Raw genomic sequence first — 144,179 nt, forward strand, 5'->3', positions numbered from 1 at the left:
GACAAAGATTGAATTGAATATTTTATTGTCACATGTGACAAGTCACATGAATACCCAAGGTATGGAAATAGTCACCCATAAAGGGCGCTGACAGTTACAAATCCCCACTCCCCCAGATCCCCCTTTGTTCTAACCCCCCCCCACAAGCCGTTCCCCCTACACAGGAAGCTTCATTGTCCATTATTCTTCCCTCTCCGTCACGGCGGTCCCCCCCATGCAGGGTGCACCTTTGTTACTTCCCTCGGCAGCGGCGTTCTCACTTCCACGTGTCCATCCTCTTCCGTCATTTGGCGCCATCATCGACTGCTGCACCGACCTCTCCACTAACACTGCTAGATCCTCTCCGGACGCCTCCCTGGCGTCGAACCAGGCCCCAGCCGCGGGCTCCACAGACCCAGGCACCAATGGCTGCAGGCTTCGTCAACCCGCGAGGCTCCACCTCTGACCCGTGAGGCTCCAGCCCACGAGGCCCGGGCTCCGACCCGTGAGGCTCGATCTCTGATGCTCAAAGCCCGGGCGGCGAAGATCCACAGCCAGCCTGCGAGGCTCCAGCGCACAGTCGCGAGGCCGAAGCCACGAGGCTCCACCGCCGACAAGCGAAGCCCCAGCCGGACAGTACAACACCCTGGCTTTCTGTACTCGCCACGTCGAATCTAATTTATTTTACTCATTGTGTCAGCCTTCAATTTTGGTACGGCACATTCTATTATAAACATAAGTCTCACATTCATCAATGTGAGATGCAAAGTACGGAAAAATACATTTCTAAATTAAAAGCAAAATATAAATCAGCAGTGATTTACAACATAAAAATGCAGAATACAACATATTGGCTTTCCAATATCAGAAATATGCCGATGAAAGATTAAATGTGAAGACAAAATGTGTAAGACAAATATAGTATTCATAAAATGCATAATAAAATATTGTTGATTGGGTTTTAGTGCAGGTCCATAATTGACAATATTCTCATGTCATGCCGCAATGTTGTTGCTCTAAGTCCTTCTTCCGATACCCGACTCAGGCTAACATTAAGACAACGTGTTTCCTATTGCTTTTGACCTTACTACTCCTATTCCTTATACATACTCTTTTATATATACATAGGTCAGTATATATACTTCTATATATTGACCTACTATTCCTTATGACCTTACACTGTTAGAGTTGCCCTTCTTCATCTGAGACATTCAACCAGCCAAACCCAACGTCCCAAGTGTACAAAACATAATGTGACATTATTTTGAAATACGGTTGTTCTCCATCCACGCTGGACCTAATTAATTCCTAAATCAAACATATTTTTTTAAATGGCAATTATCAATTTAGTGGTAAATTTATGAAAAGACCAAATTGGGTTCCAATACAATAATGACTGCATTTCAAAAGTCAATGGATGAAGAAAAATAGAATAGTAAGTATCCCAGGAATCAAAGGTAAATCAGGATGCTCAAGCAGTCTTATGCAGGAATTTTGGATGTTTATTAGAAAAGGTATTTCACTCCTGAGACCAGTCTTCCCTGCAAGCTCCTCCTCAACTCCTCGTCTAATGCAGGTCGGAACCAGGCCAAAGCAGGAGTGGGGCTGAGGTCGAAGTCTTGACGTGGATGGGCCGCGCCGCTGTGAACATAGGGCGACCCGACATGGGGCGGGCGAAGAAGGGATGAGAACTTCTTGTAACTTTGTCGGCGCCTTTGTGGCAACTCTTTTGTGCACTTGACAAAACAAAGAATTTCACTGAAACCAGGTACAAGTGACAATAAAGTATGTAGGAAAGAACTGCAGATGGTGGTTTAAACTGAAGATAGGCACAAAATGCTGGAGTAACTCCAGGCAGCATCTCTAGAGAGAAGGAATGGGTAACATTTTGGGTTGAGAACCTTCTGCAGACTGAGAGTCAGGGGAAAGGGAAACACGAAATATAGATGGTGATGTGGAGAGATATAGAACACATGAATGAAAGATATGCAAAAAAGTAACAATGATAAAGGAAACGGGCTACTGTTAGCTGTTTGCTAGGTGTGAAGCTGGTGTGACGGGTGGGGGAGGGACGCAGGGGTCACTTGAAGTTAGAGAAATTATTATACCACTGGGTTGTAAGCTGCCCAAGCGAAATAGGAGATGTTGTTCCTCCAATTTGTGTTTACACTCTGACATTGGAGGAGGCTAGGACAGCAAGATCAGTGTGGGAATGGGAAGGGCTCGGAATTAAAGGTAGTTCCAGGTGGACTGAGCAAAGGTGTTCAGCGAAACGATCGCCCAGTCTACTTTTGGTCTCGCCGATGTATAAGAGTCCACATCTTGAACATCTGATACAGTAGATGAGGTTGGAGGTGCAAATGAACCTCTGCCTAACCTGAAAGAACTGTTGAAAGGCCTTTGCATTTTTTTCTCCTTTAGCAGGTTTTCTCTAGTGGGAAGGTGCTAACTGACTACAGCATATTGGGACCATGGCTAATGCCTTTAGGAATGTGTCTTCCCTGCCCTTCACTTGATGTACCTGGTATCAACTCATTGCTCTATGATGTACAATGTAGAGCTAACTGAGAAGAGAGACAATCTCAGACTTGTCGGGAAGGTGCTAACTGACTACAGCATATTGGAGCCAGGACTAATGCTTTTCAGCATATCTATACCCACCTGCAGCACATCAAAGCCAGCCTCCCACCCACCTTCGACCCATACCAGTTTGCCTACAGAGCAAATAGGTCTACAGGGGATGCCATCGACACTGCTCTTCACACTGCACTGACCCACCTTGAACACCAGGGGAGCTATGTGAGGATGCTCTTCCTCGACTTCAGCTCTGCCTTTAACACGGTCATCCCGAGCAGACTGGTCACCAAACTTTCTGACCTTGGATTTTCCCAAACCATCTGCCAATGGATCAAGGACTTCCTGACCAACCGCCCCCAGACCGTCACAATAGGCCCTCACCTCTCCTCCACCATACACTGAGCACCGACTCACCACAGGGCTGTGTGTTGAGCCCCATCCTTTACTCCCTCTACACTCACGACTGCGCCCCCACCCATCCCACCAACACCATCATCAAGTTCGCGGATGACACGACTGTGGTTGGACTCATCTCAGGAAGAGATGACAGCCTACAGGGATGAAATCCAAAGGCTGGCAGCATGGTGTTCAGTGAACAATCTTGTCCTGAACTCCTCCAAAACAAAGGAACTTATAATTGACCAGGAAAACCAGTGCAGAACACGACCCACTCTACATCAATGGGGTCTGTGTGGAAAGGGTACCCGCTTTCAGGTTCCTGGGTACGCACATCGCAGAGGATCTTACCTGGTCTACCAACACCATCACCACAGTGAAGAAGGCACAGCAGAGACTCCACTTCCTGAGGATCCTCAGGAAGACCAACCTGCAGGAGAAGCTCATGATGTCCTTCTATCGCTGCTCCATCGAGAGTGTGCTGGCATACTGTATAACCACATGGTATGCCAGCTGCTCAGAAAAGGACAGGAAGGCCCTTCAGAGGGTCATCACGACGGCCCAGAAGATCGGCTGCTCACTGCCCTCCCTGGAGCACCTGTTCAGCCTACGCTGCCTCAGTAGAGCAGGCAAAATAATAAAAGATTCATCCCACCCCGGCCACCGTCTGTTTGTTCATCTGCCCTCTGGTCGACGTTTCAGGTCGATCAAATCCCGAACAAACAGACTTAAGAACAGTTTTTACCCCAGGGCCATACGAGAACTGAACACTACTTTCTGCACTAGGCAACACTGTTAAAACTTTTGTACTTAATATAATTGTATTTATTTGTTTTTGCATTTATTGCATATATGTTTTTACGCACCGTCAGGATTGGCTATTTTTTAAATTTCGTTGTACTCGTTGCAATGACAATAAATGAATATTATTATTATTATAAAACATCCGGTCCGGTCTTTGTTCTTTGGAGTGGGCGCTCGGGACAGACAAGTATAGTGATATACTCGCTGTGGTCCTGCCATTCCCGCCAGCTGATATAATAAAGCTTGTGTTGGTTTACCTAACCCATTGTGTGTTGTGTTTTAAGAAGCGAACTTTAACTGTCAGGGTCCCCGAACAGTCATGGGAAGAGGTATAGGGACAGCTGTTGTATCCCCTGGGGGGGGGGGGGGGGGGGGGGGTGGATTGGGTGGGAAGGGATGAGTTAACCAGGGTATTGCGGAGGGAACGGTTTCTGCAGAAGGCAGAACGGGATGGAGATGGGAAGAGTGGCTGGTAGCGGGATCCCATTGGACGAGGCAAAAATGTCAGAGCATTGTGTGTTGTATGTATGTTGTATGGCTGATAGGATGAAAGGCAAGGACTCGGGGGCTCTATCCCTGTTGCGACTAGGGGGAGGGGGAACAAGGACGGAGCTGTGGGGTATCGTGGAGACACAAGTGAGGGCCTCATCTATGCTAGAAGAGGGGAACCCCCTTTCCCTAAAGAATGAGGACATCTCAGATGTCGATATGGAACACCTCATCTTAGGCACAGATGCGGCGTAAACTGAGGAATTGGGAGTATGGAATAGATTCTTTACAGGAAGCAGACTGGGAAGAAGTGTAGTCGAGATAGTTGTGGGAGTCTGTGAGTTTGTAATAGACGTCTGTCAATAGATAGTCTATCTCCTGTGATGGAGATGGCGAGATCAAGAAAGGGGAGGGAGGTGTGGAAATGGTCCAAGTGAATACAATACAATGCAGGATGGAAATTGGTGAAGTTAATCAAAGCCATGAGTTCTGTATGGGTGCAGGAGGTAGCACCCACCGATGAAGTAGTCAACGTTGTATCAATAAACATAGAAACGTAGAGAATAGGTGCAGGAGTAGGCCATTCATCATCATCCCCTTCTCCTGCTGGGCTCCGGTTCGGGTGCCTTTACCTTTCCCAACATCTACATGTTGTGTCTTCTCCCTCCACTCAAATATTCTTCTCTCAACAACTTCGGTATTTGTAGCGGGTCTGGACCTTCGGAGATGCGGTTGGACGGGGCGGCGGGGACGCCGCCGTCCCGTTCAAATTCCGCCTCCGAGCGGCGGCGCGCACGCTGCCCAACCGTTGCAAACTTGCGCGAGCATGTTTTCTTTCACTGACAAGGCGCGGACATCCACCGGGGTGACGTCACCCCCACCCCGTGGAGCCAACCGCGTGCTGCCGAGTGTTGGGGCTTTCAGTCCGCGGCACCATCGCGCATGCGCCGCCGGCCAAAGCGGCTCACGACGGCCGGGCGGGAATGCGCACGCGCGTATCCGGCGGGGAAATTTTAAACAGGATTTCAGCGGAAACGGGGGGAAGCCGTCGGCTGGGAGCGAGCGAGCGTTGTTGGTGCTGCCTGGTACAGGTGAACACACACACACACACACACACACGCGCGCGCGTAAACAAGCTAACTTGTTCATTCCACTGGTTACAAGGGCCGGCCGAGTAAACTATGGCCTGGTGGGAGTGAGGGCAGGCGATGCCCGGTTACCGTGGGCTGGGCTGGCGATGCTCGGACCGGTTACAGTCAGTGGGCCGGGCTGGCGATGTTTGGGCGAGTGATGCTCTTCGGCCCCGGCGGGGATGTACGCGGCCCAGCCAGGTGGACGGTCGATGTCCCGGTTACGGTGAACCGGGCGGGGAAGAATTACACTGGTTGCCGGGGACCCGGTGGGAAAGAGTTGCTTGAGAAATTCGGTGATCCCTCCTCGCGAAGGTGGCGCAACGGTAGAGTTGCTGCCTTACAGCGAATGCAGCGCCGGAGACTCAGGTTCGATCCTGACTCCGGTTCGATCCTGACTCCGGGTGCTGTACTATCATATCATATATCATATCATATATATACAGCCGGAAACAGGCCTTTTCGGCCCTCCAAGTCCGTGCCGCCCAGCGATCCCCGTACATTAACACTATCCTACACCCACTAGGGACAATTTTTACATTTACCCAGCCAATTAACCTACATACCTGTAAGCAGTTTGTACGTTCTCCCCGTGACCTGCGTGGGTTTTCTCCGAGATCTTCGGTTTCCTCCCACACTCCAAAGACGTACAGGTATGTAGGTTAATTGACTGGGTAAATGTAAAAAATGTCCCTAGTGTGTGTAGGATAGTGTTAATGTGCGGGGATCGCTGGGCGGCGCGGACTTGGTGGGCCGAAAAGGCCTGTTTCCGCGCAGTATCTGAAATATGAAAATAAAATATGAAACCGCTGGCAGGTGTCACTTAAATGAGGCCCCCGACTTTGCGATAAACATGCACCTGAAGTCGGGTCACATGGTAACACAGAACAACACAAGAACAGGCCTTTCGGTGAGTCATGGAGTCACATCGCACGGAAACGAGCCCTTCGACCCAATTTTGCCCACACCGGTCAACATGTCCCATCGACTTTAGTCCCATCTGCCTGTGTTTGGCCCATATCCCTCTAAACCTATCCTATCCATGTACCTGCCTAAAGGTTTCTTAAGTGTTTCTGACAGTACCAACTTCAACTACCTCCTCCGACAGCTAGTTTCATACACCTACCACCCTTTGTGTAAAAAAAAAGTCATTCCTCGGGTTCCTATTAAATCTTCCCCCTCCCCTTCACCTTAAAAACCCATGTCCTCTGGTTCTAGATTTGCTTACTCATAATCATAATTTATTAGTCAAGTATGTTTTACAAGGTACGATGAATTTGGTTTGCCATACAGTCGTACCAAAAAAGCAACAAGACGCACAACTACATAAAAATATGACATAAACATCCATCACAGCGGCTCCGCCCCATTGTGATGGAAGGTAATATAGACTTATCTTCTTTTCTCCTGTGGTTGGGGGGAGTCGAACCATCTGCAGTTGGGGCGATTGAAGCTTCCGCAGCTAGCGATTGAAGCTCCCACGGCTTGGAGCTCCTGAAGCCGGTCTCTAACCAGACACCACGAGCTCCACGTTGTTAAAGTCCGCAGGCTCGGCCGCCAGCTCCACGATGTTAGGCCGCAGTACAGATGGAGATACGACATGGAAAAAGTCGCATCTCTGTCAAGGAAAGAGATAAATAAAGTTTCCCTCACCATCCCCTACATAATACAAAACTAAAGATAAACTAAAACATACATTTTACGACAAACTAAAAACACAAACAAGGAAAAAGACGGGACAGACCGTTAGCTAGGCAGCCATCGTAGGTGGTTATCTGGGCAAGAGACTGCGTCTACTCCATCTATTCCTCTCAAGATTATGTACACCTCTATAAGATCCCCACTCATTCTCTTGTGCTCCGAGGAATGGAGCCCTAGCCTACTCAACCTCTCCCTAAAGCTCAGCCCCTCCAGTCTTGGCAACATCCTCATAAATCTTCCCTGCACCCTTTCCAGCTTGACAACATATTTTCTATAACATGGTGCCCAAACCTGAATACAATTCTCTAAATGTGCCCTCACCAACATCTTAATAATTGCAGATAGACACAAAAAGCTGGAGTAACTCAGCAGGACAGGCAGTATCTCTGGAGAGAAGGAATGGGTGATGTTTTGGGTTGAGATCCTTCCTCAGCACAACATGACCTCCCAACGTCTGTACTCCATACCTTTGGCCCACAGTGTCTGTGTGGAACATGATGCCAAGACCACCTCTTAACTACCTGCACATCATCTATATCTCTCCATTTGCTGCATATCCCAATGCCTACCAAAAGTCTCTTAAATGCCACTGTGCTATCTGCCTGAACCACCCCCGGCAGCATGTTCCAATGACTCAACATCCTCTGTAAAAAGAAAATAGTTGCCCCGCACGTTACCTTCACTTTGCTCTCCTCACCTCGTGGGCTGAAGGGCAGGTTTTCCTGTGGGAATCAAGACATGCCAAATCAGAGAAAGTAGAGGAGCTAGCGTGCCTTCTTTGTGATTAGGGTGGTTCGGGACCAGAGCAGGTTAACTGAGCTTAGCCATCAACCCCTTATGAATGAATCATTCTCTGACTCGTTGCCATCTTCAGGTTTGTTCTTTGCACTAACTGCTATTGAAGGTGATGTTAATGAAATGATGGTTTCTTTGGTTTCTTATAATTTATCCACCAATAATCATGATTAGATCTGGTTGAATCGGCCAGTTTTGATCCAATCAACTGATGCAAAATTAGCTTAGACCTCTTCACGGTGCTTTGTTATCAACATGCACACCGTCTTGTATTGATGTTTCGTTACCGATGATATCTCATTTTATGTTATGTCAACATGTAATTTTTATGTTACTCATTGAACTTGAGGGTATGTGGGAGGTCAGGGACACTGACGGTGCCTCGGGCTGCCTCAGGCTACCTCAACTGTGGAAAGCTCAGGCTGCCTCAACTGTGGAAAGTGTCCAGGTTCAGCTCCTGAAGGACTGTGTTGGGGCACTGGAGAGGCAACTGGATGACCTCAAGATCATCCAGGAGAACGAGAGTTTCCTGGACAGGACCTACAGCGAGATTGTTTCATCGAAGGTACCGGAAGAGAGAAGGTGGGTGACGATGAGGAAGGGAAGGAAGCTTGGAGTACAAGAGACCCAGGGGATGTACCTCTTGAAAACAGGTTCACCCTCTTGGAAGATGTCGGGACAGAAGACACTGCCATTCTGAGCGGCGGACAGGTCTGCGAGTGAAAACGTGGCACTGAAGCTAAGAGACAGACGTCAGGCAGAGTCGTGGTAGTCGGGACTCCATCGTGAGAGGTACAGACGGGTTTCTGTGGCAACAGGCGGGATGGTATGTTTCCTCCCTGGTGCCAGGTCCAGGACGTCATGGACCGATTGCAGAGCATCCTCAAGGGTGAAGGTGAGCAGCCGGAAGTGGTAGTGCATGTCGGCACAAATGATGTCGGGAAGAAGAGGAAAGAGATTCTGCAGCGTAACTTTAGACAGCTCAGAAAAAGGCTGAAAAGCAGGATCTCCAGGGTGGTTATCTCCGGTTCGCTTCCAGTTCCTTGTGCTGGTGAGGGCAGGAACAGGGAGATAGGGGATCTGAATGTGTAGCTGAGGAGCTGGTGCAGGGATGGGATCTGTTTTGGGGTAAGGGTGAATTGTACAAAAGGTACGGGTTGCACTTTAACAGGCGAAGGACCGGCATTCTGGCAGGCAGGTTTGCCAATGCTACACGAGTGGCTTTAAACTAAATTGTGGGGGGGGGGGGGGGGGGGAGGGGGGAGGAGACAAATTGGAAATGCAAGGATGGTGTTAAAGGGAAAGAAAGTTTAGGAAAAGTTAAGAAAGACACCAGAATTAACAGGGCAGAAAGCTCGTGAACGGATCGGAGAGTATGGCCAAGTGAAATAGGAATCGATGTGAAAGGTGAGGTGACTAATGGATTAAAAGTATTATATATGAATGCACAAAGTATAAGAAGTAAAGTGGATGAGCTTGAGGCTCAGTTAGAGATTGGTAGATATGACATTGTGGTGATGACAGAGATATGGCTGCAGGAGGATCGGGGCTGGGAACTGAATATTTAGGGTTATACGCCATATAGAAAGGACAGGCAGGTGAGCAGAGGAGGCGGGGTAGCTCTGTTGGTGAGGGATGAAATTCAGTCCTTTGCGAGGGGTGACATAGGGACTGACGATGTAGAGTCGCTGTGGATAAAATTGAAGAATTGTGAAGGTAAGAAGACACTAATGGGAGTTAGCTACAGCCTCCCAAACAGTAGCCTGGATATAGTGTGCAAGTTGCAGCAGGAGTTTAAATTGGCATGTAACAAAAGTAATGCCACTGTGGTTATGCGAGATTTCAATACGTTCGCACCTCCAGACTCAGGAACAGCTTCATCCCCAGGGCCACAGCTGCTATGAACCGGTCCTGCTGAGCCGGTTGGTCACATCGCACAGTGAACCGGCACAGACCTACTTGCACTTTATTCTGTTTTAAAACTGTTCTAATTTGTTTCATTGGGTTGTTTAAATTAATACTGACTAGCTAATTAATTTATTACATCGTATGGAAGGCGCATTCCCAATCTCATTGTACCACTGTACAATGACAATAAAGATATATTGTATTATATTGTATTGGGACATGCAGCATCTCTGGAGAGAAGTGATGTTTCGGGTCGAGACCCAATTCCAGTAATCAGTTTTACTTTTAGTAAATGAAAATGTTAAAAAAATACAAAGACTGGAAATCCAAAACAACAATAGAAATTGCAAGAAATACCGAGTTCCACTAACTTTGCCATTTTAAAATTTTGCTCATTTAACGTCTTGCATTCAAGTGCTCGCAAAATGATCTGCTTTAGATCTGTTTCTGGTCAAAGTTACAGTTCTCTCACCCTTCAACTTGACTCATTAGCTTTGTATTTCCACAGATACTGCATTAGTTGTTAAGTGTTTCTGTCTGTTTTCAGTTTTTATTATCAATTAATTAGTGAATTTCCAGTATCATAGGAATATATTTTAAAGAATTAATACATATCTAAAGATGAAATGCAGTCAAAATGAATTAAATTTTATTCCAATAGGTATCATAATCTATTTGGGTTTTCAAAAATCTTCCACCAATCACTATTCAACTCAAAAATGAACCGACACAATTGATTTGAAATCAATACACTTGTAGAGAAGTGTAAGGTCATAATATTAATGATTTGAATTGTTTTTTATTTGTAGGTTCTAGCTATTTAACATGTCAAAACGAAAAGAAAATGTTTCTGATGAAATATTACCCACAAAAAGAATCAAAACTGAAACCGTTAAGGAAAATGATCCTGATGAAGCCAACGGAAGTAATTGGAAAACTGCTGCGAATAATGGACAAAGTGGGGACTGTCTTCCAAGTTCACTTTTGGTAAGTTACTATAAAATTAGCATAGATTTCAAAAGAAAAAACCTTGCTTGAGAAATCTTGTTGATTTTCTTTGATGCAATAAATGAGAGATTGGAGAATGATAATGTAATGGGTACGATTTATCTATATTTTATAAAAGGCCCACAATAAAATTCCACATAATAGACTCATGAATGAGGTCAGAAAATGTGGGGTTTGGACATGAAGTAGAAAGAATTGTTAGCCTGAGAAAGGAGAGAGATAGTTTGCAGTGAAATAAGGTATTTAATAGTGTTCTAATGGGATTCGTGTGTAGATCCCTCCTGTTTATCCTTAACTTTAACAAGTTAAACTCCAGAATCAAAACTGCAATTTTTAAATTGTGTATATGTTATATCAAATTGGGGAGTTGAAGGTGTGGGTAGTCAAACTGAAGAGGTCTGCAGTAAATTTAAAAAAGTAGTTTATAAAAATGCTGAAAGACAAATAGTTGTGAAGATAAACATTTTGGCAGGAAGAATAAAGAGGTCACTTAATTTTTGGAATGTGATTGTCTTGGTGCTGTGGAGGATTAAGATGATTTGGGAGGCGATTGAACCTTTTGACCACCAACTAGAGAGCGGCTTGACTTACCATTGGAGACCCTTGGACTATCTTTAATTGTACTTTACTGGATTTTATCTTGCACTAAATGTTATTCCCTTTATCCTGTATCTGTACTCAGGATAGCGTGATTGTGATCATGTATAGTGTTTTCGCTAACTAGATAGCATGCAACAAAAACGCTTTTCACTGTATCTCAGTACATGTGATAGTAAACTAAATGTTGATGGCACATTTCTGAAAGCCATCAAAAAAGCTGGTCAATGAGTAATTCCCTGGGGAATTTAGATTTTTTTCCCTCAAATATTGGGGAGAATATGGAACTCACTACCAAGGTTTCAAGGTCAGTTTAATGTCGCATGTACCAATTAAGGTACAGTGAAGTTTGAGTTCCCATACAGCCATACTAAGTGAAAAGCAACAAGACACACAACCACATAAAAGTCAACATAAACATCCATCACAGTGGACGACATTCCTCACTGTGATGGAAGGCAATAAAGTTCAATCTGCTTCCTCTTTGTTCTCCCGTGGACGGGGCAGTCAAACCATCTGCAGTCGGGGCGATCAAAGCCCCCACAGCTGACTATCTAAGCCCCGTCGGGGTGATCGAAACACCCGCGTCTGAGCGGTTGAGACTCCCTCCGAGGCATGGAGCTCCCGAGTCGGCCTCTTCTTACCACAATGTTAAAGTCCACAGACCCCGCAGTTGAAGCTTCGATCACCGGCAAAGGGATCGCAAGCTCCGCGATGTTAAAGTCCCGCAGTCTCGTGCGGCTTGGAACACCAGTTGATCTCCAGGAAAGGCCGCCAACTCCACAATGTTAGGCTGCAGTGGGGATGGAGATATGATATGGAAAAAAATCACATCTCTGTCGAGGTAAGAGATTGTAAAAAAGTTTCTCCCAACCCCCCCCCACATAAAACAAACCATGGAACACTAAAACATACTTTTTAACACATACTAAAACTAACAAGAAGAAGAAAGGACAGACAGGCATTTGGCGGACAGACAGGAAGCTTGAGTGTCACATCAACACTCGTGTTGATATGGTCCAAAACTATATCACGGAGACCCATGTGATCCATTCACAAATGCTGGAGTAACTCAGCAGGCCAGGCAGCATTTCGGGAGAGAAGGAATGGGTGACGTTTCGGGTCGAGACCCTTCTTCAGACTGATGTCAGGGGGGCGGGACAAAGGAAGGATATAGGTGGAGACAGGAAGATAGAGGGAGATCTGGGAAGGAGGAGAGGACGGGAGGGACAGAGGAACTATCTAAAGTTGGAGAAGTCGATGTTCATACCACTGGGCTGCAAACTGCCCAGGCGAAATATGAGGTGCTGTTCCTCCAATTTCCAGTGGGCCTCACTATGGCACTGGAGGAGGCCCATGACAGAAAGGTCAGACTGGGAATGGGAGGGGAAGTTGAAGTGCTCGGCCACCGGGAGATCAGTTTGGTTAATGTGGACCGAGCGCTGGTGTTCAGCGAAGCGATCGCCGAGCCTGCGCTTGGTTTCGCTGATGTAAATAAGTTGACATCTGGAGCAGCGGATGCAATAGATGAGGTTGGAGGAGGTGCAGGTGAACCTTTGTCTCACCTGGAAAGACTGTTTGGGCCCACCGGAAATTGGAGGAACAGCACCTCATTTTTCGCCTGGGCAGTTTGCAGCCCAGTGGTATGAACATCGACTTCTCCAACTTTAGATAGTTCCTCTGTCCCTCCTTCCCAGATCTCCCTCTATCTTCCTGTCTCCACCTATATCCTTCCTTTGTCCCGCTCCCCTGACATCAGTCTGAAGAAGGGTCTCGACCCAAAACGTCACCCATTCCTTCTCTCCCGAGATGCTGCCTGACCTGCTGAGTTACTCCAGCATTTTGTGAATAGATACCTTCGATTTGTACCAGCATCTGCAGTTATCTTCTTATACCCATGTGATCCAGTTCCTTTCAGATATTCTATCTGCTTTACAGCAAAATTATGGTTTTGATAGCATATTGGATATATTTTATTTTTTTCATGCCAATTGTACTGTTTATTTATATCTCATCCAGAATTACTATTTTTTCAGAATGAAGGTGACGTAGGAATAATCGAAAGTATTTCGTTGAAAAATTTCATGTGCCATGCTTGCCTTGGACCTTTTAAGTTTGGACCAAATGTGAATTTTGTGGTTGGAAACAATGGAAGTAAGTGATATCAGTTGTTGACTATTGTTGCTGAATTTGGTATGTTTTCTTCTCAACTACATTTGCATCTTCAAGCAGACTTCTTTAGGTTACCCTGAGACTTTTTGTTAATTATATAGATAAATACCCATTAACAGAAATGTTTAAAAGAATATATCCATGCTTCCTGTACACGTGGTCTGAATTGCAGTTGTTATATTTTTTAGAAGATTTTTGATATTTGAATATCCTTTTTTATGACATTAAGTGGCAATATTAGCTGGTTTTGCTGCTTTATATTTTGGTGGCAGCTGTATTTAATTGTCCAATTCCTGAGCCTGTATCATGAAGAAGCTCCTATGCTCAATCATTTCTGTTAGTTTACCATAGAGTTGAGGAGGATGCCATTTGGATCCATCTAGTCTGTACAACCCTGAAAGAGCTTGCCTATTAGTCCCACTCCCGAGGTCTTCCCCAAGAGATAACAATCCTTTTTATTGCAATTATTTATTTAATTCCGTTTTGAAAGATATTCATGTGTGGTCGTCAATCTGTTGAACAGTTCATTCGAAAACCAAGCCACTTGGATGCACTGTTGATGTTGACATCTAAAATATTAAAAATAAATGACAGTGCGGCAGAGTTAATTACATTAATTCTTCCTCACTGTTACTGTTCAAAGCAAACTGATCTTGTTTATTGCAATGCTATGGTTATGTGTGTATGTGCATTCATTCCTCATTGCTTTACTTTGCGTGGTATCTAGATTTGTATGCTTCATAGCTTGATATACCATAAGAATACCAAAGAAACAATTTATATTTTAAATTTGAGGGTAGGTGACATTGTGTGGGAAGGAACTGCAGATGCTGGTTTAAACCAAAGGTAGACACAAAAAGCTGGAGTAACTCAGTGGGACAGGCAGCATCTCTGGAGAGAAGGAATGGGTAACGTTTCGGGTCGAGACCCTTCTTCAGATTGTGCTTTACCACTTTATCTTCTGACTAAGTATCTGGTCTATGGCTCATATGGATTACCTTGTTATTTTGCAATAACCAGTCAACAGTCCTGGCTGCTAAATATTCTTCCCTTTAAACATTGCTGTTGCACCTAATAAGAATATGGGAAATACATAATGTTTCCTATTTCAATTGACTAACATTTCTACTTTATCTTCAAAAGTACAGTTGTTAGTTAATTATGAACCTTGAATATGTTAATTGTAAGTTTATTTTTACTTAGTAATATACTCACAGAATTGTGAAAATATTCTGGGGGGTGGGTGGGGGAGAAAGGGACAAGATTGTTACATAGAATCTTTTGAAACTTTGTTCTCCTCTGCCATCAGGTGGGAAGAGTGCCGTGCTAACAGCCCTCATAGTGGGACTTGGTGGGAAAGCTACTGCCACAAATAGAGGATATTCCATAAAAGGATTTGTAAAAAGTGGTCAAAAGTAAGGTTTAATTATTATTTTTTTCAATTTTATATCTCTTAAATGTGATCATCAAATATTTTATATCTTTGGCATTTTCTGTTTGATCAATAAGATGAGAACCACTCTGATCAAGAGAGAGTTACATTTAGCTCTTAGGGCTGAAAGAATCAAGGGATATGAGGAAAAAACAGGAATGCGGTACTGATTTTAGATGATCAACCATGATCATATTGAATGGCGGTGCTGGCTCGAAGGGCCAAATGGCCTACTCCAGCACCTATTTTTCTATGTTATTAAACACTTAAAATAATGATCAGCAACATATACATGTCCAAGATTGATAAGTTCATAAGTGATAGGAGCAGAATTAGGCCCATCTGCCATTCTATCATGGCTGATCTATCTCTCCTTCCTAACCCCATTCTCCGGCCTTTTCCCCATAACCCCTATCACCCGTACTAATCAAGGTTCATCAAGACAATTTATGTTTACAACTCTGGAATATGGAGTGATCGCCACAACTGCAATTTAAGGAAGTTTGATCCTTCATCTTGATGTGTGTTAAACAACATTATTTTTGGAACTAGCACCTTATAGTGACAGTTAAACTGCAGTTTAAAAAAAAATCTAAATGTTTCTTCCTCAAAATCTACTACATAGTTTTTAGAACGCCGAGGTTAATGATTATTTTTAGGTTATTGGTTCAAATTTTAAATGTAACAACATTAAAATGCTTGCTGTACTCTTGGTTTGACAAGCAAGTCAACGCTGTGGTAAAAGCCAGCTTCTTCCAGCCTCGTACCATAGCTAAAATCAAACCATTCCTCCAATTTGACGACATTGAAAAAATCATTCACGCATTCATTTCCTCCCGCCTAGACTACTGCAACTTCCTATACACTGGGATCAGCCAATCATCCCTGTCCCGCCTGCAATTGGTCCAAAACGCCGCAGCGAGACTCCTAACGGGTACCCGTAAAAGGGACCACATCACCCCGATTCTGGCCTCTCTCCACTGGCTCCCAGTACGGTACAGAATCAGCTTCAAGCTCCTCCTATTCACGTACAAAGCCCTAAACGGGCTTGCTCCCCTCCTATATCAAAAATCTTCTAACCCACCACTCTATCTCCAGGTCCCTCAGGTCGGCCGACTTGGGGGCTACTCACTATCCCGCGGTCTAGGCTTAAGCTCAGGGGTGATCGCGCTTTTGCGGTTGCAGCTCCTAGACTGTGGAACAGCATCCCTCTCCCCATCAGAACTGCCCCCTCCATCGACTCCTTTAAGTCCAGGCTCAAAACCTATTTCTACTCCCTAGCGTTTGAGGCCCTCTGAGGGGGCACTGTGAACTGTTTATGTATGTGCTGTTATGTTTGTGTGCCATTGTATGTTTGTTCTTAATACCTGAACTGATGTACAGCACTTTGGTCAACGGTTGTTTTTAAATGTGCTATACAAATAAAATTGACTTGACTTGACTTGGTTTGCTATGGTGAGAGTGCACGACTTGATATGTTTGCAATTTTAATCTTGTGTTCAAGAACCCTATTGAAACCTCTGATTTATTTGAATGGTTAACTCAACGATCTATAAGAGGGCGTTAAATTCACAAAAAGGTTGCAGAAATTAACTTTCATTTCCAACTTTTTTTAATTTCCAGTTCTGCAAATATTTTGATAACATTAAGAAACAGAGGACCCGATGCTTTTAAACCTGATAAATATGGGGATGTTATCATTGTGGAGCAACGTATTTCTGGGGATGGAATAAGGCAATACAAATTGAAAAGTCAGTCAGGTAAACCTCATTTTTGATTTCAAGTCATTTATTGGTTTATGGTCATCATTATTGCCCATCCCTAATTATCTTTGAAGATGCTGGTGATCCACCTTCCAGATCTGCTGCAAGCCTTGTAGTGACATTAGTCTGTGTGCTGTTGGGTAGCAAGTTCCTGGATTTGTCACAGTGATGGAAAGGCAAGGTGTTTCTATGTCAAAATGTTGTTTAACTTGAAGAGGTGCCTGCAGGTGGTGGTGTTTGCATGTGCCTCCTGGTCTTGGTGGTAAGGGTCACCGGTGCTGTACGGTTTGATTAAGGATCCCGGGAAGCCAGGCAACTGGAGAATCCCGGCAAGGCGCAGCCATACCTGGCAGGCCTGGAACTTGTCTGGAAGACCCAGCCGGACCATGTGGCCGGATGCAGGAAGACAAGGTGGGCTGTAGAGGGGAAGAAGAGGAACCGGTGAAAGTGAACGGAGGTTTTACCTCCGAAAGTGAACAGTGCCTTCAAGGTTCGCTGCGGGAGGCGCCCCCAGGACATAAAGGTGGCCGGGCGAGAAGAGGAATGTCGGTATGCTGAACGATCCAGGGGACTCGTCTGGATTTCAGAAGATCCAGGAAATAGTATCAAATCTGGCGACTCGAAAATAATTTCACCCTGTTTTGCACATGTTGCAATAAGCACTATTGCCTATTGAATAGCCCAGATGAGTAACAATGGCGCTTTGTTTTAAAGGGTGTACTATGGTTGTGGTGTACACCAGTGGTAGATGGATGCCAATTAGGTCGGCTGTTTGAAGTTGAGGGTTAACCATGGTATATTCAGAAAGTACACTATGCATTGCAGAAGACCTGCAATATCTGATGTTTGCAGAATTAATGCATATTTTATAACTATTACATGTACCTTTTTTAAAGCACAATAGCCCCACAAGAGAAGTGGCCAAACTATGTTAAGAAATGTTAAAAGTATTGGATCAAAAAAAGAAGGCTTACAATTTTTGCAAAAAAGTAGTAAGTTTGAGGATTGGGAAAATTTCAGAATCAAGAAATGGATAAGGTAATTTGAAATAGGATATTAGAGTAATCTTGTGAAAAACAAAAACAGATTACCTAAAGACTTCTGCAAATATGTAAAAAAGGAAAAATAATAGCAAAAATAAATTTGGATCTCGTGATCTAAGAAAGAAGTTATATTGGGGAATAACCAAATGAGGGGCAAATCAAACAGATTTAAAATTTTCCCTGCACAAAAGTAGATGCAGAGAAAAAACTTGAACAACAAACCTGAAATTAAACAATGGGTCAGTAGAGAATGTTGAGCTCAGTATTAGTATTAAGGAAGATCTGGTCACCGCTTGTAAACTTTAGTTCGAGGAGTTTTGAATATGGAGAATGGGAAAGTAGTGTAAAATACAAACATTCCATTTGCTTTCACTGAAAGGTTTGGCCATCATTTTTACCCTTCGGGTTATTTCTTTTCTGTAGGTCACTTGGTTTCCACAAAGAAGGAAGAACTCAATACAATATTGGACCAATTCAACATCCAGGTAGGTTTTGTTCCCTCAATATTCATGTCAGTGAAGTCTCATTGCCTTTTCATACAGGTCCAGAAATGTATGATCCCATTTGCTATCAAGACACACAGCTCTGCAACTTTCCCAGCTCTTTGCAATCCTCCAGAGCATTGATTCATTAATCTATATGTCCGACGCCAACTCTAAATGAACAGAAATTTACTCTATAACTAAATGTTGCAAAGGCGGAAGTCACCAATTCTATTTCTTAGCTATCACCTCCAATCGTTGATGTGGCAAACACTCTATAGGCGGCATAGCAGCACAGTTAATAGAGCTGCTGCCAGACAGCTCCAACAACCCCTTGTTCAGTTTTTGATCTACTGTGATGTCTGTTTCGAGTTTGGATTTTGTCTCTGACTGGGTTTCCCCGGGATGCTCTGGTTTCCTCCGCACCTCTAGGAAAAGCAGGTTGCTTTTGGCCACTGGAAATTGTCCTTCATGTGCAGGAGAATGATAAAATCAGAGGGAAATTAATGGGAATATTGGAAATGGTTCAAAAAGGTGTTGGAGCAGAGTTATTGTAAGTTGGTTTATGCCATCCAGTAGGAACTCTTTCTGCCTTGTATGATTGTCTCTTGCTTGGAAATGACACTGACCATTCATCTGCTCGTTGTGAAGACTGATAAATTTGATCTGAGCTATAATTCTGACTGCCTTAGCTCATAGACAATAAACAATAGGTACAGGAGTAGGCCATTCGGCCCTTCGAGCCAGCACCACCATTCAATGTGATCATGGCTGATTATTCTCAATCAGTACCCCGTTCCTGCCTTCTCCCCATACCCCCTGACTCCGCTATCCTTAAGAGCTCTATCTAGCTCTCTCATGAATGCATTCAGAGACTTGGCCTTCACTGCCTTCTGAGACAATGAATTCCACAGATTTACAACTCTCTTACTGAAAAATATTTTCCTCATCTCCGTTCTAAATGCCCCACCCCTTATTCTTAAACTGTGGCCCCTGGTTCTGGACTCCCCCAACATTGGGGACATGTTTCCTGCCTCTAATGTGTCCAACCCCTTAATAATCTTATATGTTTCGATAAGATCCCCTCTCATTCATCTAAATTCCAGTGTATACAAGCCTAGCCGCTCCAGTCTTTCAACATACGACAGTCCCGCCATTCCGGGAATTAACCTAGTAAACCTATTCTGCACCCCCTAAATAGCAAGAATATCCTTCCTCAAATTTGGAGACCAAAACTGCACACAGTACTTCAGGTGCGGCCTCACTAGGGCCCTATACAACTGCAGAAGGACCTCTTTGCTCCTATACTCAACTCCTCTTGTTATGAAGACCAACATTCCATTGGCTTTCTTCAATGCCTGCTGTACCTGCATGCTTCCTTTCAGTGACTGATGCACTAGGACACCAAGATCTCGTTGTACGTCCCCTTTTCCTAAGTTGACACCATTCAGATAATAATCTGCCTTCTTATTATTACCACCAAAGTGGATAACCTCACACTTATCCACATTAAACTGCATCTGCCATGCATCCACCCACTCACACAACCTGTCCAAGTCACCCTGCAACCTCATAGCATCTTCCTCACAGCTCACACTACCACCCAGCTTTGTATCATCTGCAAATTTGCTAATGTTACTTTTAATCCCTTCATCCAAGTCATTAATGTATATTGTAAATAGCTGCGGTCCCAGCACCGAGCCTTGCGGTACCCCACTAGTCACTGCCTGCCATTCTGAAAGGGACCCATTTATCCCCACTCTTTGCTTTCTGTCTGTCAACCAATTTTCTATCCATGTCAGCACCCTACCCCCAATACCATGTGCTCTTATTTTGCCCACTAATCTCCTATGTGGGACCTTGTCGAAGGCTTTCTGAAAGTCGAGGTACACCACATCCACCGGCTCTCCCCCGTCAATTTTCCTAGTTCCATCCTCAAAAATTTCCAGAAGATTAGTCAAGCATGATTTCCCCTTCGTAAATCCATGCTGGCTCGGAACGATCCTGTTACGGCTATCCAAATGCTCCGCAATTTCATCTTTTATAATTGACTCCAGCATCTTCCCCACCACTGATGTCAGACTAACTGGTCTATAATTTCCCGTTTTCTCTCTCCCTCCTTTCTTAAAAAGTCATCTTTAAAACACTTACCTGTGCCTTGTCATTGCTTCTAAATCTGGCTTTTGCGGTCGTCCTCAGTTCAACTTTTCGCATCATCCACAAAACGCCATCCAAAACTACCCTTTCCCTAATTCTTATCATTAATTGGCGCATGGTTGTTTTCTTTGTAATACTGTGCCTTTAAGATCTCTGTTCGCATCATCCACAAAACGCCATCCAAAACTACCCTTTCCCTAATTCTTATCATTAATTGGCGCATGGTTGTTTTCTTTGTAATACTGTGCCTTTAAGATCTCTGAATTCCTCCAGTTACAGCCCCAAACACATTTTAATCAGTGGCAGGGTTCCAGTTGTTCATAATTTATACACTTATTTGGATGAGGGCATCGAGTGTAATTTTTCAGAATTTGCCAATGATTGAAAGGAGGATGCAGAGCGGCTTCAGGAGATGTAGGCACACTGTGTGAATGGGCAGGAACATGGCTGTTGATATTGTGAAAAATATTAGATCATCCACTGTGATAGAAGTGGAAATTTGAAGTAATATTTTAAACATTAGAGAGATTTAAGTGCTGGTGTTCAGAGTGAATTACTACAAATACAGAGTTGGCCGATTTTCTCCAGAGATGCTGCCTAAACCCACTGAGTCACTCCAGCATTTTGTGTCTATCTTAAGTTATCGGGCTGATTAGGTTTCATGGGAAGTTCAACCCAATGAATTTGGTCTATAGGCTAATATTCACTATTCATGTCCATGGGCATGATTCATTACAAGTTGACAAGCATTTGCGAGCAAGCTGTATGTTTGCCTTCATTGAAACATGATTTGAGTAGATACATCTTGCCCACATTGGACAGAGCCCAGGTGACACTGCACTTGGAATATTGTGGAGTTTGTTCCTGCAATAGAGGAAATGTGACAGGGTTTCAACAAATTATTTTGAAAATTGAGTAATGATCTCATTGAAATGTACAAACTACTTCAGGAGCTTGACAGGATAAGTTTAGAGTTTAATTTTCACCTGATTTCTGGTGCCTAGATCCGGGGTACTGGTGGCCATTGCCTAGTTACGATACTGAAGATGGTTGAAACAAATATCTTCACTTAGAGGGGAGTGAATCATTGGATTTTTGCCCCTAAGATGGTAACGAAGGCTCATTAATACTAAATATATTCAAAAAGACCTCAATAGATTTTAAAATATTATGGGGATTGAGGGATATCAGATTTATACAGGAAAGGGACACTGAAAAAAATTAAGAGTACATATGAGAGGGGACAAATGAAATAGGTCTGTTAGTCTATCTTAGGTCTGTTAGTATGTTCTCATTAGGTGTACCTCTAGCACCTTGGTCCTAATCAAAATATCTGCAAATGCTAAACATTTGAAACAAATCAGAAAATGCTGGAAATACTTTGTGGGTTAGGTGGCATCCTGAAAATAATTAACATTTTGGGTGAAAGACCCTTCATCAGAGCAGGAGAGATCAAGCTGGTTGCAAATTGCAGAGAAATAGGCAGACCAAAGAGAACACCTCTAATAGGGTTGATGTCAGTATTGCCAAGAAGATAAACTGTTGAGGTCATCTGGGTTAATAATAAGGGAAATTGGGTAGAGCTTTTAAATATATGAAATACCAAACAAGTCAGGTCATTCTAGTGGAGAGAGAAAGAGCTGAAATGGATGGATGGATGGCTAATACAGATGTAAACAGTGAAACCAAGTTACCTGAAGCTTTTAAGTTTGATGTTAAGTACAAGTGGCTGCATTGTGCCCAAATAGAAGGTGCGATGCTTACATCTGGCCACATAGTGGTCAGAGTGTGTGTTGGGCGGCAAATTCTGTGTCAGGGTTGGCTGTGGGTCACCCACCTGTGATTTTGCTATTTTTTTCTCTCAATATTAGCAAATAAAATATAATAAATAAAATATAGCGAGTTTGACGGTGAACATTTCTCACGGCCCTTTTTTGTAACTTTTGGGCTTGTTTTTTCTGTCACCTCTTTCTTCTTCCTCTCCTTTGGGTTATTTCCAAGCCTAGCTTCATCATATCATTGCTAATTGCTTTGATCTATCCATCCCTTCCTTCTCTGACACTAAAACCAATGTTTTCTGGCAGTCTTTTATTTGAAACCATTGACTTTGCTTTCTTTCGTAGGTGCTGCTGAACGCGCGTCTCTAGCATTTTATTTGCCCATACCTTTGTTTCTTTTTTCCATTTAAAATGTTCCTTTTTAATCAATCCTTTGGCTCCTGAGCTAATATTTCCTTATCAAATTGTTAACACATCAAAGTAGAATGAGATGTTCTTATTCTATTTAAGGTAGAGGAGTGATTGGTCAGACAGCATCTGTGGAAGGAATGGACAGATGATGTTTCAGTTTAGGGCCCGTCAGATTAATTCAGATTCCCCATTCGTGGGAACTTAATTCCATTATAGTTCTCTTTTGTTATTCTCACCAAATAACAAATACAAAATGTTTCCTGTCATTTGTAAAAGCTGTAGTGCAAAAAATATATGAATATCCTGTTGACTAATTTGCTGCATCCTCCAATGTTCTACTGCTTTCAAATTGTTTTTGCATAATGAAACAGACATATTCCCCAGCCAAAGGAATTTTGCAGCCTCAAACAGTTATATCAATGTAAAAATTTGACAGAAAGTTTTAAAAAACAAATACTGGTTAAGTACAGAGAAAAGTCAATGTACTGCTAATTACTTTAGAACTTGTAGTAATTTGGTTTGGTTAATTAACTGTAAAATGTGTGAGGATGTACCTTAGATGTGCCCTGTTTCCTGCAATAGTTAATGACTGTCCCAGATGAGTTGAAGGATGGTTTCATTCAAAATTTCCTAATTATTGCTGCATCTCGCCCGTACCACGTTTTCACACTGTAGGAGTACCAATTTGATCATTAACCCCTCTCCTCTTGCATGTCTATCACACAAAGGATTGCATCGAATGTTTCTAAATATTTAAATTAATGCAAACCAATGTGATCATTCATTTTTGGAAGAGAAAAATGTAGATTTTTTAATACCTCGTTACTGGAGTAGTCTTCTGGGTGGTCTTTTCAGCAGCAACATATATTTTGTAATGGTTTATAATTTCTGCTGTGTTCGGTGAAGACTAATGGTGTATTCTGGGGAATTAATCAGACATTGTGGAACTAAATAGTTCGTAGTATTTATTGATGCATTTTTATTTTTACGCAGGTAGATAACCCAGTGTCAATTTTAACACAGGAAATGAGTAAACATTTCTTGCAGTCCAAAAGTGAAACAGATAAATATAAGGTAAGTCGTACTGTCTGAGATGTTGCACGGTTTAGAGATTTAGAGCACAGTAAGGAATAACTTTCTTACACAATGTGTGGTTGGAATCTGGAATGCACAGCCTCCTGATGTTGTAGAAGCTGATTCAATTCAGAATTTCACAAGGGAATTTGATAAATATTTAATAAAAAGAATTGCGAGTCTATGGAGAAGACCTCATGGGTGGGGGAGGGATGGATGGAACATCTCTGGTTGAGAGACAGCTTTGACACAATGGGCTGAAAGATCCCCCGTAATGTAAATATCCAGTTATTCTGTGATTGAAATTTATTGAAATGGTCAATATTGTCATATTCATTTGAAAAATGGGCAATGACACAATTCAAGAATTGTTTGTGGAAGTTCTAGTCGTACAGCGTGGAAACAGGCCCTTTGGCCCAACTTGTCCACACTGGCCAACATGTCCCAGCTACACTAGTTCCACCTGCCTGCGTTTGGCCCGTATCCCTCCAAACCTGTCCTATCCATGTAACTGTCTAACTGCTTCTTAAACATTGGGATAGTCCCTGCCTTAACTACCTCTTTTGGGAGCTTGTTCCATACATCCACCACCCTTTGTGTGAAAAAGTTACCCCTCAGATTCCTATTAAATCTTTTCTCCTTCACCTTAAATCTATGTCTGGTCCTCAATTCACCTACTCTGGGCAAGAGACACTTTGCATATACCCGATCTATTCCTCTCATTGTGTTATTCTGTCAGGTCACCTCTCATCCTCCTGTGCTCCAAGAAGTCCCTGCCTACTCAACCTCTCCCTAAAGTTCAGACCCTCGAGTCCTAGCAACATCCTCATAAATCTTCTCTCCTTTTCAGTGTTATATATTGATTTCAGTGTTATGTATTGATTTTCAACTTTTTGAATAACTATTGTGGGTTGTTAACCAACCAGGTTTGTTTATTACTAAGGAAATTCTAATTCATTAACATGATTAAAAAACATTTTAGTTGATTCATTTTCTATTTGTTGAGGCTTGGTTAATGCAAATAAACTTTTTCCAATTTAAATTTATAATCAACTATACTTCATGATAGACACAAATTGCTGGAGTAACTCAACGGGTCAGGCAGTATCTCTGGAGAAAAAGGATTGGTGACGTTGAGGGCTGGGACTCTCCTTTAGAGTTTGAAGAAGGGCCCTGGCCCAAATCATCACCCAACCTTTTTCTCCAGAGATGCTGCCTGACCTGCTGAGTTACTCCAGCACTTTGTGTCTATCTTTGATGTAAACCAGCTTCTGCAATTCTTTGTTTCTACCCTGCAAAATGTTGTCATTTTAGAAATATTTAGATATATCTTTAAAAATATGATGTATAATGCTTAAAGTAGATTATTTCTTTCTGCATTCAATCAGCAAGAATTGTAATGTGAATAAACTCAAGCATGTTTCTGTTTTAAGTTTTTCATGAAAGCCACTCAATTGGAACAAATGAGAGATGATTATTCCTACATCATGCGGAAAAAAGCCATAACAAATGAGAACATTGAAAAACAGGATGAAGTAAGTAAAACTATATTTTAAATTTGTTTAATTAACATTTAAATTTACTGCTTTTCTCTTTGAATCTGAATGATTCTCGGGATTCTTGGATTAAATAGATGGCCATAGGGCATGGAAATAACCCTTTGGCGCAGAATGTGTATCCTCGCCATCAAGTACTCGGTCAAACTATTCCCATTTGACCCATCATATCTCTTATCAACTCATTATTTCCACCACCTTTCCCATTCACCCTCCACCCTCCTCATCAACAAATTACTAGGTAACTTGCTGGCTTTGACCCATGGAAAGAAACCAAAGCACCCTCAGTAAATCCACACCATCTCAGTGAGAACGTCTAAAATTCACATTGTAGATACTAGGTTAGAAATGAACCTGGGTCTCTGACTTGTGCCACCGCTGCTTAATTACTAAATGAAAATCTGAAATGAAAGAGATTCAACTACTTGTTGGGTAAGTAACTTGTAGAGTTTCCTTCCCAATGGGCCTCGCGGCAGCAGCCTTCACGCCGGGCTGCGGTTGCGAACCAGGAACCTGGCCGGAGGCCTTCATCGAGGCGCTGTGGTCATGATGCCCCGAAGTCTTGGCGGACGGCTGAACCCACCTGGAGCTTGTTCAGCGCGGATCTGCTGGAGGCTCTGTCGGAAAGCCGAAACCGGCGGAGAGGCTTTGCCGGGCAGCCGAACTCACTTGGAGACTCCAGGGATGCGAAACCCCCCCTCCTCCCCCCCCCGAAGTAACTAATCAGCTCTTGAATTCTTTATATTTTGCTTCATTTTGCTAGACTTATTAAATAACACTTTAGAGCATGTACCAAGATTCTACCAACTTGGATTTCAAATGAAATTAAAATGGCCAAACCTTTATATATGCTATTGACAGCCCATTGCATTATTCCATTTTCTTACATACTACGTACTTCCCTATTGCTTTTTGTACACGTTATACGACAACATCAAAACCATAATTTATACTGTATTTCATTTCAATTCAATCCTTGTGTGGTGTGGAATATGAAGAAATGTATCCTCAATGTACATTCAGTCGTTAGTTTCTGAAACTTGTATTTTCTATGATTTCAATCTCTTTTTAAAAGAATCTATCAGAGTTAAAAGATCAGGTTAAGGAAAAGGAGGAGCGTTATAAAAGCCTTTCTTCACTGAATGAATTATTGGAAAGACTGGAGCAACTTAAGAATCAGATGGCCTGGGCTTTGGTGAGCATTTGAAGTAGGATTTTATCTAAATTTTCATTGAAAGAGTTTCTAATTGTATGAAGGATCGCTGCATTGATGTGTCAACAGATGACAAGTGATAATGTTCTTGGTTGTGAATCAGTGAAAATGTTTCCCCACTCCCAACCGGATCAATATCATAAGACACAAAGTGCTAGAGTAATTCAGGAGGTCAGGCAACATCTCAGGAGAACATGGATAGGTGGCGTTTTGGGTCGGAACACTTCTTCGGACTGATTGTAGTGGGGGTGGGGGAGAAAGCTGGAAGAGAGGTGGGGGTGGAACAAAGTTTGGCAAATGATAGGTGATGAGGGGCATTTTTGATTGGCTGATGGTTGGACAAAGGCCAGAGATGAAAAAGCAAAATGTGTGAGATGAGTTAAGGATAGAAGATGTGAAAAATGTGAAGCCAGGGGGAGGAATATAGGTAGAAAATGAAGGGGAAAGGTAGCAATAGCTGCAAATCCCGGTGGGGCACAGGAGGGAAGGGGAAAAAGGGTGGGGGGGGGGGGGGGGACGGACTTTGTAGGTTGGTTACCTAAAATTGCAGAATTCGGTGTTCAAGCTCTAGTTCATACCTATAGTTTCCCTCTCCTCTGGCTCTCAGTAATACTTCCAGTTTCCCTCTGCCCTGACTGTCTAAAGAAGGGTCTTGACCCAAAACGTCACCTATTCCTTTTCTCCAGAGATGCGGCCTGAACCGCTGAGTTACTTTAGCATTTTGTGTCTTTCGTCGGTGTAAACCAGCATCTGCAGATCCTTCATACACAAAAATACACAAATATCCCACATTTGCGTGTGACCTCACTCAAAATAAAGTAGGTAAATAAAGTAGGTCCAGGACAGAAAGGTCATTATGGAAACAGGAATTAAAATGGTTAACAATTGGGCGATCCTTGATGGACTGAGTGGAAGTGTTTGGTGAAATGGTCGTCTCGTCTACGCTTGGTCTCACTGATATAAAGAAGGACATATCTTACCTGGAAGGATCCACGGATGGATGTGAGGGAGGAGGGGAGGTATGGGGATACGTGTTGCATCTTCTGCAGGTGCAGGTTAAAGTATCAGGGAAAGGGTTTTGAGTGGGAGGGAATGAGTGAACCAAGGAGTTGTGGAGGGAGTGGTCTCTGGAAAGGGGGTGGGGTGAGAAGATGGGACTTGAATTCTTCAATTTTAGGAAACTAAGCTACAAAACACCCTCTGCCCTCTCCCTCTCTTCCCTGCATTTATTTAAAAATGCATTTTAGCCTAATGTTCTCTGCATAGTGATAAATGTGAATTTAGAGTAATATTGGGAAAAGCTGATATTTTAAAATCTTGCATTGCAAGGTCATTGAAATTGAAAAGCAAATACAGCCAATAAAGGATCATATTAAAGTTGAGGGAAATCGTACCATCAAATATGATCAGAAAATAGAGGAATGGCAGGTGAGTTACTATTCCATTTTTTGCTGTGTTAATAATTAAATGTTAACAAATGCAAATGTTGATTATCGGAAGTGGTGTATTTTAATAATGTTAAAAGTTGATCCACATTTCTAAGTAACTGGCAAAACATGATAAATTGTTACATACTCTAATCAGTTTTAAAGTGGATCAGTTTTAAAGGGGACATTTAATTCTTGAAGGCACGTTTGCTAGGCTTTGACAAAAGGTCTCATTTTAATATTCTAATGGAGATGTTTTCAACATAATTAGCTAACTGAAGATCATCTGTGCCATATGTTCCTATGATTTTTATCTTGTAACTTTCTGCAAGGTGATTTGTGAAAATTTATAAATAAGTATCTGAAAAATGAAATTAAACCTCTGTTTTTTTTCTTGTCATAGATCAAAGTGAATGAGACGGAAGAACATTTTCAGACAACCCAGAATCAGTCACAGAAAATTACAGAAGAAGTTCAAATATTTCGACCGCAGTGTACAACATTAAAAGAAGATGTGCAAGGAAATAATAAAATGTGCAAAGAGTCCGAGGTTAATAGATTTAATGATGTGAACTGTAGATTTTTAGAAGTGTACAAATACTAGAAATTTGTACTCAATTCTCTTGAGTATTGATTGTTGTTGGAAAAAATGGCACTGTACTGCTGCAGTATTTTGCGAAAAGCACAACAAAACAGAATCAAATATAAGAGTTCTGAATTTTCACAGATAAAAGAACAGCACGAATCAGTGCTGCAAATGATAAGTTGCTGGTCCATTTAAATGGATTAGTGCTGTTGCAATCTACAGCAATGGAAACTCCAACCATGTGAAGGATCACAGTTACAGGGAATACAGTGCTAGAAAACATAGTATCACCAACTAGAGAGTACTCCTGAGCTACCATATATCTCATTGGAGACCCTTGGACTATGTTTAGTTGGCCTTTACATAGTTGAACATTATTCCATTCATCCTGTATCTGTACACTGAACGGCTCAATTGTAATCATGTATAGTCTTTCCACTGACTGGATAGCATGCAACAAAGTTTGTCACTATACCTCGGTACATGTGGCAATAAACCAAACAACTTAGTAAAGAAAATCAAGCTTATGATGCATATCTGCAATATTTTCCAAAACCAAATTTATTTGTATGTTTTCTGCACAGGCAACATTCCATCGCTACAGGACACAACTGAAACAACTTGAGAAAGACCATGATCAGTTACAAAGGCGTATTAATGAACTGCGAAATAGGTCAGAACACTACTTTTATGGTCTTAGTGGAATTATTAGTAAGATTCATTGTGCTTTCTTTATATTGTAGATTTTTCTATATCAAAAGATTGTGTCCTTTAGTGTTTGATATCTATTTAACACCAAATCAAGTTTCCCAGTAGTCCCTTTATCAACAAGAATGTCTACAGAGGCAAATCATATCAAATGAAAAGCTGAAATCAATCATTGAGAATGTTGGAAATACTTGAAGAGGTGCAGTTTTTATTTTCTCATATACAGATTGTGCCTGACTTGCTCTTTCCAGTGCTTCCTAACGTTCTCTATACTTCCATGACATTGCTTGCCTGGATCTGTCTCTTTAGTTGGAATCTTTATCCATGCCTTTGACCCCTAAAAAGTATTCATAAGCAAAATACTTCAAATATTGAAAATCTGTTGTAAAAACTGATTAGGCTTCAATTCACCACCTGTCCAGTTTCATTTATGGAGAGAAAAATTAAGTGAATTTTATGAGTTGATACTCTTGCATTACAGCAAAGTTGTGACCCTCTCACAATTTCATTATTTTCTGCAGTTGCATAATATTTTGTCTGCCAAAGTCCCTGTAAAATGGTTTGGGATAGTTGTGTTTTATTAGGAGATGTGAAGCTAAAAATCGTGTGTAAGCCTTCTGTACTTAGCATGGAACAGTAGTTTTAACTGTAATTCTTTCTCCCATTCTAATCATGAGCTTTAAATTCAAAATAGTGTCAATCAGAGTTCTGAGGTTGATCTTAGAAAGCGACAAGAACTAATTAACAACCTGCAAGAACAACTGAAAACACTGGAAGCACGAGAGACCAGTACCTTACAGCAGTTGGAACAGTTTCAGCATGCAATCAACAAATCCAAAGATGAACATTATAAACTTGGGTTGGTAATTTTATTGATGTCTCAAATGTACATAGCAACTTTTGTTATGGGGCTGTTTTGCCATCATTTTTCTTAATAAAATGGTCAACTGCATGTTACCTGAGATTGTGTGTTATCGAAAGAAGCCTCAGTTTCTTTTGTGACCTTCAACAATTTAAATGAAAACTTGATCTAAACATTGCCATATGATCCAGTCAGAAAGGATACAAATTATGTGACGTTATGGCAGAATTTGTTACGCCATGTTGAAGTGCAAGCTTTCCATAATATTTGCCCTCTTATTATCTTGCATTGATTTAGTATGGAATAATCCACCTGCCATTGTGAACACTTTATAATTAAGTGATTATAACATTGTCTATCTAAAGTACAATCCATGAGGTTTGAATTAAGAGTTTAACAAATTAAAATGTTGTTGAACACTGGCATGTTGGAACAAAATGTATTGTTTGGAGTTATTTTTTTCTCAGGACTTTGTTTCTGTGTAACGTATGAGCTTCCAAAGTAAAATGATGTTAATGCTGAAAATAATAACTAAGAATAGAAAATGTTGGAAATACTCAACAGGCCACATGTAAAATAATACAGCAACCATTGTATTAAGAGAAAAAATTGGTCCAGATATTCAGCCCGTATTTCTGCCAGATGTCGTCCAGAAATAAATTCCACCAAAATCTATTATGCCTCCTGTGCTGCAGGCTACCTCTTCACTGTACTAATGAATTTCCATGGGGTCCAATAAGTCTGGGCAGACGTCTACAGATTTCAAAGCCCTCAGGTTGGGAATTCCACGTTATTTTCAGAACATTTTCTATTCATGGTTCATATTTCCAGCCACAACTTGGAGTCATAGAGGTATATGGCACCTAAACAGCTCCTTTGGTCCACCTTATCCATGCTGATCAAGTGGGCATACTGAGCTAATTCGCTTTACCTGTATTTAGCCCATAGCCCTCTGATCCCTTCCAACCGATATATCTGGCCAAATGCCTTTTAAAAGCCATAATTGTGTCCCCTTTGATAAGCTTTCTGGATTAAGGGGTGTTAGCTACAGGTAGAGGTTGGACAGACTTGATTTCTCTCGAATAAAAGAGGTTGCGGGGAGACCTGTTAGAGCGATATAAAATTATGAAAGGCATATATAGTGCAGACAGTCAGAACCTTTTTCCCAGGATGGAAAAAATAAAATACTGGAGGACAAAGGTTTATGGTGAGAGAGGCAGAGTTTGAAGATGTGCAGGACTTTTTTTGGGTGGTGAGTGCCTGGAACGTGCTGTTTGGGATGGTGGTTGAGTCAAATACCATGGTGGCATTTAAGAGACTTTTGGATAGTTACATGGAAGTGGCGGGATATGGATTATATGCAGGCAGAACAGGGATAGTCTTGGTGTCATGTTTGGCATAGGCATTGTGGGTCAAAGGGCATGTTCTCGTGTATTGTTTGATGTCCTATGTTCCTCTGGCACATACACCAGATATTAACTACCTTCAATGAAAATGTCGAGGTTCCTCTTAAATCCCTTCCCCTCTCGCCCTAAGCCTTCAGACTCTGGTTGTAGACCGCTGCTCTGGGCAAAATTTGTTCATAAGTAATAGGAGAAAAATTAGGCCATTTGGCCCATTAAATCTACTCTGTCATAGTATGTATCTTTCTCTGGCTGATGTATCTTTCCTTTTCAACCCTGTTCTCCTGCCCTCCTCATATCTCCTCAATCCCGTACTAATCAAGAATTTGTCAATCTCCCCCTTAAAAATATCCATTATCGGTCTCCAAAGCCATCTGTGGCAATGAATTCCTCATATTCACCACCATCTGACTTAAGAAATTCATCATCCTTTCTAAACGTACATCCTTTTAATCTGAGGCTATGACCTCTGGTCCTAGATGCTCCCATTAGTGGAAATATTCTCTCCACATCCATTCTGAGTGTTCACTTTATCCATGCCCATCATGTCATCTAACCTTCCACACTAGCCTACCATGCGGAACCTTGTCAAAGGACTTGCTACAATCCATATAGGTCCGCTGCACTCCCCTCATCAATCCTTTTGGTTACCTCTTCAAAAAAAACAACTCTGGCAGATTTGTGACACATGATTTCCCACACACAAAGCCATGCTGAATGTCCCAAATCAATCCATGCCTATCCAAATGCTAGTAGATTCTGTCCCTAAGAATCCCTGCCAACAACTTTCCCTCCACTGACATCAGATTCACCAGCCTCTAGTTCCTTGCTTGCCTTGCTCTTGCTGCCCCTGTTAAATAACAGTACAACATTGGCCACCTTCCTGTCTTCCAGAGCTTCATTGATGGCTAAAGACAGAGAAACATAGAAAATATTTGCAGGAGGAAGCCATTTGGCCCTTCGAGCCAGCACCGCCATTCATTGTGATCATGGCTGATCATCCACAATCAGTAACCCGTGCCTGCCTTCTCCCCATATCCCTTGATTCCGCTAGCCCCTAGAGCTCTATCTAACGCTCTTTTAAATTCATCCAGTGAATTGGCCTCCACTGCCTTCTGTGGCAGAGAATTCCACAAATTCACAACTCTGGGTGAAAAGGTTTTTTTTCATCTCAGTTTTAAATAGCTTCCCCTTTATTGTTAGACAGTGGCCCCATGTTCTGGACTCCCCCAACATTGTGAACATTTTTCTTGCCTCTAGCTTTTATAATTTCATATGTTTCTATAAGATCCCCTCTCATTCTTCTAAATTCCAGTGAACACAAGCCCAGTCTTTCCAATCTTTCCTCGCATGACAGACCTGCCACCCTGGGGATTAACCTCGTGAACCTACGCTGCACTGCCTCAATACCAAGGATGTCCTTCCTCAAATTAGGAGACCAAAAAAATGTATCAATAATAGGTTCACCTTGACACTACTGATTTTATACGGAAGCATTTGAACTTATGCATGTTATAATTGTGATTGTATATCCATAGACGAGAAGAACAGGATGCAAAAAGTTCTGTTGAATCCAGAAAGAAACAGCTGAACAACCTGAGAGCCAGCAGAACAAACCAGTTGAAAAGATTTGGAGAGAGTATGCCAGCATTACTAGAAGCAATAGATGAAGCACATCGACAGGGTCGTTTCAGGAAGAAACCAGTCGGCCCATTAGGTAAATTCCAAACCTTGTGCCTTGCTCTAATGTAACTCAGATGCTTCGTGTGTGACATGTATTATGTGATGAATTGAGATATGTGCTTCTGCAAGTGAGAACTTTATTGTTCCGTTTCAAGACATGTGACAATAAAACACTCTTGAACTTTTGAAACTAAGATGTTAGGAAATGAGCCAATGAACTAACTGTTATTTTTAAACCATGAATTAAGTATTCAAGAGTAAATAGAAGGCAGTGAGTTGGGACTTAAACATGTTGAGGAATGGTATAAAACATGCAAAAAAAATAGTTAAGTCGTGTCTTTAATGCCTGGTAAACAAATAAAGAAGTGTTTAACTAACAGTTCATATTTGCACTACTGGAAGAATTCGTAAGAAAATGTTTGGTCGTGGGCATCTTATGAACAGGGTAGGGCGAGTGCAACACATCTCCAGGATAGGGCGAGTGCAACACACTTAGATCTAAAAACAGCAGTGCAGTATAGTTGTCAGCAATATATTCATGATGAATTTAAGGAAGAAACAAATTTGGCCTGAACATTCCTCAATCATTAAAAAATTGTGAAAACTGGGAATACACATTTAGTAATTTGTTTCTTCACCACACAGCTTGGCCGCACATTGCTTCTGCATTATTATTTTGAACAAATATAGACATTTGCCATTAAATTTGCAATACAATTTTTCAATGCAAAGTTTGAATTTGCAGTTAGAAGCAATAACTTAATCTATAAATAGCTAATCGCCATTTAGTAAGTGTACATACGACAGCAATCCCTGTTATAGTTATGGCAATAATTTTAAGGCTTTGATTGACACACTTAATTGCAAGCACTAATTAGTGACATGTTCAGATATCTATTTAAATCAACTAAGACTTTATGTCAACCATTTGCTGTTGGAAATATTGTAGGTAAATCTGACCCTCCTTTTGCCCACTTTTCCATGCGTGTTACTCTAGTCCTTGGGTACACCTTTAAAAGACCCCTGATCATATTTTTATTTCCCTCACTGACCTAGGATATTGTCTCTTTTCCATATCTTTCATTCATTGTTCTTTATCTCTCTACATCATTGTCTATATCTCTCGTTTCCCTTATCCCTAACCAGTCTGAAGAAGGGTCTTGACCCAAAACGTCACTCATTCCTTCTCTCCCGAGATGCTGCCTGTCCCGCTGAGTTACTCCAGCTTTTTGTGTCTATTGTGGCTCTACTGCCTCTATCAAGAGCAAATTCGATGCAGACCAAGGATTTACTTGAAATCTTGTACTTTTATGTCATGCATCTTAAATCGTGGAGCCATTAAGGAGTTCTAACCATCCAACTGCATTCCCATAGGATCTTCAATTATTCAATTGAAATTCGCAATGCTTTTTGTCTATTAGGCAGTGTAGTAATGTTAATGCAAATTGTTGCAGGAGGTATGAGTGGATTTAGGATATCTCATTGTTTTGGGATTAACAAATCATTTAAAAAGTGTTGATTATTAATTGCTATATGAATAAATTTTCTTTTCTTTGCAGGTACTTGCTTCAGACTAAAATATCCTGAATATGCTTTGGCAGTTGAAAGTTGTTTAAAAATGCTACTGCTTTCATTTTGCTGTGATAATTACAGAGATGAGCAGGTACTGCAGACTTTGATGTCTCAATACTTCAACTCGGGAAGACGACCCCAAATTAATGTATGTGAATTTTCAAATCAAGTGTACAATGTAAAAGACAGGTATGTTTCCAAGTTTGCTAATTTTTGATTGTCATTGTGACTGATTAAAAATTCAGCCTGCTAATTAAAACAAGACTAGTTATTAATGAATTACTCATTCTACTCAAGGGTGTACAACATCAATTACGTTGTTGTTTCCATTGAAAGCGTGAAAGAGTCTATTGTTTTGGGGGATTATGTTGAAATGACTACAAATGGTCAGGGTTCGATTTTGTGAATGTAAAGAAAAATAATAATTGCTTGTCTCTAATAGAGGCATAGTTTGCTCCTGTATTATTGGGTAAAAATTGACAGTTTTCTACATTTTTATTTATAAATCTTCATTAGGAAACGATAATTGAATTTTGAATATATAATATTTTTGTCATTGCAGAGCTGCATTTCATCGTGACTTCCAGACAGTGCTTGATGCCTTGGAAATAGATAATCCAGTGGTGGCCAACTGTTTGGTTGACATGAGAAGTATTGAAAAAGTTCTGTTGATCAGTGTAAGTCTGCCTTTTCTTCTCTGTTCTGAAATTACAATTGTAAATGTGGTAGTTTAAAAGTTTGGAAGCTTTTTAAATACCAGACTACGCCATGTTGAAGATAAAAAACCTGCTGTTTTTATATTTTCCATACTTTTAGGCCCAAATACAAAAATATATAAGGCATGGCACAAGTTTAATTCTAATGTTGAAAGTTATGGATCAAATGGAATGTGTGGAATATCATTTATATACTCATTCAAAACTTTGGCAATTTGTCATAATCCATAATTAATAGGTGGGCAGCTTAATAAATTGTTTAATTCCCCTCATTTGCGGTTAGGCTAATTATATTCATGATACTGGAAGCAAGGACAATTGTTATGCTGCATTCACTAATTGTTTGACCATTCTATTGTCTATTTGGGTCCATGAATACATACAACATATTGTGGTGCATCAGTAAAGTCACTCCTGGTGTTATTAGGCTGTGTCGAGTTGGTTGTGGCTGGCTGTTTGCATTTTATCTAGGCTGGATAAGAGACCTCAAACTAAACATAGCACAAAAAGTAAGGAAATTTGTGTTTGGTAGATTATTTCTTTGTTGTAACAATGCTTCTTGGCAATAAATCTTATACCATTGGAAAGCCTGTTTATTTCCCTTTTAAATGGTGCCACATTTGTAAGGAACATGCATTTGTGGGATGAGCAGCAGAGCTGAGTATGTGGGTTGCGCCCATGAAAAATGTGCCAAATCTTCTCTGCCAATGCCAAACAGCTTATTCTGCCATTGACTCTTGTTCGGTGTTGTTTGGTGGATTGGATGATTGAAGTCTGAAGAAACAAGACATATTGGCAATTTAACAATTTATTAATTTAATAAACAGGAGCCTCAGTAGCATGTGGAAGAACCATACACAGCCACAACAGCCTGGCACCTCCTCCTCATGCTGGTCACCAGCCTGGTCACACACTGTTGTGGGATGGCATCCCATTCTTCAACCAGCATTTGTCGCAAGTCAGCCAACGTGGTTGTGTTGGTCACTCTGGCACGAACAGCACGCCCAAGCTGATCCCACAAGTGTTCAATGGGGTTGAGGTCAGGACTGCTGGCAGGCCATTCCATCCTCTCCACTCCCAAATTCTGGAGGTAGTCTCTGAGAAACCCTGCTCTGTGGAGGCGAGCATTGTCATCTCGGAGGATAGAGTTCGGTCCCAGACTGTGGAGATATGGGATTGCCACTGGTTGCAGAATCTCATCTTGATATCTCTCTGCATTGAGATTGCCTCCAATGATGACAAGCCTCGTTTTTCCAGTGAGGGAGATACCGCCCCACACCATCACACTGCCTCCACCAAAAGATGTTACTCTATCGGTGCAGCAATCAGCATAGCGTTCTCCGCGTCTTCTCCACACTTTGACCCTATGATCCAACTGCCGTAGGCAGAATCTGGACTCATCGCTGAACATAACGTTCCTCCACATGTTCAGGTTCCAGTGCACGTGTTGCCGACACCAGCGCAAACGGGCCTGACGGTGAAGGGCAGTCATGGCAGGCCTGGCAGCCCTCCTGGCAGCCCTATGAGACCGGAGATCGGCTGCGTGCAGTCTGTTCCGAATTGTCTGGGCAGAGAGCCGTCGGCCATATCGTCCTGCAAACCTTGATTGTAAATCTGTAGAAGACAGCCTAGGGTTCCTAAGTGCTGACAGGGTGAGGAAACGGTCTTCTTCGGGTGTCGTCTTCTTGGGACGCCCACTTCGCGGCCTGTCTCTGACATCCCCCGTTATATGGAACTTGGCCTTCACTTTGGAGATGGTACTAGGGCTCACTCCAAATAATGCCGCAACTTGGTTTTGCGGAACACCAGCTTGAAGTTGCCCTATCGCACGGGCCCTATCCAGATCAGTCAAACGTGGCATGCCGATTCTTGGAGCAGACACCTACTGACCACTGTAGCAGGGCCCATGCTCACAGATGCTGCCAATCAGGTGCCAATCAGACACCTGATTGTCAGCACATGGGGGTACCAGAAGCTCAAAACAAGAGTCAATAGCAACAGCAGAATAAGCTGTTTGGCATTGGCAGAGAAGTTTTGGCAAATTTTTCATGGGCGCAACCCATAAACTCAGCTCTGCTGCTCATCCCACAAATGCATGTTCCTTACAAATGTGGCGCCATTTAAAAGGGAAATAAACAGGCTTTCCAACGGTATAAGATTTATTGCCAAGAAGCATTGTTACAACAAAGAAATAATCTACCAAACACAAATTTCCTTACTTTTTGTGCTATGTTTATATACGGCTAAGACCCCATTCCTAGAATGTCATGGCAGTATTCAAGAGGAAACAAGGTTTGTGGCAGAGGGTGGGGGGGAAATCTTTGTTACATCTTTTAAATATATGATATTCAGACAATTAAAATCGCTCCAAATTAAACTTTAAACACAATAAATGGTTTAGAAGGACATTAAGTTGTTTAAAAAAAAGGTTAACTCTTTCCTCCTCATCCCCATCTCTGTAATCCTGTCCATATGGTTTTGACTCTGATCTTGTGCCGTCCGATTGTTGCTGTTGGTACAGAGAAGAGTATTTCCCAACATAATGCTGATGAATCCTTGCATGCCCATGTTCTCCATTTGTTAGAGTAGTTTGACAAGTGAGTCTGCTTAATTTAGAGTTGGTAGACACAAAATGCTGGAGTAACTCAGCGGGACAAGCAGCATCTCTGGAGAGAAGGAATGGGTGATGTTTCGGGTCGAGACCTTCAGAGTTGGAGTGGTTCCATGCAACTCTACGGGTGATTTACCCAGGATTCAAATAAATGACTCGCCTTAGTTTTCTCCTGAAGTCCCTTCCATCTCAGATGCCAGTCTTCAGCCAATTCGATTCACTCCATCTGATTTCAAAAAATATCTAAGAGCACTAGATACAGCAAAGGGTATGGGGTAAAAAAACATTGCTGTTGCAGTACTGAAGACCTGCCCTCCAAATCTAGTTAAAGCTGTCACTAAGATATGCCATACAACCTTTGATGGAGTGTAACATTAAGGGACACTAGAAAACTCAAGTTAATTAGCATCAAAAGGAAAACACAGATGCAGATCTTGTGAAAAGGAAGAGGGTCATGATTGCTCGAGGCCTGTCATATAAGCTCCAGCACGCTAGCTACTTCATCAATGACCTTCACTGATAAGGTCAGGAATGAAGATGTTTGCTGATAACTGCACAAGATTTAATTCTATGTGGAACACCTCATCAAATGAAAAAGCCAACGTTTGCAATCAGCAAGACATACACAACATTTAGACAAGTTCTCATAAGTGGTAAATGGCATTTGTGCTCCAGTAGTACCAGCTCGTAAGCATCTCTGTCAAGAGAGACTAACCACTTACTCTGGCAATCAATAGCATTACATGAATAAATTCCCCCAGCATCAACTTCCTGGGTGTTACTATTGTCCAAAAGGTCAAGTGTACAAGCGCATAAATACTGTGGCTGCAAGAGCAGGTCAGTGGCTGGGTTTCTTGTGCTGGGGCACTTTAGTTTTCGAGATACAGCACAGAAACAGGCCCTTTGGCCCACTGAGTGCGCCGACCCATACACCAGCACTATCCTACACACTCGGGACAATTTACAATTTCATTTACCGAAGACAATTAACCAACAAACCTGTATGTCTTTTGAGTATGGGAGGAGACTGGAGCAGCCGGGGAAAACCCACGTGGTCACAGAAAGAATGTACAAACTCCTCGTGTTTGTCTGTCGTCAGCCCACATTGTTTTATGAGATGTAAGGTGAGAGCAGAATCAAACTTCTATTGAATATTTTAATTTCAGGTAACCAAGTAACAACCCACACTTTTCTCCTCCCTCTTTTCCCTGTGTCCCATCTGGATGCACACACATTTCTCCCACTGTCCTGCTCCCTTTATCCTCCTCTTCCCCCCAAGAGCCCCAAATCACCTTCCACCTATATACCTTCCGTTTGCTTTGCATTTCAGACCACTTCTCTCCTTATCTCATAACCTTTTTCTTTTTTTTGCATCTCGAGCCTTTGTCCATCCATCTACCAACCAACTCCCCTCAACAATATCCACCTATTATTAGCCTGGCTTTGTTTTATCCCCACCTCTCTTCCAGGTTTCTTTCCCCAACTAGAATCAGAATGAAGAAGAATTCCAACCAGAAACAATTCCTAACTGTGCCCTCTCGAGATGCTGCCTGATCTGCTGAGTTACTCCAGCATTTTTTTTTCTGTTTGCATCCCTCCGTTTCTAAAGTCGTCACTGATATTCATTGCTTCTGTATTGATATGACCAGCAGTCACTTGATCTGTTGGTGCATATAGGTCCATTTCCCAGCCACAGTCTGTGAAGAAGCATACACCTATTTTGCATAATTTTAATTCTGAACTCAGGAAATATTTGTATTTCCTAATCTTTCAGTATTTGTAGCAAATCTTGAGCAAGACTTTCATCAAAAGTGCCTGTTCCGTCCATGTCCCAAAAATGTGCGGATATGTAGGTTAAGTGGCCTCTAAATTGCCTCTAGTGTGTATGGAGTGGATCAGAAAGTGGTTATTGTAGAACTCGTGTGAGCGGGTGATTGATGGTTTGCTTAGATTCAGAGAGTGAAAGGGCCTGTTTCCATGCTGTATCTCTAAACTAAACAAATGTGCAAGAGGTTCACAAATTGCTTCTGTACCTCTCCTGGGAAATTTGCATCCTCCAAACACTGGTTATCATCTCAATAAATAAATTAATAAACTAGAAAAGAAACATTAAATAACATTTGAACTTTTAAAATAAAAGGAATACACGTGTAAATCAATATTGTGCCAAACATACCCTAATTCTTAAGTTAATTTTCTGTGCATAATACAATTACAGGCACAATGTATGATACTTACATATTGCAGCCCAGCGGTATGAACATTGACTTCTCCAACTTTAGATAGTACCTCTGTCCCTCTCTTCCCCTACCCCTTCCCAGTTCTCCCTCTATCTTCCTGTCTCCACCTATATCCTTTCTTTGTCCCGCCCCCCTGACATCAGTCTGAAGAAGGGTCTCGACCCGAATCGTCACCCATTCTCTCCTGAGATGCTGCCTGACCTGCTGAGTTACTCCAGCATTTTGTGATACCTTCGATTTGTACCAGCATCTGCAGTTATTTTCCTACATAAATGGTATACGCATTATCTATACACATCTTGTGTACAGATTTTCTCGCTAAGCTAATGCTTGCAAATCATTAATGTCCAGATGAATTTATTGCAAATTTATAGATGACATTAGAAACTTAAATGTTTGTAATTTATCTTTCTATTTGTAGAACAACAGCAGAGCTCGTGAAGTTATGCAGCAGCAAAAACCACCCTTAAACTGCAGAGAAGCTTTCACCGCTGCAGGTGACCAGGTTTTTACCAATCGCTATTACTCTTCTGAAATGGACAGGGCACGATACTTGGGTAGTGATGTGGAAGCAGAGATCAGGTTCGTAAATATGTAATATTGTGGTATTCCAGCCTGTGTGGGTTGGGGGGGGGGGGGGTAATAGGCCAAAAATATCCTTGCATTTCATTCCTTTACTCTCTGGCCTAATGCATGTTCAATTTGGTTCAGAATAAGTGCTGATGTTTGAAAGCAGCAGATGTAACTTTTAAAAAAAATCTTAAGCGAATAGATCATTCCACATTTGGACAAGTGAGAAGTTACTTACTTTACTTTATTACAGACTCAGGGTCCAGATAAAAGACAAGACATTACATAGAATAAATGACATACAAAAGCACAATAAATTATATACAATAGCACAATAAATTACATACAAAAGCATAATAAATTACATACAAAAGCACAATAAATTACATACAAAAGCACAATACATGGTTTAAAAAATCTGTGTCCTACAACGAGACAACTATACCAATGTCTCCACAGCTGGGATTGAATACCTTATTAGTCTTGTATGTAACTTGGGTTTCCTGGCTCTTAATTCCTATTCGTTAATTGTACCGCATTTTTTTGTACATAATGCGTTGTTGAATTGAGGTTGTTGGTTATTCCATTTCATCACTTTTTTAGTTGTAACCTTTCCTCATGCCCATCTTTACCCCTCGCTCTGCCCCAATTCTACGACTTGCCTACCCTAGGTTCAATTAGCATTAGCCAGTTAGCCTATCGGAATGCCTTAGTAATGTGGGAGGAAACTGAAGAACCTGGGGGAAATGTATGTGATCACAGGGCTAGGGGTAACGTGTAAATTCCATACTGACACCACAGAAGGTCAGGATGGAACCTGGTGGCTTGGAACCCACAGCAGTAGCGTTAACTGCTATATTTCTATGCCACCCAATACATATAAATACATTGATTGGCATAGATGAACTTAGCCATGATCTTGTTGAATGACAGAATACTGAGGGACTGAGTACTGCTTCAAATTTAGTTAAATTTGGATATACAGCATGGAAACAGTCCATTTGTTTCACCAGCTCCATGCCTACCGTTCACTGGTTCTATATTATCCCACTTTTTCATCCACTGCCTACACATTAGGGGCAATTTTTACAGAGGCCAATTAACCTACAGACCCGCATGTCTTTGGGATGTGGGAGGAAACAGGAGCACCCGGTGGAAACCCACACCGTGGAGAATGTGCAAACTTCACACATACAGTAACTGAGGTCAGGATCGAATCTGGGTCTCTGGAGCTGTGAGTCAGGAAATTTACCAGCTGCTCCACTGCGCTGCCCAATTGTTGGTGTAATCTATATTATCTATATCTATCTATATATATCTATATACTAAAACTCTCGTTTGTTATCTTGTTTGTGACTGAACTTCAGCCAAAACGGTACATGATAGCGCGACAATTTTAGGCTCACCGTCGTCACTTTAATGGTAAAAATTATAGTTTTATTGAAATTGGTGTTCTATTTTTTAAGTTATTCACATTTTAAAGGTTTTAAAAACCAGCGCATACGCAGTTGGGGGCTGGTCCTCGTCTAAGATGGCCGCCAGACCAGCGCCTACACTTACGTAAGATGGCCGCCGGGTGACTGCCGTGCGCAGTTGGGGGGGAAGGTCGTCATTTTCGTCATGCTATTTCCCGCCAGACGCCCGTTTGGTTCCGCGGCCCAAGTGGGTGGAGCAAACCCGGTCGTCTCCATCATGGCCGTCACTCCCGCTGCCGCTCTAAACCCAGGGCGTCTCCATCGCTGCCACCTCGCTGAGTCCCGCGGTCCCAGCCATCATCGCTCCAAACCCCGGGCGTCTCCATCATGGCCGCCGCTCCGCCCCGGGGTCCCCGCCCCGCCATCACCACTGCCACTCCAAACCCTGGGTGTCTCCATCGTGGCGCCGCTCCCGCTCCAAACCCCGGGCGTCTCCACCATGGCCGCCGCTGCCGCTCCGGCCCGAGCCTCTCCATCGCTGCCGCCTCGCTGAGCCCCGGAGCCCTGGCCCCGCCATCACCGCCACTCTAAACCCCGGGCGTCTCCTTCACCACTCAGCCCCGTTTCCGACGCCGCTGAGCCTCGAGCTGCCACTCAGCATCATCATCGCCGCCGCTCCTGCTGCTGCTCTCAGCCACGGGCGTTTCCTTCACCGCTCAGTCCCGGAGCCGCCGCCGAGCAGTTAAAGGTCAGACTAATTAGACCAGGCTGACCCGCTGGGCCCAAACCCCTCCTGCATTCGCACAGGGCCCGGCCTCCCTCCGGCCCCCACTCCTCTCACCCCCTTTAGATAGATTTAAACTTTAAAATGTGAATAACTTTAAAATATATAACATCTATTTCGATGAAACGTCATCCAATAAGACCACGGGACGACGGTAAGGTGGGCTTAAAATTGTCGTGCTATCGTGTACCGCTTTGGCTGTAGTTCCGGAACAAACAGAGTTTTTGTATAAAGATTTAATTTGCTGCTGAGCTGTTAAAGATAACCCCCCCCTTAAAAACTCCCCCAAACCTCCCAAACATTAACTGAAATTGAGTTAAGGTTGTTTTAAAGAACCCCACTCACACACTCCATCCCCCCTCCATCAACTTTCCCCTCCCCACTCACACACTCCATCCCCCCTCCACCAACTTTATCCCCCCTCCCCTCAACTAATCAATACCTATCTCTTTAATATCATGCCAAGAGGGAGGAAGAACTCCGAGGTCATGCAGACCTGCGAACCCTTCTGAATTTGGCAGAAAGCTTCCGCCTTCTTATTTCATTTCTGCCATTCCGATTTTGCCTCACATTTTTCCGGAAAACACATGCCTTGACACTTGCCTCGCCACGCGCCTCTTGCCTGGCCTCGCCGCTCGCCCAACGTCACCAGTCCGGGCCGGACCTCGCCATTCACCAGGCCTCTCTCGCCGCTACACTTGCGGGGCTGGGCCTTGCAGCTCGTTGGGCCTCGAGTCGCCTCACCGGGCCGGGCCTTGGCTCGGCAGGCCCTGCCTTGCCGCCTGCCAGGACTCTCCGCTCACCGGGCCTCACCTCGCCGTTCGCCAGGCCTCACCTCGCCGCTCGCCGGGCCCCTGACTCGCCGGGCCTTGCCTTGTGTCCCTGCTCCCCGGGCCTTGCCTTGCCTCACCGCTCGACAGGCCTTGCCTCGCCTCGCCGCCCGCCCGGGCCTCGCCTCGCCGCCCACCCGGGCCTCGCCTCGCCTCGCCGCCCGCCTGGGCCTCGCCTCGCCGCCTGCCAGACTACTCCGCTCGCCGGGCCTCGCCGCTCACCAAGCTACGCCTCGCCGCTCCCCGGGCCTGGCCTCACCTTACCGCCCGCCGGTCCTCGCTTCGCCGCCCGCCATGCCATTGTGATTTGCTGTTGAAGACCACTGGAGCAAGTCTATCTTCAATGAAATTAGGTACGCGTAGTTTTAAATGAAACTCTTCATAACCTAGTCATAATTTTATGGTCATTGTTCTTTTATTCAATATCAAGAGAATTGGGATGTATACGGAAAAACCAAAATAGAAAAACGATAATAACCTTTCTATAAATAATAACCTTTCTATAAATAGCAGAATATACTCATGATAGGCCTGACATTGTACATATAGTCCAAGAACTGCAGACTGTTGGAAAAAATAGTCGGTTTTCACACATGAATGTAGCACAACACGTAGGCGCATTTTTTTGCTGAAAAGTTGCATTATGCGCCATATTATGAATTTGATGTCAAATTCCGAATTTTGGACATCAAAATTATGAATTTGTAAAACCAAATGTTGGGAGGTCTGTTCATGAACCATACTGCGACCACATCTCTCCATGTTGGAAGAATGGAAGATGCAGAAAGAGATTCCCGAACCCATTTATCGAAAGCACAAGGTGTGGAGATGAGTCACACCCTCTGTACAGGAGACGATCTCCGGATATGGGAGGACTTCAGGGACATCAAGAAGGACACCGGGATCAACCTATTACTTCTGAATGGGTGGTGCCCTGTAATGCTCAACTCTTGAAGTTGTTCAAATGTCACACCCACGTTGAGATATGCTCCTCTGTAAAGTCGGTCAAATACATGTTCAAGTACACCTTGAAGTGGAGTGATCAAGCAGTTTTTGGAGTTAACAGGGATGGCGAAATTGCACAGTACTTTACTGGCAGATACATTGGTCTGTCGGAAGCAGTGGGATCAATTCTTGGATTGCCAACTCATGAGAGACGCCCCGCTGTCATTCGACTCCAGGTACATCTACCACAAGAACAACAAGTCGTCATCAGAGTCGATCCTGGTCGGCTGGTGAGAAATGAGGATATCACGAGAACAACTTTAACTGAATTCATGGAATTGTGTTCTTGAGATCAATTTGCAAGAACACTGTACTACGCTGATGTACCCCGATTTTACACATGGAACAATAAGAAATGGCAAAGAAGGAAGGTTGGGAAGATGGTGGAAGATCTTCCAGGTATTTTTGAAACCAACGTTCTAGGACGAGTGTATCATTTCTCCAAGATATAACCTCTACTACTTGAGACTGCTTTTCATCACGAAGTATCCTTCGATTCATCGAGGACGCATGACGGACATATTCTTCCTTCCTTCAAAGACGTCTGCATAGAAAGAGGTTTGTTGCAAACTGATGACCATTGGCAACAGACAATGAAAGATGCTGAGCGGGCAAGACTCCCCGAAGCAATAAGAGATTTGTTTGTTTTGCTGACGATTGCTGAGATCAACACTTCTCAACAATTAAGGGATCGCTTCAAGAATTCAATGTCTGAAGATTACCTTCAGAGAGAACGGAGAACAATCGATGATCCAAATATCATGATTGATGAGAGGCATCATGATCAGGCTCTGTTGTATATTCAAGACAAGCTTGTCAATTACAACAAAGCACTGGGATACTTTCATGTGCCACTACCAAGACATGGAAGGATGAATCTTGATGGTGACAATCCAGAATTGCTGAGTGAATTGCAGTACAATAGACCTGAACAGCAGTGATTTGTTGAAGAGAAGGAGCCTCTGCTGAATGCTGAGCAAAGAGCAGTGTATGACCATGTGTGCAGCTGCTTGGAAAGGAATGTTCCTTCAATGTATTTCATTGATACACCAGCAGGAATGGGCAAAACAATTCTCACCAATTTGATCCTCCAAAGTTTGAGGTCAAGTTGATGTTGCTTTTGCTATAGCATCCTCTGGTATAGCAGCTACATTGATGCCTGGTGGAAGAACTGCACATTCTCGATTCAAGATACCCATCGAAGTGACCGATAATACAATGTGCAACATTGAGAAGAACTCCAACATGGTTCATTTGATCAGGAGTGTGAGACTGATTGTTTGGGATGAGTGCCCGATGATTAGGAGAGAGAGCTTTGAAGCGGTGGATAGAACTCTTCGAGATCTATGCAAAAAGAACGATGAGCCTTTTGGCGGCATTCTTACCATTTGTTGTGGCGGTTTTCGACACCTCCTTCCTGTTCCAAAACGGTAAACCATAGCGCCACAATTTTTGCGCCACCTTAATCACCACTCTCGCGGCGACAGTTTATAACAAGTTTTATTTAAATTGGTCTTATATTTTTTAAGTTAGAGACATTTTAAAGTTCAAAAATCTCATTTCTAAACACATTTTTCCAAGGGGTGCTGTGCGTATGATGTCACCATAGGGCACGCACAGATTCTCTCTTCACTCGCACAAACAAGATGGACGCCGTTAGCGGAGCCGCCCGCCCGCAATCAGGGGCTCTCCTCTCCTCTCTCCCCTCGCTTCTCTCCTCTCTCCCCTCGCTTCTCTCTTCCCTCTCCTCTCTCCCCTCTCCCCCACAACCGCCGTGAGTAATAATCACAGCTCGGCTAGGCCACAGCCGCCGCCTCGCTGCCCGTCTCCAGTAGTCTGGCGCTCCCTCCTCCTCCCTGCATGCTCGGTAAGTGGCTTTCGCCGCCATCGGCTCCACGGAGAGGAGTGGGTGTGGGGGGCGAGTGAGTGGAGGGGAGGATGGGGGTAGGAGGGAGGCTGGTGGGGAATGGGGGGGAGGGGGAGGGTGGGAGGAGGAGAGAGTGGGGGTGGGAGGAAGAGTGGGACTGGGAAGGGGGACAGCAGTGGTGGGGGGAAGAGAGTGAGGAGAATAAGAGTGGGGCTGGGGGTGGAGAGAATGGGGGGTGGGGGGAAGAGAGAGTGGGGGAAAGGGGGGTGGTGGGGAAAGGGGGGGGTGGGGGAGAGTGAGAGTGGCGGTGGGGGAGGAGAGAATGGGGGGTCGGGGAGAGGAGAGAGTGCGGAAAGGGGAGGGGGGGAGGAGAGAGTGGGCTCCTCAGTCACACCCTCTCCCCTTCCCTGTTCCCCCCTCTACGAGGAATGGGCCCCACTTGGTCTAGTATATTACTAAAACTTTGTTTGTCAAGTCAAGTCAAGTCAATTTATTTGTATAGCACATTTGAAAACAACCCACGTTGACCAAAGTGCTGCACATCTGACTAGGAAAAAAAAGAAACATACAGTGGCAGGCAGCCAAACACAACGGCGCGGCCATCTTGAACAAAATGTTAATTCAATCACCCACAGTCCAACAACAAAAGCATTAAATAAGCATCAAAATTACACCCCCAAAAAACCCCCAAAAACACAGTCCAACAATAAAAGCACTAAACAGGCACCCAAATTACCCAACCCCAAAAAACCCCCCAAAAACACAGTCCAACAATAAAAGCATTAAATAGGCATTCAAATCACACAACCCCAAAACCCCCAAAAACGTGTGTGTATTAATATATTTGTGCCTGGACACAGCCAAAAAGGTACACGATAGCATGACAATTTTAGCATGACATTGTCCTGGGGCTGGAATAAATGTTATTTTTTTATTAATCACTTTTTAATCTTTCAAAATCAGTTTTTAAAGTTTAAAAAATCACTTTTCTCTCCTTTTGGCCATCACCCGCGTATGACGTCACAATGAGACCTGCCGGAGTGACAGCCAATGATGGATGCGCAGTTTTACATATCTGCGCCTGCGCAGTTGGGGCCCTTTCATCGCCAAAAGCTCCGCGCCTGCGCAGTTGCTCCCCGTTCACTAATACATGTCGCCCAAGTGGGGGGAGGTGGGTTACGATGGTTCGACTTGCGATAGTTCGCCTCTGCGATGGTACAAACGGCAGGGACCCTTAGCAAGCCGCCGTTCGCTTCCAGACACATGATCGGGCGTTTTCAATGCATTTCGACTTAAAATACGTGTGCAGAATCCAACGGCTCCAAACAGGTTGAGGTGGGGGGAAGGTTATGGGGGTGGGGTGGGGGGGAGGGGCGGGGAAGGGTGGATGGAGTGGGTGGGGGGGGGGGGGTTGTTAGACCAATGCAGGAGGGGCTTTGGGTCCACAGCTCTCTCTGGCTGCAGTGCTGGTGGCACGGGACCGAGGTGAGTGGCACCCTCTCCCCTTCCCTGTCTCCCCACTTGGTCTAGTGTAATATATAATTCTAATCTAGATTTGACTCTAAAGATAATATAGACTAATGGGAGGTTAACTACGGTTTATTGTAGTTTAATGAAGTGGTGTATGGCAAAATGTTTTAACAATACTGTTTTAAAAATAAAAACTGCTATTGAGGTTCTTTGTGTTACAGTCAGCTGGAATTGGAAGTGAACAATAAAATGGCTCAGGTATCACATTTTCAGCAACAATTGCATTCAGTGGGGGAAGAAATCAAAATAAACGAGACTCATATGAAAACAAAACAAATGCAAATCAGGAAAATCCAGGTTTGTAACAAGTTAAATGTGACCTTTATTTTTCCATAAAAAGCAGAAGTTTCATTATTTTTTCGTTTTTAGGGGAGTGTGACAAAAATAAAGCTAGAAATCACGGATTTAGAGAATGTGGACGAACCTCAATCTGTGGATATTTCTACACTAGTAAGTGTCTCGTCTATATACAAATTATGTCAAACCTGTATGTGGCAATTACAAATATTTTCCAACAAAATAGTGATATTTCTTTTCATCTGGTTAAATGTTGAGATTGACCAATAAGGTTAGATAGGAGTGATAACTGACTTCCTTCATCTTGACTTTTAATTCTCATCACAAACCAAAATTTAGGAAGAAGAAATGCAAGACATCTGCCAAAGAATAGAGTCACACAAGGAGAAGTTAGAGCAAGCCAGAAAGAATATGGATGTACACCGAAAAACGCTGGATGAGGCTGAACAGAAATATAAAGAGATGAAGGAAAAGATAAATGTTATAGCTGAAGAGGCTGACTCAATAAAGGTGTTTATTGATGGTGGAAAGTTTTCCAGCTTTTTTTAATTTGTTGCAATTTTGCAGTTGTAATAATAATCTGCATTATCTTACCAGGATGAATTAAGTAGGATCGATACAGAGGTTGGAAAATGTAAACATCATAAAAGACATTACGAAGAGAAGAAAAGAGAACACATGGATGGGATAGATAAGTTAAAAGAAAATTTGGAAAGTAAAGAAACTATTTTAGAGGTAACATTTGTTGTTATCAGCTGCTGAAGCACTGCCATGCACCTGCAAATAAGGGTTGTAACTTCAAAGGTTTTAGCTGGTATCCGTTTGTCAATTAATCATTCTCAATGCTCGAGGCATAGTCAATGTTATGTAGGTTAATCCTTGGCTGGTTTTTAGATTGATCTGATAACATTGAATTTAGATGAACATCGTTTTATTGAACATTTTAGGATTTCAGTGAACTTTACTTGTAAAAATCTAGCCATGTAACTTTTCAGTTTGATTAGAGCCAAGTGGCGAATAACTATCATGTGGTGATATGTTTTATACTAATATAAGTTTGATTGGAGCCAAGTATACTAATAACTATCATGTGGTGATATGTTTTATCTTCTCCCACCAACAATATTTGATTTCCCTATTTTTATAATTGTTTTGGGAAATGTTTGGGATTCTTGTTTTAGTTGGTCAGTGTGCTTATAAATTGCAGAGCACTAGAAACTAACCATTCTCATTAACAAATTCATATCTATGAATTATTATTTTCTAGCCCAAGGGCAGAGGGAGAAATTGTTGTTCTCTATCTGCCATTGTAGGGGGGGTAGAAATGGCAATTCAGAGATAGAATATTCATTTTACCTCAGGTGCAAGGTCAAGCCACTCAAACTTGTTGAGCTATGGAGTAGCAATTAAAATAAGTCAGGAAATAAATTTAGTAGAAATGATATTTAGATGCATTTTCAAATAAAGATGGTGACGCAATGTTCCACAGTTACATTTGCATTAATGCACCATAGATACACACAGGGAGCATTGATGTTGAGTTATACACCTGAGTCTTCAGAAACTGCCAAATAATTTAAACATTGCAGCTAGCTGCAAAATGCATTTGAAATGCTACTTTTTTTTAGTAAGCATAAATAGCCTTTTTAGTAAAATAGAATTAAATTGATTGCTTGCACAGCCACACAGAGCATGGATGGAGGGGGAAAAAGCAAATGATTTCCAGCAATTAGTGTTACATGCTATTTAAGGTTAAGCTAATGATTGGGAAATGCAGATAGACAGGATGAAAGCTGCTTGTTCCGCAGGAAATAATTAGTGCTCATTTTAGGCCAGATATAGTGTTATGGTCAGTTAGTCAGCAGATAGCGTATTTGAAAGAACTGACGGTGTCTTAGGAGAACTCTGGAGGAGATTTATGAAAGGAAAAGGCTTATATATGTAGAGTTGGCAGCAGAAATTGAGCAACGAGGACAGAAAGAAAATATACGTCCGGTAAAGGTGGTATGTAGAGGTTTCATAGCGCAATCAACCATGTCGCTATTTGGAGAGCTGGGTGTTCGTGTACAGAGTTTGCGTCAGGTCATAAAGGAGATGTCAAAGGCAGCAGAGCAAGGTAGTATGTGAATTTGCTGGAGAAGAAACAGTGCCAGTTGGTGGCAGAAAGGAAATGCATGTTAAGTGTATTCCTTCCGGTTTTATATGTCACATTGATATTAATGGTGCTACGACTGTTTAATGGAGAGTTATGGATAAGTGTAGGATAAGACACGCGTGTTAGCATATGTTTGAATGTTGACTCAATCGTCTGTAATAGATGTTTACATAGTTGGTTGCTTTGTGCTGCATACTGGTAGCATTGGTGGTAAGACCATGTGTGGAGGGGGGTGGTTCTGGGACATCAGAACTAACTAATGAGCCTTTCCAAGTGTTGTTGGCGTAACTCAACAAAGCATCGCTGAAGGGAGGTGCCCACTTGATAACCCCAATGATATACTAGTATCTACATGGGGAGCTTTTGTTGTCCCATAGTTTAAGTGTGTAAAGGCAATTTAGATTCTCATGTGACATTGGGTTTGGGTTTCATGGTTAAACATTTATCTTGCGTGTTTGTCAACATGTAGATAGATTATTACTGAATATGAAGTTGTTATTATCCTATAGCATAAGTGTGTATAGATCGTTCTGGCATTGGGCTTTATTTTCTTGGTTGAGTGCTTGGTGTTATAGCATAAGTTCTTTGTGTGTTTCAATAGTAATTTATGACTGCTTGAGGTAGCTAATCTTAGGATACTGATGAAGAAATAATGTGCTTTTGAAGTGACTGCTGAAGTACACCAAAACTATTTATGTTTAACTCCAGAGCCATAGAGCCATACAGCACCGTAGACCAACTGTCCATGTCAACCAAGATGTTCCATCTAAACTAGTCCCATATACCCGTGCTCAGCCCATATCTCTCTAAACCTTTCCTATCCATGTACCAGTTCACATTATTTTAAATGTTGTTATTGCATCTGCCTCAACTACTTCCTCTGCCAGCTCATTCCATATACCCACCACCTTGTGTCAAAAAGTTGCTCTTCGGGTTCCTATTAATCTTGCACCTCTCACAAACCTATGTCCTCTAGTTCCTGATTTCCTTACCCTAAGAAAAAGCCTCTGTGCATTCAGCCTATCTATTCTTCTCATTACTTTATACACCTCATCATATAGCCTCAACTTCCTGTGCTTCCAGGAATAAAGAGCTAGGCTGCCCAATCTCACCCTTGAGCTCATGCCCTCGAATCTTAGAAACATTGCATAAATCTTCTCTGCATTCTTTCCGGCTTAATGGTATCTTTCCTATAGCAGGTGATCAAAACTGAGCACAATACTCTTAAGTGCGACCTTACCAGCATTTTGTGCAACTGTAACATAACGTCCCAACTTCTATGCTCAATTACCCAAATGAAGAAAGCCAACGTGTCAGAGGTCTTCACCATCCTGTCTACCTGCGATGCTACTTTCAGGAAACTATGTGCCTGTTTTCCTAGATCCCTGCGCTCTTCAACAATACGCAAGACCCTACATTCACTGTGAATGTCCTGCGCTGGATTAACTTCCCAAAATGCAACACCTCACTTATCTGAATTAGACCCCAAAGGCCACTCTTTTGCCCTCTTGTCCATTTGGCCAATGTCACAAGAAAAACATTGAAAATGGTGGGAAGGTGCACCTTCCTCGACTTTTAAGTTTTTCAAGGTGACAGGCATCACGCCTGCCTGATCCATATTTCAGTGGTTTCTTTTAAAATTTGAATTGGTGCTTTGCATGGTTGGCAGATTAAATTTTCACTCAAAAGATCTGAATTGAAACCAGAAGCCACGAAGCAGAAACAATAAATTGCCTTTGTATGCCTTTTAAAAATTGTGATTTGTGGTGCATGACTCACAAGTTTGGATGAACCTAAGCTTTTGCCTTGGGAGAAGCAAAGGCACACTTTTAAATCCTGGAATCTGAATACACAGCCAGAGAGAGTGGTAGAAATAGTGTTACAGACAGCACTTAAGAAGTGTCTCAACAAGCATTTTCAACCCATGAATAAGATAATTCCCCCTGCATCTGGTTGCAAATGGGAAGAGTGAATGTGTGTGTTAACAGAAATTAGAATTACTTCTGTTTGAATTTCATTGGTAGTTTGCACGAGCTTGATGTGTCCAGTAGTTTCATCACATTCCTCTGCTGCTTTATGTGCCTGGTTATTGCAGGAGAATACTGCTAAAGCCAAGCAGATTTTTGCAGAACGGATAGAGGTCACCAGGTCTCCCAAAAGTATTGACATGGAGATCAATCATCTGAGAGAGAGGATCAACAGAGAACAAGAACGTCATGGGAATAAGGAAGAAATAACAAGGTATTTGTAAACATCACAAACATAGTCTTGCATGTGTTTTTTATTTTGATCCAAGGATGACCCATGCATTTAATAGCCAGGAACCTTTTATCATTTGTTGCTAACCTAAAATGTTAAGTCTAATTTCTAATTATACTTCCCAATTGAATATTCTCAACATTTCTTTCTCTTAGAATTATGCTCCAGTTTATTTTTAATCATGGAATTTTTTGAAAGAAAAATTGATGGGAATGCCCCATTAAATTTCTCTTTAAAAACAACCTAGTGCCTGCTTGGTAAATAAATTGGTAAAGATTTGGAATTGGAAGAAAATTTAATAATTAAGCACTTTGAAATGACAAAAGATGGTTTCAGGAGGAGGTTTGATAGATCATGTAATACTAATACCAACTGAGTTCATTACGCATAAAGACAATATTTCTGCAAACAGAATTAAAAGAAATATTGAAAAATATTTAATCTTGTGCTGCAAAATTATAATTATGAGACTGAAATAAATGTGTGTATTCATTAATTGAAATGTCAACATGCTCTCATATGAGTATGATTTTAATTAAAAAATGGACCATTGAATTAGTTGTGGGCAAACTATTGTCCAAGTGAATGCTTCTTTGGCCTCTGCATATTGTTAGGCTTTATTTAACTTTTCATTTGTTTTTGTACAGGCAGTACTATGATGTTTTGGAAACATACAAGAATGTCAAAAGCCAGATCAAGAACTTGAAGAAATTTATGCAGCTGCTTCATAAAATAATGGAGGAAAGGCACAAAGCATATAACATATTTAGGAGGTGATTAATTTATTTCATTTGATACAATTGGGCGACGTAGTGGCGCAGCGGTAGAGTTGCTGCCTTTCAGCGCTAGAGACCTGGGTTCGATCCTGAGTACGGGTGCAGTCTGTACAGAGTTTGTATGTTCTCCCTGTGATCCTGTGGGTTTTCTCCGGGTGCCCCAGTTTCCTCCCACACTCCAAAGACAAACAGGTTTGTAGGTTAATTGGCTTCGGTAAATTGAAAAATGATCCATAATATGCAGGATAGTGTTAATGTATAGGGAGATCACCGGTCGGTGCGGACTCGGTGGGCTAAAGGGCCCCTTTCCGTGTTTCATATTTATTTTTTCATATTTCAGATACAGCGCGGAAACAGGCCTTTTCGGCCCACCAAGTCCGCGCCGCCCAGCGATCCCCGCACATTAACACTATCCTACACACACTAGGGACAATTTTTACATTTACCCAGTCAATTAACCTACATACCTGTACGTCTTTGGAGTGTGGGAGGAAACCGAAGATCTCGGAGAAAACCCACGCAGGTCACTGGGAGAACGTACAAACTCCTTACAGTTCAGCACCCGTAGTCAGGATCGAACCTGAGTCTCCGGCGCTGCATTCGCTGTAAAGCAGCAACTCTACCGCCACCGTATCTCTAAAATCTAAATTAGTCTGAGCATCAATTAATTCATGTATATTTCTGTGATGGAGTTATAAATGTCTAGAGGTGTGGAAGCAAGAGAGTTCAGTTTCAGTTTATTGTCACGTATACCGAGGTACAGTGAAAAACTTTTGTTGCATGCTAACCATTCAGCGGAAAGACAATACAGGATTACAATCAAGCCATTTACAGAGTAAAGATACATGATAAGGGAATAACGTTTAGCGCAAGGTAGAGCCAGTAAAGTTCGATCAAAGATAGTCTGAGGGTCACCGATGAGGTAGATAATAGTTCTGGACTACCCTCTTGTTGTGGTAGGATGATTCAAAGGTTTTAGTAGCCTAATAACAGCTGGGAAGAAATTGTCCCTGAATCTGGAGGTGTGCGTTTTCACACCTATAGCTTTTGCCTGTTGGGAGAGAGGAGAAGAGGGAGTTGCCAGGGTGTGACTACTGCTGGCTTTGCTGAGGCAGCATGAGGTATAAATGGAGTCAGTGGTAGGAAGTGTGTGTGATGGTCTGGGCTGTGTCCACAATTCGCTGCATGAGACTGCTGTCAAGTACAGTCCACTTAATGGTGATTGGTTTGACTAATGAAACCTCTCGTCAATACTCAGGTTACACATTCTATCGAAAAGAAAGACAGGTGGGCAGAGACGGTGGGGGTAGCTCTGCTGGTAAGGAATGAAATTTGGTCCTTAGCACAGGGTGACATAGGGTCAGAAGATGTAGAATCCTTGTGGGTAGAGCTAAGAAACTGCAAGGGTAAAACGACCCTGATGGAAGTTATTTACAGGCCACCCAACAGTAGCCAGGATGTCGTGTACAAATTACAAATCAGGAGATATAGTTGGCATGCAAGAACGGCAATGTTATGGTGGTCATGAGGGATTTCAATATGCAGGTAGACTGGGGAAAATCAGGTTGGTACTGGATCCCAAGAGAAGGAATTTGTAGAATGCCTATGAGATGGCTTCATAAAGCAGCTTGCAGTCCAGCCTACTAGGGAAAAGATAATTCTGGATTTGGTGTTGTGTAAAGAACTGGATTTGATAAGGGAGCTCAAAGTAAAGGAACGCCAAGGAGGCAGTGACCATAATATGATAATATTCAGCTGGCAGTTTGAGACGAAGATGAAATCAGATGTATCTGTATTACTGTTGAGTAAAGGTAACCACAGAGGAATGAGGGAGGAGATGGTTAAAATTGATTGGAAAGGGACCGTAGCAGGACTGATGGTAGAGCAGCAAGGCATTAGTTTCTGGGAATAATTCGGAAGATCGAGGATCTTTTCATCCCAAAGAGGAGGGGAGAATGAGGCGACTAGCTGACAGGAAATCAAAGACAGCATAAAATTAAAAGAGAAGGCATATAATATTGTAAAGATTTGTGGGAAGCTAGAGGATTGGGAAGCTTTTAAAACCAACAGAAGGTAACAGAAAAGGCAATATAGGGAGAAAATATGAAAGTAAGCTTGCCATTAATATAAAAGAGGATAGCAAATGTTTCTTCAGATATATAAAGAGTAAGAGAACGGCAAGAGTGGACATTGGACTGCTGGAAAATACACTGGAGAAGTAATAATGGGGAATAAAGAAATGGCAGATGAATAAGTTTTTTGCGTCAATCTTACATTGCAAGACCCGCGCAACGCACTAGGAAATTCAAGAGTCGGGGGGCAGAAGTAAGTGCAGTCGCTATTACTAAGGAGAAGATGCTTGGGAAGCTGAAAGGTCTGAAGATGGATAAGTCACTTGGACCAGATGGATTACACCCAGGGTTTTGATAATGGTAGAAATTCTGGAGGCATTAGTGGTGATCTTTCAAGAATTACTAGAGTCAGGAGTGGTCCCAGAGGACTGGAAAATTGCAAGTTACTCTGCTGTTCAAGAAGGAAGTGAAGTAAAAGGGAAAACTATAGGTCGGTTCGCCTAACTTTGGTGGTTGGTAAGATTGTAGAGTCCATTATAAAGGATAAGGTTTCCGAGTACTAAGAAGCACATGATAAAATAGGCCGAAGTCAGCATGGTTTTGTGAAGGGGAGATATTGCCTGACAAATCTGTTGAAATTCTTTGAGGTAGTAAATCGCAGGATAGACAAAGGAGAGTCGGTGGATGTCGTTTACCTGGATTTTCAGAAGGCCATTGATAAGGTGCCACACGTGAGTCTGCTAAATAAGATGAGAACCCAGGGTATTAGAGGAAGGATATAAGGTTGCCTGAATTGTAGAAGGCAAAGAGTCAGAATAAAGGGGGTCATTTCTGGTTGACTCCCAGTCACGAGTGGTGTTCCACAGGAGTCGGTGTTTGGGCCCCTACTCCACATTGTATATTAATGATTTGGATGAGAGAATTAAAGGCTTTGTGGCCAGGTTAACGGATGATACGAAGATGAGTGGGAGCAGGTAGCATTGAGGACATAGGGAGTCTGCAGAAGTTTGGTGGAGTGGGCAAAGAAGTGGCAGATGGAATGCAGCGTGGCAAAGTGTGCAGTGATACACTTTGGTAGTAGGAATACAGGTATGGACTATTTTCTAAATGGGGAGGAGATTCAGAAATTGGAGATGCAAAGGGTCTTGGGAGTGCTGGTGAGTTGAATGGTAGTAAGGAAGGCAACAGCAATGTTAGCATTTATTTCAAAAGGATTAGAATATAAAAATAGGGATGCAAGGCTTTGTAAGGCACTGGTCAGACTGCATTTGAAGTATTGTGAACAGTGTTGGGCCCCATATCTGAAGAAGGATATGCTGGCATTGGAGAGGGTCCAGACGAGGTTTACGAGAATGATCCCAGGGATGATTGGGTTAACGTATGATGAGCTCCTTCCAGTCTAAAAAATACAATTTTTTCCCCCAACTTTATCTAATGGCCAGTTCAATCAATGCTAATGCACTTGCCCTTTTACCATGAGCTCTAATCTTAGCGCTCATTTTACATGTCACCTTGTCAATACCTTCCGTAATTCCAAGTGCACTGCATCTCCAGGATCCCCTTGGTTAATTCTGCTTGTTACATCCTCGGTGTACTCCAGCAAATTTGGTAATCATGATTTACTCACGATTTACTTCTTATAAAACCGTATTAATTTGGTTTAATTGCATTAAGCTTCTTTAAATAACTAGTTGGCATCTTCCCCAAACAGATGTTAAGCTGCAGTTCACTTGGATCACAATTGATCTGTATCTACCCTCCATTTACCAATCTTCATTCTTTATCTCTTTATTACATGCAAATGGTCTATCAATCTCACATCTGAAATCTTCAAAAGACGTTACTCAATTTAATCACATTAAACCCATTATAATAGTTCTACATCTCTTCCCAAGGACATTGCCAAAAAAGTTCTCAGGAACTGAATGGCGTTATTCTACTCATTCCACATCCCACATACAAATTTGATTTGGAAGTCCTCAGCGATCAGATAATGTGCCGCTTAAAGGAATAAGTGAAAGTTGTAGATGTGTTGTTTAATGTATAACAGAAATATTAGTAATTTTTTTAATACTTAAATTAAATAGATACATTTCTCTTCGCTGCAAGTATTATTTTGATTCCATGTTATCTCAACGAGGCTACCATGGGAAAATGAGCTTTGATCATAAAAATGCGACTCTTTCTATTGCGGTGAGTTACTTACACCTTTTTCGAATTTTATATATGTATAAAGAAGTTGGCTCCACAATCCCAGAACAAAAGCAAAATGTTGAAATAGGAGATAGGCACAAAAAGCTGGAGTGGGACAGGCAGCATCTCTAGAGAGACGGATTGGGTAACATTTCGGGTCGAGGCCCTTCTTCATACAGTGAAGCTTATATTTAAACTTGGTCTTGCAATTAGTTGGTTAAGTGTGATGACAGCTTCTGGATGTAATCAAGGAATTGGGAGATATTAGGCAGGATGATTCTGCAGCTAAATTGTGCGCATATAATTACAAAGAAGAATGAAGTAGCATTGAATTTCCATACTAAGAAAATACATTAAACACAATGAAGACTCTGAGAAGACACTTCTATGGGAAAAATAAATGTTATTTCAATAATAACATATTTTCGTATTTTAATGTTTCTCAAATAAAATTTAAAGCAGAACTTTAAATTTTGACCTATGTTGAAGCTTTTTGCTTTACTATCGATTCAGGGTAAACAAAGCTTTACATTTTCTTCAATGCTAAGAAATGTTAAGTGGTTGATGTGATAAATGTGTGTTCCAACTAATTGCACTTTAACTATTTCATTTTCTATTCACTGAATTTCAGTAAAGTAATGCCCTTTAAAAATTATTGTTGTCAGAAGATTTTGCTCATTTGCTTTGAGAGCATGTAAGGGTATATAAATATCAGTTATGTGAAAATTAATTGTCTGTGCTTGCAATGACTGTTGACGTGGAAGTTTATACCAGAGGGAAATTCCAAACACGTTTTACACCCATAAAAATGGCTTAGCAAAATTTATAGGTTCTGCCTTCTTCCAACCACCAAAGTGATGCAAGAAATTAATGTTGAATATAATTTTTTAGAAAAGATTCATGGCATTTAAAAATATCTGCAAAAATCAAACAAGCTCTCTGGAAGTATGAAGTAAACTTAGAAAATAAAAATCATGTGGGCAGAAAGTTGAACTGAGAGATGCTTTTAATGGATCCCACTTATAGAATGGAAATAAAATGACTGATAATATTAAATGTCCAATGCATTGAACATCCAAATGTAGATGTGAAGCCATTCTGTAAAAGTTTTTTGAACCTTATGTAAAGAAAATACAAGAAGCCAATTGGGAATAATCATAGTGCAACACAATTGCCTACTGTTTTTTCCTTGAGGGCTATTGTGTCTTATTTCTATATCATTGATCATGATCCAACAGATACTGAAAGGAGGAGTCTAATGTTAAATTAGGAGAAAATTATATTTTTACAGTTTTACACCTAGCTTTTACACAACTGGGACCCCAGTTGTTTACAATATATATTAACGATTTAGACGAGGGAATTAAATGTAACATCTCTTAAGTTTGCGGATGACACAAAGCTGGGTGGCAGTGTGAGCTGTGAGGAGGATGCTATGAGGCTGCAGGGTGACTTGGATAGGTTGGGTGGGTGTGCAGAAGCATGGCAGATGCAGTATAATGTGAATAAATGTGAGATCCAATTTGGTGGCAAGAACGGGAAGGCAGATTATTATCTGAATGGTGTCAGATTAAGAGAAGGGGAGGTTCAACGAGACCTGGGTGTGCTTGTTCATCAGACACATAAGGAAGCATGCAGGTACAGCTGGCAGTGAAGAAAGCCAATATTGACCTTCATTGCGAGAGGATTTGTGTTTAGGAGCAAGGAACACCTATTGCAGTTGTACAGGGCCCTGGTGAGATCGTAGCTGGAGTACTGTGTGCAATTTCGGTCTCCTAATTTGAGGAAGGACATTATTGCGATTGTGGGAGTGCCGTGTAGGTTCACCAGGTTAATTCCCGGGATGGTAGGATGACGTATGATGAAAGAATGGGTTGACTGGGCTTGTATTCGCCGGAATTTAGAAGGATGAGAGGGGATCTTTATTTATTTATTATTTTTTAATTTAGTTTATTTGTCCTTCCACTCCTTACAAATCATGCAACGAATGGGACGAAACAGAGTGCCTCGGAGGGCCATAGTGCAATACAAATGCAAAACATATAGACAGGGGATGACAGTGCAGTACAATACAATTAGAGTGCAATACAATACATAAAGACAGGGGATTAAAGCATGTAAATGGTAAAGCATTTAACAAGAGTTTAAAGCATGTAAACAGTGAATTTAAAGTTTCTTATAGAAACATATAAAATTCTTAGATGATTGGACAGGGTAGATGCAGGAAAAATGTTCCCGTTGGTAGGCCATAGGCCATTTAGGACTGAGATGAGGAAAAACATTTTCACCCAGAGAGTTGTGAATCTGTGGAATTCTCTGCCACAGAAAGCAGTGGAGGCCAATTCACTGGATGTTTTCAAGAGAGTTAGATTTAGCTCTTCGGGCTAAGGGAATCAAGGGATATGGGGAAAAAGCCGGAACGGTGTACTGATTTTGGATGATCAGCCATGATCATATTGAATGGTGGTGCTGGCTCGAAGGGCCGAATGGCCTACTCCTGCACCTATTTTCTATGTTTCTATGTTTTCTCCTATGCAAGTTTAAATAGTTTAGCACAAGTATTTCATTTTACTCAGTATTTATTCTTTGTTTCTAGCTAATTTACTTTTTAATAATTTAATAATAATTAGTTTGTAATAATGAAATAGGCAAAGCTGGAAATACTCAGCAGGTCAGGCTGCAGCTGATGAAAGGTATCAATTAGAAACATGTTTCTGTCTCCTTGGATAACACCTGACCTCAGAATTTCCAGCATTTTGTTTTTATTTTGAATTTCCAACATCTTTATATTCTATTTTGAAATAGTGTTTATTAAAATAGTGTTTATTTTCTATTTTGACTATCTTCATATTAATGGAAATCTCTTTATTAAAGGTTCAACCTGGTGAGGGAGACAAAGCGGCGCTCAGTGACATGCGATCTCTTTCGGGAGGTGAACGTTCATTTTCAACTGTATGCTTCATTCTTTCCCTTTGGGACACCATGGAGTCTCCCTTCCGTTGTCTGGATGAATTTGATGTTTATATGGTAAGAATATGTCAAGGTTCGATTAACTGCACTGTTACTAAATGGTAACTTATTCCCTGTCTTAACAAACAGCGTAGAGTACTGGAGCTTGTCTGTTCCTTGCTTGCAATTATTTCAGGCTGAATCCTTGGAGCCCCCGATTAAATTGTATATTTTCCAATTCAACAGTTAATTCTTTGTTTCAATGCTTTGGACTTTTGACTTGTGTTGTCTGCCGGACCAGGTAAGTGTTTCCAACATTTTCTGTTTTTATGTTGGGTTTTCAGCATCTGCAGTTTTTGAGTTTCAAGTCCAATCCCAGTGTACAGATATAGGATAAGGGAATAACGTTTAGTGCAATGTAAAGTCCAGTAAAGTCCGATTAAAGATAAGAGGTAAATGGTAGGTCAGGACCTCTCTCTAGTTGGTGATAGGATAGTTCAGTTGCCTGACAACTGCTAGGAAGTAGCTGTCCCTGAATCCAGATGTATGCATTTTTATCCTTCTGTACCTCTTGCCTGAGAGGAGAAGAGGGAGTGACCAGGGGGAGACTCATCCTTGATAATGCTGGTGGCCTTGCCGAGGCACCATGAAATGCAGATGGAGTCAATGGAAAGGAGGTTGGTTTGCGTGATGGTCTGGGCTATGTCTGCAACTCTATGCAATTTTCTGTGGTCTTGGAGCTGTTCCCAAACCATGGTGTGATGCATCCAGATTAACATGCGTTCTACAGTGCATCTGTAAAAGTTGATGAGAGTTGTTGGAGAAATGCCAAACCTTCTAAGGAAGTAGTTGGTGTGCTTTCTTGACCATTGCTTGAAGCTTTCAACCATCTCTATTTGGGCACCGTCAATGTGAGATTGCTTTGGATTCGTCCAGAAAACAGTTAAATTAATGGCTCATGCTTGCTTTATATGAGCGACCTTTCCGAGGACATAATTTCAAAAATATTGTCATCGTATCTATTAGCTGGTGCTTTAATGGAATACCAAAATTTATCAAATAACTTTTAAATTTCCCTGTCATGCACTGATAGTCTAGGTAAAATATAAACATTTTTTTTTGCTGCCCAGACTACCTCTTTCCCCTTAAATAGTTTAAGTACTTGATTTGAGGGAAGATGAGGTAGCCTTGGGGCACAATATAGTGGGGATTAAAATCTCTGCATGTTGTTTCACAGTCTAAAACTGCTGATCATGTTGTTTGTAAAGGTGAATGAAATACATATTGCTGCACAACACCACAATTTGACGCAATTTCTCTGGACCGGAAGTCTTGCAAGGAGTCTTGGACATTAAGGGCCATTTAAGTGCATATTGGCAGTTTTGGGACCAATCAGTAAAGTATTGAGTCCGATCCAAAGCCTGCTTCCTTAACATTTTCATTGTCTTACTTGCTTATTAAACTGCATTATTTTCATAACTTGAGTAAGTTTAATTGAAGGTAAAGGTTGAGAAAGATGCCAAGAGGAAACCCCTGAGGTTGTTGGTTTGGTTTTAACTTTCTGCGCAAATACATTGTAGGTACCATGAATAGCATTGACTCTTGCTAAAAATCAGCACTTGTGTAAACATTATTTGTTACTTGGCCTCCATACAAAATGGCGGCGCTGCCATAGCAGCTGCGGCTTACCTGCGGTCCATTTGTCTTTGTGTTTTTGTTGTTTTTTTGTCTTAATTGTAGTTGTGATGTGGTGTTTTTGTGTTTGTGTACTGTGTGTGTATGTGGGGGGGAGGGGGGGAACTGTAAAATTGTAAATATGTGTCCCTTCAGAACGGAGACCCGACCTTTGTTTTCTGGGTGTTGTCTCCATTCCTGCTGCGGCCCAACCATCGGCCCAACTCCTAGAGCTGGCGGCCTCCAGGGCTCCGGTTCGCAGAGCCCGCGGACCGGACTTACCATCACCGGAGCCAGCCGTCTTCGGAGGCTGCGGGAGCGGCTGCGACTCGCCTTAGGCTCAGGCTGCGTGGATGCCGACATCGGGAGCTCCGGCAGCGGCAGCGGGTTCGCCCGCCCTGGATCGCGGGGCTTGGGTCGCGGACATTTCACCGTCCGGCGCGGCCTAAAATAGGCTGCGGGATATTTCTCTGCTGGGCGGGGGCTTCAATGTCGGGAGCCACGACCGCCCCGACGTGCAGCAACAGCGGCAGCGTGTTCGCCCGCTCCGGATCGGACTTATCATCGGCGGAGCCGGCCGTCTTCGGAGGCTGCGGGAGCGGCTGCGACTCGCCTTAGGCTCGGCCCGCTGCGGACCGTCCGGCGCGGCCTGCAACCACAACAACCTGACCGCGGGAGAGGACGGCAGGAGAAGGGAAAAGACATTGTGGCCTTCCATCACAGTGAGGAGAGGACTGGAGGAGACTCACTGTGATGGATGTTTTCTTGATGGATGTTTCTTTTCTGTGTTTTGGGGGTTGTGTAATTTTAATGCCTATTTTGATGCTTTTGTTTTTGGACTGTGGGTGACTGAATTTCGTCCAATTTGGATGACAATAAAGCTATCTTGAATCTTGAATACACAAGTTTAGAAGCTTTGTAAAAGAAACCATTTGACAAACGTGCCTCAATCTTTTAGGACTAGGTACTTCAAGTACATTGTTTCATGCAGGCTGAATACTAATGTCGCAATGGTATGTTTGGCCAAGAAAGCAAAATAAAAGAAGAATCAATATTTTAAATATCCTACCAAATTAATTTGAAAATGCTATCATTCATTTGAATTCTGTATACAAAGGGACTCCACTAACCCAGTTATTTTTTTATGAAATTAGTATCTGTAAAGTTTTTTCTCTTCAATTGTAGGATATGGTCAATCGTAGGATTTCAATGGACATGATGCTGAAGGTAGCAAATTCCCAACGTTATCGTCAGTTCATCTTTCTTACCCCACAGAGCATGAGGCATGTATTCCATTCTTTTGTGTATACATTTGCGACTTTCTATATCACAAACACACTTATGTTTCAATTAGACAATTAAGTATTTTCTTGGAGATTTAGGATCTTTTTCTAATCTTATCATTTCTCTGTGACAATGAAAAATGTTTTGTAATAAGATAGTTGACAGGTCTTTCAAATTAAAAGAAAATGGAATGTCAGAGGGTGGATGGATAATGTGCCTCTTTTGTTTCAGTCAAATTTCCTTTGATTACACTAACTGTATATCCTGCAAATAGGGAAGCTTTCCATCTCAAAAAATAATTTCCCAAACCCCAGAATATCGATGTATTTGTGTTCTGCAGTTTTTAACTATATGTTATGCTGCATTTCTATAATTTAGAGTCTTCACAGAGAACATTTCTGACTGGAATTCTTTTTTTCATGCTTTGTTTCAGTTCGCTGCCTTTCAATAGGCTAATTAGAATTCTTCGCATGCATGACCCTGAACGAGGACAGACCACATTACCTTTCCGTCCACTGGATCAAGCTGAAGACTCTGATGAATAAACAGCTGTTAACAAGAATCGTCAGAAACACATGTGTATGAAGTGTTTAATTGAAATGGGTCTGTGTGTGTGCGTGTGCGGGTGCTTTTAAATGGACTGGTATATGTTGGGGGTGGGTAAACATTACCAGAATGGTTTTTGTATTCAATTATGTCCCTATCGTTCTCTTATGTGACAGCCCAATTTTATTTAAACTATGCCAGTTCATGTGTATTATTTCATTTAGTTCAGAATATATTGATCACCTGTGTATTATTTCATAAAACCCTTATGGGTACTTCGCCAAAGATTTTTACCAGCTTTTTTATTTACATTGCCTATGGGAAGGAAACAGTTTGATGAGTTTTATTATCTTTCACTGAACAGATAAACTAATACAATTTAGGTCCATTGTGTAAAAATATATTTCTCAGTTTCAATCCTTTCATATCAAATGTACAATAAAAATTAATTGCCATTTTCAAAGTTCTGACTTCTATGTATGAAATAATTTTGAATGCAAAATTGTTTTAAATTAAAATGGTGAAATGGAAAGAGGTAGCAATTAAAATTATATGCATTTTAAGAGGCAATGCGAACAAAATGCTTACATTTTAGTAGGTGCAAAGACAGCAACCTTGGGATTGGACACACGTGTCTGGCAGGATTAGCTGAGAAGGTTATTAAAGAGACATATTGATTCATTGACTAAAATACTGGGCTAGACCCAGTAGATCAGTGTGCATCATTAGCCACCACAGTTTGAGGATATTATGGATTTTGATGTTCAGGGGAATTTGCAACATTCCTCCTCACAAATATCGAGACGAGTGTCTAAATTGGGAGAACTTTCCCACAGACCAAACAAGTGCCAGGCTGATGGAATAATACTAATTGAATAATACTTTTCAGATAATGGTCGGCTTCTCTACCGTAGCTCCTGAGTATGCTTTGTCCCACAGGCAGGACAGACCCGCTAGGGTGGGCACAGTTATATAACAACTGATGGGAATATCCTTTGATCCTCAGTATTGACTGGATCCTATAGCATCTGGTCAATATGGGCAAAGAAACCCCAGATTACCACCTGATGTCAACCCTCAGCTGATGAAACAGTGCCCCTGTATCTTGAATGTTCAGAAAACACTGAAGCAGGACCACAATGTAGTCTGGGTGGGGGCTTCATTGTTCATTACAAGTGTGGCTTGGTACCACAATCATTGACTGAGCCTGTAGAGTCCTGGAGGAAGTAACTGTCAAATCGGTTCTAGAGTCGAGAGTGTTTTATTGTCATATGTTCCGAAGCGAAACAATGAAATTCTGTCCGAGGCAATTAAATTGTCTCAATTAAATGCGGGCAATGCTGCCTTCTCATCGTGGGGTGGTCAAAAAGTGATAGCTGAGGTGTACTGGTGAGGAGGCTGCAGTTCATCTCAAGCTATATCTTCTCATCTACATAACCCCAGAATTTAATAATACAAACTTTAAATGTGTGGGTTTTCTCCGAGATCTTCGGTTTCCTTCCACACTCCAAGACGTACAGGTATGTAGGTTAATTGGCTTGGTAAATGTAAAATAAATTGCCCCTAGTGGGTGCAGGATAGTGTTAATAAACGGGGATCGCTGGTCGGCGCAGACCCGGTGTGATGAAGGGTCTGTTTCCACGCTGTATCTCTAAACCAAACTAAATCACATGTATTATTCCTTGGGTACTCTATTTTGTGTGTGTGCGCATAGAAATCGTTAAACAAAAGTATTTGATTCAAAAAGAGGCCCCTGGCCAAAAATGTTATCCATCCTAATTCCACCTTCCAGCCTTAGAACTGGCACTGTACAGGTCATGCTCTTCTCGGACACATCTTAATATGATTTAAATGTAATGAAAGTTTCTGCCTCTACCACCCTTTCAGGCAATGAGTTCTACTTCGATATCATCCTCAGAGAAAAATATTGCTTCTCAACTCTCTTCAACGACTCCCACCAATTAACTTTAAATCTCTGTCTGCTGAGTGTCGATTCCCTTACTACAGGAAATATGTGCGAAGGTAAGCTCGCCAATAATATGGAAGAGGGTAGCAAAAGTTTCTTCAGATATGTAAAGAGTTAAGAGGGAGGCAAGAGTGGACATTGGACCGCTGGAAAATTACGCTGGAGAAGTGATAATGAGGAATAAAGAAATGGCAGATGAATTGAAAACATTTTTTGCATCAGTCTTCACAACAGCGCATGAAATTCAAGCGAGTCAGGGGGCAGAAGTTAGTGGAGTGGCTATTACTAAGGAGAATGCTTGGAAAGCTGAAGGTCTATAAGTCACCTGGGCCAGATGCACTATACCCCAGGGTTCTGATACAGGTGGCTTTAGAGATTGTGGAGGCATTAGTGGTGAACTTTCAAGAATCACTAGTCAGGATTAGTTGCAGAGGATTGGAAAATTACAAATGTTACTCCACTGTTCAAGAACAGAGTGAAGTAAAAGATGGGAAACTAGAGGCGGATTAGCCTGACTTCAGTGCTTGGTAAGATTTTAGAGTCCATTATAAAGGGTGAGGTTTTAGAGTATTTAGAAGCACATGTTAAAATAGGCCGAAATCAGCATAGTTTTGTGAAGGGGAGATCTTGCCTGACAAATCTTTGAGGAAGTAAATGGCAGGAAAGACAAAGAAGAGTCAGTGGATGTTTACCTGGATTTTCAGAAGGCCTTTGATAAGACACAGCACTTGAGGCTGCTGAAGAAGATGAGAGCCCATGGTATTAGAGGGAAGGTACTAGCATGGATAGAAGGTTGGCTGAATGGCAGAAGGCAAAGAGTGAATAAAGGAGACTTTTTCTGGTTGACTGCCAGTCACAGCAGCTTCTCGCTCTCACCTAGCAAACAGCTAACAATGGCCAGTTTCCTTTATCATCGTCACTTTTTTTTGCATATCTTTCATTGATTTGTTCTACATCTCCATCGTCGTCGTATAAGATTATTAAGGGGTTGGACACGTTAGAGACAGGAAACATGTTCCCAATGTTGGGGGATTCCAGAACAAGGGGCCACAGTTTAAGAATAATGGGTAGGCCATTTAGAACTGAGATGAGGAAAACCTTTTTCAGTCAGAGAGTTGTAAATCTGTGGAATTGTCTGCCTCAGAAGGCAGTGGAGGCCAATTCTCTGAATGCATTCAAGAGAGAGCTAGATAGAGCTCTTAAGGATAGCGGAGTCAGGGGGTATGGGGAGAAGGCAGGAACGGGGTACTGATTGAGAATGATCAGCCATGATCACATTGAATGGCGGTGCTGGGCCGAATGGAGGAATGGCCTCCTCCTGCACCTATTGTCTATATCTCTCGTTTCCCTTTCCCCTGACTCTCAGTCTGAAGAAGGGTCTCTACCCGAAACATCACCCATTTCTTCTCTCCAGAGTCGCTGCCTGTCCCGCTGAGTTGCTCCAGCATTTTGTGTCTATCTTCAGTTTAAAGCAGCACCTGCAGTTCCTCCCCGCACATGAAGAAGCGCCACCTGTCTGCATCAAGTGCAGTTGCTGCAGCACTTTGTGAACCAAAGATACTAGAGGAGCTCCTCGAGTAGTATAAGCTCCTCTAGTATCTTTGTTGTGAACCACCTTCGCCTCTTGGCAGCCGGCGCATGCGCGCCCCATCACTCGACGGTTGGCCCCTCGGCGGCCTCTGACGTCACCTTCGGCCGTGCCGCGGCGGTGCGCATGCCCAGTCCCGGGCTCCGCCGATCGCCGGGGAAGTCGATGAACACTGCGCATGCGGGATAGCACGGACGCGGATTTTAAACGGAGCGGCGGCTCGATCCTCGCGTCTGTCCCCAACCGCCTGCACTGAGCGAGGAGGAACGGTACATTGCATAGGCGTTGGGAGAGGTAAATGCACCCGGATGCAGAAGGCGGGGGAACGGAGCTCAGGAGCAACTTGCAGGGAGGACGGGTCTCAGGCCCCCAAGACCTCCCTGTATTGCTCTACTCCCCCATTCCCCTCCATCAACGAAAACCCTCTTCCTTGCCAGGCTCTTCCTCTTGCCAAGCTCCTCTCCCCACCCACCTAGGCTACACTTGTTCCTGGTAATGAAATAACTTTTCCAATAAGCCTCCAAAAGTCCTACATAGGACCATTTGAGCATCCTGATTTATCTGGGGTTCCAGGGTTATTTTCTATTCCATTTTATCTTTATCCATTGACTTCAGAAATGTAGTCATTGTTATATTGGCACCCAATTTGATCTTTGCATATTGAGAGGAGAGTGTTGTCAATTACGGACTTTCTGCATTAAAAAAATGCAATCAACAGTATCTGATTATGCACATTATAAATACTACATTTATCTTTTGACAGTTGGAATCATGGGTGTTCACGACTTGTGGCGGATTTTGGAGCCTGTTAAAGAGAATGTTCCGTTGCAAAATTTGAAAGGGAAAACATTAGCTGTGGATATGAGTTTGTGGGTCTGTGAGGCTCAGACAGTAAAAGGCATGATGGGAACAGTTATCAAGCCTTATCTCAGGTAACATGACATCTATAATTAATATATTCCTTTATTCGTCCCACACTGGGGAAATTTACAGTGTTACAGCAGCAAAAGTGGATAGCAAGAGATCATTCATTATAAATAAAAGTAAAGACAAGGATAAATTGTATTCCTTAACAGTTACTGTTGACTCGTCTGCTGGGAGCAGTGGTGGTTGTGCAGTCTCACAGCAGCGGGAAGGAAGGACCTCCTATATCCTTCACGCACTTGGGGTGAAGGAGTCTGTCACTGAAGGAGCTACTCAGTGCAGTGACAGTGTCCTGCATGGGGTGGAAGTCGTCCAGCAGCGATGTTAAATGATTCATAGCAACACTTGTTTAGGATTTTGATTGAAATCATGTTTAATAAAATATTGACCCACCTGTGTCACAAAACAATGATATGAAGAATCAAAAATATTCACTTGAATATGTTTTGATATGCTGCTGGACAGACCAACATGAGAGGAGAGAAACCAAAGCTCTATTAATTTTAGTTTTGTTTAGAGATACAGCACTGAAACAAGTCCTTCGACCCACCAAATCCGCACCGACTAGCAATCCCTGCACATTAACACTACCCTACACACACTAGGAACAATTTTACATTTATACCAAGCCAATTAACCTACACGTCTTTGGCGTGTGGGAGGAAACCGAAGATCTCGGAGGAAACCCACACAGGTCACGGGGAGAACATACACACTCCGTACAGACAACCTTCCGTAGTCAGGATCGAACCCGGGTCCCTGGCAGTTCTACTGCTACGCCACTGTGCTAGTGGCTGTTACAGGACCGACATTAACACACTGAAAGGCATCTCTTTAAATCTTTGTTATTAATAACATGAAAAGAAAAACAATGTGTCGGTCTTCTATTTAGAAGGGATATGATATTGAATCAAAATCAGACTTGCATTGTTGGGTTGGATGAGAAACAGTGACATGGATCTATGATGATGGAAGTAAAGAGAACAATGAAGATTTTATGAAATCCGAATCTGGAATGAAAACAATGATACTAAATACATTGAAGATAACACAAGTGTAAAAAAAAACTAAGAATGAACTCATAGAAATGTTTTTTCTTCTGTCAATGCAGTATTTAACTGAAGTACACTATTCAATGTCATTTCAGAACATTACTTGTGCAGTTTATGCCTGTTATTTTCTGATGATAAATTCATATGGTAGGCAATTCTGCTTGTTAACATAATAATGAAGATACTTAAGTGTGTAGAAGTGTGTAAAGAGACCTTGTTTGGATTTCACATTTAATCTTTCATTGGCATAGTCGTGCAGCAATAGAGTTGCTGCCATACAATGCCAGAGACTCGTTCGATTCTGACTATGGGTCTGTGTACGGAGTTTGTACGTTCTCCCTGTGACCGTGTGGGTTTTCTCCGGGTGTTCTGTCCCTCCCACACTCCAAAGATGTACAGGTTTGTAGGTTAATTGGCTACTGTAAATTGTAAAAATTGCCCATAGTATGTTAGACAGTGTTAGTGTGCAAGGTATTCGCTAATTGGCATGGACTCAGTGTGACGAAGGGCCTGTTTCCATGCTGTATCTCTAAAATCTAAAGGCATATTTCTGATATTTGAAAGCCAATATTTACAAATGTTCCCATTGTTACGTTGTAAATCATTGCTAATTAATGTTTTGCTTTAATTTTAGAAATTTATTTTTCCGTACTTCATATCTCACTTTGATGGATGTGAGACTTATCTTTGTAACAGAAGGTGCCGCACCAAAATTGAAGGCTGACACGATGAGTAAAAGAAATGAGATACGACGCGGTGGATCCAGAAAGCCAGGGTATTGTACTGTTCGGACAGGAAGATCCCATTTTCAATCTGTTCTTAAAGAGGTTAGTGTTATCTGAGAAGTAAATTTTGGCACCATGAACTGTGGATCCATGAATGATATCCCGTTTATCATCGGTAAGGCATTCATATAAACATAGAAAATAGGTGCAGGAGGAGGTCATTTGGCCCTTTGAGCCAGCACCACCATTCATTGTGATCATGCTTGATCATCCACAATCAGTAACCCGTGCCTGCCTTCTCCCCATATCCCATTCAACAAGGTTCCGCATGGTAGGCTGCTCTGCAAGGTTAGATCACATGGGATCCAAAGAGAGATAGTTGAATGGATAGAAAACTGGCTTCATTGGATGTTGGAAGGTTGCTTCTCGGACTGGAGGCCTGTGACTAGTGGTGTGCCTCAGGGATCAGTGCTGGGCCTGTTACTGTTTGTCATCTACATTAATGAGATGAGAACATACAGGGCAAGATTAGCGAATTTGCTGATGATACAAAGTGGGTGGTTTTGCAGATAGTAAAGATGGTTGTGAAAGATTGCAGCAGGATCTGGAACGATTTGGCCAGATATACTGAGGAATGGTTGATGGAATTTAATACAGAGAAGTGTGGGGCATGGCATTTTGGGACATCTAACAAGGGCAGGACCTACACAGTGAATGGTAGGCCTCTGGGGAGTGTTGTAGAGCAGAGGGATCTAAAAATGCAGGTGCATGGTTCCTTGAAGGTTGAGTCACAGGTAGATAAGGTGGTCAAAAAGGATTTTGGCACATTGGCCTTCATCAGAGTATTGAGTATAGAAGTTGGGAGGTCAAGTTGCAGTTGTATAAGACGTTGGTGAGACCGCATTTAGAATATTGTGTTCAGTTATGGGCACCATGTTATAGAAAAGATATTGTCAAGCTTGAAAGGGATCAGAGAAGATTTACGAGGATGTTGCCATGACTAGAGGGTCTGAGTTGTAGGGACAGATTTAGTAGACTGGGTCACTATTCCTTGGAGTGTAACAGGATGAGGGGTGATCTTATAGACGTGTATAAAATTGTGAGAGGAATAGATCGGGTAGATGCGCAGAATCTCTTGTCCAGAGTAGGGGAATCGAGGACCAGACGACATAGGTTCAAGGTGAAGAGGAAAAGATTTAATAGAAATCTGAGGGGTAACTTTTTCACTCAAAGAATGGTGTGTGTATGGAACAAGCTGCCAGAGGAGGTAGTTGAGGCTGGGACTATCCCAATGTCATAGAAACCGTTAGACAGGTACATGGATAAGATAAGTTTGGAGGGATATGGACCAAGCGCAGGCAGGTGGGACTAGTGTAGCTGGGACATGTTGGCTGGCATGGGCAAGTTGGGCCGAAGGGCCTGTTGCCACACTGTATCACTCCATGACTTTATGACTATCAGAGTTATAGTCAACTAGTTTTGTTTGATCTTGATAGCTTCAGGAAGAGAAGGACAAAGTTTAGAGATGTGCGGGACAAATATTTATACAGACGTTGGTGAATGCCTGGAATGTGCTGGCGAGGATGGTGGTGGAGGATAATGATGATAGCATTATTGATATTGCTATAAATATGATAAGGGGGGAGGGGAGGGTAAGAATGTGGACATTGTGCAGGTAGATAAGAGTTGGTTTATTCACAAAATGCTGGAGTAACTCAGCAGGTCAGGCAGCATCTCGGGAGAGAAGGAATGGGTGACGTTTCGGGTCGAGACCCTTCTTCAGACTGATGTCGGGGGTGGGACAAAGGAAGGATATAGGTGGAGACAGGAAGATAGAGGGAGATCTGGGAAGGAGGAGGGGAAGGGAGGGACAGAGGAGCTATCTGAAGTTGGAGAAGTCGACGTTCATACCACCGGGCCGCAAACTGCCCAGGCGAAATATGAGGTGCTGCTCCTCCAATTTCCGGCGGGCCTCACTATGGCACTGGAGGAGGCCCATGACAGAGAGGTCAGACTGGGAATGGGAGGGGGAGTTAAAGTGCTGGGCCACCGGGAGATCAGTTGCGTTAATGCGGACCGAGCGCAGGTGTTCAGCGAAGCGATCGCCGAGCCTGCGCTTGGTTTCGCCGATATAGATGAGTTGACATCTAGAGCAGCGGATGCAATAGATGAGGTTGGAGGAGGTGCAGGTGAACCTCTGTCTCACCTGGAAAGAATGTTTGGGTCCTTTGATGGAGTTGAGGGGGGAGGTAAAGGGACAGGTGTTGCATCTCGTGCGGTTGCAAGGGAAAGTGCCCGGGGTTAGGGTGGTTTTGGTAGGAAGGGACGAGTGGACCAGGGAGTTGCGGAGGGAACGGTCTCTGCGGAATGCAGAGAGGGGAGGGGATGGGAAGATATGGCCAGTGGTGGGGTCCTGTTGTAGGTGACGGAAATGTTGGTGGATGATATGTTGGATCCGTTGGCTGGTGGGGTGGAAGGTGAGAACTCCGCTGGCTGGTGGGGTGGAAGGTGAGAACTCCGCTGGCTGGTGGGGTGGAAGGTGAGAACTCCGCTGGCTGGTGGGGTGGAAGGTGAGAACTCCGCTGGCTGGTGGGGTGGAAGGTGAGAGTTGGTCTTGCCATAATGTTTGGCACAGGCATTGTGGGCCAAATTATGTTAATATAAGGAACACCTATACATGTTTTCCAGTGAGGCTGTCTGTACTGTTCTATATTCTATATGGCAAATGCATTTAAATACTATTCAGAAGAAAAAAGTGACTATCATTTTAACAAATAGAATTAGAAAAAAATGAGCAATTTACTTTGTTTTCAGAGCATTAGCTCAGGACTCTTACTGGGGGATTGTAAGTGATTGTTAAACATGTTTAGTTTTTTGTCTGCTTCATAAATGGAACTGAGTTTTAGTTCAGTAAAATGTTCTAATAGCACAACTAATATTAATTATTTTGTTTTGGCTAAAAGCCAATTTTTATATTGAAGTTTTTAAATTGGTGTGCAATGGTTGTTTATTAGGTTCAGGTGCTGGAAAGCATTGTGTTTATTTTAAATCGCCTTGCAATTCAACATCTAATGTAGACTGGCCAAATAATGTTGCTGAAATATTGTACATTTTTCTGCAAATTTGATTTCTCTATCTTTGTAATATGTAAATATCTGCTTTAAAAAAATGCCCTTACAGTATTGAGTGAATTGAAATTTTGTTATTTTGTTCTTTTTCAGTGCTGTGAATTGTTGGATTATTTGGGTAACCCATGGGTTTGTGCAGCTGGTGAGGCTGAAGCTATGTGTGCCTATCTAAATGAAAATGGATATGTCGATGGTTGTGTCACCAATGATGGTGATGCTTTTTTATATGGAGCACAGACTGTGTACAGAAACTTGACTATAAACACAAAGGTACCTCAGAGTTTACATATTGTGGTGACATTAGGAATATCGTCAAATTTTCTTTCTTAAAATTTGTAGCATATTAAGCGTGTGTGCGCTCTTCCTGAAATGTATTTCCTGTCTCCATCTTTTAATTAGCTCAAAAGGAAGCAATGGCAAAAATAAACCTATTGGATAGAGAAAGTTCAAATTCAAAATAATTCCAATCATTTATATGAAATTACTAAAGCACATGGGAATGGGGAATGAAGTACTGATTAGCTAATATGGAGAACACACCAACAGGCAATTTACTGGTATTAGGGAAACGGTCAATTCTTCCACACTCCTTTGTCGTCTTTATTTATCATATCCCTCAATATCAAGTTAATATGGAGATGTTTTAGTTTGCAAATAGCCTGTGATACTTTCGTGTAAATCTTTACTACGACCCGTAGGAAACATTTAAACAGATTACCCACGAGGAATAATAATGCTAAAATTTGCTTCCGGCAGTGCTCTCCACAATATATCAGTGCAAGGGGGCATCTTAAAATAATCTACCACTTGTGATAGATAGCTGATTGCGTTCATATGGAATGTGGCTGCATCTTTTTTCCCATACCAACATACACAGTACACTAGAAAAACCTAATTATTTCAGTGCTGTTTATATCCAGCAGATTGTTTTGTAATTATCTGTAACAATGACACCTTTGGGTGTGGAACAATTATTAACATGGCCTGAGGAATATCATAACCATACTGTGTGGAGTATGATCACTATTTCATTTCCATTTGCTGCAAGTTCCATGCCAGATTTTGGAAGATTCAATTTGTTGTCCTGAGTCACAGGGACAGACCATTGATTTTGTTATTCCCCATTTTAATAGGATCCCTATGTAGACTGCTACAGAATGTCAGCCATAAAATCCAAATTGGGCCTTGACCGAGATGCGCTAGTTGGTTTTGCCATTCTGCTTGGATGTGATTACCTACCAAAGGTATGGCTTCATTTAAAGTTGCAATTGCACCCACACTAAATTGTAATATGTATTAGCTCGTACTTGGATTAATATGTTCTGAAATAATGCAATTAAGTTTAAATTAAAAGTTTGGATTACTTGTAGTGTTTTGTGGAATATTTTAGACTAAATGGCTGATAAATTGTAAGCACCTTTTTCAGTATACCTTCAAGGGAGACTTGCCACTGATCCTCAACGTTCAAGGTATTGCCGTAACACCAGCATCATCATCTTGGTAGTCACCATTGATCAGAAAGTCAATTGGACCAGTCACATAAATATACCTACATATAAATCAAACACAGGGTATCTTGTGGTTAAAAACCTACCTCCTGACACGATGAAGCATTTTCACTATCTATATGCAGTATTTAGAAGCACAAGCTGAAATGTGATGAAATATTCTCCGCATTGTTGGATGAGTGTAGTTGCAACGATTCTCAAGAACCTCAATGGCATCCGGAGCAAACCACTTGATGGGCACCTAATAAACTACGTGAAGCATTCATTCCCACCACCAGTGGTGCAAGATATCCCCACAAAATGCACTGCAGTTACTCAAGGCCAAGATTCCAACTGTATTTCCCCAATCTACATCCCCTACTACTGAGAAGGAAACGGACAGCAGATGAATGGAAACTGCGCTTTCTGCAGGTTCACCATTATGATTAGGAAATGTATTGTCGTCCTTATTCATCACAGTGTCCTGGAAGCAACTACCTAACTGCACTCTAGGGATTACCTTAGAAAGAACTGCAGTGGCTGAACATGTGGCTCACCACCCTTCTCAAGAGTAATTAGGGATGGACAATAAATGCTGGCCAAACTAGATAGCTTTTTTTGGGGGGGCTGATTTACTTAAGTATAGTTTATTATTCACTCAAAATAATCTGAAGGGTTTTTTTTCCATCGGGATGGAACCTTTTATTTCAGATTAAATTTTAAATTCCCCAGCAGCCATAATGGGATTTGAGTCCACATCTACAAATAAATAATCTAGGTTCATGGATCCTAGTTCAGTAATATTATAGGCCAGGCGTGGTAGAGAGTAATTTATAATTTTATTGTGCATATTTGATTCAGATTCTAAATACAATGCAGGCGACGAAACTGCGTCATGACCTTGTGTTTCATTTGTGAGTTTTCCTTTGCCAATTTGTGAAATTTTGTGATAATATTGATAAAGATAAAATATAATTTCAAATTATAGAATACGCCCAAATATTTAAAAATGGAAACTTAAAATTGTTGACCAGGGCCTCGGCAATAATTGTGGTGAACAATCTGATTTCATTGGTTCTGTTTATTTCATGTAATCCCACAGTTTTTCTATATATCATCCAGCTAATTATTTTGTACTTTGAGATTTTCTTTTAACCTTCTGTGTCCATATTGCTTTTGTTTTTCCGTGTCCAGGGGGTTCCAGGAGTTGGGAAGGAACTGGCTTTGAGGCTGGTTGAGACAATAAATGGGCAAAGTCTACTTCAAAGGTGAATTTTATCTTAGTTTAGTTGGAAGGTTCTAAAGAAGTTCTTGTCTTCTGGAGATGACCATTTTTTTCTAGATTTACAAACTAATGTGCTGAAATAACAGTAAGACTGTAAAGGCTACCCAAACTTCAAGAACTGCACTAATAATTCCAAACTATGGAATGGGGAAATTAGAGCTTAGCAGACGTGAATATTTTAACTTCCTTCAGACTGACATATTACTATTTTTGCTTGCACATTCTTTCTCTTACGTTTAACTTATTCAACTCTATCTGCAATGGCACAGTTTCCTTTTATCTCAAGAATATTTACTTTCTACTTCATCCTTTCACTCCATTTGAAGGTGATTCGGGAACAATGGGCATGGAGACTATTATTTTTCAAAGTATTTTTCTGCATGTTAAAAACAAATTGTACAATCGGTATTACACCCAATATTTAACAGACGAATATGGATGTAATTAAAAATGAGACATTTTGTATGTAATGATTTTGAGTGCTGCCTTTGTTTTAAAATGTGAAGGGCTGGCTATTATTAACCTTTCTAGGTTTACACTGTGGAAAGGAGAGTTTGATGAAATTAGTACTCATGATTCAATTGTTAAAAAGAAAGCACACTGCTCGGTGTGCCGACACCCAGGTAACCAGCTTTTGATTTCATTTGTTTCTTTCATGGGGTGCGAGTATTGCTTGTAGTGCAACACTTGTACCCAACCCTAATTATCCTTGAGAGGGCATTGGTGAGCTACTTTCCTGAACAGCTGCAATCTGTATGGTGAAGTTACTTTGACAGTGTTGTAAGGAATGCACTTTAGGATTCATGCCAAGAGTGATATAATAAAAAGCAATGTTATATCTATGTCAGGATAGTGGTAAATCTAAGGACAATTTGGAGGTGGTGATAATTCGTACGCCTGTTCTGCATGTCTTTCAAAGTAGTAAGACTTGAAGGTTCCTGAAATAAACAAACTGCTGGAGGAACTTGGTAGATCAAGCAGCATGCATGGAGACCAAGGGCTGGTCAATGTTTCAGGCCAAGACCCTGCATAAGGACTGATTGTACAAACAAGGTAGCCACTATACAGAGGAAAGGGACAGATGAGACAGAGGCTGGTAAGCGACAGGTGGAACCAGATCAAATGGGGGAGTGAGGAGTTTTGAAACAGTAGGTGGAATGGAAGGAGAGAAAGGCTAGAAGATAAGGGAGGAGAAAGAATAGATGGAACCAGATAGGAAAGGGAATAAGAAAGGTAGGTCAAGGAAACAGAAACTCAGGCAGATAGATGTGGATGATGGGCAGATGGAAAGGTTGGGGGTTGGGGGTGACAGGTGGAATGGCAGGAATGCAAGAGGTAATCAAAATGAAAGAAACCCTACATGCACAAACAGGAGTGAGTAAGAAATGTTTGCGGGTGTGGGTTGCCAGAAATTGTCAAAGTACCATTGAGTTGTAGATTACTCAAGTGCACCATGAGGTGCTGACGTTTGCATTTGATCTTACCATGGCAGTGGAGAAGGCAGAGGGCAGACAGTTCATTGTGGGAAGGGGAGTTGAAGACCCAAAACGTTGACTATTTTGCGTCCACGGATGCTGCTTGATCTGCTGATTCATACACTTGTAATCTCTTGTGCAGGGCTCGTACAGTCCTTGAATTTGAAACTCTGTTTTTTAAGGCCTTGAAAGTCCTTGGATTTATCATAGGTCCTTGAAAGCCCTTGGAAATTCACTTTTTATGATAAAAGTATTAATTCATGCAGAGTAATGTGGCGTTTTTTCACCGTTTATAATGCGTATTTTTATTAAAAGTCTGGAAACGTTGTGAGACATGTTTGTCTTTGTCGCCTATTTTTCCCTCCTCGCCGCCGCTCACCCCGGGGCTTCTGAACAACAACTACAACACTTGTGTTTGTTCTTATTTCACTGCTCTAGAGGGAGACGGGGCCGGGGAAGAGAGTGGAGGAGCGGTGCAGATCTCGCTGGCGCTGGGAGAGAGAGAGAGAGAGAGAGAGAGAGAGGGGGGAGAGAGCAGCCCCTGCAAGTGGCAGCGCTCCTTCACTGGACCCTCTGACACCCTCCCCCTCCACACGCTCCCGCTCTCACCCGCTGCTCCCTCGACCCCCGACTCTCTCTCTGCCCCCGACTCTCTCTCTGCCCACCGACACTCTCTCTGCCCCCCGACTCTCTCTCTGCCTCCCGACTCTCTGCCCCCCGACTCTCTCCGCCCCCAACTCTCTCCCCCGACTCTCTCTCTCCCCGACTCTCTCTCTCTACCCCCGACTCTAACCCCAACTCACTCTCTCTAACCCCGACTCTCTCTCTACCCCCTCCCTCTCTCTAACCCCGACTCTCTCTACCCCCTCCCTCTCTCTACCCCCGACTCTCTCTCTCTACTCCCGACTCTCTCTCTACCCCGACTCTCTCTCTCTACCCCCGACTCTCTCTACCCCCTCTCTCTCCATCCCCCTCTCTCTCTGTCTCTATCCCCCTCTCTCTCTCTCGCTCTACCCCCCTCTCTCTCCCCCTCTCTCTCTACCCCCCTCTCTCTCAATCCCCCTCTCTCTCTACCCCCCTCTCTCTCTACCCCCCTCTCTCTCTACTCACCTCTCTCTACCCCCCACTCTCTCTCTACCCCCCCCCACTCTCTCTCTACCCCCCTTCTCTCTCTCTACCCCCTCCCTCTCTACCCTCTCTCTCTCTACCTCCTCTCTCTACCTCCTCTCTCTCTCTACCCCCATCTCTCTCTCCCCTCTCTCTCTCTCTCCCTCTCTCTCTCTCCACTCTCGCTCTCCCAGCGTCAGCGAGATCTGCGCCGCTCCTCCACTCTCTTCCAGGCCCCGTCTCCCTCTCGCGCAGCAAAATAAGAACAAACACAAGTGTTGTAATTGTTGTTCAGAAACGCCACATCCCCGGGGTGAGCGGCGGTGGTGGCGGCGAGGAGGGAAGTTTCCTTGGGCTTGTTGTTTGCGAGGGGGCGCTGCGATCTCTCGCCTTGTTCCGGGTCGGTGGCGATCCGCTCTCCGATGAACCTTCGCCAGCGGCTTCTGCCTCCAGTCCTCGCCGCCGCAGCCACGTTTTCACGGCTCTGGGACAAGTTAAAGAGTCGGGGAGAGTTGAGGGGAACTTACTGCATAAAGCAAAAAAAACTACAAAATCATCGTAGTTTTTACTAATTAACCATATATACACCAAATTAACAGTTTTGAAAACAGTATTTTCTTACCTATACAGAGAAAAACTGGAAAAAAACATCAATGTTTGCTGGATTTTGGTCCTTGAAAATGGGATTTTTGGACCTTGAAAGTCCTTGAATTTTTTGCTGTTCCAAGTGTACGAACTCTGCTTGTGCCTTGAAAGTTTCAGAAGTGTTTGACAAGGTGCACCTTGTGGAAAAAACATACTGCAAAATGAATGTTTAACAGGGTGAATGGAGTGCAGATTAAGCTGGATATTTTGTCTTGTATGGTGCACAATTTAGAGCTCTTGCAACTGCAGTCATCCAGGCAAGTGGAGAGCATTTGATTGTTCTCCTGACTCAAGCATTGTAACTGGGCAAAGCATGTGGGGAGGTCACAGTGTAGAACAGCCATCTCTGTCCTATACTTGTAACTGTCATTTTTCTGGGATTATTTCATTTAAGTTAATGGTAAGCAGTGATCCCCAATCTTGCAACCTTATCCAACGCATTGGAGTCGTAGAGTCAGTCATACGGCATGGAAATAGGTCCTTCGGCCCAACTTGCCCGCACCGTCCAACATGCCCCAACTAATCCAGTCCCATCTGCCTGTAATAGAGTTGCAGAATTACAGAAAAATGGACTGAAAATACCATGGCATCACGGGGAAATGGTTGACACTTCCCTTGCGGAAGACGTCCTTGCCAAGCATTGATGTCGAACAATATTATACTTGTTGTTTATCGTCACAAGGCTGAATGTTGCCTAATTCCTGCTGGATCATTATGAGGTTTTGAATGGAATTTAAAATTGCAACTATTTATAAAAATAACTATGATGGAGCAAAGACAATTAGGTCTTACAGTGATATCAATGGGCTTTCGAGGTGGTTCATGGATAATTGCAATCTTGAAATCCATTCAGAGCCCCATAGATAATGATCCAGCAAGAATTGCTGGTAACTTCAAGATGTATGATAGTAAAGAGTATTCACCAAAGTTATTACAAGCTTCAGATACATTTTTGGAGTGCTATTCATTCAGGTAATAAGTTGGATATAGTAACATTTAGACCCAGCCAAAGGAAAGCAGAGGCTGAACTACAGAAGGAAATAGAGATAACCAAAGGTTTGTAAGATATGTGTAAAAATGAGAGTCTTAAAGGATAATTGAGAAATTAAAAAGATTGGGAAGAATTCCTGATTCTAATTGTAAATGAATAGCAGTTCAAATGAATGCATGAATGAACAACATAAGCATTTTTCAATCAATTGCGGTGCAAATGGATGAATTAGTCGTGTTTGTTACTGTGTTCCATTTAGGATTAGCCACTGACCATGCAACAAAAGGTTGTCATTTGTGTTCAAGTGATCAGTCCTGTTTACCACACAGCAGTGACTACCAATGCCCTTGTAATTGGCATCAGGCAGAGGAAAGGAGAAAAACAAACCCGCTGGAGAACATCATCAAAAAGTAAGTCCCCTTTTCTAATATGATAAGTATCAATTATAAGAGTTCTTTGTAAATTTTGTATGTCATTTACTCAAATCTAAATTTAGTTTCAAATGTTACAGTTCCTAGATAAGTTAATATATATGTTGTACAGCATTGCGTGGATCAATGGATTACCTGCCTAATGACCAGGTTGTTTGGGGGATTTGTCTGTCTAATTTTTCCATTAATCTCCTGATTTCCTGATGTGAATCAATCAAATTGTTCAAGTTATCTTTCAAAAGTTCTTAAAACCACGTTGCTACTGCTAGGATTCTCCATTTCCGAAATTAGATTCAACTTCTTCAAGTGAATGTCTTAGCTTAGTTGTTCCTGTTTTTTCGTGGTGCAAAAGTAACTAAATTTTGATATAGTACCAGTTATATACACAGATTGAATCTCCCTAATGGGGTACCCTTATGACCTGACTAGTGCTGGACCACGGAAATTGACGAGAACCTCCGATGTAAATATATGCCTAACCCAAGGCTTGCCAGTTCACATTACAAATTTATTTCTATGTCATATGAAATAGAATAAAGCTTAAAATGGAAAATAAAACTGCACTCATGGGATTTATCAATAATATATAAATAAACAAATGTATATATGTATACAAAGAATTGAATAGCAGGGGGGGGGAGCTTAAGAGAGTTACTTTGGAAACTGACAAAGCAATCTCTTTAATACTTGTACTGTACTGTCACATCTATTTCTGGTTAATTAAAATAACAACCGCGGAACTTTCTCTTCTGCCGACAATGTAATTAGATTCCCTCGCCAAATGCCTACATACTCTCAGGGGCATTACAATTGAGAGAAATACTTCCAGCACAGGTGTATCTGCATGTATAACATGGGATTCAGTGGGTGAGAAAGGAGTTTTGCATTACAGAAAATAACGAGACGACTGTTTACTTGGAACTTCGCCCTTTTATAAAGCTGGGTGCTGTGTATCATTAAAGTCAGAAATAGATTTTGCCAAGAGGCTGATGAAATCCAGAAACTTTTGTATTGTAAAGTGACACTCAATTCTCCTCCTTGAGAAACCATGTTGAATGAATATCTAAATGATGGTTTCAGTGAAATAGTGAAACATGCTATCCCTTTATAGATTTCCCTTATTATTGTCACTTGTACAGAGGTACAGTGAAAAGTTTTGTTTTGTGTATTATGTAAAAAGATAGAGCAAAGGGAAAGATACAGAGTGGAGAATAATATAGTTCTCAGCATCTCAGGACGAATCAGTTCGATAGACAATGTCCAATGGGGTAGGCGGCTTACCTGCGGTCCATTTGTCTTTGTGTTTTTGTTGTTTTTTTGTCTTAATTGTAGTTGTGATGTGGTGTTTTTGTGTTTGTGTACTATGTGTGTATGTGGGGGGGAGGGGGGGAACTGTAAAATTGTAAATATGTGTCCCTTCCGAACGGAGACCCGACCTTTGTTTTCTGGGTGTTGTCTCCGTTCCTGCTGCGGTCTACCATCGGCCCAACTCCTGGAGCTGGCGGCCTCCAGGGCTCCGGTTCGCTGAGCCCGCGGACCGGACTTACCATCACCGGAGCCGGCCGTCTTCGGAGGCTGCGGGAGCGGCTGCGACTCGCCTTAGGCTCGGGCCGCGTGGATGCCGACATCGGGAGCTCCGGCAGCGGCAGCGTATTCGCCCGCCCCGGATTGCGGGGCTTGGGTCGCGGACATTTCACCGTCCGGCGCGGCCTAAAATAGGCCGCGGGATATTTCTCTGCTGGGCGGGGGCTTCAATGTCGGGAGCCACGACCGCCCCGACGTGCAGCAACAGCGGCAGCAGCAGCGTGTTCGCCCGCCCCGGATCGGACTTATCATCGGCGGAGCCGGCCGTCTTCGGAGGCTGCGGGAGCGGCTGCGACTCGCCTTAGGCTTGGGCCGCTGCGAACCGTCCGGCGCGGCCTGCAACCACAACAGCCTGACCGCGGGAGAAGACAGCAGGAGAAGGGAAAGACATTGTGGCCTTCCATCACAGTGAGGAGAGGACTGGAGGAGACTCACTGTGATGGATGTTTCTTTGATGGATGTTTCTTTTTTTGTGTGTTTTTGGGGTTGTGTAATTTTAATGCCTATTTAATGCTTTTATTGTTGGACTGTGTTTTTGGGGTTGTGTCATTTTAATGCCTATTTAATGCTTTTATTGTTGGACTGTGGGTGACTGAATTTCGTCCAATATTGGATGACAAATAAAGCTATCTTGAACTGAATTGGACTGTACCCTAGCTTAGGGAAGGACCATTGAGAAACTTCATAACAAAGCCAATAAACATTTTCTGACTCTGGTGTGTGCTTTCAAGGTTCTGTACCTCCTGCCAGACAGGAGCATGGAGAAGGAATGATTGGGGTAGGACAAGTCTTTGGTTATATTGGCTGCTTTTCCAAGGCAGCATGAGATGTAGATGGAGTCAATGGTGGAAAATCTGGTTTGTGTGATGGACTAGGCTACATTTACGACACTTTGCATGTTCTTGCAGTCTAGGGCATAGCTGTTCTCAAACCTATCTGTGATGCAAACCAACAGTTTACTTTCTATGGTGCAACTGTAGAAGCTTTTGTCATTGGAGACATGCCAAATTTCCTGTCTCCTCAGGAAGTAGATGCTTTGGTTCCTTATGAATGCTTGGCGCTGCTAATGTAACCACTATGCAAACTAATTGTGACAAATTCAAAACATGCCAAATTACACAGTCGTCAGTCCATATAAGGCTGGGCCAGAATGTTTCAACTTTTATTTGCATTTGATTTTATGCTTTTGCACTGTATAAAGGGCGCAGTTGTTAACCAGTGTTCATCTGTCAATTCCGAGAATGGGTTAATTTGCATTTATTTCTTTACTAAATTCAGAACGTAGAACCACACAATACAGGGACAGGCCCTTCAACCCACGATGTCTGTGTTGACCATGATGCCAATTTAAACTGCAGACCTGCCTGCACATGATCCATATCCCTCCATTCCTTGCTGTTCATGTGCCTTTCTAAATACCTTTAAACATTACTATCATTTTAGCTTCCATCACTTCCCCTTGCTTATTTTAAAAAAACAAATCTGCTTTAAATTTTCCCCCTCTCATCTTAAATCAATGCCCACTGGTATTGACATTTTGCATCTTGGGAGAAAGATTCTATCTACAGTATCTATCCCTCTCATAATTTTATATATTTCCACATGGTCATCTTCTGATACACCAGAGAAAACAAGCAAAGCTTGTCCACCCTCTCCTAATAGCTGATACTCTCAAACCTAGGCAGAATTCCGATGAATCTCCTCTGTCCTCTCTAAAGCCTTCACATCTACTCGTGATGAGGTGATCAGAAATGCATGCCTAACCAATGTTTTCTACAGCTGCAACCTGACTTCTCAATTATTCTAGTTATTGTCCCAACTGATGATGGCAGGCATGCGATATGCCTTCTTTACTACCCGATCCACTTGTGTTGCCACTTTCAAGGAGTTATGGATTTTCAAGATAACTCGACATTGGTGTTCCTTACGGATCCTACCATTTTATTGAATACTTTCCTCTTGCATTTTACCAGCTAAAGTGCAACACCTCAGACATGTTTGGATTCTCATTTTTCTGTCCAAACTTTCTACATCCTTTTTAACAACATTTCAGGTTTAAAACAATTTTTGAATTCCATCTCCATCAATCCCATGTGCCTTGACCTTCTCAATCAATCTATTCTTAGGAAGAAGGTTATCTAAGATTACAATGGGATTTTGATTAACTGGGCCACTGGGCTGAGGAGTGGCAGATGGAAAGTGTAGGAGAGAACTGCAGATGCTGGTTTAAACCAAAGAAAGACACAAAATGCTGGAATAACTCAGCGGGACTGTTCCGCTGAACATCTTCGTTCAGTTCGCCTGGACCTACCTGACTTCCCCGTTGCCAAACACTTTAACTATTGCCACATTGACCTTTCTGTCCTAGGCCTCCTCCATTGTCAGAGTGAGGCTATATGTAAATTGGAGGAACACATCTCATTTTTTCGATTGGGCAGCTTACAACCCAGTGGCATGAATATTGATTTCTCTAACTTCAAGTAACTCCTGCATTTCCTCTCTCTCCATCCCTCCCCCGCCCAAGTTGCACCAGCTTCTCGTTCTCACCTAGGAAACAACTCACAATGGCCTGTTTCCTTTATCATCTTTACTTTTTTGCATGCCATTCATTAATTTGTCCTGTATCTCTCTACATCTCCATCTATATCTCTCATTTCCCTTTCCCCTGACTCTCAGTCTGAAGATGGGTTTCAACGTTAAATGTTACCCATTCTTTCTCTCCAGAGATGTTGACTGTCCTACTGAGTTACTCCAGCATTTTGTGTCTATCTTTGGAGTGGCATATGGAGTTTAATTCAGATAAATGTGTGGTGTTCCAGGGCAGTAGAGCCCTGGGATGTGTTGTAGACGAGAGGGATCAGGGGATGCAAGTATATAATTCTGTGAATGTGGCAACAGGGGTAGATGGAGTGGTGAAGAAAGCGGTTGTTCACTTGCCTTCCCCGGTCAGGTATTGAGTACAGGAGCAAACAACAAGCTGGTGGTGGGTGAGGCAGCATCTGTGGAGAGGATGGACAGCCACCGTTTCGGATCAGGACCATTCCTCAGGCAGATGGGGTAGAGGGACGAAAGCTGGAAAAGAGAAGTAGGGTGGGTCAAAGTCTGGCAAGTGATACCGGTGAGGGGAATTGATTGGCAGTAGTGACAAAGGCTAAGGGTGAAAAGGAGACAAAAGGGTGTCAGATAAACAGCGAAAAGGAGGATTGAAACCTGAAGCCAGATGGGAGGATTCTAGGTGGAGGGTTCAGGCAAGAGGAAAAAGGGGGGATAAATGGCTAATGGGGAACAGGATGGGAAATAAGCATAAGGAGGAGGGGGAAAAGAACAGAGTGACATGGGTGGTGGGAGAAATGTGTGTGCACAATGTTCAGGTCAATAACAATGTTTCTGACCTGGGTCACCCCCACTGCCAGAGAGGTTGCATACAAACTGGAAGAAAAACACCTCATATTCTGCTTGGGTAACGTACAAAACAGCAATAAGAACATTGAATTCTCTTATTTCAAATAATATCCCCATCCCACCTCTCTTTCATTCCCACTCCTATTCCACCTCCACCCCTGTATACACATTTCTCTCCACACCCCAGACATCCTGCTCCTATCCCATCCTCCGTACGCTCATCTCCCACCTCTCCCATCTCCATGTCCCTCATTTACATTTCATCCTCCTCTTTCCCCACTCCCATCCCCTTCCACCCATATCTCTCCCAGGGCCCGAAACATCATCTGTCCATTCCCTCCGTAGATGCTGCCCAACCAGCTGAGTTCCTCCAGCACTTTGTATTTTACTGAGGATTCCAGCATCTGCAGTCTTTTGTGACCCTATTGAATAGAAAAGTTGGGACATGTTTCAACTGTACAAGATATTGGTAAAGCCATATTTGGGAAATTGTGCAGTTCTGGTTGCCCATCTGTAGAAAGGATATCATTAAACTGGAAAGAATGCAAAACAGATTGAGGATGTTACCAGCCCTGGAGGGTTTATGTTATTAAGAAGGCTGGGACTTTTTCCTGTACAGCGCAGGAGACTGGGTCATTATAGAAGTATATAAAATCATGAGGGGCATTGATAAAGTGAATAGCCACAGTCTTTTCTTCAGCGTAAGAGAATCTAAAACCAGAGGGCAGTGGTAAAGAGAAAATATTTAAAAGGGACTTGAGCTGCCAGACAAGGTGGTGGAGGTGTAGATTGTATTTAATGGCAAACTAGGCTCAAAGACCACCTGATCGTTCACTTGCTCCTGGCACATCTAATTGCATAACAGCAAAATTAATAATTGATTCTAAAGTGTTCTCTTTGGATGTAAAAATATAAATGAGAGTTTGCTCTTTCTAATAAATCTAAATTTTCTGTTTTTCAGAAAAGCAAAAGCTTGTGAACATTTCCCATTCACAGAGGTAAAAACAAAACTAATTTCAACATGTTAGCTTCTTGTGGGGTAGATAAGAAGCAAGGCATACTTAATCATCTCTTATTTTCTGTGCATCAGGTGATCAGGGAATTTCTTATCAGTAAGGACCATCCAATTCAAAAAGCTCAATGGAGGCGCCCAAATCTTCTATTGCTTCAGGTATGGAGTACAGTTTTGTAAGGAAGGTCACTCCAAATCTCACCTATAGTACACCTAATTGGAAAACTTAATGCAAAAACTTTCAAATTCAGATGTTATGTGAACTAAGAAATATGATAATCAGCCACAAACTTGATCCTTAGTTTTCATTGTATTATCTGATTTTGACAGAAGATCAGTAGTGCATTACAATGAACACCTTTTCAGACTCGGAACCAGAATTGTACTTAAACTTGACATATAACATATAACATATAACAACTACAGCATGGAAACAGGCCTGTCCGGCCTTACCAGTCCACGCCGACCATTCTCCCTGACCTAGTCTCATCTACCTGCACTCAGACCATAACCCTCCAATCCCCTCCTATCCATATACCTATCCAATTTACTCTTAAATAATAAAATCGAGCCAGCCTCCACCACTTCCACCGGAAGCCCATTCCATACAGCCACAACCCTCTGAGTAAAGAAGTTCCCCCTCATGTTACCCCTAAACCTTTGTCCCTCAATTCTGAAGCTATGTCCCCTTGTTGGAATCTTCCCCACTCTCAAAGGGAAAAGCCTACCCACGTCAACTCTGTCCGTCCCTCTCAAAATTTTAAAAACCTCTATCAAGTCCCCTCTCAACCTTCTACGCTCCAAAGAATAAAGACCCAACCTGTTCAACCTCTCTCTGTAGCCTAAGTGCTGAAACCCAGGCAACATTCTAGTAAATCTCCTCTGTACCCTCTCCATTTTGTCGACATCCTTCCTATAATTTGGCGACCAGAACTGCACACCATACTCCAGATTCGGCCTCACCAATGCCCTGTACAATTTCAACATTACATCCCAACTTCTATACTCGATGCTCTGATTTATAAAGGCAAGCATACCAAACGCCTTCTTCACCACCCTATCCACATGAGATTCCACCTTCAGGGAACAATGCACAGTTATTCCCAGATCCCTCTGTTCCACTGCATTCCTCAATTCCCTCCTATTTTGATTTGTCCTACCAAAATGCAGCACCTCACACTTATCAGCATTAAACTCCATCTGCCATCTTTCAGCCCACCCTTCCAAAAGGCCCAAGTCTCTGTAGACTTTGAAAATCTACCTCACTATCAACTACTCCACCTATCTTAGTATCATCTGCATATTTACTAATCCAATTTGCCACACCATCATCCAGATCATTAATGTAAATGACAAACAACAGTGGACCCAACACAGATCCTTGGGGCACTCCACTAGACACTGGCCTCCAACCTGACATACAATTGTCAACCGTTACCCTCTGGTATCTCCCATTCAGCCATTGTTGAATCCATCTTGCAACCTCACTATTAATACCCAATGATTTAACCTTCTTAATCAACCTTCCATGTGGAACCTTGTCAAATGACGTTTCTAAAATTAATGCAAACAAGAATAAATGGAGCTGATGATTACACTGATGGAATACCAAAATTTTTACCCATAATTTTGAAATAGGTCAGGGGTAAAAACAAAATTTGTGCAACTTGAATGACAAACAAAGTTTAGAAATAGTTTATGGCACGTGGTTCTGGACATCACCTATCAATTACCTGGCAAAGCAGCAGTTACTTGTGATCTGCTTTGAAACCCAGATCGATTTTATCAGGGAAGGGAGCAACGTAGATGGTATTTCCTGACCTCTAACCTATGGTACAAGCCAACAAAGATGCAGTGATAATTTGAATTTTTCACACAGGTCATCTGGCAATCCATGATTTAAAGTATTTTGCCAGATCTTTTAAAATTATACGAATTAGTGTAGAATAGTTAACTTTATATTCCAGTGAATTGTATGATTGGGCTAACATAGGCATTGGATAATAGTGTAAACATGCTATCAATGTAGTTGGGTGTTATATATAGTTTCTGATTTATGGCAACTTTAAATAAATCGCAAAAATTCTGTAAAATAATCTTTAAAAAAAAAAGAATAGGACAGAATTAAAGCAGCGCAGTGGTAGAGTTGTTGCCTTACAATGCCGGAGACACGGATTCAGTCATCACGACGGGTCCTGTCTGTATGGAGTTTGTACGTTCTCCCAGTGACCACAAGAGTTTTCTCTGGGTGCTCTGGTTTCCTCCCACATTCCAAAGTCGGTCAGGTTTGTTGATTAATTGGCTTGGTATAATTGTAAATCTCTAGTGTGTTTACATTATCATTTAAACAATGATAATCCTTTACTTGGTTATAGCGGGCAATTGGCACTAATGGACACCAATCCCCCCCCCCCCCCCCCCCATCCATCCATGGTCTGTTATAACGAGGGTTTACTCTAGTTTATCACATTTTTCGCATTTTGAAAAGATTCATAAATGGATGGACCTGAAAGTGATTACTTCTTTGAATCTCTTTACAAGGAGTCCTGGATAGGAAACTATACACCTTCAAGGAAATGGAGGCAAGATTTTCTGCTTGATGAATCTGCTGATGCCACCAGATTCACAGCAAAGAAAATTAGGCTGGGCTCAAATTTCATGACAGATAAATATTTTGAACTGAAATAAAATGTTTTATTATCATGAGATTAGGAGCATAAAAATTAATAAAAATTAAGATCTCTAAGTCATACAACATTAATGGTTTCTTTCCTTTTCACATCTTTAGAATTTTGCTTTGAATAAAATGGAGTGGCCTAGACACTACACATGTGAAAAAGCCCTGCCGTTACTTTCACATCACGATATGATGGAGAAAAGAATGGGTAAAATGAATCCATGGCATTTACAGCCTATGAGGTAAGTATTGATTGAAAATCAAAATACTCAATAGGTTTGAGGGATCTATAGTAAGAAAGGCAGAGTTAACATTTCATGTTGATAGCCTTTAATTTGTCTTGTCTCGTCTCTTTGTCTCGCTCCTCTCTCTGCTTGGTTCTGTATCGTCTCTCCGCTCTCTGCCTCCTGTCTCTGTGCCTGTCTCTCTTCTCTCTAACCTAGTGCAGATTTTTCCTTTTATTCTTCCCCACTTCTTTCCCTATAACATTAACTTTTTTATTTCTCACTTCCAATTCTAAAAGGTAATCAAACTTGAAATGTTAACTCTTTCTCACTCATCAGATGCTGCTTGACTCGTTGTGTATTTCCAATATTTAGTTTTTATTTCAGATTGCATTTAGTTATTATTTCAGCATGCCGTTGGACCAAATTATTTATTGCTACTTGCACTTATGTTTTAAAAATTCTGATTGAAATGTTGAAATTATTTATAATCAATGAAACTAAAGGCAGCTGACTTACTGTTGATGTTTGAATATAAATAGTGTGTGGGCACACAAGCATTTGTATGGATTTGTGGTGTTGTGGAAATAATGTTACACAACAAATATCAGAACCTCATTCTTGCCCAGCAGCCTGGTAAAGAGGGAGAAGTGAAGAACGAACACTTCTAAAATTATTTGTTTCTTTGGGGATTTCTAATACTTTTCTTTCTTTCTCTAAGTATCAACAAAAAAAGAATTCGAAACGGGATTCCATTCTATGAAATCCTATGGGAAAAACCAGGTAAATCACTTTTAATTTTTTGACAACTTTGAATTGTAAAGACAGTGCCTGAAATCGTAGACTTGACTTGCTGTAACAAAATTGGATAGAAAAGAATGTGGTTAGTGTGGGAAAGCTCAGTGTGGGAATGGGAGGGGGAGTTAAAGTGTTGAGCAACCAGGAGATCATGAAGGTTTAGGTGGACTGAGCGGGGGTGTCAGCGAAACGATCGCCGAGCCATTACCTAGAACAGTGGATATAGTAGATGAGGTTGGAGGAGGTGCAAGTGAACCTCTGCCTCACCTGAAAAGACTGTTGGGGTCCTTGGACGGAGTCGAGGTGAGAGGTATAGGGACAGGTGTTGCATCTCCTGCGTTTGCAGGGGAAAGTACCTGGGGAAGGAGTGGTTTGGGTGGGAAGGGATGCGTCGACCAGGGAGTTGCGGAGGGAATGGTCTCTGCGGAAAGCAGAAAAGGGTGGAGATGGGAAGAAATGGCTAGTAGTGGGATTCCGTTAGGGGTGGGGAAAATGTCGGCATATCATGTCAACTCAAGTGCATTTATAGATTTAATTGGAATGTTCTGCCTTTTGATCCATTTATATTTTTGGTATTTGATTGTTTCATTTTGGGCCTATAGAGTAATTCTGCCAAGGAAGCAATTTATAGATGTCCAAATCTTAGCAGCTAAAAATTACATCAGATGGGGAAGGAAGTTTTAGTAAATCCGTGGGCATCAACTTTCTTCTTGATATTTTCTCATTCACGCATAAGACAGCGAAGCTTTGCAATGAAACCCAGGAATAATTCAAGACCAAATAATGAAATCCCTCTCACTATCAAAACAAGATCTTTCATATGCTAGAAAATTCAGTTTAATTAATATTTTATCAGGCTACACTTCCAGAGGTTGCACTTGCACAATCCTGGACAATTATTTTCCTTGTTTTACTTCATGGTTTTGGAAACAATCACCTGCTCATCATGAAATCTACCTGATTTTGATGGAATCTTTATAATGTAATACATATGAAATCAGTTTTTTAATGGGGAAATAGCAGGACAGCCAAATTATGGTGCAGATTATGACGCTGAAAACCTATTTCTTAATAAACGAATTATTTCTCATAGTGAGCTGAAACTTCTGAGCAAAGTCCTAGCGTTTGTTTGGTATCTAGAAAAGACCGAGTTGAGCAGTCACCTATGGAAGCAATTTAATTACTCTATTTCCTAGAAAATTACGTTTACTCTGATGAACAGTCTGAAGATTCTCAGTGTACTGTGACAACCCTAGAGGAGCAACTTCTGTTTGAAGCCACGTACACAGATATTACAGCTCAATTTCACAGAGAGAAAGCTGAAGAGAAGGAGAAGAAGCATAAAAAAAGTAAGTTACCTGCCATTAGGAATGGTTAAGATCTGCGTAGGAATCATTGGGTAAGACTTTGATGTGAGCACCAGTTTGTGCAAGCCATTGACATGTGTGCACGTAACCGTTCCAGATATGCCAATGTTATCACATCATTTGAAGGTGTCCAAATCGTAAATGGTAAACCCAACAAAATAATATTGCTAGGTGACAGTAGCAGTGGTGGGAATTGAGAATGACCTAGATTGGGTAAATAAGAAAGATTAATTTCCCGCAGCAGTAGGATCAAAAACCTGGAACATAAATTGAGAGAATTAGAGGAAATTTGTCTAGTCAAAGGAGTTTGGAACTTACTGCCTGAAAGGGTAACCTCACTACACTTTAAAAACTATTGGAATGTGTATTTGAAAAACCATGACCTGCAGGACTGTGGATTAAGTGCCAAACGGTGGTGTTCGGTTAGGTGGCTCTTTTTTAACTGATTAGGACACGATGGCGTGAACAATTTGAAAATCTGTTTCACCGTTCATGGTTTTTTTTCCTTTACAGCAAAGGGGAAAAGAGTGAAGATGATTGGGTTTATTTATTGCAGTGGTTCCAGACTTCAAATGAATGAGGGTTGGGAAAAACTCAATTTCAGGTTGTGGTGGAAACTAATTTCAGACTGCTGTTCATGTTCCAAGTCACTTCGCCAGCCTCCGGCTTCTCCAGAAACTGGAGTAATAAATCATTGTTTTGGAGTTTGTTAACAACGGCTGTTGTTGTATTTAGTATAATATTTGCACTGATTGAGGAAAATGACAAGAGAGATGGAGCTCTTAGTTTAGCAAGGGTGGCATTCCAGACCTCTACCCAAATTGTAGCAGAGGGAGGGGAAATACTTTTTTTAAACACAATTTAATTTAAAATAATGACCAATTTGGAGTACTGATTCATCGCCTGCATTGCAGATGTTCCAGGAATGGTAATTTACAACAATTATTGGTGACACTATATCGCATCTCTGCTTAGAAATTCATCCCTATTTGATATAGCTAAAGAGACTAGCAGTAGAATTAACATTCAAAAATCAAAATACAGGTGCTGCCATTATGAAATAACAGAAAATGTTGAAAATAAACTGCAGGTCGGGTGAATAATTCCAACAATTTTTTCCAGCAGAATCAGCATGTTCTACTCTCCCTGAAATGTCCATTTTCTTTTAATAGAATGAATTTCCGGGGTAATGTTTTAAAATGATGTTTTAACGGCTTTTAAGCCACCTGATGTCTAGACTCACATTCTTCTCATAATTTAAAAACCTCCTTGATCTCTTTCCATCTAATTTAACTAAATTTGACTATCTCAAAGTTTATTGAGCAAAGTGCCCCAATCTCTGAAAAGGAAATTACCATAGGTTTTAACTGTTAAAATGGATCTCCGTTCTTGTGTTTTACTTCAGATAAAAGCAAGAAAAAAGACAAGACAGCACCAGTGCCTGATGAAATCACTCAACTCATGTCGACAATGAGTTTACAACCTGTTGATCAAAGTTTGGATGCAAAAAGGCAACTTGATCTAAAGAATGCAGATCAACAAACAAATTCTTCAAACGGGACACATCTGAGTACTTCTATTGGCTTTTCTACTGAATATTATGTGTTGCCCAAAGATATCTGGAGGGAATCTACAATTGAAATTTCACAATCTGCAAAACATCACACTGCAGAAGAAGAAAAATTTGATAGTGAGTCTTTAGTTCTCAAAGCACCAGAAAATGGGATGAGTCCCTCTACTGTTTCTCCATCAGCGTCTTTTTTGGTTGCAGAGATGCACTTAAGTGATATAGACTGGAGTCAATCGTTTAGTACACCACATTCAGGGCATTCTCCGGTAATACAAACTGAACAAGCTCAGTCAGTGATTAATGGGAATTGTTGTGTTCCCATTAGCTCTTCCCTCAAATTAAATGAAGATGATGCATTTAAGGAAAATCCTGCAGTGCCTTCTCAAGAATGTGTTCGAAAAAATATGGAATTATTTTATGAGCATATGCCCATGCTGCAGGATTTTAATCACCTGCCTTTAAAAGAGAGAATTCTATTGAAGAATTCATACCAGATTTTATCTCTGCCTCGAGCAAACTCTAATTCAAGTGGAAACAACAACTTGCCATGTTCTGCTTCCATTAAAAGTGATATACCATCTGCTGAAGCAGATTCTAATTCTCTCATTGAGGCCAACCTCTCAAGTAATTTCAATAAAGAGAAACTCGCCAGGGATCCATTCTCAGAAACTCGACATGGTCAGCAAGAGGGAAAGGAAATATACATTTCTAAGAAAATTGCAGGTCATCATTCTAGACCATTGACTGTGCCCAAAACGGTGGTAAAAGATTCAAGGGAAAATGTTTTTGGAACTTGTGACCCAGTAATGTATTCGTACCAAATTTCAAATCCAGAGCGTATCACATCTACATTGGAGAAAAACAAATCATGCAAACAGATCAGAATGAAAACAGTGAATGGACATAGATCAACAATTGCAACAAAAGGTGTGTATTACACCATATATTCATCTAGTGACGACAGTGATTCAGAGATTTCAAACATTCCGAACCAAAAGCAAGACATCCATTTAAGAGCTGGAGAGAATACAGTAATCCCATTCTGCACTGCACAACACAATCAACCTTATGTTCAGCAGAATAAATACAGGCCTATCATTGATAGAATTTGTAGTACCAATAATCAGTGTGAAGTAGTTAATACGACTGTTTTAAGGAATAATGATCAAACACAATTAATGCCCAAGTACAACAACGTTAAGAGCAACTGTGTCATCTCCCAGAAAAATACTTGTGGCAGTGACACTATTCTGCTGAAATCGCCTTTGAGCAGTGTTGAAAATCTGAAAAAACTTGGTGATGATGAGGATTCCATTATAATAATAAGTGACAGTCCCATTCCACTTTCCGAAAGGCTAAAGGTTTAACTCCAGTTGAATTATTTTACTCAGTTGCAGAAATTTGAGAGCAGTCTGGCTGACCATATTTGCTTATGTTGAATTTCTTGCAGTGCAAACTGGCAGTCATTTTAAATGTTCCATGGGATATATTTAAAAAATAAGGAAATTAATTAAGAATTATTATCACTTTCCACCCTATTCTGTTACTAGCACATTCTAATTTCATTTATAACGGTGAGTTTTATATATAAATAGTTTTCCAGTCAAGTCAAGATTTTGTCTAGTTTAACTATTTCACTTGCATTGGGAACATTTTAACCTCTCAATCCCTCTTCCCTTTCATTTTTCTGTTTCTCTGAAGGTAAAAATAAAATCCTTTTGGATTGAGATAAATGATAATAAAGGATCAATCACATTAATTAGCTTGGTCTACAGATCATCTAACATGAGAAAAGATGTGGAGGATGATGCATGCAGACAAATTAGAAAGTAGATACAAAATGCTGGAGTGACTCAGCGAGTCAGGCAGCATCCTACAGACTAATTAGAAAGTGCATTAACAAAAACGAATAATAATCATGGGGATTCCAATCACATTGGTGTTAATTGGTCCAAAGAGGAAATAATGGAGACATGAGAACCGAGTTTGTGGAATAAGTAGTTTACTCCGTGCTCACTCAATAAATAGAAAGCCCAAGGGAAGATTTACTATTTAATCTAGTAATATGAAATGAACCGGAGCAGATAGAAGTCAAAGAAAAAGAAAACATAAATTAGTTGTGAGGCTGTAATCTATCTGATATAATAGAGAGCATCAGTATAATGCAAATTAGGTTATTTAAAACAAATAAAAGAAAATGTTGGAAATGGTTAGGTAGCATCAGTGGAAGAATTATAGCATTTCAGAAACTTTGAAAATAAGTTTTCAGTAGCAAAGGATGTGGGAGAGGGATTGGTGGAACAAAGGGAATATCTCTGTGTGTGACCATATGAGCTAATGTAGCAATGGGAATTGCAGGTAAAATCAGATTGTGATTTTGCCTGTGTAATGTATTGCTAATAGCAAGGTTGTGGATCACACCCAGCTGACCAGACTATACAAATAGGAAAAGGATATGGTGAAGGCAGAAAAATTAAATAATGAGTCTGGAAGACAGATGATATATTTAATTTAGTAACAGGCCCTTCGGCAAACAACATGCTGACCATCGAATCATCCATTCACACTGGTTCCATGTTATCACACTTATCCACTCCTTGCACACTAGGGGCAATTTACTGAGGTCAATTAACCTTCAAACCCGTACATCTTTGGGATGAGGGAGGAAACCAGAGAAATCCACACAGTCACAAGGAGAATGCACAAATTCCACATAGCACGTGAAGTCAGGATTGAATCTGGATCTCTGACACTGAAGCAGAAGTTCTACCAGCTGTGCCATTGTGCAGTAACAGTTGTTCTTCAGGCTTGCATTGAGTGTTGTTGTAATAATGCAGGTCACCTGCAGAAAGATCAGACTGGGTGTGGGGTAGGAATTAAAGTGGCAGGCTACCAAAAGCTCAGGTTCACTGCTGTGAACTAAATGCAGGTGTTCCATAAAGTGACAACCATCTACCATTGTGCGCATTAAATGCAGCACACTATATTGGAATTGCTGCTTCATTTTAAAAGACTGAGTAGATCAGTTTAGTTTATTGTCACATATACCGAGGTACAGTGAAAAGCTTTTTGTTGCATGCTAACCAGACAGCAGAAAGACAATCCATGACTATAACCGATTCATTTGTGGTGTGTAGATGCGTGATAAGGGAATACAGTTTTGTGCAAGGTAAAGCCAGTAGGAAAGAGGTGAAGGGATAGTTGTTGAATCTGCTTTGGTGGCATTGGAAAGTGCTTTAAAATAGGGACTGGTAAATTGGGAGAGAAGAGTGGAACAAGAAGTCCCAAAATAAATGATCTCTTTGAAATACTAAAGAGATGGATATAAATCTGGTGATGGAGCCTTGTCAGAGATGGAGATTGTGAATCTATTGAATGCAGAGATTATTGGAGTGGAAGGTATAGATGATGGACCTTCTCTGTCTTGTAGGAATAGTGAAAATAGAGGTGTGGGAAATGCATGAGGTGTGATCAAGGTCTCCACCATGATAGAGAGAAAGCCATGGTTGGGGAAAAATGACATTTCAAAGGGACTTGAGTGGAATATCTCATCAAAGTAAATGTAATAGAAATAAAACTGGGAGAATGGGGAAAAAAGTATTTGCATGAGGCATGGTGGGGGGGATATATGAGCAAGGTATCAATGGAAGGTATTTATTCACTAAATGCTGGAGTAACTCAGCAGGTCAGGCAGCATCTCAGGAGAGAAGGAATGGGTGACGTTTCAGGTTGAGACCCTTCTTCACTCAGCTGGCCAGACTATACAAACGAAAAGGATATGGTGAAGGCAGAAAAAATGGATAATGAGTCTGGAAGACAGATGATATATTTAGTTTAGTAACAGGCTCTTCAGCAAACAACACGTTGACCAAACAACACGTCTGAAGAAGGGTCTCGACCTGAAACGTCACCATTCCTTCTCTCCTGAGATGCTGCCTGACCTGCTGAGTTACTCCAGCATTTTGTGAATAAATACCTTCGATTTGTACCAGCATCTGCATTTATTTTCTTACACTAAGGTATCAATGGGAGTTTGTGGCTAACCTATCCCTTAGATGAAGACAAATGGAAGGTAAGAATTAAAGATGATGGCGAAATGGGTCTTGTATCTGAAACATTGACTGTTTCTTTTTCCACAGTTACTACCTGATCTGCTAAGTGTTCCAGCATTTTCTGCCTTTGTTTCAGATTTCTAATGTCATTGTTTTAAGCACTGACAAACATGACTTGCTGAGTTACTCCAGCATTTTGTGAGTAAATACCTTCGATTTGTACCAGCATCTGCAGTTATTTACTTACACAACATTTGAAATGGTGTTCAGTTGAATACAGGATAAGTATATTCTGCTGCAAGGAAAGAACAGCTAGCACCCATGGGATTTCATGAATAAATAAAGATAGAAAGGAATAAATGAGAAGGATGAAGGAGGCAATGATTAAATACATAGATAGCAGAGTGGTCTTTAATAAAAGAATACCCACGAATCAGGAAAAAAAGCAAAGGAATGCAATTAAATTGGCACGTTGGAAAATAAAGTAGTACAATAATATGCATAATCAAAAAAACAGCCATTAACAAATAGGAAAAAAAATCACAGATATCAACAGAGATGGCACAAATGCTAAATCAATATTTTTCTTTGAGAGATACCAGCTGTGGAACAGCTGGATGAGGCAATGGGTAGTGAGATGACTAATGAAGTAAATCGATTCAGAATATAGAACAGTATAGCACAGGAAGAGGCCCTTCAGCCCACCATCTCTGACAATTATGAAGCTAATATAACCCCATCTGCCTGCACATGGCCTGTATCCCTCTATTCTCTGCCTCTTCTTGTGTCTGTGTTACACAGACTGATTGGGTACTACTTAATTTAATAGCCAAATTACAGTTACCTACTGAGAAAAGAGCATCGCATATAAGTGTCCCACAATCGTGCATGACTAAATGACAGCAAAGACTCCTGTTTGTCATTCACACTCATTTGTGAAAGGTCTTGGATAAACTGGTGACCTGATTGATCTCCTGAACCCCTGGGGAAAGCTTACTTTGTTCTTTCATGGTTTAAATTGCTCTGTGTACTTCAAAAAGGTTCTAAAAAGATGGAAAAAATGTTAGCAACGTTTATTTGGTGAAGTAATGCTTATTTGAAAACAACAGCAATTAATGTAGCGTTAAATAAAAAATCTCTCAGTAATCATGTATTTTCTAATGCTTTAAAATGCAATCATCCGAAATATAAAATTGTGGAAAGTGAACTGAAAGGAAATGAATTATTTTCACTGAAATCTTTCATAAATATCTAAATATCTTTATGAAGGTTCCACATATAATGCTAATAAAGGTGTGAAAACATTGTTGACAACAAACCTTTTACTTATCAATTTTACTTTTACCGTTTACTTGAATACTTATCAATGGTAGTCCAGGTACATATTTCAGCATAAGTATAGATCTGAGTATGGAGATACAGCAAGCAACAATATTGGCATCATAAATACAATTAATCTATATCTGTCTTAGGAATAGATGCCAAAGTTCTTGAACTTTAAAACAAGCTTTTTTTTTAAATCAGAAAACAGTGCTGGCAGACCTCAGTGGATCAAACAGCATCTGTGGAGGGAAATGGACACACTGGGTCAGAATTCTTACTCTGAAGAAGGGCCCCAACCCAAGGTGTCTGTCCATTTACCTTCACAGTTAATGCCTGACTTCCTCCAGCACTTTAGGAAGAAAGAATCCAGCACAAATATTCACATCAAAAAACATTAAATTCTTAAATTATTTTTCTCCCTTAATTAGTAGAAATATTCAAAACAACAACGACACTCTGTTAGTCCAGTGTGTAAACATGTAGATAAGGCCCAAGACATCCTGTCCAAGATGCACCACTCTACTGTTAAAATGCATTGAGTGATGTGCCTCATGCAGGCATACAACCACTAAAATCACACATTTAGTTTGTTTCTGTTTAAATATTCCTTGAAAGACATGCTAAACACAGCTAGTCGATATCTGATGCTGAAGTGATTGTTTATATCCTAAAATTAGGAAAGGAATTAAACACTTATTACTAGAGAATTAATAATAGGCAAACTTATAAGCTGATAGGTTGCAGGACCTGTTCGTTTGCACTGTGCTGGAAGACTGCTGATGTAATATTCTTGTTCAGAACAGGTAGGAGGTGGAAAGTGAGAAATGTAAGATGTCCAACCTAAAGTTTACTATTGGAAAAATGTACAAATCAATTATTGAGCAGACAATAACAACATTTGCAAAGTCATACACTGGCCAAGCAGAATCAGCACGGCTTCATAAAGGAAATCGTATCTGGCAAATTTAATTCAGGTTCTTTGAGGAGACATCCATCAGAATAGATGGAGGATATAGTATTTGTAAAGCTGCCCCACTTGGTTACTTTGCAAGATAACTTTGTGATGTTCAAAATAAGAATGGATAGAGGGTTGGCCAGCTAGTAGAAATAGTGTGTAGGAATGAGTAGGTAAATTTCATGTTGGCAACATGTTTTGCAGGGATTAGTGCTGCAGGATTAGTGCAGTTTACAATATATATTCATGATTTAGCAGAAGGAAGCAAAGGTCCAATAGATAGATTTGCAGGTGGTCCAAATGTAAGTGGGAAATCAAGCTGTGAGAAGCATAAGAAAGGTTTACAGTGATATTGATAGGTTGTGAGTTGGAAAATGGGGTGAAATGCAGTTAAATTAAAGTGGTTTGCAGATTATTTATCTGAAGGACAGCTACAGAAGGCTGCAACACAAAGGTATTTTGTGGTAAAAAGCCAGTACATAGTGCTAATCAGGAAGGCTAATAAAACTAAAATACATTTTACAGCATTTAAAAAACAGCTGGGCAGGTACATGATTAGGAAAGATTTAGAGGGTAAGCCATACACAGGAAAATGGGACTAGTTTACATTGTGCATTTTAGTTAATATAGACTAGTTGGGCCAAAGACCCTGTTTCTGATATGTGATGTCATATCAAGAATTCAGTGACTGGCTTCGGTCCTGTTATGGAAGAGTCAGTCCAAAGGGTGCCATCTCAAAATGAGATGGTGTCCATTAAGAATGAAATGAGGAAGAGGCTTTTATCTCAAGTGGTGTGAGGCTTTGGAATTCAGAATCACAAGAAAGCTGTGGAGATTTGCAATAAGTACACGAGCAAAAGTTAAGGATTCATCTATTCAATTATACTTGATGTTTCATAGCCCTTTAAATTGCAGTTGCTGCCAAACAGCCACTCTGACAAGCTGCAACATGCTCCTACATGCAACAACCTCACCGACCTTTTTGCAAACCAGGGCACCTCTTAGAACCATGGCTTTGAATAACTTGGGCTCTAAAAAAATACTCGACTAGAATGCACTGCCTGCATGCATTGCTGCCCTTCATGTGAAGCATAATCTGAACTTTATAAGCCTGCTGGTGATAACTTGCAAGACAGTAGTATCCTGATTATAAATGGCAACCCCATGGGGTGGGGCTAGGATTTGCCACAACCATTAATGAGCAAGGTGTCAAATCCACTCCTAACATTTAGAAACATTCAAAACAGTACGGCATGGTGGCTCAACGGTAGAGTTGCTGCCTTGCGTTGCTTGCAACGCCAGAGACCCGGGTTCGATCCCAACTACGGGTGCTGTCTACAAAGTTTGTACGTTCTCCCCGTGACTATGTGGGTTTTCTCCGAGATCTTCAGTTTCCCCCCACAGTCCAAAGATGTACAGGTTTGTTGGTTAATTGACTTGGTATAAGTAAATTGTCCCTAGTGCTTGTAGGATGGTGCTAATCGCTGGTCGGTGCGGACTTGGTGGGCCGAAGGACCTGTTTCCACGCTGTATCTCTGAACTAAACTGAACTCTTCAAAATCAATGAAGCAAATGTAACTACAGATTACTACAAATTAAAAAAAGTACCTGAAGGCACTTTTAAACAATTAAATCAGCCCATTTTTCAAAATAATATACTTTACCAACACTTTGCCTCTGACAGCCCATCCTCTCCATTGTTTCTGCACTATGTCCAGCCTGATGCAGGTTCAGCAGACAGATTCCCAGCATATGTGCTGGAAAATTATGGCAAGTTCACAGCAGGTAGTTCAGATACAATTGTGCATCTAAGAGGTTTAGCAATAGGCACATAGACATGAAAGGATATGGATCACATGCAGGCAGAGGAGATTAGTTTAACTTGGCATCATGTTGGCGACAGACATTGTGGGCTGAAAGCCCCAATCCCATGCTGTACTGTTCTATGTTCTATATTCTATCTTCAGTCACATGGACTTAACCTCAACCTGTGCAGCAGATGTTTTATGCATGCAGAACTGTTGACATTTCCTCAACAACCTCCAATCAGGTAACAGCAACAAACTTAAATACATCAAAATAATAATAATCAAGGCCAATAAGTTACACTTTTATATACGATACGATACCATAAAACTTTATTCATCCCCGGAGGGAAATTGGTCTGCCGACAGTCACAACACACAAGGTACACAAAAACTTGAAATTAAAAGTGAAAGCAAAAAGAAAAAGACAAGCAACTGTTGGCTGGCTGCCGTGTGCACAGCGCCTTCACCGGAACAAGTGAACAAACAAACATGCGAACACAGACTTATCCCCTGGGCAGAGGATTCAAAACTAGAGCCCCCACACCAGGTCCCCCACACCAGGTCCTCCTTTGTTCTCCCACCGTTCTACCCCCACGCCGGGTTCCAATTGTCTTCCCCTCCCCATTCTCGCTCATCGACTGTGAGGCCCCAACACCATTGAGGCTCCCATTGCCACTGAGACCCTTCTTCAGACTTGATAAACAAGATAAACAAGCTTCCAAAAGCTTGGCGCCTAAAACCTCCCCAACAACAAATCTCATTCACCTATGCTGACTATGAGAGTTTGTCAACGGCCCAGCTCCTTCCTTAAACCAGTAATAACTTTTTGATGTAGCATTCTCCTACCATTGATTATGGTGGGCTTCAATGTAAGTCCACATGAGGCTGTCAAAACCATCATGAAACAGGTAGTGACTAAAAACTGGTCTTATCAGGTGGAATTGAGTTGAAAGAATTGTGAATCAAATTCCACTACTGCAAAGCTGGCCTAGCAGCAAGGGGAGTGGAGGGCTGTGGTGAGGTCAGTTTAGGTACCACTGTAGCAACTGCATAGAAACATATAAATTAAGAGCAGGTATAGACCATCCTGTCCTTCCATTTAAAAAAAATTAAATCATAATTATTCATCCCTATTTACATCTTGGTCCTGTTATCTCCTTATTTATTTAGGGGTTTTATCTTATTGAATATCCCTCATGATTTTGCTTTAACTGCCTTCTGTGGTAGATAATTCCAAAGATTCACACTCTTTAGATTAAGAAATGTTTCATCTCAGCCCTAAATTTCCAACCCCATATCCTTGAGCTAATTCTAATTTTAATCAACCACCATGGGAAATGTTCTTGGTGTCAGGTCTGTTCTCATTGTTATAAATTCTGGTAATTTATATTTCTAATCATCCCAATCTCCCTTAATATCTTGGTCCTGTCACCCCAGGAATCAATCTGGTGCACATTCACTACAACTAAATATATATTGGAGCAAAGAAAGTGCTTTGCAAAGGCAAGGTAAAATTACTTGGACAGAGTTCACTTTAAATCTGACCTGTCTGTGTATAAAGACAGAAGGAAGGATTCCTTAATTTCAATGAATAGCCATCACAATTATTACTTTTATTAATGTTTCAATATATTTATGTTGCAAGTAAGAATGTCATTATTCTGTTATTGGTACATTTGATAATTAAACACTCTTGACACTTGACAATCTGTTATTTATGGCACTTGGGCACACACTGAAGTTATACATTGTGGGTTCCAGTGCAATACTTGCTTCACTGGTAGAATTACAGCTTTGAATTAGGACAGTATGCATTCACGCCAGAATCCAGCTATTTACAATACTTTGATGTTTAAGAATAAGGGGTAGGCCATTTAGAACGGAGATGAGAAAAACTTTTTCAGTCAGAGTTGTAAATCTGTGGAATTCTCTGCCTCAGAAGGCAGTGGAGGCCAATTCTCTGAATGTATTCAAGAGAGAGCTAGATAAAGCTCTTAAGGATAGCGGAGTCAGGGGGTATGGGGAGAAGGCAGGAACGGGGTACTGATTGAGAATGATCAGCCATGATCACATTGAATGGTGGTGCTGGCTCAAAGGGCTGAATGGCCTCCTCCTGCACCTATTGTCTATAAATGCTTCTTCTCCCTTTGAGTGGCCATGGTCAGGGAAAGCACAAAAGTCAGCAGGAATGTTACATTTTACGTCTCTGAGCAATTCTTTGAATCTTTTCCTCTAAAAACCTACTAAGCAACAAATACCCTGCCCTACATGGAACCCTGCCTGTGCATAGTAATATTCACGTTCGCACTTACATTCGATTCCACAACAGTAAAACTCTTTATCCCTATTTGTCCTTAAAGCCTAACTCTGGCCAAAGCTTTATCATGGCTCAGTCTCAGATTTTGTTTGATGATGCTCTTGTAAAACACCTTGGGTATCAACAGCACTGTGTTAATACATTTTATTGTTCTATGTATAGAACAATATATATAGTTGTAGATAAAAGAATTTATTATATTGTAAGAATAAAATAAAGAACTGTACAGAAATACGACAACTTAATTGTCAAAATTAAAGGCTGACTAGTTTAATTGCTGTAATTCAGTGACTGTACAGATTGCCAGAATAACTGTGATAGAACAACAGATTACACCTATCATAAATTTTCGAAGCAGTGTCGACAGCTGAAATGTTGGTGGTGTTAAAAGTGAACACTGTGCTTCAAAGGATTTGTGTCTCACCATTTACTTTCATCTTCACTTGTGAATGCAGCCAGTGAAGCCAGAGTGAAAATCTCTTTCCATATACTTTGTACTAATTTATTGTTGAAGTAAATATAACAACAAAATTATACCTAACAGATAAAATGACATGTATTAATTAAATAACAATACTGAATACTTCATAGTTTAAAACAGAAATTTTAAATGTCAAACAACGCAAAAGGTCACCTAGGTGAAGCTCTCTGAATCATTAGATGAAGCGAAAATGCAAGTCATACCAAATATTATATTAAATTTATTTGGGATGCAGGCAGATTTCTATATTCAGTCATTTAGATTTTGGTTAAATTCATGGGGATTACTTAATTTATTGGGCGTGTCCAGATTAGTAATCTCCAGATTAATTCCAGTGCCACATACTAGTGAGGGTAGGACGAGTAAGATAGAACAGATGAATGCATGACTGGGCGGCATGGTGGCGCAGAGGTAGAGTTGCTGCCTTACAGCGCTTGCAGCGCCAGAGACCCGGGTTTGATCCTGACTATGGGTGCTGTCTGTATGGAGTTTGTACGTTCTCCCCGTGACCCGCGTTGGTTTTCTCCGAGATCTTCAGTTTCCTCCCACACTCCAAAGACATACAGTTTTGTAGGTTAATTGGCTTGGTGTAAGTGTAAATTATCCATAGTGTGTGTAGGATAGTGTTAATGTGCGGGGATCACTGGTCGGCGCGGACTCGGTGGGCCGAAGGGCCTGTTTCCGAGCTGTATTTCTAAAATCTAAAACTAAAACTAAAACTAAAGACTGAGGAGCTGAGGTGCAGGGGACAGGGATTCAGAATTTTGGACCATTGGGATTTCTTCTGGGGCAGAGGTGATCGACAAGAAGGATTGGTTTCACCTGAACTGGAGGGGGACCAATATCCTGGTGGGCAGGTTTGCTAGTGGTGGGAGGGTTTAAACTAGACCAACAGGGGGACAGGATCTAATGTAACAGTTAGGCGGTTAGAGGCTGAAAAATCATTAGATACGGTAGGCAGAAACACGCAGAAAGTGAAGATAGATGGTTGGATTAAATTCCATTTATTTCAATGCTAGAAATAGGAAAGATTGATTTTGAACCTGAGAAGCAATTTTGTTTACACAGTGGGTGCTGACTACATGGAACAAGTTGCCAGAGGAAGTATTTGAGGCAGATACAATAACAACTTTTAAAAGATATTTGGACAGCTATGTGGATATATGTTTAGAGGGATATGGCCAAATGCAGGTAAATTGGTCCAATTTAGTTGGGGAATCTTGGTTGGTGTGGACATTTTAGGCTGAAGAGCCTGTTTCCATTCTGTGTGGCTCTGTGACTCTTCGGGTTGGCCCAATGTTATTGTATTCTATGTATTATGTATTATTATTTCAGAATGCAAGTTTTTCCGAATGGTCTTTATTATATAATTCTATTAGTCAGTCTTACAGCATGGAAACAGGCCCTTCCACCCAACTCGCCTGCTCATCCTCATCCTTGGGAAGTGGTTCTTGAATTGATATGGTTCTTTTTGGCAACAGAAAAGGGTACAGAGAAGATTTACGAGGATGGTGCCAGGACTAGAGGGTATGAGTTATAGGGAGAGGTTGAGCAGGCTGGGACGCTATTTCTTGGAGCGCAGGAGGATGAGGGGTGATTTTATAGAGGTTTATAAAATCATGAGAGGAATAGATCGAGAGGGATATGGACCAAACTCGAGCAGGTGGGACTAGTGTAGCTGGGACATGTTGGCCGGTGTGGGCAAGTTAGGCCAAAAGGCCTGTTCCAACACGGTATCACTCTAGGACTCTGATTCTATAACTGAGAGTCTTCAAAGAATCATTATAGTTTTTTCAATGTTAAGTGATAATGTCACTCTTGCCTCAAGTCCAGGAACAGACATCTGCGTGTACATTCTAAACTGAGATTTCAATATAGTGTGAGATGAAATATTGCACTGCCATAGTGTTACCTTGCACTAATGCTCTACCTGCTCTCAGATGTGAATGTAAAATAGCTTACAGTTTGTACCAAGGAAATCCTCAATGTCTTGGTCAAAATTCACTGTTCAACCAGGACTTAACAGATAATCTGCCCACTTATTTCATTAGATGTAATTTGGTTGTCATGCTTCATACATTAAAACGATGCTGCAGAAAGTTAGAAGGACATTGAGTGCATTTTTTTGGTGATTATTGCCCAATGAAAACACACAGGGAATTTGCAGTGCTCAAAATAGAGAATCATGAAGCAATCTTCAAGACCTCAACCAAAGTGTGGTTATAGATCAGTCAGGACAGATTATTAAGTAAGCTTTAATATAAAGTATTGGATTTGGTAGAAAGAGAGGACAACTAGAGATAATATAACCAGCTTAAAATATAATAATTTAAGTGTAAGAGTGATGTCCCACGATTAGAAATCTGAATACTGCAGGGCAAAGTTAAGAATGATATCACAGTTGAATTTGAAAACATGAATTTTGACATAATCATAACTGAAGGTGATTTTTATTTAAAATATCAAAAAGTAGACTGAAATAGGGGAAATCCTCATGGTGCAGAAGGCATGTTTTTTTCACCTTTAATAGAAGTAGAACATTTGGGAAATACTTACTGCAAGTTAATTATGTTTACTATCAGAACAAAGGAAAGGCCAAGGAATAAAACTTTGAGTGAAATAAATAAAATTGCAAAGAAATAAATAGTACTGAGCTAAATTACACTTAGTATATAGCGAAATAGTATATAAAATGAAGAATTTGTAACAGCCTGAGAAAAGTTATAGTAAGTCTATTCCAGTAAGGAAAAGAATAGACATGCAATGAAGACTGAAATATCATGACTGAATGGTGGGATTTATTAAATTTGAAGCAAGTAGATTATATAACAGATGATAAATCAAATCATTTGCATGTTATAAATGAAATATCAAGATTTGAATAGTATAAATCAAAAGGAACGGGAGCTGGGGTGAGCCATTTGACCAACAGAGTCTGTTTCACTCTTTAATAAGATCTTGACTGATCCAATCTTGCCCACAATATAAATTTGCTGTTCTACCCCAACATTCCCTGATTCTCTAGTAGATCAAATACCTGTGAACCTCCTCACTGAATATATTCAGTGACTGATTCCACAGCTTTCCTGGGTAAGAATATTCCAAAGAGTCCTGATTATCTGAGAATAAATTCCTCCTCATCTCTATAAATGGATGCATTTTGATACAATGCCCATAATTCTATATACCCTATTATAGGAGCACCCTCTCAGCATCCATCCTGTCATTCCTCTTAGAAGCTCATATATTTCCATAAGATCATTTATCCTTCTAAGCTCCAATATGTACCAAAAAAATCAGCTCAACCTCTCTTTATACATTATTTATCATCCCAAGTATAACATTCATGAACCTTTTACAGTCATAAAGTCATGGACTAGTCATTTTCTATATTCCTTTCAATGCACACACCCATCTGTAAATATTGAGATTCAAATAGTGTGCTGTACTCTTGGTGAGATCTCATCATTGCTCTCTAATCAAAACTTCCCTACTTTTAAACTTCACACACCATGTAATAAATGTCAATGAATCATTACTTTGCTGATTACTATCTTTCCCTACATGTCAGGCCTTTACAATTCAGGTATAAGTATTCCAGGCTGCTTTGTACCGCAAATGGACACAAAGTGCTGGAGTAACTCAACGGGTCAGGCAGCATCTTTGGAGATCATGGAAAGGTGCTGTTTCGGGTCAGGACCCTTCATCTGACTGAAGGAGGGTCCAGACCCTAAACACCTTTTCATGATCTCTAAAGATGCTGCAGACACATTAAATTACACCAGCACTTTATTTCCTTTTGTGTAAACCATCTGCAGTTCCTTGTTCCCCCTTCATAGCACAGCAGTTTGCAGTCTCACTCAATTTTAAATAATGTTGTTCATTCGTCTTTCCAAAGTAGACAACCTCACATTTTCCCAGATTATACTCCATCTGCCAACTTCTTGCCCACCTATTTAACCTATTTATATCCCTTTGCCGGCTCTTTGTGTCTCCTCAAATACACCAGAGTAATAATATATTATGTTTAAATCAAATGAAAGGGAAAGTTAGTATTAAAAAAATAAGCAATATAGGAGGAATGTCTATAGCATTAAGCAGAGGAACAGTGGATAATGAATAAATATTCCAACCTTGTTTTTAAAGGAAAATTATAGTATTATAATTTGGGATGAGGGGCTGAAGAGTTAAAATTGGCTTTTGGTTTTCCTTCAAAAAAGAGTTAGCTTGCTGCTTGATATCAAAGAAAATTAAAAGCTACAGATAGTAAGGAGTTCTAAGGGGTTAGGACAAGATTGCTGAAATGGGGAAAGCTAAATACATTTGTGAAAGACCAAATAACCTGTTTTTGTACAGTAAAGTTTTTTGTTTAGTGCTGAACCATTCAAATTGCAATGTAAGATCTTGACTGTTTAGAGAGATATGGGCCAACTGCGGGCAAATGAGATCTTCCCAGAATGACAACTTGGTCGGCAAGGACAAGGTGGACCAAAGGACCTGTTTCCATGCTGTATAACTCTATGTCCCTGCAGTAGAATGTGAGGTACAATATAAATGACATAAAATTCTGGAGCGGTGATCTATGGAAATGTAGCAGAAGTGTCAAGTAAATCAATTGTGGCTTCAGTTTGTTTTAAAAAATGGAGACTGCAAGAAGGAGTGGTATCACAATTGAACTGGGTTTTTAAAGCTCCCTTTGATATTTAATCGTCAAGAGGTCCCCATTGGCAGTTCCTATTAGTAGGCAGAATCAATAAAAATTTCAGTATTAGTTATTTGGCTGTTAATATGGACAAGTTAGGTTATCAGAGGGTTATTCTTTGCTGAGTAGTAAGATTTTCTTTCATCCCAAACTTTCTTGTATTCTTACTTAAGCACGAAGAATAAATACATTGTAAATAACATTACGATCACAGTATAAATAGTTCCAAAACACATTTCACATTCATCAGTTTGCTATGGGTAGCAATTATAGGGAAATAAGGTGCAAGATTCCTTGACAAAATATTTTATTTGTCTAGTTAATGTGAGAAATAGGAATTGCAAAAATGAAGTCTGCAATAACCAGTTCATTCACCTTGTCTACAGATTTTAATCAGTCCCTTTTTTTGTGCCATTACCGATGTCACCATGTCAATGCATTTTTATAAATATATTATTTTTAACAGTATTTTTGATCCTGCACAAATCATTTCAAGTTGTTCAACATTACGTCGAGAGGTGACAATGGATTGTGTGCTAGTGAAGAGCTTGATGTTGTTTTGCATTTTAAAACTCAACACTTTCACTCTTTGAACTTGCCTTCTCAGCTGTGAATCCACAAGCTGTCACTTCTCTGCTCACTATATAAAACAGTCTTCTGGTAATGCAGCAGCCAGCTAGTCTGCAGACTCAAACTCAGGCTACGATTTCAGAATCCACGATGGAGAATCTTCTGAAGACTCTGCTGGAAATGGGTGATGATGTGGGACTCATGGACATGGATATGATTTCTGGTATCAGTTGGAAAGTTGAAGACGACAAGTTTAAGTCTAACCAGGATTCATCACATTGTAGTTTCTTACAAGGATCGTCTTTTGAATTATTCTCTCCTTCTACGCCACCCCTCTCAGAGACGATAAACAACGTGCCTGTGGGAACTCGTGACGTTGAATCCTCGCCACAGATCTGGGCTATTGAAGAGAAGGGAACGTCATCCCGGAGGCTCCGACAACTGCCCAGAGCCAAGATGTCAGGTAAACGCCGGATGAAAGCGAGCGAGAGAGAAAAGCTGAGAATGAGGAGGCTGGCTCATGCTCTCCACATGCTGCGGACTTTTTTACCACCTGTTTACAGCCAGCGTGGTCAGACTCTCACCAAAATCCAGACGCTGCACTGTGCCATCCAGTACATTTCTGAGCTTTCCACATTACTGGCACAAGGAAGACATCAGAATTCAGGACATAGCATGTGAAACAACGTCATCATAAGAACGCGTTTTGTACAAATGGACCAAGAATGGATATTTACTGTAAATTTAGATTAGTTTAGCTCAAAGTTTAAGTGTTACTGGCCAACTTGTATTAATAATTAAATATTAATGTAACAAACCTATCAGTCTGCTATTATCTATCGGTATACAGAATATTTCATAGTTATGGTAAGAGAGATTGATGCATTCTACAAATAATCTTGAGATACTTTATAATAAAATTTATCTGATTAATGACTACAATGCTTTATTATTTTGTACCAACACTAATAAATGCTGAAACAATGAACTTAATATAATTGATATGTCTTTTATATTCACTCCAAGATCTAGCTTTCAGTTTCGTAATATAACATAGGATTACAATTCACACAGGAATGTAATAAAGATAAGCCTGAGACATAAATCTTTGAAGGCATAAAGGAATTTGGAAGACTGAGAAAAGCTTACTGTATCTTGGGCTTCATAAATAAAGGCACAGAGTATGAAATGGAGGGGATTCATGTAAAAACTCTATTAGACATGGGTTCAGCTGCAGCAGGCGTGTTGCATCTATTTCTGATCTCTGAGCTGCTGAAAGTATGTGATGGTCCGACAGAGAATGCAATAAATATTTAGCGGTATGGTCCTGGGTGTGAATGATTTAAGTGCTGTGAATAGTATGTAGAAGCTGGGGCACTACTCTGATGAGAGGTGGTTTGAGGGATATGTTCAAAACTAAGAGAATCCCTGAAAAATAAAAATAAACTGTTTCCATTAGAGCCAAGAATTATGAGGACTAATAATGAAGGTGATTGGTAAAAGTAGCAGGTCTGACATGAGGGAACAGCTTTCTCATTCAGCAAATAGTCATGATGTCCATATCCCTGTGGAAAAGGATTTGGAAAGGGATTTGATCTTTCTTTTTAAAAAGAATTAGATGGACATTTCAGGGAGAGCAAATCCCAGGGCTATCAGAAAAAAATGAATTATGGAATTGCTGGCACTGATTTGTGGACAAAATAACCTGCTTTCACGGTGGTGAAAGTGGTGAAGCTTCTGCCTCACAGCGATCTAGTTTTCAGTCCTAAACTCTGTCTGTGTGGATTATACACCTTCTCCCGGCAACTACATGGGTTTGCCCCAGGTTCTCTGGTTTCCTCCCACATCCCAAAAGAGGTGCTGTTAGGCAAATTGACTATTGCAAATTATCCTCAGTGTATGTGGGTGGTTGGAAAGTAAAGGGCAATTCATGGGCTGCGCAAAAAAGAATAGGTTACAAGGAAAGAGGAGAGGAAGGGAAACAATATGATTCCTTTGAACGCGGTGACCTCTCTCTACGTCAAATGGAAATGGACATCAATGAACTATTGTTCATTAGTTCATAAGTTATAGGAGCAGAATTAGGCCATTAGGTAGAAGGAATGGGTGACGTTTCAGATCGAGAGTCTTGTTCAGTCGAGACCCTGAAGAAGGGTCTCGACCCAAAATGTCACCCATTCCTTCTATCTAGAGATGATGCCTGTCTTGCTAAGTTACCCCAAAATTTTGTGTCTATCTTCGGTTTAAACCAGCATCTGCAGTTCCTTCCGACAAGATTTTGCAGACTGTTGGATATTATACTTATTGGTTCACTTTTTTGAATGTTTCGAAGTAGTATATAAAAATTTCCAGTGAACTATGTGAGTTTAAAGAACTGGAAACAGCTTAGGTCTGTTTAAAAGAAGCTGCGTGAATTGGATACTGGTGAGTTTAAAGGGAGCACAGGAAACAGAAGCAGGTGAGCCAGGTGCCTAACCATTAGGTTTTATGAAAAATTGGATAGTGAATATTTGGAGTTTTATACAGGTTTTATGTTATGTTAACTATCCGCGAGCATGCTGATTTAAAATCACTTGCAATAGCTTTGAAAGATTTTTATATGAAAAGCAGTATATTTTGATGTAAAAAAATGCTGAGAATATTTCCACTTATCACCATCTTCATCGTAGCTAGCTGGTGGTGATATATAATCAAAATTTAAAGTTTTTTTGTTGGTGTCCTAATAATAATGCGGGAGTTGGCTTTTATTACATTATGGCGAGTCCGAAACTTGCTAGTTGTAGACGAAGTTTATTGCAGCCGCAATACACGAATACAGAATCAAAACAACAAGTTACAGGACAACCAATATAAACTTACTGTCTTCCTTGAAGACTTCGCCGAACTGGCTAAATCGGGCGCCAAACGCGCACCTGACATCGCTGGCCAATCAGCGATGTCGTTTGCTGGACCAATCCTCATGGTCGCGTTCCCACGTGACCTCACTGGCCAATCCGAGGGTTCGACGACCTGGACCATTCTCTATGGTCGCTACATGACCCCCCCCAGAACCCGAGGTGCGGAACCTAGCAGGGAGCCGGATTTCGCGACCATAACGAGTACGGAGAGGGACAGCCTGAACCACAGGAGCCGGAGGTTCCGGACTTGGTGGAACAGCCGGAACGGGAGGTTCTGGAGGAACTACCGGAACGGGGGGTCCTGGAGGAACTGCCGAAACGGGGGGTCCTAGGGGAACTGCCGAAACTGGAGGTCCCGGAGGAACTGTCGGAATGGGGGTTTGTGGACTGGGCGGAACTAACGGAGGTCGGCCTCTTCTAGGGGTTTGACCGACCAGGACTGGTTGATCTGGGTCCAAATGGGCAGGTTTGAGCCGGGACACCGAGACGAGTTCACTCTTGCCGCCCATGTCTAAGGTGAAAGTAGCCGTTCCCTTACGTAAAACCCGAAACGGCCCTTGATAGACCCTCTGCAACGGGGCGCGATGGGCATCTTTACGCAAAAAAACAAACTCACAGTCCTTCAGGGAAGACGGTTCATGTACCATGGGACACCCATGACGTGAAGTCGGCACTGGAGCCAGGGAGCCCACCCATTCCCGGAGAGCTGCTAACGCTGATGGGACTGTAGGGAGCAGGGCTGAAGTGTCCGGAAACAGATCTCCAGGTACTCGAAGGGTCGAGCCATATACCAGCTCTGCGGACGACGCACCGAGATCTGGCTTAGGAGCCGTCCGGATGCCCAACAGAACCCAAGGGAGTTGGTCTACCCAGTCTGGGCCTTCAAGCCTTGCACAGAGGGACGCCTTAAGTTGGCGGTGGAACCTTTCTACGAGTCCATTTGCCTGGGGGTGATATGCAGTTGTGGGTTGCAATTTGGACCCGTACAGTTCCGCCAGCGCGGCCCAGAGGGACGAAGTGAACTGTGGTCCTCTGTCAGTTGTAATAACTGCCGGGACCCCGAAACGAGCTACCCAGTGAAGGGCCAAAGTCCTAGCACAAGACGCTGACGAGATATCACACAATGGGAAAGCCTCTGGCCACCGGGTGAACCGATCCACCACCGTGAGGAGGTGGGTGTAGCCCCGGGAGGAAGGCAAAGGCCCGACCAAATCCACGTGGATGTGGAAAAAACGAAAAGCCGGGACTTCGAAATCCTGTACGGGGGGCTGGACGTGGCGCTGGACCTTAGCGGTCTGACAGGGCACGCAGGAACGTGCCCATCCCGCTACCTGTTTCCGCAGGCCATGCCAGACAAACCTCGCTGCCACCAAGGCAGAGGTGGAGCGGATGGACGGGTGTGCCAGCCCATGAATGGCATCGAAAACCCGGCGCTGAAGGGAGGGCGGTACTACCGGCCTGGGGCGAGGAAGAGAAACATCGCACCAGACTTTCGTGCCCTCCGACCCACAAGCTACCTGGGCCAACTTCAATCCCGAAGTGGTGGACTGGTACGTCGAAACGGTATCCGCCAGGAGCTGTGCCTCCGCGAGCTCCTGCGAATCCACTTCGCAGTCCACCGCCGAAATAGGGGGAAAAGCAGGTCTAGACAGGGCGTCAGCAACGGCATTCAGCTTACCCGCGATATGACGGACATCTGTGGTAAATTCTGAGATAGCAGTCAGGTGCCGCTGCTGGCGGGCCGACCATGGGTCAGACAATTTCAAAAAAGCAAATGTTAATGGCTTGTGGTCCGTAAAGGCCACAAATGGGCGGCCCTCGAGGAAATACCTGAAATGACGGACAGCTAAATGGAGAGCTAGAAGCTCTCGGTCAAATGCGCTATATTTCAGCTCGGCCGAATTTAGTTGCCGGCTGAAAAACGCTAAAGGCTGCCAACGGCCACCAACCTGCTGCTCCAGAACCCCGCCCACCGCCACGTCAGAGGCGTCAACCGTCAGGGCCGTGGGGGCGGAGGGGCTCGGATGGACCAGCATGGTGGCGTCTGCCAAGGCTGCCTTAGCTGCCGTAAAAGCCGACTCTGCGGCCGGGGACCACAACAACTCTACCGGATTACCTGCAAGGCATTGGAAAAGTGGGCGCAGGACTCGCGCCGCTGCCGGAACGAATCTATGGTAGAAATTAACCATGCCTACGAACTCCTGCAGCCCTTTTACTGTGGTAGGCCTGGGGAAAGCCCGGATAGCCTCCACCTTCTCTGGCAAAGGGACAGCGCCGGCAGAGGTAATTCTGTGACCTAGAAAATCGAGAGCAGGCAGGCCGAATTGACATTTGGAGGGTTGAATAATGAGCCCGTGGTCTTGGAGCCGCTGGAACACGGTCCGCAAATGGGCCTGGTGTTCTTGCACTGAGGGGCTGGCTACCAGGATGTCGTCTAAATAAATAAACACAAAGGGTAAACCCCTGCCCACGCGGTCCATCAGTCGCTGGAAAGCCTGTGCCGCGTTCTTTAAACCGAAAGGCATACGCAACCATTCAAACAACCCGAACGGAGTAATAGTTGCAGTTTTTTGTATGTCCTCCGGTCGCACCGGAATCTGATGGTATCCTCGCACCAAATCGATTTTGGAAAACACCACCGCTCCTTCCAGCCCAGATGAAAAGTCCTGTAGGTGCGGTATGGGGTAGCGATCAGCCGTGGTGACAGCATTGAGACGCCGATAATCGCCACATGGCCTCCACCCCCCAGATGCCTTGGAGACCATGTGTAACGGCGAGGCCCACGGGCTGTCAGACTGACGAACAATTCCCATTTCCTCCATCTTCCTGAACTCCGCCCGTGCCACCACCAGTTTGTCTGGCGGTAGTCTCCTGGCCCGAGCGAAAACGGGAGGGCCTTCAGTGCGGATGTGATGGACTACACCGTGCTTAGCTGAAGGTGCGTCAAAACGTTGGACGAGCAGCTCTGGGAACTCTGCCAGAATCGCAGCATACGAGTCGGGGGCCGCGACGACGGCCTGGACAGTAGGGCTGGGCGAGGAGGCGATTGCCGGAGCGACGTGCTCGTCTTCAGCAGCGGGTCGGAGGTCGTTACCGCGGACATCAGGAACCAGTGAAAAAGCCCAGAGAAAATCTGCGCCCAGGATCGCTTGTTTGACGTCGGCTATGATGAATGGCCATTCGTACGTGCGGAGGCCTAAAGCAAGGGACATCTTCCGTGTGCCGAAAGTGCGAATTGGGCTGCCGTTAACCGCGATGAGGGTGGGACCTGTCTTACCCGATCTGGTTTCGAGGTCGGTCGGCGGCACTATGCTGACGATGGCTCCGGTGTCTACCAAAAATTCTGTGTCCGTGAATCGATCATGGACATAGAGGCGCCGGTTCTGGCCAATCGTAACTGCCCCTATGTACGATCGGCCGAGGCATTTCCCGCGAAGGTACAAGGCAAACGACAGTTGCGGGATTCGTTACCCCATCGTAGGTGATAATAGCACCAGCCGCGCTTGTGCGGATCTTTTTGGCGGGCTTTCGGGGAATTGGCGGGAGACGTGGCGCCATCTTTCCGTCGCTGTGGCGTGGTCACCGATGTCGAGACTTTGTTGATGGAATCACTGGCCTTGTTTTTTCCCGCTATGAGCGCGTCCGCTTTCGCTGCATATGCTTCGGGGTCCTTAAAAGAACAATCCGTAAGCAGCAGTCGGACATCCTCGGGAAGTTTCTCGCGGAATGCCTGTTCAAACATCGGGCAATCCGTATGCTCACCGGCTAGCACCATCATTTCAGCCATGCGGACGGAAGGCAGTTGGTCTCCAAGCTCCGGTAGGTGCAGAAGTTTTGCCGCACCACCATGCTTATTTAACCCGAAGGTTCGCAGTAATGCCTTCTTCATGGTTTCGTATTTGTCTTCCGCAGGTGAAGTTATGATAAACCGCATCATGCGCTTGGTTGTGTCCGGCGATAGAGCGCTGACGAGGTAGAAGTACTTCGTGGAATCATCCGACACCTTCTTTATGTGGAATTGAGCCTCGGCGTGGATAAACCAAGCTTGCGGTGCGTACGTCCAAAATAACGGAAGATGAACGCCTGCCGCGCCTGACTCCGGTGTGCCCTGCTCGGTCATCGTCAACGAGGCGTCGGGTTCCTGCTCAGTTGGTGATCGTCCAGATCACGTTCGGGGTCACCAATATGGCGAGTCCGAAACTTGCTAGTTGTAGACGAAGTTTATTGCAGCCGCAATACACGAATACAGAATCAAAACAACAAGTTACAGGACAACCAATATAAACTTACTGTCTTCCTTGAAGACTTCGCCGAACTGGCTAAATCGGGCGCCAAACGCGCACCTGACATCGCTGGCCAATCAGCGATGTCGTTTGCGGGACCAATCCTCATGGTCGCGTTCCCACGTGACCTCACTGGCCAATCCGAGGGTTCGACGACCTGGACCATTCTCTATGGTCGCTACAACATTATCCGAAGAACTGATTTGAAATTCATCAAAGTAAAGTGAAATTTATTACATAAAGAATTGCTGAACAAAATCATAATGGATCTTCGAGGTACTGTCCTTATTTGTGTTGAATAGGTTTCCTTAAAGTTCTTTATCTTTTGATCCATACTACAAAGCCTGGGAGTCTTCGAGTAAAATACAGCTCACATCTTGGCATAAAACGGCAACACTAAGAGGTTGACTTTGAAAGCTGACAAGATTAGTTAGTTTCTTTGGTGAAGAAATTCACACTGTCCTGGTGGGGGGGTTTCGCTTCAAGGCTGGAAATAATGAAGTGGTGTAGGGAGGAACTGCAGATGCTGGTTTAAACCGAGGATAGACACAAAATGCTGGAGTAACTCAAGGGGACAGGCAGCATTTTTGGAGAGAAGGAATGGGTGACGTTTCAGGTCGTGACCCTTCGTCAGACTAATGAAGTAGTGTTTGAAAATGTCTGTTATGATATGTCGATGCAGAATATCCTGCCCTTATCCAAATGCACAAGTCACCTATCCATGTTCTCCAGGGATGCTGCTTGACCCGCTGAGTTACTCCTTCCCTTTGGGTCTTTCTTTTGGAAATCAGTCTGTTCTCAAGTCTAATATAACTTCAAAAGTACAGCCATTATATTTGCTTGCATACAACATTGTGTTGAAATATTAATCGCAAACAAGCTGCAAGAAAATGTGCAGTTTGGATGTCTTTGGAAAACCAAGTTTGCTTTATCTACATTTAATGTATCAGTAATCATCTCAATGACATGGTGGAGCAGTTTTGAGCAGGAGTAATTAGAAATCCTGTGCTTTTCTGGTATTAAGCAGCATGTTGTACCAAGAATGCTGTTGTGATCATGAAGTCAGATGAGATGTCATAATGTTTATATAGTTTGCAGCGAGACCTCAATTTGCTTCTTACTCCTCCAATAGCCATTTTAACAGAGATGGGATCGGCTGGCATCCAATAGATGCCTAGAGACATGGTGGTGATATAATAATATAATGAGACAAATTGCCTCATATTTACCCACCTTTTAAAATTGAACTCTGATTGAATATGCTTTCTTGTTGTCAGCTAATGTTTGCAAAAGAGATGTGAGGTCTGTGGGAACCAGAACAAGAGCAAAGGGCCAAGAAACTGCAGATGCTGGAATCTTGAGCAAATACAAGGTGCTAGAGGAACTCAGTGGGTGAGGCAGCATCTGTGCAGGGAATAATTAGATGGTGTTTCGGGCCTGGACCCTTTTCAAATGGAGGAGTGGGGGATCGCGGGGAAAGGGAGGTGGGGGTGGGGAAAAGAATGACAAGTAGAATGGGTGTCAGGGGTTATGGGGAGAAGGCAAGAAAATGGGATAAGGAGGCAGAGATCAGCCATGATTGAACGGCAGAGTGGACTCAATGGGCCGAATAGCCTAATTCTACTCCTTTAACTTGTGAACTTGGTTGCTGGATACAGGTGAGGGGGTAGTGATTGGCAGATGGGTGAAGTAGGTGACAAAGGCGAGAGATGTAAAGGAGATAAAAAGGTATCAGGTAAGGAAAGAAGAGGAGTTGGGTCAACAGGCCAGTTTCCGTGCTGTGACTATGATCCTATGAGGAGGTAGGGAAATGTAAAGCTGCAGACAGAGATACGGGTGGAAAGGGACAGTGGGGAGGGGAAAGAGAGGGGATAAAAGGGAAATGGGCAGTGGAAGATGGTGGGAGGAATATGTGTGCACCGGGTTGGAAGAGAAGGGGAAAGAGAGAGAAGGGATGAGGGTATTACTTGACATTGACAAATTCAATGATCACGCCACTGGGTTGTAGCCTACCCAGGCGGAAAATTAAGTGCTGTTCTATCAATTTGTGTTCCATTCATTCTGGCAATGGAGAAGGCCCAAGGCAGAAAGGTCGGCATGGGAATGGACAGGGGAGTTCAAATGGTTAGCAATCGAGAGATCCAGCAGGCCTTGGTGGACAGTGAGCAAGTGATCGGCTTATAACGAGTGCCTCGTCGGCGCTTGGTCTCTCCGATGTAGCAGTAAAAGGATAAGTCCAAGTCAGCATGGATTTATGAAAGGGAAATTATGCTTGACTAATCTTCTGGAATTTTTTGAGGACGTGACAAGTAAAATGGATGAAGGGGAGCCAGTGGATGTAGTGTATCTAGACTTCCAGAAAGCCTTTGATAAGGTCCCGCACGGGAGATTGGTGACCAAAATTAGAGCACATGGTATTGGGGGTAGGGTGTTGACATGGATAGAAAATTGGTTGGCAGACAGGAAGCAAAGAGTAGGAGTAAACGGGTCCTTTTCAGAATGGCAGGCAGTGGCGAGTGGAGTGCCGCAAGGCTCGGTGTTGGGGCCGCAACTGTTTACCATATATATTAATGATTTAGAAGAGGGAATTAGAAGCAACACTAGCAAGTTTGCGGATGACACAAAGCTGGGTGGCAGTGTAAACTGTGAAGAGGATGTTAGGAGGTTGCAGGGTGACCTGGACAGGTTGAGTGAGTGGGCAGATGCGTGGCAGATGCAGTATAATATAAATAAATGTGAGGTTATCCATTTTGGTGGCAGAAACAAGGTGGCAGATTATTATCTCAATGGAGTTAGGTTAGGTAAGGTGGAGGTGCAGTGAGACCTGGGTGTCCTTGTACACCAGTCACTGAAAGTTGGCGTGCAGGTACAGCAGGCAGTGAAGAAAGCTAATGGAATGTTGGCCTTCACAGCGAGGATTTTAGTATAGGAGCAAAGAGGTTCTTCTGCAGTTGTATAGGGCCCTGGTAAGACCACATCTGGAGTATTGTGTACCGTTTTGGTCTCCTAATTTGAGGAAGGACATCCTTGTAATTGAGGCAGTGCAGCATAGGTTCACGAGATTGATCCCTAGGATGGTGGGACTGACATATGAGGAAAGATTGAAAAGACTAGGCTTGTATTCACTGGAGTTTAGAAGGATGAGAGGGGATCTTATAGAAACATATAAAATTATAAAAGGACTGGACAAGCTAAATGCAGGAAGAATGTTTCCAATGTTGGGCGAGAGCAGAACCAGGGGCCACAGCCTTAGAATAAAGGGGAGGCCATTTAAAACTGAGGTGAGAAAAAACTTTTTCACCCAGAGAGTTGTGAATTTGTGGAATTCTCTTCCACAGAGGGCAGTGGAAGCCAAATCACTGGATGGATTTAAGAGAGAGTTAGATAGAGCTCTAGGGGCCAGTGGAATCAAGGGATATGGGGAGAAGGCAGGCACTGGGTATTGATTGGGGACGATCAGCCATGATCACAATGAATGGCGGTGCTGGCTCAAAGGGCCGAATGGCCTCCTCCTGCACCTATTTTCTATGTTTCTATGTTTCTATGTAATGCATCAAAAGCACCAAATGCGGTATATGAAGTTTGAAGAGGTGCGCGTGAACCTCTGTCTCTCCTGGAAGGGCTGTTATGGTCTCTGGATGGAATTGAGAGACGGGGTGTCAGGACATGTTACATCTCCTGTGTTTAAAGGGAGAAGTGCCTGGGGAAGTGTGGTTTGGGTGGGAAGGGATGAGTGAAACAAGGAGTTGTGGAGGAACGGTCTCTACAGAAAGCGGAACGTGGTGGAAACAGGAAGATGTCACTGGTCGCACTGAAGGAGCGGAAATATTGGAGAATAATGCGTTTGGGGCGGAGACTGATGGGTTGAGAGGTGGGGACTAAAGGAACACTCTGTTTATGCCATTTAGAGGGATAGGGGAGTTAAGATGGTCAAGGTAGCTGTTGGAGTCAGTGGGATTGTAGTATATCTCAGTCCATAGACTATCGTGATGGAGACAGAGAGATCAAGAAAGGGAAGAGAGTATCGGAGATAGTCCAAGTGAATTTGAGCTGTTTACTGATCTGATGGTTCTAATCTAACAGCTTCACTTGGCACCTAAACCTTCTCCAACCCCTCTCCTCTCAGCATTCCCTTAATTCTGCTCAGAATATATTATATGGAATCAAGTAATACACTGCTCTAGAGTAACAAAATGGCCTTCAGCAGGATCAGATAGAAATGAAGACAGATAGCAAAGTAAATAAGGAAGAGCAATGGCTTCTTCAGTGCAGTGATCATTTGTCATACTTTGGGAAGGGAATCAAAGAATGTGAAATGGAGATGGGTAAATCTGTATGGGTACTGTGAGAGTCATCATTTGGATGTGTTGAACATCAGGTAACCTTAGAATCCTAATTCAGTGCATGCTTAAAGAACACTTAAACTCGTAAAGCCTGTAGCAAAATCAAAGGCTGGTGTTATAGTAAATTAAACTTGCACTGGTTCAGTAGGTGTGAGGCAGTAAAGCCACAATTCCCAGCCCTGCCTTGAAACAGTGACAGATGTCTCTGCACCTACGGCCCTTAATTAGTAGCATCTGAAACTTCAGCTGTAGGTGACACGCAGTCAACATTATCCACAAGGGACAGGAGCACAGACTTCCGGACATAATAAAAATGCGGATGCCACCAACGGTCTCATCTGCATGAAAGTATTAACTTGAGTAATCATCCGATTCTAAATCACAGCCCTGGAAGCTTTCATCATTCTTTGCTGGTGATGAGAGGGAAGTGCCTTGCTGAGATTCTCTCCTGTCACCACAACAAATGGCTGTGGCGAACTAGAGTCCCCTGAAATCCAAAAGGCTATGCTTATACTGGTGACAAATCACCACTGCTCCTTTACCTTCGGGGTTTCTCTGTTGCTTTGTCTGAAACAGACGAGATTGGGAAGATTTGCCGGCTTTGCACTTGTCACACACAACCACTCCATGTAAAAGGTTGAAGGCAGGGTGGGAGGAGGAATAGTCAAGGTAGCTGTCGGAGTCAGTAGGTTTGTAGTACACCTCAATCCATAGTCTATCCCTGTGATGTGTCAGAATAGAAGAGACTTGGACATATTGGTGGAGAAGGGTCTGACGAAGGGTCTCGACCCGAAACGTCACCCATTCTTTCTCTCCAGAGATGCTGCCTGTCCCTCTGAGTTACTCCAGCATTTTGTGTCTATCTTCGGACATATTGGTTTTCAGCTAGAAATTCCCCCGACACATGAACACACAGGAGAAGCTGTAGAGATTGTGCAAGGTTTCCTGACATTCCCAATAATGGATTATCAACCTCAAGTACATACATCTGGAGATGAAGACTAATGAGTGTGCTTCAACAGACTTGTCTCTCCCTAAAATGTTTCAACTTCATTTATCTGAAATGCTGAAGTATTGGGCAAGTTCTGTGCAGTAAAGATTATATGAGGCTCACTAACGTTGCCTGAGTATGAGGGGTCGGCCTGGCCAGGCAATGTTTCAGCGTTCTCCACTGCTCCGTGCCGCTGCAGGCTGCGTTTGTTTCGTGTGCTCAGCCACTTGCAGCGGCCCCCGTTCTATGTGAGCTCCAGGCTGCTTCAGGGCCGCCAGCAGCCCACCGCCAAATCGCTCACTCTGATGCCTCCTCGACATTAGCCCAGGAATGAGCCGTTCTTCACCTCCGACGGCCATCGCTGATCCTTCGTGCGCATGGAGCCTCCCGTAACCGACCCCGAGGGCCTCCGAGAGCCTCCGTCGGCACAGGAGATAAGCCCCCAGCCCACTCACCGGCATCGCTCTCTTCCTCTGTCTGCCGCCACCGCCATCTTGAAGGGATGTTTATCCAAACAAATGGGGGGTATTCTTGATGTGCATTGTAGATCAATTACACTTGAAGGGGGAGGAGTGTACAGATTAAGATCAATTTCCCTCCTGGGATAAATGAAGTTCTATCATATCATACTGTATAATATTGTATCATAGAATACAGAGCTTTATTTGTCATTCGGTACCGAGGTACCGAACGAAATTACATAGCAGTCACACAAAAAAAAGAACACAAGACACATGACCCCAACACAAACGTCCATCACAGTGACTCCAAACACCCCCTCACTGTGATGGAGGCAACAAAACTTCCACTCTCTTCCCCACGCCCATGGACAGACAGCTCGTCCCCGACCGACACAGGGGATGGAAGTCCCTGCGGCCGAGCCGTACCGGGTGCTGAAACGTCCCGTGGCCGAGCCGGGCGATGGAAGGTCCCGCGGCCGTACCGTGCGCTGCTAAGTCCCGCGGCCGAGCTGCACCGGGCGATGTTAGGTCCCGCGGCCGAGCCGCACCGGGCGATGTTAGGTCCCGCGGCCGAGCCGCACCGGGCGATGGAAGGCCCCGCGGCCGAGCCGCACCGGGCGATGTAAAGTCCCGCGGCCGAGCCGCACCAGCGATGTAAAGTCCCGCGGCCGAGCCGCGCCAGCGATGGAAGGCCCCGCGGCCGAGCCGCACCAGCGGTGTAAAGTCCAGCAGCCGAGCCGCACCGGGCGATGGAAGGCCCCGTGGCCGAGCCGCACCCCATGCCGTGAGGAAGAGACCTAAAAGAGAAAGGTTTCCCCCACCACCCCCCCCACCCACACCACCACCCCACACACATACACAACCAAAACAAAAAAAACCCATCCCAACACCGAAACACAACAAAAAAAAAAGGAAAAAAGACGAACAGACTGCTAGCGAGCTGCAGCCGTAGGCGCCGCCACTTCCGCTTACTGAAGCAAGGCACGGTCAGCTGAAGTTAGGGCCACGATCATCAAGGGCATGGGCTGGATCAAGTTACTCGTTTGAGAGATTGTGTCAATGAAAGGAAGTTTAATTTAGTTTAGTTTACTTTAGTTTGGTTTAGTTTACTTGAGTTTATTATTGTTATGCGCACCGACATACAAGTTTTTTGTTGCGTGCTATCCAGTCAAAGAAAATACTATGCATGATTACAATCTAGCCAACCACAGTGTACAGATGAAGGATAAAGGGTACAACATTTAGTGCAAGATAAAGTCCGATTAAAGATATTTCAAAGCTCTAGTGAAGTAGATGGGAGGTCAGGCCTACACTCTAGCTGATGAGAGGACCTTTCAGTTGCCTAATAACAGCTGGGAAGTAATTGTCCCTGAATTTGGAGGTATGCGTTTTCAAACTTCTGTACTTCTTGCCTGATGGAAGAGTGAGACTGGTCCTTAATTGTGCTGGTGGCCTTCGTGAGGCAGTGTGAAGTGTAGATGGAGTCAATGGAAGGGAGGTTGGTTTGCTTGATTGTCTGGACTATGTCCAGATACTCTGCAATTGTTCGCAGTCTTGGATGGGGCTGTCCCTAAACTGTGCAATGATGCACCCCGATAAAATGCTTTCTAAGGCACATCTGTAGAAGCTGGTGAGGGTTGTTGGGGACATGCCGAACTTCCTAAGCCTTCTACTGACGATTATACAATGTCCAAATCCATTCACAGCCCCGTCGCAAAGAAACCAGTACATACCTACGCACAGTCAGACCCTGACATCTTACAAGCGTGAGCTGTTAAATGTGTACTGCACAAGTGCTGGGCAATGGCCTTATCTTACAAGACAGGGTTAACTGTCTACCCATGACATCCCATGGCATGGCCAATGAATCCCTCACCACCAACATTCGAAGAGACACCATTGATTAACATTCAAGCGGATATTCACGCAAATGACGTGGCGTCAAGTGCAGTTGAGAGGCTGAGGAATCCTGCCTTAAGTGATGAGTGAAAAGGGTTGGGGATGTGCAAAGATGGGGGGAGGAGGGGGGAGGGGGACGGGAGTCAGTCTACCCCATGACAGAAGGGTGCGGAGTGTACAGTTTGATAGCCACAGGGAAGAAGGATCTCCTGTGATGTTCTGTCCTGCATCTTCATGGAACCAGCCTGTTGCTGAAGGTATTCCTCCGGTTGACCAGTGTGTCATGGAGAGGGTGAGCTGTATTGTCCAAGATGCTCCACAGTTTGAGGAGTGTCCTCCCCTTCATGACCACCTCCCATAAATCCAACTCTGCCCCCAGGATGGAGCCAGCCTTCCTGATGAGCTTATTAATCCTGTTGCTGTCTGTGGCCTTTGACTTGCTGCCCTTACAAAGAACTACAAGCTGCATTCATCATTTTTTTTTGCGTCAACAAATGTTTTCTCCTAAGCATTCTATTAGTGATAAATCTCAAAGGTTTTTACAAGTGGCTCAGCTTCACATGCAAAGATGGAATGGAAGTGTGTACAGTGCCTTTCTATGCTGAGCCTTTACAATGGCTTTCATGAAGCTGAAGAACTTATTCAGCGTATATTTGTCTTAGTATGTGCCTCTGTGAACAACCCGTAGAGGACAGAGTCCTGTGTTACACATGAACCTCAACAAAGACCACTGCATCCGTTTCCAGACCTCCTTGTCAAATGACAATCCAGATGGAGGTCAATGGTGGTCGTACCCTCAGGAGCTGCATTTTGAGGCTGAGGTTCTGGCTCTGAATTATCTGAGGGTGAAGGTTCTGATCTCCACTAGCCAAGTGAGGCTTCGGTGTTGGTTTGAAGGCTCGTGAGCTGAGACTTTCAGCCAAATGACTTTGACAGTCTGTTCAAGGTACCATCCAACAGCAATCCGGGCCTGCAAGGTATTCCGTGCAGAGCAGTAACTTCTGGTCTAAGGTGTTCATCTGCACAAAATGGTGTGGGTAGGATAAACTTGTAAGGATAAATGTAGGCCACAAGGGTTACAGCTAATTTAAAGTAATTTTAGCAAAATGCAGCACTTTTACTTTTAAATTTGACATCAAAACTGAAACATTGCAAAAGGTTATTTATGGTTTATAGGTAACTATAGTTACAATCAGATTGTGCACTTTAAGATAATGAGAATTCATGTTGGTTACAAACAGAAGATGTTTTTGTTTTGCAGGTTACTTCCCTAATCATATGTAAACGAGCTCCAAATGCATCATATGTAATGATAATTTTGCATCTCATTGACTGATATTCATCTCTTTTGGTTTTCTGGCACGCAGTTACATCCAGTTATTTACATGTATTATATTTCATTTTAAGGCACCTCAGACACCATTGACTCCACTCAACACCTGGAACTATATTGGCTTAAATCAGGAATAATGTTTTCTATGACCAAAGATAGACACAAAAAGCTGGAGTAAATCAGTAGGACAGGCAGCATCTCTGGAGAGAAGAAATGGGATGCTGCCTGTCCCAGTGAGTTACTCCAGCTTTTTGTGTCTATCTTCAGTTTAAAGCAGCATCTGCAGTTAGATATAAATTAGATCTGCAGGGTATAAATTAGGTCAAGAGAAACAAGAGTCAAGAACATGGAGGCTGAAGAGACTGAAAGTGATTGGCAAAAAGTCTTTATGCAACAAGTAGTTAGGGGTTGCAATGCATGGCTGGAGGGGGAGGAGGGGGGGGGGCAGTGTTATGGAAGCAGACATAATTGTATCATTCAAATGGGTGTTGGATAAGTATCTGAAAGGAAAGACTTTTGCAGGCGATAAGGAGATTTGAGCCTGAATGGAAATTTTGAGTAACGCACAAACTCTGCAGGAACTTAACGGGTCGGGCACCATCTATGGAGGAAATGGTCAGTAGATGTTACGGGTCAGAACTTTTCTTCAGACTCGCAGATGACCATTCAGGTCAGGACCCTTCTTCAGAATAAGGACCAACCCTGTTGTGGAGTAGGCACAGACCTGGCCGGCCAAACCTCCTCCTCCAGTGTTGCCACAGTTCCAGTATCCGTGATTGTGAATTAATCTTTGCAGGCCATAGAATTTGGAATGGTTGTCCAAAATTAATTATTTTTCAATGTCAAATTGTAGGTGATCAGTTCCTCAGCCTCGCAGACAAACAGAGGCCAAGTGGAGCAAGTGTAACGACCTCCACTCCTGGGGTAAAAAACTTCTCCTTAAAGTACATGTGCGATATGAGCTGTATTTACAAAGCAAAAAAACCCCAGCACTACAAGACATAAGAAAGGCTTCATTCCGCTCCCTACAATTATGAGATCAATCTAATGGACTAATATGTCAACATTCCTGAATGGCAGTGAAAGTATTTGCAAGTTATATTTAAAATTAAAGGTATTACAAAATGCTGGAGTAACTCAGCAGGTCAGGCAACTTCTAGGAGAGAGGGAATAGGTGACGTTTCAGGTTGAGACCCTTCTTCAGACTGATGCTGCCTGACCTGCTGAGTTATTCCAGCATTTTGTGATACTTTCTTTTTTTAAATTAATTTTATTTAAATTTTAACAAAACAAATACATGTATGAACTCATAGTACGCGATGGTACCTACATTATAAATTCGATTATACATTTTAACAATTTTGTAACAATTTATACATTGAAGATATAATTTTTTTAGTTCCCTTGCCCTGAATCAGGGATCCAATTCCTTTAATTTGAAATAAAAACATTAAATTACCTAACTTTTCCCTTAAAAAAGATTGTAATTGATAATAGAAAAAAATACTATTCCCTGGAATTTGATATTTGTTTCTCAATTGAGAAAATGTAAAATTATTTCCTTCGTAGCAATCTCCTATATGTTTGATACCCTTCTGTTCCCAGACTTGTAATATTTGATTATTCCAAGCAAACGGCAGTAATCTATTTTTTGCTAATGGAGTTTTAGCTGTTAGAAAAAATCTTTTATCATTAGCTTTAACTGTTTTCAACAATATATTAATTAAATGTTTTAGCAAAGGTGACTCTTGATCCTTAACTAATAGCTTCGCTTCCCATTTATAGATAAATTCTTCTGGGCATAGTTCTTTTATTTTATCCATTTCAATTTTAACCCATGCTGTTTTTCCACCCTCTTGATAAAAGGATGAAATAAAACTCATTTGTGCTGCCAGATAGTAATTTTTAAAATTTGGTAATTGCAGTCCACCTAATTCAAATTTCCATGTTAATTTTTCCATAGACACTCTTGGCATTTTACCTTTCCAAAGAAAATTTCTCACAATTTTATTCAATTCTTGAAAAAAATTATTTGGTAAAGGTATAGGCAGTGTTTGGAATAAATACTGTAACCTCGGAAAAATATTCATCTTAATACAGTTCACTCTCCCTAGCAATGTAATTGGAAGATTCATCCATTTCTTCAAGTCCTCCTCAATTTTTTTAATTAGTGGTTTATAATTTAGTTTATACAGATTATTTAACTTATTATCTACTTTAACCCCTAGGTACTTCATGCCTTCTTTTTGCCATTTAAACTGACTTTCTCTTTTACATTGATCATAATTATCTTCAGAAAGAGGCATTATCTCAGTTTTATCTTTATTAATTTTGTATCCTGATACTTTCCCATATTCTTCCAGTCTGAAATATAATTTTCTTAAGGATTCCAATGGTCTAGTAAGACAAATTAAAACATCATCTGCAAATAAAGTAATTTTGTGATTTTCCTGATTAACTTTAAATCCTTCAATGTCTAAATCTGATCTTATTAGCTCTGCCAGAGGTTCAATGGCCAATACAAATAAAGCCGGTGACAAGGGACATCCCTGTCTACTAGATCTTTCCAAATTAAATGATTGAGAAGATTGGCCATTTGTCACCACTTTGGCTTTAGGTTGTTTATAAAGAGCTTTTACCCAGTTAATGAAACCATTTCCCAATCCGTACTTCTCTAATACTTTAAATAAAAAATCCCATTCTAACCTGTCAAACGCCTTTTCAGCATCTAAAGCAACTGCTACGCTCAATTCCTTTCTTTTCTGTGCTAAATGTAAAATACTTATAAATCTTGCTACATTATCAGATATTTTCCTTTTTTGACAAATCCAGTTTGGTCCTCTTTAACCAGCTTCGGTAAATATTCTGCCAATCTCCTTGCCAAAAGTTTAGCAACTATTTTATAATCTGCATTCAATAATGATATTGGTCTATAAGAAGATGCATTTAAAGGGTCTTTCCCTTTTTTTTGAATTACGGTTATAATTGCCAGTGAGAAGGATTCTGGTAATGTAGAAGTTTTTTCCGCTTGATGTATCACTTCCATAAATACTGGTAACAACAAATCTTTAAATTTTTTATAGAACTCAGGCGGGAAACCATCTTCCCCTGGAGATTTATTACTTGGTAAAGAATATAATACTTCCTCCACTTCTCTCAAAGTAAAGGAGGCATTTAGTCCCATCTGCTCCTCATTAGAGATTGTTGGTAATTGTATCTTGGATAAAAAATTATTTATCTTAATTTCATCCTTTTCAGATTCAGAATGGTACAGATTAGTGTAGAATTGCTTAAATACCTCATTGATTTCTCTAGGTTTATAAGTAATAATGTTTTGATCTGTTCTAATTGAATTTATAGTTCTTGATATTTGTTCTTCTTTCAGTTGCCATGCCAATACCTTGTGCGCTCTTTCTCCTAATTCATAATATCTTTGGTTAGTTCGTAATATTAGTTTTTCTGTTCTGTAAGTATGTAAAATATTGTATTGAAATTTTTTATTTGCAAGTTGTATTTTTTTCGTATCTGAAGAAGTTTTCTGTAAGTCTTTTTCTAATACGGTGATTTCTTTTTCTAATCTTTCAGATTCCTTCCTATAGTCTTTCTTTATCTTAGATGAGTAGCTTATAATTTGGCCTCTCAAATAAGCCTTCATTGCATCCCATACAATAAATTTATCATCAACTGAATTTAAATTTGTTTCCAAAAATAATTCAATTTGTCCTCGAATAAAATCACAAAAGTCTTGCCTTTTCAATAGTAAGGAGTTGAGTCTCCATCTATACACTGACTGTTCTTTATCTGGCATCGTAATTTTCATTAATAATGGTGAGTGATCCGATAACAATCTAGCCATTTTGTGATACTTTCGATTTGTACCAGCATCTGCATTTATTTTCCTACATATTTAAAATTAAAATATGTTGGGTATCATTTACATATCTGTGCTGCTAGTCTTTCAACAGGATGATTGAATCAGCTAATCACATGTACACTTCCCAGGAACTGAACACTTCTAGTTGAGATGTTGTTCGTATCTTTGGAACGTAGTTTACATCAGAGCACATTTCGCACATTTGGTAAACTCAGTCAGTCTGGAAGCTTTGTTTTCCTGCCCTGTTGCAACACATGAAAGAACAGAAGATGGGAAAAAATGTGAGTACAAATTATTCTATTCATTTTGCTCTAAGCTATGTTTAATTCTTTGATTGTATTCTCTAGTCCTTTTATGTACTTTTTATATACTTTTTGCAGTATATATGTATATATATATATTGTAAATATACTGTACAAATTTTGTTATATTCATATAAAGGTACTGCAAAAAGTATATTTATATATATACAATATGATGTGATAGAACTTTATCCCAGGAGGGAAATTGGTTAAATACATAATGCAAAAAGAATAATAGAAGAATAGATATATACTAATAGAGAATATATATATATATAAATCTGTTTGAGAACTCTATCTTTCACAGGTTGATGATACTTTTTTGCAATATATAAATATATTGTTCAAAGCTATGTTTATTTCTTTGATTATATATATATATATATATATATAATCGAAGAAATAAACATAGCTTTGAACAATATATTTATATATTGCAAAAAAGTATCATCAACCTGTGAAAGATAGAGTTCTCAAACAGATTTTTAATGAAAAAAGATAAACTCCCCTATCATACAATTCCCCCCAAAAGTACCAATTAAGTACAATGGTTTTAAGGAGACTGTCAGCCTGACAAATGATCTTTTTTGTTATATTCATAAAGTCTCTGTGGGTCCACAGGCTGAGCCGGCATTTAAAGGTCCATCCCTAGTTGCCGTTGAGAATGTGTTAGTGAGCTGCCTTCCTGAACTGCTGCTGTGAGGTGTGAGTGCTTTTCGGGCAAGATTTCCAGGTTTTGACCCATTGACAGTGAAGGAACTGACATATTTCCAAGTGGGGATGGTGAGTGGCTTGGAGGGCGAGTTCCAGGTGGTGGTATTCCAATGCTTTCTCTGCCCTTGCCCTTCTAGCTTGCAAAGTCTTGTGGATTTGTAATGTGCTGTCTAAAGGGTTTTTGATGAGTTTCTGCAATGTACCCCATAGAAGATACAAACTACTGGTCCTATACATCAGTGGTGAAGTGAGTGAATGGTTGTAGATGCTGCACCTATCAAACGGGCTGCTATTTCACGTATGGTGTGGAGCTTAGTGGAGAGTATTCCACCGTGCGCCTGAAGTGAGCTTTGTAAATGGTGGATGTGTTTTGGGGAGCTCAGAGGAAAGTTACTCACCACAAAGTGATGGACGGGAAGCCCCTGACCTGCTCTTGCAGCTATATTGTGCATTATTAGTTTAGTTTAGCGTAGACATACAGCGCGGAAACAGGCCCTCTGGCCCATCGAGTCCGCACTGACCAGCAATCCCCGCACATTAACACTATCCTACACACACGAGGAACAATTTACACTTATACCAAGTATACATACCCAAGCCAATTAACCTACAAACTTGTATGTCTTTGGAGTGTGGGAGGAAACCGAAGATCTCAGAGAAAACCCACGCGGTCATGGGTAGAACGTACAAACTCCGTACATTGGGGTTAGGGTACCCGTAGACGGGATCAAACCCGGGTCTCTGGCGCTTCAAGCACTGTAAGGCAGCAACTCTACCACTGTGCCAACTTGCTGCCAATTTGGCTACTCCAGTTCTACTTCTGGTCAATGGTAACCCCAGGATATTGTTATTGTGGGGGATTCAATGATGTTAATGCCATTGAATGTCAGGGAGTGATAGAGGATTTTCTCTAGTTGGATATTCTCATTACCCAGTACTTGTGTGGCATGAATGTTACTTGTCACTATCAGGTCAGAGTATTGGATGTGGACTGTCTCGTTATCTGAGGAATTGGGCACGGTGGTTATTGGATATGGACTGTGTCTTTATCAGAGGAATTGGGAATGGTGCTAAACATTGTGCAATCATCGAGGAACACCCTTACTTCTGACCTTATGACAGAACAGCATCTCTGGAGAAAAGGAATAGGTGACAATTCGTGTCAAGACCCTTCTTCGCACTGAGGGTCAGGGGAAAGGGACGACGAGAGAGGGGGAGGAACAGAGAGAGAGGGAATGCAACAGTTACTTGAAGTTAGAGAAATCAATATTCATACAGAAGATAGACATAAAATGCTGAAGTAACTCAATGGGATAGGCAACATCTCTGGAGAGAAGTAATTGGTGACGTTTCGGGTCGAGAACTTTCTTCAGATTGAGAAGGTTTAAATCAGCATCTGCAGTTCTTTCCTGCTCCATATTCATACCGTTGGGTTGTAAATAGCCCAAACGAAATATGAGGTGCCATTCATCCAATTTGCTTCTGTTTTCTCTGTCTGTATAACTCGCTCGCACCAAACCCACAGCAAACAACAGCCATCGTGGGCTCTCCCTTTCCTTGATCATTGTTGTTTCTGTGGAGCAGGTTTTTGCTAAGTAAGTGTCACTTGACTGCACCATCCATTATCCCTTCAGTCGCTTCACTGTGATTGAGAGTAGACTGATGAGGCAGTAATTGGCCGGTTGGATTTGTCCTGCTTCTTGCGGATAAGACAATATGTCACTGTTCAGTAGATGCCAGAGTGTAGCTATAGTGGAATAGCTTGGCCACGGGTGCTGCGAATTCTGGAGCACAAGGGCTATTGCTGGAGTGTTGGCAAGACTAATATTTCCACTGTTCATTTTAATATTTCCATTGATTTTTTAAAACTTTCTTTCAGGTGTGTCTCAGAGTTATGGATGTGCAGCTCCTTGTGATTGTGACTTGCACACTTTTGAACTCGCTCTCAGTTGTGAGTGGATGCTCTTTATATTTTGTGTTAAGCAAACATTATTGTTAACATCCATGTCTCTTTATTTTAACAATGAATGAAAACGTATTTTAGTCATGTATTTCTTTATGAATTGTATATAACTTTTACAAGTCATAGAGTCATATAGCACAGAAACAGAACCTTCTGCCCAACTCATCCATGCCAACCAAGATGGCATAACTAAGCTAGACCCATTTGCCCGTGTTTGGCCCGTATCCCTCTAAAACTTTCCTATCCTTGTACCTGTCCAAGAGTCTTTTAAATGCAGTTATTGAATCTGCCTCAACTATCTCCTCTGGCAGCTTGATCCATATGCCCATTACCCTCTGAGTGAAAAAGCCCCTGAAATGTTGTTATTATATCTAAATGTGATGGAATAGGTGAATAAATTCACAAAGCATAATATTGAGTTGACATTTACATTTTTAGTTATTGTTATCTATAATCCAATTGGTGACAGAAAACATTGAAGAGAATGAATAAATTTGTAGATCCTATGATTTATCTGATACTTGTTGTACAGTGCCTGTACAAGTGCATGCATTTCATTGTAATCGATCCTGGTTTTAAATATGGCTTTAATTTATGTCAACCATTTCATCAATCTTATGTCCTCTTTCAAATAATCATTTTATAGCCTGAAAACATTCAGAGAACATACTGACTTAATTCATTTAAGTTGGTAACATGGATCAAATTTAAATGATTTTATTAAATGACATATCTGACAATGTAGCAGTAGTTCAAGTTGGTCAAATTTAAATAGAAATATAATGCTGTAACTAAGCATTTGGTGGCAGAAGAAAGCGATAATAGAGCTATAATAAAGCAGAAGCAGAAAAAAAAGTTTGAAACTGTATTCCACTGTTCTTAATTGTCATATTTCCAATTTATAGGAAAGTGTGAACGGGAAGTGTGACGATGGTAAGCAGTATAATATACTTGCATTTTTGTATCATTAAATGATTTAATTGATTGAATGATTATGGTAAACCTACAAAAACACAATGTTTTCAACTGCAATGTCAGTATATTGCATGTTCTACAGACAAATTAATTATTATAATGTGGTTTGTGCAGTTCCCTAGAGACCTGTAATTAAAAATTTGTAAGCAGTTCTTGGCAAAATGATCAATTGGAACCATATCACTAGTCTGCATTGAGTACAGATCAATCTTATTCAATATCACTTGATATGACAACCTCTTTGACCCAGAAAACAATCTACTAAATGTACACTCCACCAGCTCCGAAGCAAAGACATCATCAATGGCCCACCCACACACCAAATACCACATGTAGCTTCACCAGAACATTATATTTTTTTGTCCTGGGCATTGCGACCTGGACCCTGGACATTTGTCCTGGATAGAGAGGGGGCCATTGAGAAATTAAATGCGCCAGGTCTGTTCCACTCAGTAGAATTTTGTAGCAATGAGGCATTGAATATAAAATGTGTTTCTTAATCATCCAAGGCACATTAAACAATCTTTTTGAAGCACCAAAAGAGTTGCTGGGACTATATCTCTTAAAAATAAGTGGTAGGCCATTTAGGACTAGGATGAAGAAAAACGTTTTCACCCAGAGAGTTGCGAATCTGTGGAATTCTCTGCCACAGAAGGCAGTGGAGGCCAATTCACTGGATGTTTTCAAGGGAGAGTTAGATATAGCTCTTAGGGCTAAAGGAATCAAGGGATATGTGGAGAAAGCAGAAATGGGGTACTGATTTGGATGATCAGCTATGATTCCCAAGAGTGGGGATAAATGGGTCCCTTTCAGAATGGCAGGCAGTGACTAGTGGGGTACCGCAAGGCTCGGTGCTGGGACTGCAGCTATTTACAATATACATTAATGACTTGGATGAAGAGATTAAAAGTAACATTAGCAAATTTGCAGATGACACAAAGCTGGGTGGCAGTGTGAACTGTGAGGAAGATGCTATGAGGTTGCAGGGTGACTTGGACAGGCTGTGTGAGTGGGCGGATGCATGGCAGATGCAGTTTAATGTGGATAAGTGTGAGGTTATCCACTTTGGTGGTAAGAATAGGAAGGCAGATTATTATCTGAATGGTGTCAAGTTAGGAAAAGGGGACATACAACGAGATCTGGGTGTCCTAGTGCATCAGTCACTGAAAGGAAGCATGCAGGTACAGCAGGCAGTGAAGAAAGCCAATGGAATGTTGGCCTTCATAACAAGAGGAGTTGAGTATAGGAGCAAAGAGGTCCTTCTACAGTTGTACAGTGCCCTAGTGAGACCGCACCTGGAGTACTGTGTGCAGTTTTGGTCTCCAGATTTGAGGAAGGATATTCTTGCTATTGAGGGCATGCATCGTAGGTTTACTAAGTTAATTCCCGGAATGGCAGGACTGTCGTATGTTGAAAGACTGGAGCGACTAGGCTTGTATACACTGGAATTTAGAAGGATGAGAGGTGATCTTATTGAAACATATAAGATTATTAAGGGGTTGGACACGTTAGAGGCAGGAAACATGTTCCCAATGTTGGGGGAGTTCAGAACCAGGGGCCACAGTTTAAGAATAAGGGGTAGGCCATTTAGAACAGAGATGAGGAAAAACGTTTTCAGTCAGAGAGTTGTAAATCTGTGGAATTGTCTGCCTCAGAAGGCAGTGGAGGCCAGTTCTCTGAATGCTTTCAAGAGAGATCTAGATAGAGCTCTTAATTATAGTGGAGTCAGGGGGTATGGGGAGAAGGCAGGAACGGGGTACTGATTGAGAATGGTCAGCCATGATCACATTGAATGGTGGTGCTAGCTCGAAGGGCAGAATGGCCTACTCCTGCCCGTTTTCTCTATGTTTCTATATTTCTATGTTCTTGAGCCCTCTTGAAATAATGGTCCATCTGCCTTTTCCTTGTTTGAACCCAACTTGAAACCAACTACTTTGGGTTCATGAATCAGAAAAAAGTCTTTCTGCATGCCAATATTTATTATTTTCTCACTATTTTAAAGATATTCTGTTTATTAACTATTCTCCAAAAAAGAATAAATTCACATTAGTCTAAACTACTAATATACCACACTCAACCACTGTCTTTATCTTTGTGAGATACCTAGAATATTTAAATTATAATATTTTGCATTCTCATACTTCAGGACATGAAACATGCTCCTTTAAGTACCGATGTGCAAAAACGCAGTGTGAAAAAGGTAAGTTATACTATATACATTTATATATAAATTATATAAATTATGTATAAATTAAGAAAGGAATTCACTTTTTTTTCTGTCGTTCATGATTAAATGATTAAATGAAAGATATTACATTTGCATGATAAATTTGAATAACCAATAAGTTTACAAATTAGGATTTTAATTCACTTCTTGCAACAAGCTAAGATGTAATCAATACTAAAAGATCATTCTTTAATAGTAAATATTAAAATGAAACGTTATTTTGAGGAACATTATTTTGAGGCTACAGTTCGTGTTTCGATCAAAATCAAGGCCTGAACTTTAACACCTTTGCCCCAAATTCTGACCATGTGCAGTAAGGGCTGAAGGCTGATCACCTCCTCAATGGCCTTCTCAACTTTTCTGTGGAACTGAGTCCTGGGCACATCCATGGTGAATCACTGGACGTAACCTTGTCACGTGCAACCTTTGTCCTGAGAGATTATGCAATCAAGGGCGCAATGGTAGAGCGACTGCCTTAAAGTGCCAGAGACCCGGGTTCAATCCTGACTATGGGTACTTGTCTGTACGGAGTTTGTACGTTCTCCCCGTGACGTGCGTGATGCTCTGTTTTTTCTGAGAGCTTCGGTTTCCCCCAAACACTCCAATTGGCTTGGTATAAATGTAAATTGTCCCTAGTGTGTGTAGGATAGTATAAGTGTGCGGGATTCCTGGTCAGTGCGGACTCGGTGGGCCGAAAGACCTGTTTCCGCGCTATTTCTCAGAACTAATCTAAACAATGGTTCAATGGTTCTTTATAGTCACATGTACTGAAGTACATTGAAATTATTATTTTTTGTATACAGTTCTGCAAAGTATTACTATACATAAACTCAATCTTTGATTAAGTACAAAGTGTAGAGAAATAGTCCACTGAGACAAATACACGAATCGGTGGGTTTAGGCACCATTTTCAAAGTCCAAGCTGTTTTAAGTGCAGCTGACCATGATGGCCTGTTGTCATGCCGACATTGCAGAGGCGGCCTGGTGAAGCAAAAGACGTCTTTGTCATGAAGCAAAATTCTAAGAAACTCCAGCTAAACGGCAGCCTGGGGCATGTTGATCTTGTAGTTTTTATCCACTTGAGGCCGATATGCAGAATTTTATTCCTCAAATAAATATCCCCACAGATAATTATTTCTGCTTAGTTTTCTGTGCTTCGGCACATAACCTGACAGATCTGAATCCTGCATCATACCTGTGAGGTCTTGAAAAGTTGAACAGGTTCCCTGGAAGGAAGTGGGAAAGGAACCAGGAGTGATGAGAAACTGGAGATTAAACTGGATGTGTCCAACTCAGGATGTGCCCATGGACATGGACCATTACTCCCCAAAGCCTGTATTTAGATAACAGGAAATCTGGTCCTTGATGATGTTACGTGGTTAAATTGGCCAATCAAGTTTATCCAGGGCTAATAATCATAATCATAATCATAATCATAATCATAATCATAATCATAATCATAATCATAATCATAATCATAATCATAATCATAATCATAATCATAATCATAATCATAATCATAATCATAATCATAATCGCAATCATAATCATAATCATATACTTTATTAGCCAAGTATGTTTTGCAACATATGAGGAATTTCATTTGCCATACAGTCATAACAATAAAAAGCAACAGAACACACAAAATACATTTTAACATGAACATCCACCACAGTGACTCCTCCGCATTCCTCGCTGTGATGGAAGGCGAAAAAAGCTAGATCTCTCCCTTCTTTGTCCCCTAGTGGTCGGGGGCCTCTAACCTTCCATTGACGGGACGATCTTACTCCCGTGGCCGGAGATCGGGCCTTCCTCATTGGGGCGATCAAGCTCTTGCGTCGGGGGGGAATCTCAGCTTCCCTGTGTCGAGCAATCTACCCCGGGTCGGGCCTTGTCGAACTTCGTGCAGCTTGGAGTTTCCCGACCTCGGTCTCAACCCGAGACTGCGATCTCCTTGATGTTAAAGTCCGCAGGCCGAAGTTGGAGCGTTGAGGAAGGAATCGAGGCAAGGAATTGCACACTCAGATGGTAAGTCCATGCCCCACGGGGGCTCAAAGTCGGTCCCGGGCAAGGCCACCAGCTCCATGATGTTAGGCCACAGAGCGACTGGAGATATAATCTCGAAAACAATCGCATCTCCGGCAAGGTAAGAGATTGAAAAAAAAATTCCCCTGACCCCTCCCCACCCCCCCGCCCACCCCCCACATAAAACAAACCAGAGAACATTAGCAAAACTTTTGAAACTCACCAAAAATAACAATGAAAGGATGAAAAAACTGACAGACTGTAGGCGAGTGACATCAAAGTGCCACCCGGTGGAATTATCAGCATGATTCTGATGTATTTGAGTCAAACTATACTCCTGAGGTCATCTCAGGTGGATTGATATTGTTTCCCATAAGCTAATTAAGTATACTTGGACTAATAGAGAAACACATGAGGCAGAAATATAAACAAAAGTTCATAAAATGTCTCCACACCTTGCACTAATACCTTGGAAGCAGCATCTCTATTTATCATTTGTTAACATTCTGCAAGTTATTTTACTGACAGATCCAAACCCTGCATCCTATCTGTGAGGCCTTGAAAAATTGAACAGGTTCCCTGAAAGGAAGTGGGAAAGGAACCAGGAGTGATGAGAAACTGGAGATTAAACTGGATGTGTCCAACTTAGGATGTGCCCATAGACATGGACCATTACTCCCCAAAGCCCATATTCAGATAACAGAAATTCTGCTCCTTGATGATGTTACGTGGCTAAATTGGCCAATCAGGTTTTTTCAGAACTTTTAAAGCATGATTCTGATGTCTTTGTGTCAAAACTATACTCCTGAAGTCATCTCAGGCGGATTGATATTGTTTCCCATGAGTTAATTAAGTTTACTTGGACTATTAGAGAAACACATGAGACAGAAATATAAACTTGAAGGTGTCATAAAATGTCTCCACACCTTGCACTAATACCTTGGAAGCAGCATCTCTGTTTATCATTTGTTAACATTCTGCAAGTTATTGTATGACAACTGTTTTCCTTAACTAGCTAAAATTATGTTCTGTATGGATCGCATCTATGGAGTATCCGAGGTTAATGGGGATGCAAGAATAAATTGCACAAATGGTATGACTGGGCAGAAAATTAAAAGGTGTTCTGCAGATGGAAAATATGGAGTAGAGGAAGACTTCTGTATTTCAAAAGAGATCAACAAAATTCTGCAGGTACCAAATATGAAACTTAATTTATTTCACCAGCATAAAATAATAAATAATTAATATTAGTGCTGCAGGATTTTTACTTAGGGGACAACTTTCCAGGAACAGCTACCATTTCGCCAGTGCACAAAACAAAGTGCTGGAGGAACTCAGCAGGCCAGGCAGCATCTGTGGAGTAAATGGACTGATGATGTTTCACGTCGGTTTCCTTTGTAGTGTTGCCATTTTGTTCATGTGACTTTGCTAAAGGTGTACATACAAAGTGCTGATGGGTCAGTTTTGATCATCATGACTTAAAAAGAGTCTATTACCTGTGGGGAAATGGTAAAATAATTTATTGGGTTGAAGCATGAACCAAAGATTAAATTACAAAGACAACTTACAGAATGTACGATTGCATTTCCTGGATGTTAAACAGTTAAAAAGTGATTTGTTTGAAGTCTTCTAAATATGATTTTCTCTCAAATTTCTAAACTCCAGCAGGCCAGTTTTACTCAGTCTCTGGTACACTGCATACAGTGTTACTCCTCTCACCTAGAAATCAAATAGTAACTACTCCTGCAACTATTTTATGTGTCCTCATATTGTGTTTCTATTGTGTGTGGCTCTTTGATTCCTCTTCTTTGTGAATCGTTTATTTTAATTTACTTTAACTCATAGTCTCAAGATTTTGTATATCGTGGCGAAATCTCTTCTCACCTTCGGAGTGGGATTGGTTAAATAAGACCATAAGAATCAAAAACAGAATTAGGCCATTCGGCCCATTGAGTCTACTCCATTCAACCATGGCTGATTATTTTTCCCCTTCAATCCCATTCTCACGTCTTCTCGCCATAACCTTTGGTGCCCTTCTTAATCAAGAAGCTATCAATCTCCGCCTTAAAAACACTCAATGTCTTGGTGTCCAAAGACGTCTGTGGCAATGAATTCCCACTGAATAAATATTTAAAGGTGAAAAATTGCATAGCATTGGAGAAAGGTGAAATGGGAAAAAAAAGATTGCCATAAAATGAGCCAACACAAGCCAATTAGGCAGAATGACCCTCTTCTGTGCCAATAGCGAGCAAATTTTAGTGCCACGTCGTTGGCCTCTGCAAGATCCTTTACAGTGCATGTGTCATGCAGCATGTCACAGCTCAGGAGATGTTCCATAGTCTGGGGGCCACGTCTGCACTCGCAGTCTGCCGCATCTATTGAGACTCCGCCAGATTATCCACGGTTGGTTGGAACCTGGTGGGAGTTTCTCAGAGGGATCGATTGCCATGTGAGTGTCTTCCGGAGATTTCTCTAGTCTCTCTTCCCAGAGTTTGAGCCTTCTGGACGATGCACTGCAGTCCAGGGGATGGACAGAAGAGAGGAAACTTTTGCGTGATTTCAAATGCTGAGGTAGCAAAGGGTGGTCATGTTGGGGGGAGTCTTTCATCCTCTGATTGTCTGAGGCGTTCTTTTTGACTGGCTACAGCTCTTCTGATTCCAGGAGGTGCAATGCCAGAGAGTAGGTATACCTTGTCAGATGTGGTAGGTTTCATGCATCCACTGATGCAGCGACAGCTTGTGTTTAGCACAGGATCAATCTTCCTTGCATGAGCAGAGAGCTCCCATACTGCACAGGCATACTCAGCAGTGGAGAAGCAGAGTCAGAGCTGTTGATCGGATGGTTTTAGAATTTGCTCCCCATTTTGAGGTACTCAGCTTGCTGAGAGCATTTCTGGAACTGCAATGTGCTGCAATGTTACTATCGTTTTCTGAGTCATATCTTATACTTAAAATTTCCAACTTTCACCTACTTAGCTGAGCAGAAGCAAGAGTCTTACCAAATGCAGGTTTTCTGTCAATAATCCTATCAGACAGGGAGTCTAAACATCTTCAGAGTTTGTAGCACTTGGTTTAAGAAATCTATCTCGTAGTGCAAGTCCAGTGAGCCCAATGGAAGATCTATCTCTGAATACTGTAATTTGGAAAGGATGCAGAGAAGGTGTAGCAAAGATCTATTAAATCATTTCCAGAGTACCATCCAGCCCATCAATCTCCCTCCATTTTGTATGTCTTAATAAAATCATCTCTTAATTTTCTGATCTAGTAGGTCTACTTTACTCAATCTCACCTCACGGGCCTATCTTCTCACCCCATGAATCATACCACTTGACACTGATGCCAAGGCAAGTACATCCTTCCTTGGATACAAAAATTAAAACTGCAGACAGTAGATTGAGCTAATCAATTATTGATCTAATCAAAGACCATTAAACTGCACTAATTCAATTACCCAAATTGTTGGATGAATTCAGCAAGTCAGGCAGCATCTGTAGGAGGGAATGGACAAACGGAGAAAGAGTCCCAGCCCGCTGAGTTCCGCCACCACTTTGCGTCTCACGCAAGAATCCAGCATCTGCACCTCCAAGATTTTGTCATCTTTGCACTCCAGTCATTTATAGCCCAGAATACTTGTGACTTCACCACTTGCCTGCAGTATTTGCTGCTTACTTTATACATCTCATAAACCAATATAATGTCCCACTGTACGTAATTTACATAAGTTTATCCCCTGCAAGTATTGACACTACAATAAATCAGTTTTTCACCAATTTGCATCATGATACGATATTGTGTTCTTTCTGAATGCTTGTCCTTTGTGCTCTAGATCATCAACAACACGAAAGAATTAGCAAAGAATATTGTCCAAGTGGTTGGGGATTTCAACAACATTTCAAAAAGCCAGAATAACACAACACCCGGTAACCTGCAAGCCTCACTTACCATCCTCCAAGCCTTTTCAGCAGTCTCAAATGTATCTCTGGGACTGGTTGTAGTGGAGGTAAGAATTAAGCGTGATTGAAATTAAGAGTTCAAATATCTAAGTGTGTTCAAATCACTGCTAAATATTACTGCTAAAAAAAGTAACAATTGACAGGTGGCAACAAGTGCAGAGTGTCCAAGATTTCAATGAAAGGAATGCAATAAAAAAACATTATCTTTGTAAAAGGTAACTGTGTTGAGATGTATGTGTAGGAAGGAACTGCAGATGCTGATTTAATCCGATGATAGATACAAACTGCTGGAGTACTCAACGGGATAGGCAGCATCTCTGTAGAGAAGGAATCGGTGACGTTTCGGGTCGTGAACCTTCTTCAGACCCAACGTCTCAACCTGAAACGTCATACTAAGTTACTCCAGTATATTGTGTCTATCATATGTCCAGCTGTAGTTACTCTCTGACTGTATGGATAATTTGGAGCGGCAGCAGGAAGTACGTAGGAGGCAGATAGTTTCAGCTATTAGCTTCAGGGTTGTGGTCACACCAAAGCTTCAGTCAGGCAAGTGGGTTACTGTCAGGTGAGGCAGGCAGGTGGGTAAATGTCAGGGGAGGCAGGCAGGTGGGTAACTGTCAGGGGAGGCAGGCAGGTGATTAACTGTCAGGGTAGGCTGGCAGGAGTCTCCTGTGGCTATGCCCCTCACAAACAAGTTTATCAGTTAGGATACTGTTGCAGGGTGAAAGTCTGTCAGGGGAAAATAGCAGCAGCAGCCAGATCAGGGGCATCATGACCAGCTCTGCTATAAAGCAGGACAGGACAAAATCTAGATGAGCCATGGTGAGAGGGGAACTCTTTAGTCAGGGGCACAAACAAGTCCTTCTGTGGCCATGCGCAAGTCTCCGGAATGTACAAGGATATTGCCAGGTGTCGAGGGCTTGAGCTAAAGAGAAAGGATGGACAAGCTAGGACTCAATTTCTCTCGTTATCTAGGGTTTCTTGCATGTACCTGCCTTGCCTTTCACTCTGACAGCAACATGCACACCTTGAATTCTCACATCACAATTTTGAAAGCATCCCACTCTCCGGGTGTCTTTTTGCCTGCAAAGAACCTACTCCAATCAACGTTTTACGAGTTCTGGTCTAATGCCATCAAAGTGGCCTTGTCTCAACTTTAACTGGTGGAATAAACCTGTCCTTATCCATAACTATTTTCAAGCTAATAGAACTGTGGTTGCTGGTGCCAAAAGGCTTGACCCCGGACCCTTCAGTCACTTGCCCTTCCCAATTTTATAAGAGTAAATCAAGCTCTCCCCTTTCCTTTGTACGGCCCTCTACATTACTACATTATGCCTGACGAAAGGTTTCCTGAACACATCTGACAAATTCCACCCTATCTAAGCTCTTGGCACTGTACTATATGAATAATTGCTTAACATCATTCAGCCAACAAAGTGATAGTGAGCTATTTTGTCTTTCTCAACATGTTTCTAGTTTGTGCCAATTAGAATATGATCCTATGATTCACCTGATCAAACTTTGTCTTACATTTCCAGGATTTCCTTTCCATAGTGGATTTGCTAGTCGATAAAAAGGCAGAGTCTGCCTGGACCTCTGTGAAGAATGAAAACAAAGACTCCAGTTCAAAATTATTAAAGTCAGTGGAAGACTTTATCAGATTATTAAAGCCACCTAGTCAAACTTTCAACATCACAACACCAAATATTCAACTAAAGGGGATGAAGGTTGTGCCTGGCAAAGATTATCAAGTAGATTTCAGTACTCTTACGATAAATAACAGATCAGTAACGAATAGTATTTTCATTAATAAA

At 41.9% G+C, this 144,179-nt stretch overlaps 3 protein-coding genes across 3 annotated transcripts; all 3 read left to right on the forward strand.

The window, feature by feature from the left end:
• The first annotated feature begins 5,212 nt into the window (after positions 1-5,212).
• On the forward strand, positions 5,213-64,898 carry LOC144593554 (structural maintenance of chromosomes protein 6-like). The gene is made up of 27 exons (XM_078399285.1): positions 5,213-5,336; positions 10,589-10,766; positions 13,421-13,538; positions 14,866-14,971; positions 16,612-16,748; positions 18,218-18,279; positions 23,616-23,696; positions 25,130-25,231; positions 26,328-26,447; positions 27,795-27,893; positions 28,296-28,442; positions 29,063-29,151; positions 29,881-30,045; positions 32,990-33,168; positions 34,694-34,895; positions 35,269-35,383; positions 40,695-40,855; positions 48,436-48,571; positions 48,644-48,724; positions 48,911-49,081; positions 49,169-49,306; positions 52,822-52,967; positions 53,633-53,758; positions 57,921-58,026; positions 60,901-61,053; positions 63,835-63,932; positions 64,367-64,898. The coding sequence occupies exons 2-27, from the start codon at positions 10,605-10,607 to the stop codon at positions 64,476-64,478; spliced, it is 3,312 nt and encodes a 1,103-aa protein (XP_078255411.1). The 5' UTR covers positions 5,213-5,336; positions 10,589-10,604; the 3' UTR covers positions 64,479-64,898.
• Positions 64,899-68,227: 3,329 nt separating this feature from the next.
• gen1 (GEN1 Holliday junction 5' flap endonuclease) lies at positions 68,228-99,165 on the forward strand. Its single transcript, XM_078399287.1, has 14 exons — positions 68,228-68,327; positions 68,797-68,965; positions 70,644-70,836; positions 73,956-74,132; positions 74,996-75,106; positions 76,544-76,617; positions 77,166-77,257; positions 81,112-81,262; positions 87,231-87,267; positions 87,360-87,440; positions 90,070-90,200; positions 90,904-90,965; positions 92,177-92,329; positions 93,753-99,165. The coding sequence occupies exons 2-14, from the start codon at positions 68,805-68,807 to the stop codon at positions 95,282-95,284; spliced, it is 2,955 nt and encodes a 984-aa protein (XP_078255413.1). The 5' UTR covers positions 68,228-68,327; positions 68,797-68,804; the 3' UTR covers positions 95,285-99,165.
• Positions 99,166-110,282: 11,117 nt separating this feature from the next.
• On the forward strand, positions 110,283-110,806 carry msgn1 (mesogenin 1). Its single transcript, XM_078400108.1, has one exon. It carries the CDS (start codon positions 110,306-110,308, stop codon positions 110,804-110,806), a length of 501 nt encoding a protein of 166 aa, XP_078256234.1. The 5' UTR covers positions 110,283-110,305.
• The last annotated feature ends 33,373 nt before the right edge of the window (positions 110,807-144,179 follow it).

The sequence above is a fragment of the Rhinoraja longicauda genome, chromosome 5, assembly GCF_053455715.1.
Source record: "Rhinoraja longicauda isolate Sanriku21f chromosome 5, sRhiLon1.1, whole genome shotgun sequence".
Lineage (NCBI taxonomy): Eukaryota > Metazoa > Chordata > Chondrichthyes > Rajiformes > Arhynchobatidae > Rhinoraja > Rhinoraja longicauda.

What these genes read in the sequence shown, in the direction of transcription:
- LOC144593554 (XM_078399285.1), top strand. Translation starts at nt 10,605, where the DNA reads ATGTCAAAACGAAAAGAAAATGTTTCTGATGAAATATTACCCACAAAA. An exon ending in CAAATTGAAAAGTCAGTCAG is followed by an intron (nt 16,749 to 18,217) that starts GTAAACCTCATT and finishes TCTTTTCTGTAG; the next exon opens with GTCACTTGGTTTCCACAAAG. An exon ending in AAAAAGTTCTGTTGATCAGT is followed by an intron (nt 35,384 to 40,694) that starts GTAAGTCTGCCT and finishes TTCTATTTGTAG; the next exon opens with AACAACAGCAGAGCTCGTGA.
- gen1 (XM_078399287.1), top strand. Translation starts at nt 68,805, where the DNA reads ATGGGTGTTCACGACTTGTGGCGGATTTTGGAGCCTGTTAAAGAGAAT. An exon ending in GTTATCAAGCCTTATCTCAG is followed by an intron (nt 68,966 to 70,643) that starts GTAACATGACAT and finishes CTTTAATTTTAG; the next exon opens with AAATTTATTTTTCCGTACTT. An exon ending in ACTTGACTATAAACACAAAG is followed by an intron (nt 74,133 to 74,995) that starts GTACCTCAGAGT and finishes CCATTTTAATAG; the next exon opens with GATCCCTATGTAGACTGCTA.
- msgn1 (XM_078400108.1), top strand. Translation starts at nt 110,306, where the DNA reads ATGGGTGATGATGTGGGACTCATGGACATGGATATGATTTCTGGTATC.